Here is a 102,253-nt window from a genome sequence, read left to right as displayed (position 1 = left end):
GCGTGGAGAATCCCATGGACAGAGGAGCCTCATAGGCTACAATCCATAATGTTGCAAAGAGTCAGACATGACTGAAGCAATTTAGCATGCACACATGCATATATATGTATATATATAATATATAAATCACTTAGCTGTACATCTGAAACTAACACATTGACATTGTAAATCAACTATCCTTCAATTTTAAAAAAAAAGGTGACTTCTCTGTGGGCCAGTAGCTAAGACCCCATGCTCCCAATGCAGAGGCCTGGTTTTGACCCCTGATTAGGGAGCTAAATCCCCATGCCACAACTAAAAGATTCCTACATGCTCCAAAGAGGATGGAAGTTCCCATGTGCCACAGCTAAGACCCAATGCAGCCAAATAAATAACAACAAAAAAAGCAGCAGCAGCAGCGATGGCTTAACCATGAAAACAACAAAAATTAAAAATAAATAAATGTATATTCCGAAAAAGTAAAAAAAAAAAGATGATGAAAATGTAGTGAACATATCCATCACGTCCGAATTTCCTCCTGCTTTTTGATAAACCCTTCATCCCTCACCCTTCCACACACACACGTCCCCAGACAAGCACGAATCTACTTTCAATCACTATTGCTTAGTTTGCATTTTTTAGAATGATATTATATAGTATGTACTCTCATGTCTGGCTTTTTTCCTTCAATATAATTCTTTTGAGATTCGTATATGTTTAGCAATAATTCATTCTTTTTATTTCTGAGTACTGTTCCGTTGCATGCAATAGTTTATCCAGTCACCACAATTTGTTTATGAGTCACCCACTGGTGGACATTTGGGTTATTTGTAATTTTTGGCAATTACAAATGAGGGTGCTATGACCATCGATGTGCATGTCTTTTTTTAAAAATCTTATTTATTTGGCTGTACTGGGTCTTGTTTGTGGCATGTGAGATCTAATTCCTTGACCAGGGATCAAACCTGGACCCAGTGCACTGGAAGCTCGGAATCTTAACCACTGGACCACTAGGGAAGTCCTGAATGTACAAGTCTTTGTATAGATATTTTTCATTTTTTTTAGCGTATATACCCAGGAGTGGAATGCCTGGATCATATGGTGGGTATATATTTAACTTTTTAAGAAAAGTCATTTTCCAAAGTAGTGTACCACAGTGTCCAACTTCTATTACTTAAAAAAAAATTATTATTTATTTATTTATGGCTATGTGAGGTCTTTGCTGCTGCTCAGGCTTTTCTCTAGTTGTGGAGAGCGGGGGCTGCGCTCTAGTTGTGATCTTCTCATTGCAGTGGCTTCTCTTGCTTCAGAGCACAGGCTCTAGGGCATACACGATTCAGTAGTTGGGGTGTGCGGGCTCAGTAGTTGCAGCTCCTGCAGTCCAGAGCACAGGCTCAGTAGCTCTTCCCCAACGAGGGATGGAACCCATATCTCCTGCATTGGCATGTGGATTCTTCACTACTGAGCTACTAGGGAAGCCCTGAACTTCTATTACTTTTAACAATAACAATAATAAACGAGTTGAAAATTTAGTATTTATTTTAATTCATTTATTCCTTGATCAGACAAATATTTACTGGCTACTGCCAGACCCTGTTCTAGACACTGGGGATTCAGTAGTGAATAAGACACACAAAATTCCCACTCTTGGGCAGCTAGTGTTCGACTTCGAGCCTCTCTCAGGCCAAGTGATTTGGTTTCCTAAGGTGGGACCACACACACGCTAAGGAGACAGATGACCTGGTCCAAGTCCTGGCTCTGCCATTCCTTAACTTTGTGGCCTGGACAGGACCCCTTATCTATGAGTCTTACACTGTGAAAAGGGGATGCTGATAATACCATCTTTACCTCCTAAGGTTGTGGCATTGTTGATTCACAAACTGGCCCCTGGACATAGAGGGTCAGAAGATGCCAAGAAAGAGGCATGTCCAGATAGAAAAGTGAAAGTGTCAGTCGCTCATCTGACTCTGTGACCCCGTGGACCGTAGCTCACCAGTCTCCTCTGTCCATGAAATTCTCCAGACAAGAATACTGGAGTGGGTTTCCATTTACTTCTCCAGGGGCTCTTTGTGACTCAGGGATCGAACCCGGATCTCTTGCATTGCAGGCAGATCCTTTACTGTCTGAGTCACCAGAGAAAACCTGGTAGTAGATGGAAGGTGTAATAAGCAAGGGAAAGTTCATAGGAGGCTTATCTTGGGCAGCCAAGATGAGTAGATCTCTTCACCCACCCGCAAGAGTCTTCAAACTCTATGTACAGAGGCCTTGGCTGGGCCATCGGGTATACCATCTAGATGGTCTCAACAACACCCTACTTTCCCAAGGTTGTGTGCCCTTGGAACAACTCCCGTTGTGGGAACAGTGGGCAGTGTACATTCCAAGGACAGGGGAGGGGGTGAGGAGCCTCTGATGGCCTGGGTCCAGCTCTCAGGTCAACTGGCAGTCTTGTGTGTTCTCTTGATGACCTCCTCCAGCAGGCAGGCAAGCCACTAAGCATTAGCTATTATCTACCCTTGGGTTGCTGGGGAGCCAGAGAATAAATAAGCAAAATGTACCATGCCTCTTTAAGGGTCATGAAACGGTGGCTTGTAGTGATTTTGATTTGCACTTCTTGAATGATGAGTGATACTTATTATCTTTTCAAGGCTTCCCTGATGGCTTGGCAGTAAAGAATCTGCCTGCAATGCAGGAGATGTGGGTTCGATCTCTGGGTTGGGAAGATCTCCTGGAGGAGGAAATGGCAATCTGCTCCAATATTCTTGCCTGGGAACTCCCATGAACAGAGGAGCCTAGCGGGTTATAGTCCACGGGGGTCTTAAAAGAATTGGACATGACTGAGCACATTATCTTTTCACGTGCCTTTTAGCCACATGCATATCTTTTTGGAGAAATCTCCATTTAATTCCTTTGCCTGTTTAAAAATTTGATTGTTTGGGTTTTGTTGTTGTTGTTTTTGTTGCTGAGTTTTAGAAGTCATTAGAAATCATATATATATATATATATATATATATATATATATATATATCTCATATATATTCTGGATATTAACCCCTTATGATTTGCAGATACTTTCCCCCATTCCATGTGTTGATTTTACATTCTGTTGATTGTTTCCTTTCATGCATACTTTTTTTCCCCCCCTGGCCATGCTGTGTGGCTTGCAGGATCTTAGTTCCCCTAGAAGGGATTGAAACCAGGCCCACAACAGTGAAAGCAACAAGTCTTAACGACTGGAATACCAGGGAATTCCTCACACTTTAAAATTTTTGATGTATTCCAATTAATATTTGTTGCCTGTCCTTTCGGTGTCATATCCAAGAAATCATTGCCAAATCTAATGTCACAAAACTTCCCCCCTGTTTCCCACTAATAGATTTATAGTTTTACATTTAGGTCTTTCATCCATTTTAGGTTAATTTTTGTATACATTTTAGAAAAAGGTCCAACTTTATTCTCAAAAAAAAATTTTTTTTTTAATTTTCTTGGCTGTGCTGCACAGCATAATGGATCTTAGTTCTCTGACCAGGGATCGAACCCAGCCCCCTGCATTGGAAGCACGAAGTATTAACCACTGGGCTGCAAGAGAAATCCCCCAACTTAATTCTTTTCCATGTGGGTATCCATCCAGTTTTCCCAATTCCATTCACTGAAAAGACTGTTCTTCCCCAGTCAAATGATGTGAAACCTTTGTCAAAAATCATTTGACCATACTTGTGAGCATTTATTTCCAGAATTTGCATTTTTAACAAATTGCTGCTGAGAATCATTGATACATAGTATCAGATTGTTGCAGGAAGAGGGACTGCTTCTGTTACCAAGTCCAAGCTCTTTCTACTGGTCCTAGGCCATGAAGACCAAAGTGTTGAGGCAAGGAATTCGACTTTATTTAGAGAGCTGACTGACCAAGAAGATGACAGACTAATGTCTCAAAATAACCATCTTATCTGGATCTGGATACCAGGTTCTTTGAAAATCAGAGATGAGGAGGAAATAAGGAAACAAAGTAACATAGCCATTAATCTTGCAAATATCTCCTAGAATGGCAAACCTCAGGGAGATGTGTTAATTTCTTCCTTCCTGCCATCTACAGGTGGACAGGGTTCTGAACAAAGGCACTTTAATAGTCAGGCAGAGGGGCAGGATTCTCTGAGGCAGGCCATTATGTATGATCATAATAGTAAAAGCAATGGTAAGCAAGTCAGAGAACCAGTTTCAACATGGAATCAGAATTGACTTCTCCATGCAACACTTCCAGGGTCTGAGTGAGGACTCTTCTCTAACACTCAGAAATGAATTGTTTGAGGAGCCTTGCTGTCAGACACCCTTGCTGACAAAGTAAGAGACTTTATTGGGAAGGGGCGCCCAGGTGGAGAGCAGCAGGTTAAGGGAACCCAGGAGAGCTGCTCTGCCACATGGCTTGCACTCTCAGGTTTTATGGTGATGGGGTTAGTTTCCAGATTGTCTCTGGCCAATCATCTGACTCTGGGTCCTTCCTGGTGGCGTGTGCATCTTTCAACTAAGATGGATTCCAGCAAGGAAGATTCTGGGAGGTTGGTGAGACACAGCATCTCCTCCCTCCTCCTTTTGGCCCCTCCCAAATTCTTCTGAGTTAGCTTTTCTACAGGACATACAATGGGCTGGCGTGTCCTCCCTCCTTTTGGCTCCTCCTGAATTCTCCTGTTTACTTTTCAGTGACGGCACCCTGTTTTTTTTTTATCAGGACCTCCTGTTGTGAGACAACTCAGGCAAGTGGTTATCATCATGCCTGGCCAAGGCAGGTGGTCCATGGTTTCCTAATAAGATTAAAAATAAAACAGGAAGGGAGGCTGCACTTTTTGAGAAGTCATAGAGAAGATGATGCAGAGATGAGAGTTCCATCTCTGGATGGGGAAGATCCCCTGGAGAAGGAAATGGCAACCAGGTCTAGTATTCTTGCCTGGGAAATCCCATGGACAGAGGAGCCTGGCAGTCCCATCCATGGGACTGCAAGAGTTGGAGAAGTTGAATGACTAGACAACCACCGCCACAACAACAAACTTTGAGCCTTATTATATGCTCATTGTAATACATTAGCATATGTGAAATGACACACCCACAGGCACCATGACAGTTCCAAGGCTGACCGTAAAAGGCCAAAAAGTGGGCGGTGGTGGCCCAATTCCTGGAAATCCCTGCCCCTTCCCCAAAATAGCTAGAATATTGTTTGCTCATTAGCATAAGTAATTACCCAGCCTATAAAAACTAACCCCCACCCCATACCCCAGAGCCTCTCTCACCTGAGCTGACACACATTCTGTCTATGGAATGTGTATTTCCCAGGATTGCTCTCAGTTTCTGAGATGACCCTCATTTTGCTTGTGGAATGTGTTTCTCTCTAGATAAAGTTGCTTTCACTTTACCACGGCTTGCTCTTAAATTCTTTTCTGCTCGAAACCATGGACCATAACTTGGCAGCCCTTCCTGAATCCTTGGCAGCCTACCCCATCAAGACCTGGGATGTGACCATTCTCTTGCTCCCCGATCTCCTGCAACACAGGTGGAGGAAAGTCCAGCAAAGGCCCTGGGCTGGGGGGACACCTGGCAGGTGTGGGGAGCAATGAGGAGGTGAGTGAGGCTGGAGCAGGTGAATAAGGGGCAAGTGGGAGGAGATGAGAGTCTGGCAGGGCCTATGGGAACTTGTGGGCTTCGAGGGCCCTGGGCAGCATTCAGGCCTTCACCTGGAGTGAGCTGGGCCATGTGACCTGGGCAAATGGTGGATCTGCAGGATGAGAAGAGGCCTCAAGGTCAAGAGGGTGGGTTGTCTCCAGCTGACTTCTGTGACTAGGCCCTAGGATGAACCAGGGGGAAGTGGGAGGCTTATGGTATTAAACAAACAAATTACAATTTCTTCTCAGGTTAAAATTTCTTCCCAACATGGTGGGAGGCCGGCTCGACTTAGATATCAAAGAATAAAAAAATAAAATTGTGTTTCTTGCAAACCTAATTTTTGGCCTGAGAGGTAGACCTCTGACCTATTTTTAAAATTTCCTCTGGGCATGGGACAGGATTCCCAGGACTGGGAGCCAGGAGGCAGGGGGAGGCTGGGGCTGGACCAGGATGGAGCTGTGGAAGGGGAGGAAGTGGGGGAAAGAGGGAGAGGAAGGGTCCAGGGTGAGGCCTGGGCTCTGGTCTAAGGACCTGGGGATCATGGGGCACCCTGAGGTGTGGACTAGAAGGAGGAATGGGTTTCTGGGAGATGCTGTGGCCAGTTTGGGACATCATGGGAATGGGAGTCCAAGAGAAGGTATCCAGTAGGAAGCCCAGAGCTTCAGAGTGAAGCCAAAGCCATAATTAACCAGTGATACTCCAAACATCAGCCATTTAGTTTCACTTTCCCATACTTTACCTCGTATCCATGTGTCACCTATACACTTAGCTACTTAATCATTTTCTTTAAATTGATTCACTTTTTAAAAAATTAAATACATTTATTTATATAGGAAACATCATTTCACTCCAGGAAGTGGAAAAGTGCCATAAACAGAATAGAACAGTACAAATAAATCCAATGATTCAGCAAGGATCAATGAGAGGTGCTGAGAGCATGGGGTAAAAAGTTGTTGGGGGACAAGTTATTTAGGGCCTCAAGGTACCACCCACAGAGAGTCAAAAAGCTGAATTGTGTCCCCTCCCCAAATTTATGTGTTGAAGTCCTAACTCCCGGAACTGAGAGTGTGATTATATTTGAAGAAAGGGCTTTTAAGAGGTGATTAAGTGAAAGTGAAGTCATACATATGGGCTCTGACGCAACATGAGTGGTGTCCTTATATGAAGAGGAGATTAAAATGCAGACACACACGCAAAAGAAAGACCATGTTGGGACTTCCCTGGTGGTCCAGAGGCTAACACTGCACTCCCAATGCAGGGGCCCTGGGTTTGATCCCTGGTCAGGGAACTAGATCCCACATGTTGCAACTAAGAGTTCACATGCTGCAACTAAAAATCCCCTCATGCCGCAACTAAGACCTGGCACAGCCAAATAAATAAAATAAATATCTTTAAAAATACCCACTCCAGTATTCTTGCCTGGAGAATCCCATGGACAGAGGAGCTTGGTACTTGGCAGGCTACGGTCCATGGGGTCGCAAAGAGTTGGACACAACTGAAGCGACTGAGTAAGAGTACTGTATATAAAATAGGTAAACAACAAGGACCAAGTGCATAGCACAGAGAACTGTACTTAGCATCTCATGATAACCTGTAATGGAAAAGAATCTGAAGAATATATACTTATATACACATATATATATATATTCTTTAAATATTCTTAAAACTAACACAACATTGTAAATAAACTACGCTTCAGTTTGAAAAAACAAAGTCAAAGGCTGAGTCCCCTCTGAGGTTCCATGGGAAAATCCATTCCTTGTCTTTTTCAGCTTCTGGAGGATGCCTACATTCTTCGGCTCCTAGCCACATCACTCCAACATCTGTGTGCATCATCATGTCTCTTCCTCTGACGCTGATCCCCCTGCCTCCCTTTTATAAGGGGATTACATTGGGCCCACCTGAATCCAGGATAATCTCCCCATTGCAAGATCCTTAATTTAATCACATTGGTAAAGTCCCTTTTGGGCTCTTCTGGTGGATCTGATGGTAAAGAATTCACCTGCAATGTAGGATACCTGGGTTCGATCCCTGGGTCAGGAAGATCTCTGGGAGAAGGGAATGGCAATCCACTCCAGTATTCTTGCCTGGGAAATCCAATGGACAGAGGAGCCTGGTGGGCTACAGTTCATGGGGTCGCAAAGAGTTGGACATGACTGAGAGACTAACACTATCACTTTTCAAAGTCCCTTTTACCACTTAAGGTAAAATATTCACAGATTATGGGTATTAGCAGGTGGACATCTTGGGAGGGGCATTATTGTCTTTACCCCAGGGAGAATCCAGTCAGAAAAGCTGTAATTTTAGACAGCAGTGCCTGAGACAGCCTCACTAAGAAGGTGACGTCTACCTAAGGGTCTGAAAGAAGGGAAGGAAGGAGCAAGGTGGATATTGGGGAATGGCATTCCAGGAAACAGGAACAGCCAATGTAAAGGTTCAGAGGTCTTTCCTCAGATCTGTTTCCTTTTCCTGGAAACCCCTGCCTCTAAACAACAGGGGTCAGAAGTTGGTGCTGTCCCAGATGCCTCCTGAATCTTGCGTGTGGGGCAGAAGGGTCTGAGATCTCTAATCATCTTTGGCTTCTTGCATAATCTCTATCGCCCACGGTTCCTCAAAGGGCAGCTTGGCCTGCGGGGAGAGGCAGGAGCCTGGGTCAGAAAGGAAACAGGTACAGCCCTCCCCGCCACCCGCCACCAGTCCGGAGGGGTGATCACCTGGGCCCCGGCAGGGCTCTGTTTGTGCAGCGTCCGCCTGCGGTGCCACTGGCGCAGGGAGGCCCGGACCTCAGAGCTGAGCCCCTTGGGCGCGCGGGCCGTGTCAGGCTCGTAGTGGGCAATGTGGTACAGCGCCCCAAACCACGTGGTCAGGTAATACCCGGCTAGGGGCGAGAAGAGGAGGTCAGCGCAGCCATCTCAACTCCCCGGAAGCCCGCGCCCCCACCCTTCCCCACCCCCGCCCCAGCGCAGGTTGCCCGTCTTCCCTTCCACTGCAGGCAGGGGGCCTAGGGCGTGCCTTGTCGGTCTCGGGATTCTGGGGCTGGGGGCTCACCTTCTCCCCGTAGTTCGTCCGGATCCAGGAGCTCCATGAGAAACTCTACGTCCAGCTGCGTCTCCCCAATGTCTGGACTCCAGATCAGTTCCTCTGTCAGCGCTGGCAGGAAGGCGTCGGCCCCTAAGGGCTCTAAGAGAGGGGAGGACAGGCTCTGGGGTTGGAGGGGACGTGCTGGCAACTTCCATCCCATCCCCAAGACCGCGAGTGCTGGCTATCCTTCCACTTTGCGGGATATGCAAACGACCCTCACTCGATTCCCGAGGTCCGCGTAGAGCTTGCCATCTTCTCCCTCTCGACGTGTGCACAGCTGCCTGCTGCCTGGCTCCCGCAACCCTCAAGTCACTCCACATCCAGGTAGACTCAAGACCCCTACTTTACCTTGGTTCTCCCCACAAGCCAGACCCTTGTAGACGTCACTGCACACCGCCAGCAGAAGCGACACCTTGCGGCGAGGGGCGCAGGCCGCGTGGAGGTGCGCCAGGCGCGCATGAATGCGGCTCCGCAGGGTGGGGGCGGGGCTTCGCCTCTCACGCCCCGCCCCCTGGGCTCCCGGAGGCCCCGCCTCCGCCCGCAGGGCTACCTGTCGCCGCCGTAGTTGCCGTAGCTCTGGGGCGCGGAGCGTGCGGAGTCGCATCCACAGGGCGGGCTTCAGCGGCGCCAGCACCGCGCGGTACAAGGCCGCCTCCACTGCGGGACCTGCAGGGGTTGAGATGGGGTTAGGCAGGGCCGCCATGCAACTTTCTCTCCACTGACTTACCATCACCAATCACCACCCCTCCCTAGCCTCTGCCCGCCCACTTGTGTACACGTGTGAGCGCATGTGGAAGAAGGATCCTGGGTGTGAACAACCGCTTGGGAGAGAGAATATGCGCTGTCACACATGCGTGAAACGGAGCAATGGTGAACAGAGTAGGTGTTGCTACATGTAGGACAGGGAGTGTGAGTAGAAAAGGAAACAGGTGTGCCCAGAGATGGAGAGAACGAAGTTGGATGTGGACACCGATGTAGGGCCAGGAGATGGCAAATGTGAACCTGTGGGGGTTTGGAGAGTGTTCCTCAGTTCCCTCTCAGTCCTCCCCCTTACCTAGATCCTCCTCCTTCTGGGGGGCCCCAGGCCCCCTGCTTGCAAAGACAGCCCTGACATCCGGATCCTTTGCTAAGTGATCCTGGAGGTCAGTAAGGAGGTGCCGGACGTCCTGAAGCAGCTCTGTGGCCGGGTCCCCAGGCCTGTGGGGGCCCCCAGCATCTGAGGTGAGGCGCGCCCGGAAGCCTCGGAACTGCTTGGCCACGTAGCTGCTCCGGGCCCTGGCTAGAGCCCGGACGTGCTGAGTGAGCACATCCTCAGGTCCTTCTTCTTCATCTTTGTCATCCTCCTCCTCCTCTTCTTCCTTCTCCTCCACCAGGCTGGCCAGAGCTGGCCTAAGATGGTGTTCCTCTGGGCTGAGCGGGCCTTCCACCCAGGAGACACGGTGAGGGGCTGGGTTCCTGGGGGCTGATGTGAGGAGAGGGTTGGGTTTCACAGAAGAGTGGCAGCAGCTCCTTCATCCCTCAGGGGCCCTGGGTCCTGCTTATCTAACCTGGACCATGTCTCTCTGCAGTCTCTGGAGTTGTCTCTGGTGGGGTCTGCTCCATCCCCCATCCTCTGTGGGTCTCCAAGTAGAGCTTGTTCACCAGGATGAGCACCCTCCTTGAGGTGTTGGGTTGGATGCTGCCAATCTGCAGAGGATCTGGGAGACAGCAGAAGTGAGGTGTCCCAGGTGTCCAAGGGGCCAGCCATGGAGTCTTAGTGTTCAGCCTCATTACTGGAGGAACTGAGATTTATTTCCTGGTACCTCCTCACTCAGACCCAGGAGTTGAGTACCACCCCCCTCAACTTTTTCAGGTCCCCTTGTGCTGTGGGCTTAGTCGCTCAATCGTGTCCAACCCTGCAACCCCATGAACTATAGCCTGCCAAGTTCCTCTGTCTATGGGGATTCTCCTGGCAAGAATACTGGAGTGGGTTGTCATGTCCTCCTCCAGGGGATCTTCTCAACCTAGGGAACGAACCCAGGTCTCCTGCTTTGTGTGTGGATTCTTTACCATCTGAGCCACCAGGGAAGCCCCTGCCGTCCCCTTTATCCTCCCTCAAACCCTGCAGTTTGGTCCCCCAGGTACCATCCTCCTGGACCGAGGAGGTGGATAGGTGGACTCTTTCTCCCTTAGAGAATCATGTCTCACCTGTGTTTTGGTCTCCAGGCCCCAGGGTAGGAGGGGGCAAGAGCAATGTTCTGGGCAAAACATCCCTGAGAAAAGATAAGCAGGAGCCACAGTGTGGGTGGGATGTCATAGGGAAGGATCCTCCTTAGCACCTTTGATGGATGACCTGTACCTGCTGGCTGATAGGAAGGCCAGGAGATGGGGCAGATCTGACATGCAGAGCTTAGAGGATTCCAGACACACACCTGGGGTAGTGGAGGGGGAAGAGGGCAAGAAGGAATAAGTTAGAAAACTTGAGGGGTAGCAGCGTTCTTTTTTCTGGGAGTCTCTCTTCCCCAATTCTGCAGTTCCCCCAAGAACCTTCAGAACAGAAAAATTTCTAGCCCTTGCAGTCTCCTTCTTTTCCTGTGTTCTTATGCTAGCATCCCACTTATGCCACCAAATATGATTCATTCATTAGGCAATATTTATTAAGATAACTATTTATTTTCAGGCATTGGAGATACATTTGTCAAAAGGCAGATACATTCACTGCCTGCCTGTAGCTTACCTTTTAGTGGAGGGAGATGAAAATGAATGAGCAAACAAATAAGGATTAAGTGTATAGTGTATTGAGTGCCAGGAATGAAATAGAGTGATTGAAAGTGACTAGGGCTATTGTTAGCTGTGTTGGTCAAAGAAGATTACATTTCTATAGAGGTTGAAAGGATGGAGACTAAACTAGCCATTCAAGGAAGGGCACTCATACAGGAAAAACAAATACAAAGGCCCTGAAGTTGGGACACATTTAGCATGCTCAAGGAACAGAAAAAAACAGTCTCTAGAGCAGAGAGAGAGTGACGGGCAGTAGTGAGCAAATGCTAATCATAATCTTATAGGCCATGATAAGGAGTTTATTTTTTAAATATTTATTTATTTGGCCATACTGGGTCTTAGGTGCAGCCTGTGGGATCTTCATTTTGGCATGAAAACAGTTGGAGCATGCAGGATCTATTTCCTCAACCAGGGATTGAACCTGGGCCCCCAGCATTGGGAGCATGGAGTCTCAACCACTGGACCACCAGGGAAGTCCCATGAGGAGTTTAATGTTTATCTAAAATGTTGCAGGACTTCCCTGGTAGCTCAGAGGGTAAAGCGTCTGCCTGCAATGCGGGAGACCTGGGTTCGATCTCTGGGTCAGGAAGATCTCCTGGAGAAGGAAATGGCAACCCACTCCAGTATTCTTGCCTGGAAAATCCCATGGATGGAGGAGCCTAGTAGGCTATAGTCCACAGAGTCGCAAAGAGTTGGACACGATTGAGTGACTTCACTTTCTTTTTTTTTTTTTTCAAAGATGTTGTGTGTCCTTTGCAGGGTTTAAGGCAGGAATGTATAACATCTAGTTGATGTTTGAAAATACCACTCTGGCTGCCGTGTCTAGAATGGACTGCAGGAAGAAAAGGGTGGGAGCACAGAAACCAGAGAGGTGGCCATTGCAATTGTCTGGGCAAGAGGTGATGGTGGTTAGGATTAGGATGATGGAGGTGGAGAGGATTGGGAAGATTCAGTAGATATTTTACAATGAAAAATGACTGATCTTGGTGATGAATTTGTTGTGGACTGGAAACTTGAGGGTAGGCTCCTCACCTCCAGGAAGCTTCTGGATCTGGTAGGTGTTGACTTCCCCTGGTGAAGGTCCTGTCTTCAACACCAGGACCTGTCTGGGATCATGTCCTATGACCAGGAAACTCTGGGGGAAGGGAGACAAAGGTCAGCTCGATGAGAAATTCTGCAGAAGTCTATTACTATTTCCTGCCTAGTATCCCTTTCCTTTATTTTGGGTCCCACACCCCAAATTTCCTTTAGAAAACTCTATTCCACTCTCTACTCTAGGTCCTGCAGGTGGGACTAACTCTCCCAAGAGCTGTAAGGGTGGGTCCATGACCTGACCTAGCCAATAGGATTTAGTGTTCTCTGACCACTGTGGTTGGTTCAGAGATGGGCATGTGAACCAAACCCAGCCAATGGAAATCTCCCCACAGGAGTTCTTTAGAAAGAGACCTCTTTTTACACTGGGGTTGCTAACTTGGTGAGATGTGGCCCTGTGCTTGGGCCAGCCATCTAGAGTTGCTTTATCCAAATCTATTCCCTATTCCTTGCAGAACTCTAGCTTTGTTCAGGGCATTAACAGGCCCAGCCATAGGGATAGGTAGTGATCAGTGTAGGCACTGGTTCTCACCTCTGGCTGCATAACTCCCAGGAGGGCTTTTATTTTTTGTTTGTTTGCTTTTGGGCTGCACAGCATGGCTTGTAGAATGTTAGTTCCTCCACCAGGGATCAAACCCGAGCTCTCAGCAGTGAAAGCTCGGAGTCCTAACCACTGGACTGCCAGGGAGTCCTTTCCAGGTGAACTTTTAAAAACTATTGCTACCTGAGCCTTGTCTGTATATTCTGAATCAATTGTGAAGGCTTTTGTTTTTGCTGGTAAAAGGAAAAAATGCAACTGGTGCCTCCTTTCTTCCTTCCTCCTGCTTGGAATGCACACATGTGCTTGGGTCTGGGGCAGCCACTGGGCGACCATAAGGGAAATCTAGGAGAACTGCTGAGATGTCCTTGATGTCATTTGAGGAGCAGAACTAGAGCCTGCAGCTGTCTTTCTGGTTACGTTAGAACGATAAATGCCTACTTATCAACATATTGAGGAACAAGTGTTTATTTGCATTGCAAAATGTTTAGAATTCCCCAACGTTTCAAGCAAAACCAAGGAATTCCCTGGAGGTCCAGTGTTAGGACTCTGCACTTCCACTGCTGGGGGCACTGGTTCAAGCCTTGGTCAGAAAATTAAGATCTCAGAAGCTGTGCGTGTGGTTAAAAAAAAAAAGCCAAGAAATGGGATGAAGATATATATATATACATATATATATATATATATATATATATATATATATATATATATATATATAAATAGTCTGATGTACAAGATCCAGACATCCCTAAATTTACTTTTACTTCTGGACTTTGTGTGCTTCCCTGATGGTTCAGCTGGTAAAGAATCTGCTTATAATGCAGGAGACCCGAGTTCGATCCCCGGGAAGATCCCTTGGAGAAGGGAATGACTACGCACTCCAGTATGCTTGCCTGGAAAATCCCAAAGACAGAGGAGCCTGGCAGGTTACAGTCCATGGGGTCGCAGAGAGTCGGACATGACTGAACGACTACCACTTTCACTTTCACTGGTCTTTTCAGTCATGCGAGTCGATAGGCAGGGTTTCGGTTTGCCTGGTTTTGTGTTGTGCTTGCCACTGGCAACCGGCAGGGTCCTAACTGGTTCAGGTGTCATGGAGAGGGTCAGAGAGGGTGCCTAGGGGAGAGTACTTACCCCTGGTGGCCACAGGTCCAGAAGGGCTTTCGCACTGTGGGCATCCAGCTCTGGGATCTGCCACACCCCCCATGTCCTCTGAAGGCGAAGGAGTGACTCTGGGGTTCCCAGGACCCTTAAGGGGGTCTCACCAGCTCCATTCCCCTGTGATGGGATTAGTCTGGGACAGGCAGGGACCAGGAGACCAGGGGACAGAGGAAGGCAGTTGGACACTGAGATGGGGTCAGAGGTACAGGAAGGGGAAGCCCGGGCGCAAAGGATCAGAGATGGGGTTCTGGGTCCTGTCTGGGGGTGGATGGGACTTGGATGGAAGAGGCTTCTGAATCCAGGGAGGTGGAGACAGCCTCAGAAACTCTCACCTCTCCCGGTCTGTGGGGCCTGCTGAGGCCTTGTCCTCTGGCTGGGCCGTCATCCTCAGGATGCAGGAGGCCAGGGAGCCATGGTCTGGCCTCTGGCAGGGAGGAAGGTATGTCTCAAGGCTGTTCCAGCCCAGGGGTAATATTCTAAATATTTACAACCCACATGGCAGAGACCTTTACCAACCAGGATGGACTTGAGACCCCTCACTGTGCCAGGTGTTAATTCTTCAGTTCCTGGGTGGTGGGGAGATCTGGAGATCCTAGCAGGGAGGTTGGTATGGGGAGAGGGAGGGGAATGTAGGGGGAAAGGAAGAGGACTCAAAATGGCAGCTATTTACCAAGTGGTAGGTATTTATTTAGGGAAGCCCAGGTACTTAGCTCTAAAGAATCTGCCTGCCAATGCAGGAGAAGCGGATTTGATGGACCTGAGTCAGGCTGATCCCCTGGAGAATGAAATGGCAACCCACTTCAGTATTCTTTTAATTAAAAAGAAATATTTACTTGGCTGCACCAGGTCTTATTTGTGGGATGTGGGATCTTCAATGTTTGCTGCAGCCTGCAGGTTCTTCAGTTGTGGCATGTAGGATCTAGTTCCCTGACCAGGGATCAAACATGGACTGCCTGCGTTGGGAGCATGCAGTCCTAGCTACTGGACCACCAGGGAAGTCCCCCACTCCAGGATTCTTCCCTGGGAAATCCCATGGACAGAGGAGCCTACAGTCCATAGGATCACAAAAGAGTTGGACAGGACTTAGTGACTAAACAATAACAGGGTAATATTTTATATTTTAACATCCAGTGACGCCTTATGAAAGTGGACCAGATGAATAACAACCATTGTCAAAACCCAGGGCCTAGAAAAAGGCTCTGCCCATTGTAGACACTCTGTAAATGTGATAAATGTTATACGATGTCTCTTCTTCCTCCCTTCCCTGATCATAAAGGGGCCTTCAAATATTTTCTCCCAAGGATTATCATGAGAGATCTCAAACAGAAAAATTAAAATAGGAGCTTCCCTGGTGGTCCAGTGGTTAAGAATCTGCCTTCAAATGCAGGGGATTCAGCCTTCATCCCTAGTCTGGAAACTAAGACCCCACATGAAAGTGAAAGTGTTAGTCGCTCAGTCGTGTGGGACTCTGCGACCCCATAGGCTGTCGCCCGCCAAAGCCTCCTCTGTCCATGGGATTTCCCAGGCAAGAATCCTGGAGTGGGTTGCCATTCCCTTCTCCAGGGGATCTTCCCCACTCAGGGATCGAATGTGGGTCTCCCACATTGCAAGTAGACTCTTTACCTTCTGGGCCACCAGGGAAGCCCAAGATACCATGCTGCAGAGCAAGTAAGCCCATGCCTGCTGCAAATACTGAGCCCCGGAGTTGTAGACCACGCTCCATAACAAGAAGCCCTCATGCCCAAAGACCCAATGCAGCCAAAATAAGCAAATTAAAAAAAAAAAAAAAACTGAAATGATTTTACAGGGAACATCTATATACCCACTACCTAGATTCTACTATTGACATTTATTCTTTTTGCTTTGTCACACATCTGTCCCTCTAGCCACTGGATCCCAACTCTTAACCAGGTATAGCTTCCTATGGTGGGTTATCAATTAAGGAGGGCATTCTAAAATATTTTCCTTGCAGCAGTCCCAGAGCAGGGATCCTAGGTCCTTCCATCTATCTATCCATGTGCCCATACATCCAACAAATATTTACTGAAGTACAGGACCACAATTAGGTGCCTGGGGAAAGGGTGATGGGCAGAATAGGCCCCTGCTCCCAGGGGCTTCCCTTCTTCTTGGGGTGGGTATAAGGGATGGATAATCAATAGCTAAACCAATCCATCAGCCCACTGTCCAGAAGTCCAGGGTGTTAGGAAGTGGGGGACAGAAAGCAGGTGCCCTGCCTAGGGGAGAGCAGGCAGGAGGGGTGGGGAGAGGGAGGCAGAGGCTTGCCTGGGCCCCATGAGAAAGGCAGGAGATGAGGGGTGCTGGGCAGGGTGTGATTGGGGCAGCTGCCTAATACCACAGGGAGGCTGTGGGTCAGTCTAGCGGAGGGGGGTGATGATGCCAGCTGCTCGGTCCCCTGGGGGCCCCTACCTGTTCTCCGAGGGGAGGCCTGAAGTAGCAGGAAGTGAAAGTTCCTCAGAGAGAGAGGAAGCTGAGCTGGCAGGGGAAGAGGCGGGGCTGGGGGGATCTGAAATGGACCCTCCTCCTTCTCTGTGGGGGCTCAGGCCTTAGGTGACCCGGCTTTGGAAGGAGGGACTCTGGCAGGTGTCTGGGAGTCCAGGGGTAACAGCCAGGACGGAGGCTCCCACGGCCCCAGGAGTGCGCTCTCGGCACCTTTCAGCACTCTTCACCCTGCTTCTCATGATGGTTTCCTTAGCGGCCAGAGATCTAACCCCCTTCCTCCGGCAGCTTCCCTCTGGGCCCCAGAAAAGAACAGTGAGGCCAGACAGCTAATTGGTAGTTGTTTTTTGTTTTTAATTCGTCTCTAATAAGCAACACCATCTGCCCACCCCTGCATGGGAAGTGGGACCCAAGAGAGGAGGCCTAGCACCCACTTTTCAGAGTTGGAGGCAGAGGCCTGGGAGGCCTTGAGGCTCGGATCTCCCCACTGGGTGCGTAGAGGGCACAACCCCCCAACCAGGATAGGTTAGGTTTCAGCTACTTGGCCACGGACCCTTGGGAGCAGTAGAGAGTGTGTGGGCCCTGGGGCTCTTGTCCTGGGACAGTTAGCAGTTTGGAGGTACCCCTGGCCCCCTGAGCAGTTAGAGATTAGGGGGGCTGATCCTTGGCCATAGGGGTGGTTAGAGGCTGTGGGCTGTTAGAGACAGGCTGCCCAAGCCTCCGCCACCAAGAATGTTAGAGATTTGATGAGGTCAGGGGTGCTGGGACACCAGTTTTGGGAGAGAATCGTTAATACACTGAGGAAATGTTCTGAGCTCCCCAGAAAAGAGCTGTAAGTTAGAGGAGGGCCAGGGCTGGTTGGGGCCAGCTGTCCCAAGGCTGGGCGTCCTGCCTGGGAGATGCAATGGTCACTGGGGTTTCTCTCCCTCAGTGGTCCTGGCCTCGTCCTTGGTGGGAGGTGGTGGAGAATTCCTGGGGGAAGCTGAAGTAGTGGGGTTGGGGGCCCCCGACCCCGACTGGGCATCTATGCTGGCATGCTCCTTCTGAACAAGGTCCTCCAGCTCCTTCTGCAGGGGGCAAAGTTCACAGAGGTCAGAGGTCATCATGCATCATTGGGTCAGAGGACCTGTGGGAGGGGGATCCAAGGACTAGGCTCGGGGTGAGCTGGGGTGATAGCTCCTCACCTTCCATCCGAGGAGGTCGGCAAGGGCTAGGCAGCCCTGGTCACAGTCGCCCAGCCAGGCCACGTCCCTGAGGGCGAGGGAAGAGTCAAAGCTCCCAGGCTTGTCCCAGCACCAGTGGCTCTGCCTGTCCTTTGCTGCCATGCCTTTCCTCCCACCTGGGCCCCGTCCCTCCCCGGCCCCACCTCACCCCGCTGCAGGCCCAGGCCTCACCTGTAGGCCTTCTTGGAGTCAAAGTCCATGCCTCCTCCAAGGGCCATCATCATCCCGAGGAAAGGGTCAGTCTGTGGGGGAGGGGGAGCTAAGAGCACAGACCCTGGAGCCAGGGGGCCTGGGTTTGAACCCCAGCTCTGTGACTTTGCTCAAGTGGCCTGGCCTCTCTGGACCTCAGCCTCCTTCTCTGTGGGGTGGGGGTAATCACCACACCCACTCAGAGGACGATACTGTCAGTGGGTTAATGCAGAGAAAATGCTGAGCAGAATATATGCCACACAGTGTGTTTTTCGCCTGCTGGAGGAAACAGCTGTCCCAGGGAGGGAGCCCCTGCCTGGCACAGAGGTCACCTCAGTTTGAAAAGAGAGCTGAGAGACGGCACGGTGACTCCTGACGGCTCTGCTCCCAGCCCGGGGGCCAGCGAGCCCAGACTCTCAGTCACGGGAAGCTCAAGGTTCCTGTTTTGGCTTAAGTTGCTCTGAGCTGGGGTTCTATCATCCCCTCTTAAAAGGGTGAATGGGACTTCCCTGGCGGTCCAGTGGTTAAGAATCCGCCTGCCAATGTAGGGGACATGGGTTCCATTCCTGGTCTGGGAAGATCCCACATGCTGCAGGGCAACTAAGCCCGTGTACCCCAACTACTGAGCCCAGACCCTCGAGGCTGTGCTCTGCGACAAGAGAAGCCACTGCAATGAGAAGCCCGCCATGCACTGCAGTAGAGTAGCCCCTGCTGGCCACAGCTAGAGAGAGCCCAAGTACAGCAACGAAGGCCTACTACAGACAAAAGCCAGATAAAAAAGGGTGACTGACCCCGAGGCTTGTGGGACCCTGGAGTCGGGGTAGCCTGGAACCTGACCCCTGAGGATTCCAAGATCCCCAGGTCTGAGATGAGGGGCCCAGAGTATTGGGCTTCCCCAGAGACCTGTGCCCTGGTTCCCAGGGGGTCTGGGGGAGGTGATGTGGGGCTCGTGTGTGGGGGTGGCGGGGTAGGATGAAGAGGACTCACCTGGCCAGTCTTCTCCTTGTTGATGAGCAGGCGCGGGGTGGACAGGGGCGCCCTGGGGGATGGTGAGCTGAGTGGTGAGGGCCTGTCACGGCTCCCCCGGCCCCCCAGCAGCCCCCCACGGCCCCAGCCCCCAACCTACTTGCCGATGAGGGACGCAAAGGGCTGCACCTGCAGGGAGGTGCCCATGATGATAAGGAGGTCCACCTTCAGGAAGTCCTACGAAGCAGGAGCGGTCAGTGAGGTCAGTTGCCAGCCCCCGTCCCCCACTGCAAGCCCACCCGCAGCTACTTGGGGAAGCCACCTGCCGCAGGGCAGGACTTAGGCTGCCCCTGCGTGGGCCGAGATGGAGCGGCTGGGACACTTACTGACTGCATGCAGGAGAAGAAACGCGCTGGGAGGTTCTCGCCGAAGAACACGATATCTGAGGGGGAGATAGATGGACAGACAGACATGGGGACAGAAAGAGATGGTGAAAAAGTGGGGGACAGAGACAGGGAGGGGGAGAGAGAATGGGCAGGAGCAGAAGGCGGACCCCAGGGCTGGGGTGGGAGTGTGGATGGGGCAGTGGGAAATAGGCCGGGGGCTACGGCACCCTCACCCCTAGTCAGGGAGAGAGGGTGACCAGGGTGGAGTGGATGGATAGGGAGCATGGCCTTCTTGGGAAGGGGTTAGCGGGTGTGCAGGGTCCCAGCCCAGATCTACCTCAGTTGGTCCCAGGCCCCAAGGCTCACCAGGCTTCACCAAGCTCTGACATTTCTCACACTTGGGAGTCACCTCGGAGAAGATCTTCTCTGGGTGTGGGGAAGGGGAGGAAGAGGAAGAGGTAAGAGGCACTGGGCGAGGCTGCAGCCTGCCCATGCCACCCCCTTCATTGTCAATACAAACACATCTCAATCATGGGGGAGCCTCCTGGGGCGTTTGCCCTGCCCAGGAAAGACCTCCTCCCAGCACCAGCCTACAGCCATTACATGAAAGAACAAACAAATAAACAGACACGTCCCAAAAGGGGCAACTGGGTTCCATCAACCCCCAACTTGGGGAATCTGGACTTGGGAGTGAAGTTCTTCCCATGGGTCTTTTTTTTTTCTTTTTAAATTTTATTTATTTATTTTTGGCTGTGCTGGGTCTTCATTGCTACATGGGCTTTCCTCTAGTTTTTGCGAGCGGGGGCTACTCTCTAGTAGTGGTGCACGAGCTTCTCATTGAGGTGGCTTTTCTTGTTTTGGAGCATGGGCTCTAGGGCACACAGGTTTCAGTAGCTGAGGCTGCCAGACTCTGGAGCACAGGCTCAATAGCTGTGGCGCACACATGGGCTTAGCTGCTCCACAGCACGTGGGATCTTCCCGGATCAGAGATCAAACCTGTGTCTCCTGCGCTGGCAGATGGATTCTTTACTACTGAGCCACCGGGGAAGCCCTTCCCGTGGGTCCGTGAGGGCAGCCCTACTTCCATCACGGGTCAGGTCAGAGAGACCTGGTGGGTGCCAGGTCAGTGGCATAGAGGGAAGAATTATGCAGATAATCCTGGGATGGGGACAAAAACTTAGGTCCAGGTGCTTCCCACTCTTAGGCTCAGTGACAGACCCCCTTCCCACACCACACACCATGCTATGACAATCCTCCTCCTCACTGCTTATTAATTAGAGCTGTAAAGGCCTCTGTCACTTGCAACCCACAGAATCCTAGCTTGTTCATTCAAATATTCACTCGCTCCTTCAACAAATATTTATAGAGCACTGAGTTAAGGTCTGCCATTTACTTTAAAATATTTCTGCATTGACAGCTCATGATGTTTTGTGGGTGATGCTTGTGTTACTGCTGCAAGGGACACATAAAGGGATAATGTTAATTGTACATGACCCCCAGCTGCCCGCACTTGGGCCATTCAGGAACCCTTGCCCCAGGGGCGGTCAGCTGGCATTTTGTCAGAAGGGCTACACTCCAAAAGCCCTACTATCAGCACTGCAGCTGTCCTTGTCCCAAATGGACACCAGAGGCTTTGTGAAATCAGCATAAAGAAGGTCAGAAATGGGTTTGCATGGATGAAATAAGTGGCTTCTTAATCAGCACAATGGATATCAGAAATCAACTCTCAGGGGCATTCTAGAAATGTGGACTGACTGGGTTTTTTTTTTCCTTCTTCTTCTCTTTTTGGATACTCTGCCCTCACATGAACAGGGACAGTGACTTTAGCGAGCCCTGGAGTCTCTTCCCTCAGGGACAGCCCCCACCCAGCCTTCATACCAGGGCTGTGCCAGCCTCACATGTCACAGACTCCGCTCACCTGAATCCGGCTAACGGGCTGGTTGAGTCCTGTGTCTCCGGGGCAGTGCTGTCCAATATGGTGGTTAGAGCCACATGTGGCTTTTACATTTTAAATAATACAAGCTGAAGAAAGTTAAGAGATTCGGTTCCTTGGTCATTTTAGCCACATTATAAGAGCTCAATTGCCCCATGGAGCAGATGGCTGCTATGTTAGACAGTGAAGATATATGTAGAACATGCCCCTCACCACAGAAAGTTCTCTTAGATACTTCTGCTCTTCTTAGAATGTAGTTGTGTTGGCCTGGAAGAGGCCCTCATGTAAGAAGGGGTCAAAGCACCCAAAGGACAAAGGGCTAGGGTTTCATGACCTCACGCAACAGCCTGGATGACCACGTGGAGGCCGGTATGCTAACACATGTCGCCGTGTCTGGAGCCTGCATCCATTATACCCTGGCTATGAGGTGGGGTTGGGAGCAGAGAACCCCCACTGCCACCTCACATCTTAGGGGCTGCCATTACCTGCTGAAAAGAGCCGCAGAGACTTCCCTGGTGGTCCAGTGGCTGAGACTCCACACTCCCAATGCAGGGGGCCTGGGTTCGATCCCTGGTCAGGGAACTAGATCCCACATGCCCCAACTAAAGATCCTGCATGCTATAATAAAGATCAAAGATCCTGCATGCCCCAATTGAAACCTGGCACAGCCAAATAAATAAACAAATGAGAAAAAAAAAAAGAGAGAGAGAGAAAGGAAGAGCTGCAGAGCTGCGCAGGACTGAGCTGGTGTCTGTGAATGGAGACCCTGTCCCCGGCGCTGAGGAGCAGACGGGGGTAACCTCCAGCCCCTCACCTTTCATCCAGCTCAGCGAGTACTCCTGCCGGCAGCCTGAGCTGATGCAGTGCGACGTGTAGAAGGTTCCGTGGGCCTCCACCAGGTCTTCAGGTTCCAGCCCAGCCACTCGCTCCAGGGTGTCTATGTTCTGGAGGGAGACACAGAGGGGAGAGGGTCAGGAGTGAACCACCTTCCCCTCCCAGGGGTCAGAAGACAGAGCAGGGGACTGCAGCTGAGAGAGGCAAGTGGGATAGGGTGAGAAGAGAGGAGGGGCGAGGCAAGGGGCAGGGGTATGTCTAAAACTCTTTGGTTCCCGCTGATTGTGCCTCTGAAAAGCCAGCCCTGGACACTTCAAGGCAGGGGCCCAAACTCAAATGCCTATGAACCCAGGCCACTGCCACCAACCAGCCCTGGTGTTTTTCTGCAAAATCAGGCCATTTTGCTTCCCTTTTGTGGAAGATTTGTTCTGTTAGAACCAGACACTCTAGTGGCACCAGTCAGAAATTTGGTGAAATAAATGTACCAATCTTCAGTGTCTCTACTGTAAACACAGCCCTCTCAGATATGGCATCCTTGTGCAGTACCCAACCTGCACAGCTGTCTGTGGCAGGCTTGGCCAGACATTAACACAAATCAATGAATCAGGAAGTTTTTTTTGAGTTTTAATTACAGTTCTATTTAACAGTCGGGTTTCTTACTGTGATCTGCTGCACAGATAGTATATTAACTTGTATTCTTTTCAGACAGAATTACTTTCCTTAGTCAACACACAAGGATATTTGTCTCTTTCACATTTGTGTTTATAGATAATATATTAACTTGTATTATTTTCAGACAGAATTACTTTCCTTAGTCAACACACAAGGATATTTGTCTCCTTCACATTTGTGTTGATAGATAATATATTAACTTGTATTCTTTTCAGACAGAATTACTTTCCTTAGTCAATACACAAGGATATTTGTCTCTTTCTCATTGGTGCTTTCTTCAGCCATTTTGGAGCAGCTTTTGTTTGCCCACAAGGAAATGCCACCAAGGCAGGTGCTTCTGGAGGACCTAGCGGATGTTACAGAGATGGCCAGGCACATGCAGCCCACAGCTGACCCAATAAGGTTTCCCGGAGACTCCGCAAACCACCATTCCATTTCCAACTGCCCTCTCTGCTTCCAGTCAGCCCTCAGTTTATCCCCAAAACATGCACACGAGAGTCTCTGTTTCCAGATTTTCTGTGGCTTTCCCTTGCCCCAGCCTACTAGAAATGCTAGTTTTGCCTTTGTTCCTGGATTTCCTCACATGCAAGCAGTGTGTATGCGAATAACTGGGCTTCCCTGGTGCTTGGATGGTAAAGAAGGCAGGAGACCTGGGTTCGATGGCTGGGTGGGGAAGATTCCCCTGGAGAAAGGAATGGCAACCCACTCCAATATTCTTGCTTGGAGAATCCCATGGACAGAGGAGCCTGGTGGGCTACAGTCCATCCATGGGGTTGCAGAGAGTTGGATGACTGAGCAACTAACACTACTCACTACTACTCATGCAAATAACTAAATGGCATGTCAAAGGGCTACCTACGTGCCTCTGTGTTACCTTTTGATGCCACTTAAAAAAAATTATTTGGCTGCACCAGGTTGTGGCACGAGGGATCTTTGATCTTTGTTGCTGCATGCAGGATCTTTGGCTGTGGCATGCAGGATTTTGTTCCCTGACCAGGGATAGAACCTTAGCTCCCTGCATTGGGAGCTTGGAGTCAGCCACTGGACCAGCAGGGAAGTCCCTTGATGCCACTTTTGATGGGGCACCCACAAATAAACAAAAACGAATGTGGCTGAGGAGTTTCCTGGTAGTCCAGCGGTTAGGACTCGGTCCTTTCATTGCCATGGCCTGGGTTCAATCCCTGGTTGGGGAACTAAGATCTTGCAAGCTGTGAGCACAGCCGAAAAGCAAAAAGAATGTGTCCAGACTTCCTGAGTGTTCTAGTGGCTAAGCATCTGCTGACAATGCAGGGGACATGAATTCGATCCCTGGGCCGGACAGATTCCACATGCCTTGGGGCAACTAAGCCCATGTGTCACAACCACTGAGCCTGTGCTCTAGGGCCCATGCACCACAACGACTGAAGCCACCACATCGAGAAGCCATGGCACCATAGCGAGGAGTGCAGCTACAATGCGCTCTTCAACGAGAGCGCAACCAATGAAGAGTAGCCCCTGCTCGTGGCAACTAGAGAAAGCCTGCACGTAGCAACAAAGACTAGGTGCAGCCAAAAAACAAACAAACAAATCTTGGGGGGAAAAATCTATCTTTTAAAAAAAATGATGTGGCTGACCTGTATGTACTGGCATGAAGCAATCTCTTCAAGATGTTAAAAGGCCCTGTGTACAAGATGTGGAAAAAAAATCAACATATGAATTTGTGCGTTTGCTTGCCTAAGTGTGGACTGTTTTCAAAGGAAACCCAAGAAGCAGGCAACATTAGCGGCCCCTGGGGAGGGAAGCTGGGGCTGGGGAATATGGCCTAAGAGGCTCAGTATAAAGGACAAGCAGCAATGACCGCATGGAGACACGGAGCAGCTGACGTCTGGCCTTGGTGCCAGGCAGGGAACAGGGTGTGGGGAGGAGGAGGTGGGCCGCTCAGCTCTAGTCAACTGCTCCCCCCTCCACCACCCCCAGAAAGCCACCTGGGGTGTAGCCAGCTCTTCCAGATCTGCAAGAGGAGCCTGAAGTCTGAGTTTTCATCTGCTATCTCTTTTGATTGTCAAACGTTAGCTCACTTTCAGTTTCAAGATATCACGTCTCTGACTGACATGCTTTTAAAAAGCATGAAGTGGGCTTCTCCGGTGGCTCAGTGTTAAAAAAATTCGTGTGCTGATGCAGTAGACATGAGTTTGATCCCTGGTCCAGGAAGATCCCACATGCTGAGGGGCAACTAGGGGCAATTGAGCAACTACTGAAGCCCGCACAAAGCCCCTAGAGTCTGTGCTCCACAACAAGAAAAGTCACTGCAGTGAGAAGCCTATGCACTGCAACTCGAGAGCAGCCCCTGCTTGCTGCAACAAGAGCAAAGCCTGTGCAGAAACGAAGACCTAGCACAGCCAAAAAAAAAAAAAAAAGACTTCTCACCTATAAATGGGAAAAATATTTTTTTTAGTTAATAAAAACCATGAAGCTGCTATGTGGGTGAGTGTAAGGAAGGGTCTTCCAAGTAAGGGTTTTAGGGAAAGAAAGCTGAGTATAAACCCGATGTATAATGTAAACATCACAGATACAGATTTAAAAGAGTAGAGATCACAGGGACTTGACTGAAGGAAACAACTGTTCTTCTGTTTGAATGGATACTTGTGTCTTGAGATAAAATAGCATCGCTTCAAAAGTGCTACATCGTCACAATTCAGGAAGACGTGAAGACAGTGTGTTCTAGAAAACTGGGTCAGTGACTCAAAAAGTGGCTGAGGTTGAAAAACAGGGTGAGGAGGAGTTGAAAAAAAGAAGGGTTTCATGAAACATGAGAGTGGAAAAATGTTTCCACCTGTGTGTAATGTAATGCGCCAGTGTGAATATACATGTAGACTTAAATCTGTGTGTGAAATATTATAAGTAAGGGGAAATGCCATCACATTTCACACTGACCCCAGAACATATTCATGTTGGCTTTCATGTAAAAAATACCCTGCAGCTGTTGTGCTTTCGTGGTTTGGGGCAGGAGAAGGGGGTGCCTCATATGGAGCTGGGGAGTCAGCCCTCTGAGCATGTGGGATGAACCACGTGGTCCTGGGCCTGGGTTTCTCGTGCTAGGACCCCTGTGATCTCCTGGTCTCTCCTGCTCTCCAGCTCAAGTCCAGACGCCTTAGTGTCTGGCTGACTATCTGCCTATAGCTCCATGTGGCTGTCTAACAGGCATCTTAACCACGACGTGCCTTCAGCCAAACTCTTCCTCTGCCCCCAACGCCTGCACATTCCACCATCTCAGTAAAAGACAGCAGGTGCTCAGGCTGAGAGATGTCCAACCATCTCTGACTCCTCTCCTTCTCTCAAGAACTGTTTCACATTCAATCCAACAGGAAGTCCTGGTGGCTCCACCTTCAAAACGGGTTCACAAGTCACCCACTTCTCCCCTTGGACAGCCCCTCCCTGGCCCAGCCTCCATCCTCTCCTGCTTGGATCATCACTGCAGCCCCCTCCCTGGTCTCTGTGCCCACCCCTACCCCCAGTGCTCCCTCCCGCAGCCTGCCCTCCACATGCACTTAAGAGGGACCCTGGAGCACCCAGGGCAGATCATGCCTTGGCCCTGCCCAGAGCCCTCCTGTGGCTCCACCTCCCACCAGGGAAAGGACAAAGCCCTCCCGGGGGCCCCCAAATGTCCACATGGCCCAGCTGTCACCTCCTGACCTCATCTCCTCTGTCCTTTTCTACTGCTGTCCTCCGCGCTCACTCAGATCCAGCTATTTGAACACGCCAAGTGCAGCCTCACCTCAGGGCCTTTGCACTGTCTGTGCCCTTTGCTTCTCTCCCTGAGATGATCCCATGGCTCCCTCCCTCCCCTCCTACAGGTCTTTGTTTAAATGTTCCTTTTTTCCGTAAGGCCTTCCCCGACTTATTGTTCACAAGAGCACACATCTCCCCACGCACAAACAGAACTTCTGATTCCCCTTTCCTGCTCAGCCGTGCTCCATAGACGTCTCAGCATGAGATAGACTAGATACTCAACTCATCCTTCTCATCCACTGTCCCTCCCCACCCTAGAGTGTCAGCTCCAGGAGGGCAGGGATGTCTGCTCCCTCTGTCTACTGCCTGCAGGGCCTGGCACTGGTTGGCACTCAGGACATACTGGGACAGAAGCTGATGAACAGGATTGAAAGCAGGGCTGTGGTGAAGATTTCATGAAATCACACACAGAAGGTGCTTGGCTTCAGGTGAGCTGTTTGTATCATGTCTGAACGCATTCCATGGATAAAAGGTCAGGTCTATCCTGACCTGGGGCTCCCCCACAGCCCCCACCGGCCCTAGGTGGGAGTACCTGCCCCCTTCTGAGAATTCTGGACATGAAAAAAAAAGACTTCATCCTCCCCCTGGTGGCAGATTCTGAGGCTGCAGGCTCTAGATTGCCTGGCCAGGAAGAAAAGAATAGAACACCTATTTCTACCTGTGGGTTCTCTCTATTTTATAATTTTGGGTTCTGAGATATAAATTAGAGCAGGCATGGTATCATTGCTCTAGTAGGTCTTGTAATTCAATACATATTTATAAAACAAAAGTAGGGGCACACTTTTCACTATTGAGTATGTGAGACCCCAAAAGTCTCACCAACTAGGAAGCCAAGAATGTGTGCTGTCCTTACCTGAGGACCTCTGGGTGAGGCCCTCAGCTAACTGCCTGACATTCACGAGCTGTGGCCCCATGGCCCACACAAGGCCTTTGCGCAAATCATAAGAAGCTGCCCCTTTCTTAAGACTCTATGGCCACCAACTGGAAAACCGTCAGGGTGCAGCAATCGTGCTGGGCTTCCCTGATGGCTCAGATGGTAAAGAATCTGCCTGAAACGTGGGAGACCTGGGTTCAATCCCTGGATGGGGAAGATCCCCTGGAGAAGGAAATGGCAACCCACTCCAGTATTCTTGCCTGAGAAATCCCATGGACAGAGGAGCCTGGTGGGTACAGTCCATGGGGTCACAAAGAGTCAGACACGACTAAGTGACTAACACTTTTACACTTCAGTGATCGTGCTAGACCAAGTCACTTCAGATCATCTGATGGAAAACCCAAAAAAACATGGTGCCAAAGGAGTCTGCTCAGAGACGGGGTCCTTTCTCAGTACTCACGGGGTGGCCCCCCGAGGGAGGTCACTGCCACACTACCACAGGCCTGAGAGGGTGAGGTGGTTCTGGCCTCTGCTTTTCTTTCCCACCCATCCTGTGTGGCATGTGGAGTCCTCATCCCTGAAGAGGATCACACCTGTGCCCCCTGCAGTGGAAGCAGCATGGAGTCGTAACCACGGGACTGCCAGGCAAGCCCCTGGCCTGTTTCACAGAGAGGGAAACGAAGGCTGAGAGAGGGGACGTGACTCACTGCAAGTCACACAACAGAGGCTGCGGCCTGAGCTCTTGACCCCTCCTGCCCGCCCCTTCCCCCCAGGACGCCCGAGGTCCTGCCTACCTGTGTGTAGCAGCGCAGGAGCAGCCCCTTCTCCTTCAGCAGGCGGATGAAGTAGTGGCAGATGGTGGGCTGGAGGGAAGCAAGCACTGTGATGCTGACTGTGTACCGCCCTGTGCCAGGAGCTGCTCCAGACCTGCCTCTCCTCATGGACTCTTCACACCATGAGGCACACAACTTCATTATCCCCGTTTCCCAGGTGGGGGAACTGCGGCTCAGGGAGGGTGACTGTCTGGCCAAAGTCGTACAAACTGTGGAGTTGGCGTGGGCACAGAAGCAGCCTGGCTCCAGAGTCTGGGCTCTTACATGTATCATTAGCTCATATAAGCCTCACAGCATTTCTTTTCACGATTATCGGCTCCATTTTACAGATGGGAAAACTGAGGTCCAAGGACATAAGAGCAGGAAATGAGAGAACAGGACTTGGACTCAGGTAGTCTGGGCCCAAAGCCCACGCTGTTTTGTTCTGTTTTTTACTATGCTTCAAGGCTTGCAGGATCTCAGTTTCCTGACCAGGGATTGAACCTGGGCCACGGCAGTGAAAACCCAGAATCCTAACGAGTTGGCCACCAGGTCCCATGTATTTAATAGTTGCAGGCTATTTGTCTAAAGGGCCCTGAAGGGGGCCTTCCCATGCCTGCTGGCCCCCAATTTTTCCTGTCCCCACTTCCACAAGAAAGAGCTCACCTTGAACTGCCCAGGATAGAGTTCCTTGGCGAGAGCAAAGAAGGGTTCTGGATGTTTCTGTGGGAGAGAGAGCCGGAGGGCAGGTGGGCACCCAGATGCCCCTGGTGAGATGTGAGCGGGAGCCAGGAGGCCCTGTCCACCCCCCGTGACGACAAACCTTCCGCTCTGTGCAACACACCTTGAAGTAGCTGATTTCAAAGATGGCCTCCGGGTAGGGAAGACGGTATTTCTCCAGGTTGGCGTAGAGGCCGGTGTTTGGGGAGCGGAAGTCAGGGATGCCTGCAGCTGGGGGAGGCGGGGCAATCAATGAGGGACCCTGGCCCCTCTTCTTTCACCCCCCAACACAGCTCCTCCCCGGGCCCTCGGAGGGGCACCCCAACCAGGGAGTGGCTTTTGGGGGAGGGGAGCACTTACAAGTGGAGATTCCAGCTCCCACCAAACAGATGACCCTGCGACCTGGAGGAGGAGAGTTTAGGCAGCATGTGTTTTTCTCTTTTTCAACTTACATTTGTTTATTGTTGTTTTGAACATCAAACATTGCTCCAAAATATGAACTGTTTACCTTAAGAGAGTTGTCTTTGCCATAAATTAAGTACTGAACTGATGTTTACAATTGATTTTTTACAACTTAAAAAACTTCTAAGTGGCACTGCTGTCTAATAATCAGATATATCATCATGGACTGAACGTAATGATTAAAAAAGTAAAGTTTTTTAAAAAAAGAGCAATGTTTTCCCTTCCCATTCTTACCTCTTAGGTAATTGCACCTATCACAGTTCCTGAAGCCATTTACTCTGTGCCAGGCCCTGTGGCGAGCACTTGGCTCTCTAAGCCATCTCAAGGTGGGTGGTATTAACATTCCCATTTTACAGATGAGGAAACTGAGGCTTAGACAGGGGAAGGGGTCATACAGTTGACTGATGGAAGACCCAGCATGCGGTCAAAGAACCCATCGGTTAAGATTACACCAGTGCACTACAGTATTCTTGCCTAGGAAATCCCATGGACAGAGGAACCTGGCCAGGCTACAGCCCATGCACTACTGAAAGACTAACACTTTGTTTCTTCAAGTGACTGTTGAAATGTGCTGCCTTGAGGGGTTAGGTGGAGGTGTTGAAGATAATTCTCAGGTTTCTGGTTGGGACAAATGTACAGCTGTTCACTGAAGTAGAACTGAAGAAAGTTTGTTGATCCCTACATCTATGGGATATTCAGAGACTGTCTAAAAATATATATATGAAGATTTCAGCTTATGAAGCTATCATCTTAAGAAAAATGAAGAGTATAAAGATTTAGATCTACTCCAGGAAATCTATAAACTTAAAAAACCACAGAATACTGTTAAGAAAAATTATCCAACAGTTGGAATAAAGACAGTGTAGCATGACCAAAAAAAAAAAAAAAGATTACACCAGTGTAGCAAGATTCATAAAAAGGCCACTTGGAGGGAAGTTTCTCCTCCCAGCTAGATCTAGACAAACACATGAGATCTTAGTGAGAAGTAGATCTTAGGGAGAAGGCTGGGAGGGTGTGTTCCCCCAGAAGTGCTGCAGGTTATTGTGAAAAAAAAAAAAAAAAAAAAATCTCTGGCCACCTCTTCATCTTCTGGACACAATATTGGACAGCCATCTATTTCCAGCTTAAGATACACATTCCTCCATCCTATTCCTTCCCTCCATAATCAAATGCATGTTAGCCACCAGAAGTCAATAATTTTCAGGTGAGGATCCAAGCTGGGCCATTCTCAGCTCACACACAGTGAGCAGCAGAGTGGATAAGGGCTTCCAATCCTGGCTTTCCTGGGCACCAGCAGGGTTGTGGGGGGTGGGGAGGGGGTGGGTCTTAGTTCAGATCACCATGCTGGGCTTTAGCTTCCTGCTCTGTAAAATGGACACAATCACTGTACTGGCCTCGTGGGGGCTGTTGAGACAAGGAATTCTCTCCTGTGAAGCTGAGATCAATGACTGGCACTAAAGATTCTTCAAGACTCTAGTACTCAACTTCTTCAGACCTGTGATTCATATCCCTATAAGCACTTTGTTCCCCCAATGTCACCAGTTTTTGGAAAAGATGTGAAGATGTGGGCGGGGAGAGGTGGAGTCATTTCACAAGCATGCAGGGCTGTGCAGAAATAGCCTGACTGCCTCTTTGGTGGCTGGCTGGCAGCCCTGCCGCGCAGCACCCTTGGCATCCGCCAGTCGGCTGATGGACACACACGAGTGTGAGGGCCTCTGGGGTGTCACGATGCCATCGGATCAGGCCTGGCAGACCCAGCGGACTCAGTAGAAGGGAGTGAGTGTGAACTCTAGATTCAGGAGTCCTGACTCTGCCTCTTTCCAGCCGTGTAACCCCGTACCAGGTCACAACCTCTCTGTGTCTCAGTTTCCTCCTCTGCCCAGCCGACTCCTCACAGGTCTCCTGTGCAGACCCTATGAGGGGGTGCCTGCCAAGTGCGTAACCCAGTGCCTGGCAAAAGGTGAGAGCCCGATTCATTGTTATCATTTATTATTATCCCCTCACAGGCACCATCAATTATTCTAAAACCCAGGTGCAGGAGGATGGACGGAACGAAAGCTTTGTAGCCACTGCCTGTATTCTCTTTGGGGCCCACCCAAGCCAGAAGATGGGGCTTCCTGAGTGGCTCCATGGTAAAGAATCCGCCTGCCAATGTGGGAGATGCGGGTTTGATCCCTGGGTCAGGAAGATCCCCTGGAGAAGGAAAGGGCAACTGACTCCAATATTCTTGCCTGGGAAATCCTATGGACAGAGGAGCCCGGCGGGCTACAGTCCGTAGCATCGCAAGAGTCGGACATGATTTGACTAAACGACAACAACAAAGGCGGGAGATGGCTGAAGGCCGCTGCTCCAGGAGAGGGGGGCTCAGGGCGTCCGGCTTGGCTGCCTGAGGAGAGATGGCAGCAGCTGGAGGACAGGGAAACTGGAGGGGATGTCCTCAACAAAAGGCTGTTCAGGACCCTCAAAGGGTCGATTGTTCTAGTCAAGGACTGCCAAGGGCTCGGTTTCTCAGACTCTGGTGACCTCAACTTGAGGCAAGAAATATAAATTACCCGGTGACCTGGTAAAAAATCTCTGCACCACGCCCGGAACAAGCCTCCTGTAAGAATCGTCATGGGACACTTAGGCAATGCTTGCTCTGTTTCAGGTGTTCACATCTATGAATCTATGGATTCCCTCTGCATAATCCTGGGGCTTCCCTGGTGGCTCAGATGGCAAAGAGTCTGCCTGCAATGCAGGAGAAGAGGGTCTGATCCCGGGGTCAGGAAGATCCCCTGGAGGAGGGCATGGCAACCCACTCCAGTAATCTTGCCTGGAGAATCCCGTGGCCAGAGGAGCCTGGTGGGCTACAGTCTATGTGGTCCCAAAGAGAAGGGAGGAAGCCATGGGGATACCTGGGGGAAGAGTCTATTTCATAATCTTATAAGGTAATTACTATTATTAGCATCTTCACTCTAATAAACAAGCCTGACCAATAGAGACCCGGTGATTGGTTCGGGGGGTAGGACTGTGACCCAAGCTGGGCTAATCAGAGCCAATCTCTGCTCTTGTGCTTGAACCACTGGGAGAAAGAGGCTGTTTTTCAGTGGGAGCTGCTAGACTGGTAGAACTTGTATTTACAGCTGCCAGGAGCTCCCAATACAGAGAAGAGCCAAAAAATGGCTCAGCACAGAAGTTGCTGAATCCAGCCACACTGCAGGATCAACAGTTACAGGATCAACACACTCCCTTTTTGGCACCAGCCAGTTTGAGTTGGGTTTCTTGCGACTCGCAGACGTAAGCTGTGAATGTTTTGGGGCTGAGAAGTCATGAGAAAGAAGTGTGTTGGGGGGGTGGGGGTGGAGTCATGCAGGAAGGCGCCCAGGGGGGCGGGGAACTCACAGCGCTCGCTCTGCATGTAGCGGCTCACTCCTTCCAGGGTTAGTTCGTCCAGGAGTCGCTCCTTCTGGGTGCCCAGGCCCAGAGTCTGGGAGAAAAAATTCCGCAGGAAGTCCACTGGCCAAAAAGAAGAGAGACAGTGGTTGGGAGGGTGTTTGTTCAAGGGGACACAGAGGTCCTGAGTGCCCCTGCCCAGCCCTGGGGTCTCCTGTCTTCCCACGACTAAAGGTTGGATGCCTGGCCCGGCCAGGGATCCTGAAGCACTGCATCTGTTCTTACACACTTTGCACGTTACCCTCAGTGGAGGTGAACACCCGGATCCCTGCCCTAAACCACCCTCCAGAACCCCCCAGAACCGTGCTCCCAAGGCAGATACTCACTCTCTGCTTCTCCGCCAGTGGCTCCTGCCTCAGTGTCTGAATCTGAGTCCTGGAAGGGGTGGAGGTGGGGTGATGAGGTCCCAGAAGTGGGGTTAGGGAGGGGAAGAGGGGATGACACCAGGGTTCTGGGGAAAGGCTGTGGCTGGGAGGTGGGCCTGAGGGAGTGAGGGGCAGAGGGGCCCGTGCTGGGGGCACGTGTGGGCTCTGGGACAGGCTGCCTGTGTTGGAAACCCAACTCTGCAACTTGAGAGGAGTGTGGCCTCCTGTGGGTGACTGCATTTTTTACTGAGTCTCCGAGCTCCTGCTCTCACAAGTGGAGCTTGGAGGACGGAGGAAGGCCACCTGGAGGGCTGTGAGCCATGTGAGGCGCTCACAACAGCCCTGGTCAGGGGTGGTGGTGGCGGCGAGTGCTCAGGAAATGCTGGTTACTGCTCTCATCACCTCCCATTGTCCACGTCCTCACCTTATATCCCCTCCAGGCCCCTGCCCTGCCCAGCAGCTCCGCAGCCGCCTCAGCTACGTCAATAATGCTGGTAGAAACGCCTCGGTCCTCACCCTGTCCTCACACCTCGGTCCTCACCTCAGCCCTCTGGCTTAAAGCCCCCCCCCACTCCACCTTTCCAACCCTTCCATCTCCTTATCAATTCCTCTCCTTGGCCAGGTGCCCAAATTGCGGGTCTGGGACTCTGTCCTGGGTCCTCCCTCCCGTCTCTGTCCGCCTTCCCTGGGCTAGCTCCCCCATTCACGCCAGTGGTCTCAGCCTGGTCTCTGACGATGCCACCTTTCTGTCTCCAGATTCAGGGTTTCCACAGCCCCTGGATGCCTCCCCCTAAGTGTGACCCCAGACCCCTCATTCTCACGGTGTCCCAAACCAGCCTCAGCATCTCTTCCAAACCTGCTCCTCCCCCTGGGGCCCTAACTTGGTGTGGCTTCTATCCCTGTGTTTGCCAGATGTCTCCTGCCTCCCTTGCCTGCCCTCCTGCCATAGCATGTCCCGTCCCCGGGGCTCCACGTGGGCCAGTCTGTCCCTCCAGGGGCCCTGCCCCGGCCTCCGCCCTAGCTCCTAGTCTCCGTCTCCATCTATGATCTACTCTCCTGCTCTCTGTGTGTTGACCTGTCTGGGTCCACCCTTAGCCCTCCACATCAAAGGCCTTTCTCTTTGGCTTCCCCAGTTTAATCATCTGATCACAAACATCTATGGTGTTTACCATGGTGCCAGCCAGCTCCAAGTCTGGGATTTTTCACGGTCACCACTGGGTAAAAATGTGTTAAGTCCCTCAGTCGTGTCTGACTCTTTGCAACCCCATGGACTGTAGCCCGCCAGGCTCCTCTGTCCATAGGATTCTCCAGGCAAGAATACTGGAGTGGGTTGCCATGCCCTTCTCCAGGGGATCTTCCCCACCCAGGTCTCCCACATTGCAGGCAGATTCTTTACTGTCTGAGCCACCAGGAAAGCCAGGTTTCCTTGCTCTAAGATTGTATCTATAAGCTGTACAAAACTCTGACCATTAGACAATGTATAACTTGAAGGTGCTTGCCTCATGAGTCCCTCACCCACAGTCCAGCCCTCCCACCCCATCCTCCCCTTCAAGATAGCCACTATTAACAGTACAATGGTAATTACTCCAGATTTTTTTCTCTGAGTTGGTGATGGACAGGGAAGCCTGGCGTGCTGCAGTCCATGGGGTCGCAAAGAGTCGGACACAACTGAGCAACTGAACTGAACTGAAAACTCATTATTTCCCCAGAAATGGGTCGCCCCACAGTACAATGCCGCGCCTCGCATTTTCCACCAAACAATATATCACAGACCCGCCAGCTACAGAGTGTTGCATTGTACGGTTCATAGTTCATTTAACCCATCAACTGACAGTCGTTTGGGCTGTTTCCAGTTTGGCTGTATCGCACAATGCTGCAATTTACACCCTCGGATCGCTCTCTTTGGGACTGAGGGTCCCTTTTCCACATGAAACCTTTTTCTCTAACAGTGGCCGGGCTTTGGAAGCCAGGCGAGGGAGAAGCCTGGCCTGACAGGGAGTTCTTGTCCCCTTGGTGTGGCTCGGCCATGCATCTGTGGGGTGCTCTCGTCACAGCTTCTGCTCTGCCCTACATGTGAACCGCGACCTCGTGTCTGTGGGTGGGCTGGCACGCTTTCAGGCTGCAGACAGTGAAGCTCTGTGGAAGGAGGCGAGGGCCCTGCCCAGCACGTGGGAGCAACTTGGTCTCGGGGGGAGCTGAAGGTGATAGTGGAGCCTCTGTGACCCCGCTTCCAGTGAAGCATCTGGGAGGCAATGTGTCAAGGCGCCGAGGGTTGCAAACCTGTCCCTGGTCGTCTAGCCAATGGACAGAGGACAAGTTGTTAAAGAACTCAGTTTCCAATTCCTTGGCTATAAAATAACCACAGTAGACCCGCACCCCTCCCCTCCACCGCTGCCCCCGGGATGCTAGGATACCCATCAAACACGAAGCAGAGTACCCAGCTGGCTTAAAAACTCGGTAAATGCTAACCATCAAGGTAATCAGCCACCTGAATCCTGAACACATGACACTCTTTCACGCCCTCTAGTATACCCTCTGCCTGGGACACCACTTCTCACCTTGCCTAAGAAAATCCTAAATTACTCTACACCTATTACCATGTGCTGTATCTCAGTCTGACTCCGAGATCAGCCTGTGGATTCTTCCCGGGAAGGGTATGGCTGGAATCTGTGTGATCTCACACTGTTTACTCTGCGCTCCCAAAGTGCCCTGCGCTACTTTCATGATCACCAGTAGAGTCACTGTCGAGTCACACGTCTGTGAGATCTGTGAATTCAGGAACCAAATCTCTTCCTTGCCCACTGGGAACGAGGTTCAGAAGGGAGAGCGGGTGGGAAGGGTGTGCAAGGAGAAAGGAAAGTTTGCAAGGGCAGGCCTAGGCTTTAGGCCGCACACCCTTCTCTGACAGGCCCCAGAATCCACCATTCCCCCAGGAGCTGAACCACAAGGGGAGGTGGGGTGGGGGGCTGGGGCAGTGAGCTGAGGGCCCTGGGGTCTCTGACTTCCCTCTGCCACCTCCCCCCGTGTGGGGTGTGGGAAGTCCATCTCTCTCCTTCCCTCCACCCTTGTCCCCATCTCACCTGAGCCTCCTGCACCTTCCCTGCCTGGGTCTCCTCGGGGTCAGAGGCTGGGGGAGGAGGGGGAGCAGACGTGGTTACGGCGAAAGGAGTGGTTAAGGGGGAATGAAGGGCTTCCAAGTGGGGGTGCAGGGAGGGGCAACAAGACCCTCCAACCTAGTTATATGGGGGTGAGGGTATAAAAAGGGAGTGGATGGAGGGAGGGAAATGAAGAAAAGCAGATCTTATTAGAGTGGAGAGTGCTGGGAGGAGAGATGGTTGGTGAAGGACAAAGAGGCTGGGATAGGGAGGCTTAGGAAAATGAAAAGAAAGTAAAGCAGATAAGGACATGAAGGAAGACTTAGGAAGAGTTAGGAAGTACACAGTAGTGTGGGAGTGTGTGCTGGGAGGGTTAGGTTTACAAGCAGAAGAAAATGCAGAAAGAAAGAGAGGATAAGGGATACTGGGCCTGGAGGCGGGTTTGCAAGAAGAGGTGGTGGGGGCGGAACGGAAGGGCGAGATGGTAGGTTTAGAAGAGGAAGGAAGAGATAGGAGGGGACACCAGGGGTCCCCGAACACCCTACAGTCCCACTAACAACCAGGTACCCTTAGCAACCAGGACAGCGGTATTCTAAGTCCCTAATAACAAGGGTCCTTAGCAACTAAGGTGCGAGACACACGCTATCATTAGTAACTTCGGGGACGTGGCAAGCGGACCCTTAAAACCTCGCAAACCAGAAACCCACCAATCTAGCAATCTGTATCACAACGGCTCCCTGAACCGCATTCCCCTCCATGCAGCCCACATCTCCTGCCCCACAACTCCCGCCCTCGGGCCCCGGGGCCTGCAGCCCTCAGCCAGGCCCCGGCACGGCCCGACCCTCCCACCAGGGCCCCCGACTCACGATCCGGATCGGCCATGGGCGCGGGGCGGGGGCCCTCGGGACTGTCACCAACTGCTCTATCCCGTGACGGCACCGGAAACAGGAGGGGGCCGAGATAGGTCAAAGAACTACAACTCCCAGGAGCCATAAAAAACGTCCGGAGCGTGCCCCTCTGAGGTAAGAGGAGACACGCGAGGGCCGGACTACGAATCCCAGAGTGCCTCGCGTCCGCAGCCATGTTGGTAAAGGGCGCGCGGAATGAGTGGGAAAGGGTAGAGAGTCGCAGTCCATCTGAATACTCTGATTGGTCACGGTGTAGTATGAGGGCGGGGCGCTTACTATTTAGCCGACTCTGATTGGGTGAGTCTGGGGGGCGTGTTGGGGAATTCCCAGCAGGGCGGAAGCGCCAGAATTCCAGGCAGAGCCCAGCGACTGGCGGGCAGTCGCTGGGGTCCCCTGAGGCTTTGGGGGCTATGGCCGGGGTCGCGTGTTTGGGGAAAGCTGCGGACGCCGATGAATGGTGCGACAGCGGCCTGGGCTCTCTGGGTCCAGACGCGGCGGCCCCTGGAGGACCTGGGCTAGGCGCGGAGCTGGGCCCGGGGCTGTCGTGGGCGCCCCTCGTTTTCGGCTACGTCACTGAGGATGGCGACACGTGAGTGAACCTTAGCCTGCCACACGAGCCTTAGGATCCCACATCTGATTTCCTGTTAGTCTCTGATACTGATTTTCCAACCTCTGAATCCTAAATCTGTCTTCTAATGCTTACTCTGACCTCTAACCCCCAAGTCTAACCCTTGATAAAATCAGTTTCCAAGCTAGTTTTTATCATAACCCCATTCTTTCTGAAATTCTGGCCCTCAGAGCTTCACATCCATTGATTGATTCTACATTCAAAACTCAATTTGAGCTTCCTGACCCCAGTCCTGAGACCTATCTTAAAACTATAGCTCACAGGCTCCTTCTGACATCTCACCTCCAAATATGATCTTTGATCCTTAGCTCCTAATTTCGGAGCTTTAAATTTTGATTTCCAAAATTAACATTTGGCTTTTGACTCTTAAGATCCCGCTTTCTGAGCACTGATCTTCAAATCCTACATTGAAAGAGAAAATGTAAACTCTATGACAGCAAGGATTCATCTGTTTAACAAGTATTTGTCTAGCACCTACAACATTTCAGGCCCAGTTGTAGATGCTGGTGATAAGGCAGTGAAGAAAGCACAACAACTTATGCTTTGTGGAGCTTACATTCTAGTGTGTGGGGTCTATAAATGGAAGGGCAGACAGAGTGACAGGAAGGAAGAAAGGAACGGTGGGAGGAGCAAAAAAGAAAGAAAGAGAGAAGGAAAGAAAGAAACAGAAAGCCCTATAGACACCAAGTAAGAAAGAGAAGGAAAGAGAAGAAACAGAAAGATGAAAAAAAGAAAAAAAAGAAAAATGGTATGTCAGAAGACAGTAATTTCCTTGGTGAAAAATAAAGCAGGAGAGAGTGAGACAAGTAGATTATATGGGGAGAGCATTCCAGGTAGAAGGAACAACGTCATAAAGACCCAATTGAGGGAATGTACCTGGGGTTTTTGTGTGTTGTGTTTACTGCTGTAGCCACAGTGACAGAACAGTGCCTGACCCATAGGAGGCACTCAAGAAACACCCATCTTCTCAGAGAACCAGCTGTGGTTTCATTTATTTTCTCTCTCTTTTTTTGCTTTCTGTTGTGTTTATCTCTGTTTTGACTTTCGTTATTTACTTTCTTCTGCTTACTTTGAGTTTATTTTTGTTCTTTTTCTAGTTTCTTAAGGTGAAAGCTGAGGTCATTGATTTGAGGCCTTCCTATTTTTCTAATATAGGTTTCATGTAAATTTCCCGGAGTAGTGCTTTAGCTCTATCTCATCAATTCTAATGTACTGTGCTTTCATTTCCATTTAATTCAGTATAGTTTCTAATTTCTCCTTTGATTTTTTCTTTGGCCAGTGGATTATTTAGGAGTATGTTATTTAGTTTCCAGATATTCCAAATACCTTCCTTTTATTGGTTTTTAGTTAAATTCTATTGTGTGTGCAGTTGAAAAGAATGTCCATTATCTTGTTGTTGAGTGTAGTTCTCCAGATGTCAGTTAGAGGTTGTATGGGTTTCTTTTCTTGAACTTTTGTTTAGTTCTTTTTGGCTGTGCTGCGTCTTTCTTGCTGCCCACGGACTTTCTCTGGTGGACGAGCGGGGGCTCCGCTAGTCGCGGTGTGAGGGCTTCTCGTGTGCTGGCTTCTTGTTGCGGAGTGGTGTCTCTAGGGCACAGGCTGGGTTGTTGCTGCACATTGGTTTTGTTTCCCTGAGGCATGTGGGATCTTCCCGGATCAAGGATTGAGCCTGTGTTCCCTACCTTGGCAGGTGGATTCTTTAGCACTAGACCACCAGTAAGTCCTGTGTTGGTTTCTTTGGTTCTTCTCTTTTTCAAGTCTACTATATCCTTGTTGGTAATTTCTGTCTACTTGATCTATCAATTATTGAGAGTGGGGTCTTGAAATCTTCAATAATAATTGTGGATTTCCTTGTTGTTTTATCAGGTTTTCCTTCATGTGATTGGATGCTCTGTTGTAAGGGGTCCAAATGTTTAGGTTTATTGTGTCCTCTTCCTGAATTGACCTCTTTATCATTGTGAAATAATCTTCACTATCCCGGGTAATAGTCCTTGTTCTGAAATCTACTCTTATTTTAAAAAAACTCCTACTTTCTTTTGACTGACAGGTGTTAGTATGGTATATCTTTTTCCATCTTTTTATTCTTAACCTAGTTTTAAATTTATTTGAAAAGCTGTTACTTGTAGGCATCATATAGTTAGGTTTTGCTTTTTTTTTTTATGTTTGTTTTTAATTTATTTGGCTGCATCGACTCCTAGTTGCAGCATATGGGATCTTGTTCCCTGAACAGGGATTGAAACCTGGCCCTCTGGATTGGAAGTGCAATGTCTTAGCCACTGAACCATTAGGGAAGACCCTAGGTGTTTGCTTTTTTATCCAATCTGACAGCTTCTACCTTTTTTAAAATTTGTGTTTATTTAGTTGTTTATTTTTCGCTGCACTGTGTCTTTGTTGCTGCGCACAGGCTTTCTCTAGTTGTGTGTGCAGGCTTTTCTCATGGTGGTGGTTTCTCTTGTTGTGGAGCACAGGCTCTAGAGCACACGGGCAGTTGTGGCGCATGGCGTTAGTTGCCCCACAGCATGTGGAATCTTCCCAGACCAGGGATCAAACCCATGCCCCCTGACTGCCAGTGCATTGGCAGGCAGATTCTTAACCACTTGACCACCAGGGAAGTCCAGTTTCTACCTTTTAATTGGAGTGTTTAGGCTATTTGTATTTAATTAATTATTAATATGGTTCTGTCTGTCATCTCGTTATTAGTTTTCTACTTGCTGCCCCTTTGTTTACCTTTCTCCCCTGCCTCTTGGAATGAGCGAATTTTGTTCCATTCTATTTCTTTTGTCGGCTTGTTACCTTTTACTCATTATTTTTTATTTTAGTGGTGTGAAAGATAGGTTGGGAAACTGGTCTCCAGGCAAAATCCAGCCAGCTGCCAGCTTTGGTATGGCTGTGAGCTAAGAATGGTTTTTTACATTTTTAACTGGTTGGAACAAAATCGAAAGAAGAACATTTCATGGCAAGTGAAAATTACATGAAATCCAAATTTTAGACTCCATAAAGTAAGTTCTGTTAGAATCCAGCCACACCGCCCATTCATTTATCAATACATATCACCAATGGCTGCTTTTGTATCCAGCAGAGCTGAACAGTAATAGACAGACCGTAGCATCCACTAAGCCTGAATCATTTATCTGGCCCTTTACAGAAAATGTTTGCTGACTCCTGCTTTAGAGCTTATAGTGGCCCATGGGCTTAGTACGTGCTCCCCAGCCAAGGATCGAACCTGTGCCCCCTGCATTGTGTGGCAGATTCTTAACCACTGGACCACCAGGAAAGTCCCCACTTTAACTTTATTATGTGCCACCTTCAAGTGCTATTATGCTTCTTCTCATAACATAAAAGAACCTTAGAATTGTGTATTTCCATTTGTCTCTTCCTGGCCTTTAGTGTGTTGCTGTCATAGATTTCCTTTATCCATGTATTCTAAACTTCACCAGACATTGTTATTTTTGCTTAAACAGTCATTTCTTTTTAAAAACCTATCAGAAGATAGGAGATTTACATATTGAGGAAGAAAAAAATTTTATGTACTTCTATAGTGACTGTTTTCAGTGTTCTTTATTCTTTTGTTTTCCATATTTTCGTTTGATGTCATTTTCCTTTTTGCTCACAAGTTTCCTTGGACGTTTCTTGTGATGTGGGTTGGCTGGTGATGAGTTCCTTCGACTTTCGTGTAGTTGAAAGCATGTATTTTTGCCTCTATCTTTGAAAAATATTTTGGTTGGGTTAAAGAATTCTAGGTTGTCAGCCTGCCTTTGAGTACTTTAAAGAAGTGGCTCTGCTCTGTTCTCTTGCATTATTTCCTTTGTGAAATCTGCTGTCATGCTTATTTTTATTCCTCTGTAAGGTATCTTTTCCTCTGGCTGCTTTGAAGGTATTTATCTCTATTGTTGGTTTTGAACAGAGTTTCCATATTGGGCCCCGGTGTGTGTGTGTGTGCATGCGTGTGCGGGCGTGCTCAGTCGCTTCTACTGTGTCCGCCTCTTTGTGACCCTGTGGACCGTAGCCCACCAGGCTCATCTGTCCATGGGATTCTCCAGGCAAGAACACTGGAGTGGGTTGCCATGCCCTCCTCCAGTGTATCTTCTGACCCAGGGATCAAACTTGTGTCTCCTGCAACTCCTGCATTGGCAGGCAAGTTCTTTACTGCTAAGCCACTGAGGAGGCCTCATGCTTACTTCAGTTACATATGTATTGGGCTGCTTATATACAGATATATCCCATGGCTCACTGCTGTTCTTTCCATTTTTAAGTATCTCTCTGTGTTTCATTCTGGACAGTTGCTATTGTGAAGTCCTGAAGTTTGCTAATCTATTTTCTGCAATATGTAATCTGTTGTTAATGCTATCCAGCATATTTTTCATTTTAGGTGCTGAGGTGTTTTTTGTTTTTAAATATTTATTTATTTTCCAGCACCAGGTCTTAGTTGCAGCGTGTGGGATCTAGCTCCCTGATCAGCGATTGAACCCGAGCCCCCTGCATTGGGAGCAGAGTCTTAGCCGCTGGACCACCAGGGGAGTCCCTGTGTCTCATTTTTTTGGTCGATTGGAGATGGGCGTGAAATCTGGTCCATGTTACTTCTTCTTGGGAGGAAGTAGAAGTCCTACTTAGTAAACACTGGAGACTTCCCTGGTGGTCCAGTGGTTGAGACTCAGTGCTTCCACTGCAGGGGGCGAGGATTCCATCCCTGGTTAGGGACCTAAGATCCCATATGCCACACAGTGCGGCCAAAAACAAAAAATGAAATAAAACACCAAAGAAACAAAAAAATACCAAACCAAAGCAAAACAAAAAACCCACAATGATTAAATAAATTTGCTGAATTAACTCTGACCTGACCCTCCCAGATTCCTGACTGCTGGTTCTAGAACTGTGGGTCATCATGCTTCGCACAGTGGGTGCTCCATGTTTGTTGAAGGAATGAATGCAAGAGTGCTTGTCCTCAGAAGAAGGAAAACAAACCAACAACCCCTCCCCCCACCAAAAAAAAAAACAAAAACCCAAGCAAACCTTAAAAAGAATACTTGACCTCTGCCTTCTGACCCTGGTCCTTGTCCTCAGGGCACTGCACTTGGCAGTGATTCATCAGCACGAGCCCTTCCTGGACTTCCTCCTAGGCTTTGCGGCTGGTACCGAGTACCTGGACCTGCAGAATGACTTGGGCCAGGTGAGCCGCCCGTGGACAGCCTAGGGCTTGGGGGCCAGGATTCTCAGTATGACCCCTCACCCCTGCCTTTTGCTCCTGCAGACAGCCCTGCACCTGGCCGCCATCCTGGAGGAGGCATCTGCGGTAGAGAAGTTGTACGCAGCAGGCGCCAGTTTGCTGGTGGCAGAGCGTGGAGGCCACACGGCGCTGCACCTGGCCTGCCGCGTGGGAGCCCACGCCTGCGCTCGTGTGCTGCTCCAGCCTCGCCCCCAGCGCCCCAGGGGCGCCCCCAAAACCTACCTCGCTCAGGGCTCTGACCATACCCCTGACACCGACCACACCCCTATTGCCCTGTACTCTGATCCTGACGTGGAGAAAGAAGAGGATGAGAGTGAAGAGGACTGGAAACTGCAGCTGGAGGCTGAAAACTATGAGGGTGAGGGTCCCCAGTCACCGCGAAGGGCCCAGACTCCCAAGAAGAGCGAGGGCACCTGGCTCTGGGCTCAGCTCTCCTGATGCAAAGCTTAGCTCCTTGGGAAATAATCCCAACATTAATAATAATACTCAAGGGACCCAGGCATCAGGACCAAGGATGCCTGCTCAGCCTCAGGTTATTGAGAACCACAGGCCCCAGCCCACCTGGGACAAGGGAACTCAAAGGCCAGGCCCTCTGAAACTCTGGCGACTCAGGTTCCCAGAGGCTGATATCGGGATTCAGGGACAGCTGTCCTCAGCCAGACCTCATGGGAAAATAGATTCTGTCTACCCAGGGCCCTCGCATCGGAGTCTTAGCTCCCCTGTCTCTAAGCCCAGCTATTCAGTACTTGGGAACAGACCCCCACCACAGGTGGAAGGTCAGAACCCAGTGTTCAGGGCCCACCTCACCTCCCAAGGACATGGACCCAGGAATTTGGGGACCTGGTTCTTTTTGAAGTAAGACCAGAGACTCAGGTCCCCTGTCCAGAGCCCCTGGGCTCTTCACCCCTAGGCCCCAGACAACCCCACAACCCAGGCATCGGCACTGCCAGCAAGTTCCAGATCACCTGAGACTTAAGGGATTTGGGATACAGGGCCTCTTTGATACACCCAGGAATGCAAAGTCAGACCCCAAACTCCATCAACCTCAGGTCACAAAACCCTCCCCCAGGATGGTGGCATTGGGGGCCCAGTCCCCTCCCCTCTAGCATCTGACAGCGGTCACTCTGTCCCTAGGCCACACCCCACTCCATGTGGCTGTCATCCACAAAGATGCAGAGATGGTCCGACTGCTCCAGGAGGCAGGAGCTGACCTCAACAAACCCGTGAGCCGCCCTAGGGAGAAGATGTGGTGGGGCGGGGGGTCTCCCCGAGTGGGGCAGGGCCCCAGTCACCTCTCTGCTGCACCCCTCAGGAGCCCACCTGCGGCCGGAGCCCCCTGCACTTGGCCGTGGAGGCCCAAGCAGCTGATGTACTGGAGCTTCTCCTGAAGGCCGGTGCTGACCCCGCCGTCCGCATGTACGGTGGCCGCACCCCACTCGGCAGTGCCACACTCCGGCCCAACGCCATCCTTGCCCGCCTCCTCCGTGCCCACGGAGCCCCAGAGCCCGAGGACGAGGACAAGCCTGGCCCCTGCAGCAGCAGCAGCAGCAGCAGCAGCAGCAGTAGCGACAGCGAGAGCGGGGATGAGGGCGTGAGTCAGGAGAGAGCGGGCGGCCCAGCTGGGGGGTCAGGGTAAAAGTGGGCAGGCGGAAGGGGGAGAAGACATTAGGCAGCTCACTGAGATCGCCTGACGTTGGGGCTGCTCTGATTAGAGAGCTCAGGCAGCCGTGCAGGCGATATCAGGGGAGACCTGGACAGGGGTGGTGGGGAGAACTCGGGCACTGGCGGGGGAGAAGTGAAGGCAGTGGCAGAGGCAGAACTCAGGCAGAGAGAGAGATAAGACCTCGGCCATAGTGGTTGGTAAACAGGCAGCAGAGGATGGCCGTGGGAGGAGTTTTTTGGGGGGGAAGCAGGATCAGGAGAACGCAGGCTGCGGGAAGGTGACCTTGGGCAGCAGTGATTTGAACACTGGCAGCGGTGGGGAACGACCTCAGCCAGCGGTGAAGGGGCTTCATTGGAGAACCCAGGCAGCGAGACATGACTGTGGGCAGGGGTTGTCGCTGATTGGTGGGGGTTGAGGGATTTGGGTAAAGGCAGAGGGAAGTGGGGCAGAGGGGGAGACTCCCTGTGGCGGCTGAAGGACTGGAGAGGCCGCAGGGCCAGGAGAACACAGGTGACCTTGAAAGTGGTGGTGAGAGAACTAGGAGCTGGGATTCAGATTCAGGAGCGGGGACCTCAGGCTTCGACACAGCACCCGGTTCCCATGGTGGGTGGGAGAACTTGTGCAGCGGGCAAGGTGGCAGCGGGCAAGGTGGCAGCTGCCTGAGCCCCTCTGCCTGGCCCCTCTGCCCCCAGGATGAATACGACGACATCGTAGTCCACAGTGGCCGGAGCCCCAACCAGCTACCTCCCACCCCAGCGTCAAAACCGCTCCCTGATGACCCTATCTGACTTAACTGTTAATAGTTTCCAATTTAATAAAATGCCAGTTCGGACAACCAGTGGCTAGATCAGCGGTTGCCTCCCCAGGCCTCCAGGTCATTCCTGAGCCCCTGTCCCTCTAAAACCAAGTGCGACGCCATCAGCCTTGGTGGTTTTCTCTGTGCTTTATTCACTCGGGGTGGGGGTGGAGCAGGTCAGGGCATCCGGGCTGTCCTGAGTCAGCCGGAGCCCAGCCCCTCCACCCAGCTCAGACTTGGCCCCTCAGGCCTGGTTTCAAGGCACACCCTTCTCCCCACTCCTGCCAGTTGGGGAGCAGGCTGGGGTGACAGGTTGGGGGTCAACAGTACTAAGCCGTATAGGGTGTGTGGGGAAGGAGGAGGACGTGAGGTCAGCCGGCCCTCCTGAGCTCCTCTCGCAGCATCTCCGTCGCTGCCTTCAGCTCATCGCTCATGTGCTCCAGCCGCTCCACATGGTGCCCCTGGTGGCAACAGAAGCGGGGTCTCAGCACCCACCTTCGAAGGCAGGCCACCTCAATGGTTGTCCACAAGTGTGGGCCAGGTCAGTTCACACGGTAGCAGCCAGCAGCGGTCTCCCTGGTCATCGTGAACTACGATGGTGACCCCGCTGGTTGACCCTGGAAGAGTCACGTTGGCTACCGTGGCCAGTGGTGAGGCCCACAGTGTCTGCCATAGCCAGTGCGGCGGACAGAGGACTAGCCAAGGCGCTCAGTTGGGTGCCATGACCCATTTGTGAGGTGACGGCCATTTCTGTCACTGCTGTTGATCACGGTGACAGCCGTGCTTTCCACGACCCACCAGTGGTGTCCACCTGTGGCCCAGTGAACTGGGCACGGCCGCTACTTTTCATGGTGGCCACCACACTGGTCACAGACTAGCAATGGTAGCTAACTCTGGCGCTTCTGGGCACTAAGGGTGGCTTCTTGGTGGCTGTCATGGAAGTAGGTATGGAAGCCCTCCTAGTCGGGTGGAGGCCCCGCTTAGATGTTGCTACCTAGTCCTGTCAGTCCTACAGCCCATTCATGGTGGATGTTTCTGTGACTACTTGGTAGGATGTCCACTGACATCTGGTCTACCCTGCTCCCCATTGCTGCTTCCACTCACCTCCCTGTCTGAAGCCTCTTTCTTCTGCTCCCACCGGGGCTCGGCTTCTGGCTGGCGGAAGTGGTGGCGGTCCTCACGTCTCTCTCCACCCGCCTCGACCCCCTGCCACAGGCTGCGACCTCCGCCCAGCACCTGCACTCCCTTCTCCTCTGCCTCGAACTGGGCCGTCTCCTCATCGCTGGCCTGCTCTGCCACCCGCTTCTGGGGGCCCCTGCCGCCCTCCAGATGCTGCTTCCACAGGCCCTCCCAGGTCTCCATGGGCCCCCTCTTCTTTTCTTCCTCTTCCTCCTCTTCGTGGTCCTGGTGGAGCCGGTGGTGGAGCTGCTCACGGACGGCCTGTTCCTGCACCTCGGACTTGTGGGTCCTTTCCGCCGCCTCCTCCTCTTCCTCATCCCTCACCTCCTGGCTGGACCGCATCTTCCCAGCCTCTGGCTTTTTAAAATCCCCAACCAGTAGGCCATTCTCTTCAGTAGGAGGACAGCCAGTGGGAGGACAGCGACAGCCAGAGGACTCTGTCTCACACATTTCTGATGGGAAGAGGGGATGTTCTCTGTGCAGCTAATCAGGAGACAGACCTAGAGGAGTTCTGGGGTGGGGGTGGGGTGCCCGAGCTCCCCCAGGTGACAACCCAGACCTGGGAGAGGAGGGTCAGTACCGGGAGACACTCTGCCCCCATCCTGTACCCTTGCAGGGAGCCCCAAGAGTGGGGCTGTGGGCCAGGCTCCTTTAGTCTGGACACAATGGTGCTGTGCCAGTCCAGACAGTGGCTCTGGGATGAGAAGAGGATGCCACTGCCTCCGGCAGCCCTGGGCAGACCCCTGGTGGGGCGGGGGCTCCTACGAGGACTGGGGCCTGAGCCCCCCTTACCTCTGTGGAGGAGAGCCAGGCAGGGGCCTTGCCTGGCCTGGCCCAGCATCAGCACGTCTGTGACCACCTCTGCCAGACAGCGCGTCAACTGGGGGTGAAGGGTGAGGGGAGGTTGAGGGCAGGGCAGATGGGGGGAATGAGAGCATAGGAAGATTGGAAGGGAGATGGAGATGGTAGAGGGGGCTGGGGTCCCAGGGAGATGAGGTGGGGTGAAAGGGCCACAGTCCTTACCTCCTCCTTGGAGGGTCTGGGCGCCAGGGGAGCCGCGGTGGCTGTGGGGAAAGGAGGTGGGTGCGGGGCTCAGACCCCGGGCGCTGTCCCTGGTGCTGATTCCAGCTCTGCGGTCACCCTGGTACCCACAAGCCCACTCCCCCAGCCCACCTGCCAGGTGCGCTGGCTCTGCTTGGAAGCTCAGCCCAGGAAAGCTCTAGTCTGGCCCCACTGGGTGCACTGTCCCCATCCCCGGTCACCTGAACCCCTGCTCCCCTGGCTGGCTGCTGAGGTTGCACTGATCTCTGGAACTCACCAGCCCCCAACAGCAGCAGCAGCAGAGCAGGCAGCACCAGCAAGAGCAGCAAGGTGGACCCTCGGCGCGGCATGGTGGGGCGTCCAGACCAAGGTCCTCGGTGCTGTGCGGCCGGGGGGGCAGCTCCTTATAACCCGCGCCCGCCCTCCCCGGGGCAAGGGAGGAACTCTGGCCCCCACAGAGGAGGAGTTGACATCACTGCCTCCCCCTCCCCGCCCGAGGCAGGGCAACAGCTGTGGGGCGGAGAGAGACCTGTCTGAGACCCTCAATTATTCATGGGGGCCCACTGCCCTGCACCCTCCTCTCCAGCTTCCGGCCCCTGAATGCCTGCTTGGAGGGTGGGGGCTTCTCTTCCTAGATAAACAGGGTCTGACTGGGGCTTCCCTGGTGGTCCAGACAGTAAAGAATCTGCCTGCAATGCAGGAGACCCGGGTTCAATCCCTGGGTCAGAAGATCCCCTGGAGAAGGGAATGGCTACTTACTTCAGTATTCTTGCCTGGAGAATCCCATGGACAGAGACAGGCTATAGTCCATGGGGTCGCAAAGAAGTGGACATGACTGAGGTGACTTAGCATGATAGCATGATGAGCTTAAGGTCCTGCTGGGAGGTGGGACCTGCTCTGAATCCAGAGGCAACCACTTACAGACCTCAGGCAACACCTTGCCTTCCCTGGCCCGTATTCTCTGGAAAACAGGTCTCGTAAATCTACTTCCTTGGAGTTGTAACTGGACCTCACCTGAGTCCCAGCTCCTCCGCTACCAGCAGTGCAGCCCTGGGACAACTGCTTGGATGCAAGACCTGTTACTTGTGAAACGGGGCTGGTGACAACCTATTCCACAGCTTGATGGGAAAGATTAAATAAAGTAATGCACATACATATTAGCTTTGGTGATGCCTGGCATGGAGAACTACAGAGGCCTGAGCTCTTTCATCCCAGTAATTTTTATTGGACACACAATGTTATGTCCAGCCCTCTTCTAGACCCTGGGGCTACAACAGAGAATGAGGCTACAGGCAATCTCCCTGGCCTCTTGGAGTGGACATTTGAGAAAGAGAAGATGGACAACACTCAAGGAAGGAGGAGGGACTTCCTTAGTGGTCCAGTGGTTAAGAATCTGCCTTGCAATGCAGGGGACGCAGGTTCGATCCCTGGTCGGAGAACTAAGGTCCCACATGCCCTGGGGCCAACCAAGCCTTCGAGGCAACTTCTGAAGCCCACCTGTGCCACAATTAGGGAATCCGTGCACAATGAAAGATCCTGCATGCTAAAAGTAAGATTAACGCTGCAACTAAGACCAGAGGCTGCCAAATTAAAAAAAAATCTGCTTTCTAATGTTCCAATGCAAGGGACATGGGTTTGATTACTGATCAGGGAACTAAGATCCCACATGCTATGAGGCACCTGAGCCTTTGTGCTCTGGAGCCTGCTTACCACACCTAGGGAGAAGCCTCCACACCGCAACCAAGACCCAACACAGTTAAAAAAAAAAAGGCAAGGAGGAAATGGCTGTGGTGCATCACTGGAGCACGGCAGCTAGAGGCTGGGGTTTTACTTTGGCCAGGCTGGTCAGGGGAGCCCTCTCTGAGGAGGTGACATTTGGGCTAAGGCCTGAGGGATAAAATGCAGGCAATTGCACAAGGTTTAGGGGAAGAATAGCTAGGATAGGAAAGAGTCGAGCAAGTGCAGAGGCCTGCGTTGGGACTGAGTCTGAGAGAACAGGCAGGTAGGTTGGGGGCTGGCCAGAGCACAACAGGAAAGAGGCTGGAAGAAGGGGAAGGTAGAGGGCAGTTCTCATGGGTCCCGGGGACCACAGTGACTTGTCTTCCCCCTCCAGGGAGATGGAGCCACAGGAGGGCTCTGAGCAGGGAGGCACGTGACCTGACGCAGCTGCCCACAGGGTCCCTCTGGCTTTTCGTGGGGGAACAGGAAGCAAAAAGAGGCTGCTACGATTCTCCAAATGGGAGATAAGGATGGACAGGATGGGACGAGACAGCAAAGGCAGGATCTGGGGATTTTTTTTTTTTAAAGATTTATTTTTGGCTGCACTGGGTCTTCGTTGCTGTGTACAGGCTTTCTCTGGTTGCAGAGTGCAGGTTCTAGGCGCGCAGGCTCACTGGTTGCCGTCCTTGGGCTCCAGAGCTCGGGCTCAGTAGTTGTGGAGTACAGGTTTAGTTGCTCCGTGGCATGTGGGATCTTCCCGCACCAGGGATCGAACTCATGTCCGCTGCATTGGCAAGTGGATTCTTAACCACTGGGCAACCAGAGACCCCCCGGAAATATTTTGAAGGAGGAGCTGCCAGGGTTTGCTGAAGGATGGGATGTAGATGTGAGAACAGTCGAGGATGACTTGAAGTGCTGCAGTTGGAGGAGCTGCGAGAGCAGTTCCAGGTACGGAGATGGGGGCTCCGAGGGGAGGAGCGGGTTCTCGCTTCACTGAGTTCAGGCTGCTTCCCGCCCCGCCTGGGGCTGGGGACCAAGGCGGAAGGTTGGGTGTGAGGTGCCACTTATCCCAGGGTCAGGGGAGAGGCCTCAGCATCCTCTTGGTTCCCTCAGTGACCCCTAAGCTACCCTCTATGTGCTCCGGGGGTGCTGGACACTGCTGGCATGGTCCCTGCAGCCACAGACCCCTGGATGGTTCAGCACCTCTGAGCAACTGGCCAGCATCCCTGGCAAGTTGGCCAGCCACCTCCCTCACTCACAGACCCACACAGGCCTTTGTTCTGACCATTTATTAGGGAACCTTCTCTTAACCACTGAGGGTGGGAAGAAGGAAGGAGGCACGGAGGCCTCTTCTCCCTCTCCCCCGCCCTCCCCCAGACCTCTAAGTCCTCTTGGAGCAACCACTGCTTCCCACTGCAGGCTGGGACCCCCAGTGACAACAGGGTCTCTCAGTGATCCCCAGGAAGAAGAGGCATAGGAGAGGTGGACCCTGCAGTCCAGAGGCCCAGGTGGGGAGTGGACATGAAAGATGTGGATGTCGGGACAGACTCAGGACACCAGGTCCCAGGGGCCCAGGGGCCCCTAAGCTCCAGGAAGTGGTGACAACCCTACTGGCCAATGAGGATGAGTCCTCAGCTCGAGGCAGGCTGGCCCGGGAGCCTGGGCTTCTGGGGCTGGTTGGGGCCGATGTACTGGAGAGGCACGTGGGTGGGGGTGGTGATCCGATCGGTGCCGAGGTAGGGCTGGAGGGCAGGGGGCACAAACACCGAGCCGTCCTGGGGAGAGAGCAGGCCTCAGGCGAATGCCCGGCCGGCCTTCCAAACTCTGGCCTCGGCCTCCCACCGTGGGATCCTCCTGCCGCCCCCGCCCCTCACCTTCTGCTGATAGCTCTCCAGGAGGGCGATGAGGAGACGAGGGACAGCGCAGGCCGTGGCGTTCACCTGAGAGGAGGGGACGCTCAGATCCAGGCTCCAGCGGGCCCAGGGGAGGGGCTGTGGTGGTGGGTCTCCAGCGTGGGGGTGAAGGGCAGGGCGGGCAAGGATGTGGGCTCACCGTGTGTGCGAACTGCAGCTCCCCCGCCTCAGTCTGGAACATGATGTGAAGACGGCGGCTCTGGAAGTCCGTGCAGTTGGAAGCACTGGTGACCTGGGCGTGGGGGCGGGGTGGGCTGAGACGATGGGCCGTGGGGGGCAGTGGAGGGGGGGGTCCTCTTTCCCACCCTGAGGGCCCCGCCAGGCAGGGGGCTCACCTCACCGAAGCGGCCTCGGCCTGGCATCCAGGCCTCGATGTCGAACTTGCGGTAGGCCGGGAGGCCCAGCTCCTGCGTGGGCATGTCCAGGACCCTGCAGCCCCGGAGAAAGACAGGGCGAAGTGCAGCGGTGAGAGGTGTGTGAGGGGGCGGGGGGCACAGTGGGAGGTGATGGAAGGGGAGGAAGCCCCCAAAGAGGGAAACGGAGGTGATAAAGATATAACGGTAGCAAAGGGGACAAGATGGCCAAGTCACCTTGTGGGTGACAGCACAGATGGGCTGTCTGTGCACCATGGCTATCTTCCTTCTGTAGTAACAGCACCCCCAGATTGCTGTCATGGGTCACCAAGGAAGAAGGCCACACTCCTCAGCCTCTCCTGAAAACTACGGGTGACTGACAGGGGCAGAGGCGGTGGGGCTCGCGACCTCCGGTCACCCCTTAGAGGGAAGGGGTGTGCCCTCTCCCCAACCTCCCCTTCCCACTGGATGGTAAAAGGCCGTCTTGGGGATTCCCTGGTGGCTCAGTGGTTAAGAATCCACCTGCCAATGCAGGGGACATGGGTTCGATACCTGATCCAGGAAGATCCCACATGCACATGCGCCACAACTACTGAGCCTGCGCGCTGGAGCCCGGGAGCCGCAACTACTGAGCCTGCGCGCTGGAGCCCAGGAGCCGCAACTACTGAACCCACGTGTCACAGCTATGGAAGCCTGAGCACTCTAGAGCCCACGCTCTACGAGAGAAGCCACTGCAATGAGAAGCCTGCACACGGCAACTAGAGAGCAGCCCCCGCTCGCTGCAACTGGAGAAAGCCCGCACAGCAATGAAGACCCAGCACAGTCAGTAATAATAATAAGTAAATAAAACAGTATTTTAAAAAGCCATCTTGGACTAGGCAGATGAGACAGCACGCTAGGGACGGGGAGTCACAGGAGGTAAGGGACCTGATCTTGACACTGAATCGTACACAGGCTCTTATGGGTTGATAGATAGACATCCTATATACAATCCTAACATGGGCAAAAGGGGGCAGGGGGAGAAGAGGTGGTGAGGGTTTTCGAGATGGGGGAGCCCCCAGCCAGCCTTTCCCTCCTCCCCCACCCCTCACCCTCTGTCCCCGACCCCAGACCCCACCATCCACCTCAGCCCCTGGCCCCTCCCGCACCGGAAATGCAAGCCCAGCTCTGTCAAGATCTCCATCTGAAGGGACAGGAACTCCTCCAGCAGCTCTGAGCTCTGCTCCAGCCCGGGGCCTGTCACCCCAAACATCTCCACCTGGGGCAGGGCGAGGGGCACAGGAGTCAGGAGGCACTAGGCTGTTGGGGTGTCCCCCCCACAGTCCTAGCTATGCCAACCTTGGTGAAGTGGTGTACTCGATACAGCCCCCAGGGCTCCTTCCCCGTGTCTGTTTCCGCCCGGTAGCAGGTACTGGAACAAACCATCCTGGGGGGGTGGGGTGGGTAGGTGGGGTCAGGGAGAGGACGGGGGATGTCACAGGTGAGGACAAGGCCTAAAGGAACAGGCATCACCTGATTGGCAGGTCCCTGAAGGCCACGGAGTGGTCCATGAAGTAGCCTGGGAGGAGAAGGGGACAGAAGGGGTCAGCCAGGGCCACCATCCATCCATTCACAGGAAACCTTTGTGGGAATCAGAAAAGGTGTCCCTTCTGGCAGACACAACCTCATGTCAGGACACACGGCTGGATCCTCACCGCTCTATTGTGCAGTAAACACCTACACAACTGTACACGCAGACCCTGGGCATGCAGCCGTCACCCCCCAGGATGCTCCCAGCTGTCGCCTTTCGATCCCTCCTGCTCTGAGGACCCCTGGGCTGCTCTCACTCTGCTCTGGCCCCTAGGTACGCTCTCACCTGCAAGTCCTACCTCTGCCGTCCCGGCCAGGTTGAGGTCTTCAAAGCGGGAGGGGTCGATGTTGTAAATTTGGGATGGTTTGGCATTTGGTGTCATCCCACAGCCTTCCTGGGGAGGAGACCAGAGGACAGGTAACCTCGGTGGCCCCTGTTCTGTCGTCACGTCCCCTGCTCCTCCCCTGGAAGGAAGGGGATCACCCTGCATGCGTGTGCAAGCTCAGTCACTCAGTCGTGTCTGACTCCTTGTGACCCCATGGACTGTAGCTGCCAGTCTCCTCTGTCCACGGAATTTTCCAGGCAAGAATACTGAAGTGGATTGCCATTTCCTCCTCCAGGGGATTATCCTGACCCAGGGATCAAGCCCACAGCTCCTGCATCGGCAGGCAGATTCTTTACCACTCAGCCACTTGGGAAGCCCCAGATTCACGCTGAGTTCCCTGTTACGACGTGACCCCCTCAACCCAGCCCCAGGGCAGTTTCTTCGGGGGAGACAGGCTGGTCTTGCTGCCTGGGGCCCCCATAACAGGGCCTGACACATGGCTGGGCATGGGGAACGGAGGTCCTCACTCACAAACACGACTCCTCGGAGAAGGTCTGGCACCGTCATGGGGGTGAAGCCCTAGGAAGGGGGAAGGAAGGGGTGAGGAGCAGAGCCAGGACCCCACCAGACCCCAAGCTCGGGCCTGAAGAAAGGACACTGCCGAGGGGACCAACAGCTCCCCCATGTCACCCGAAGTCCATTCCACTGGAAAGGACACTGAGGCAGGCCTGAGCAGGGGGCATGGGGCTAGCCCTGGGGCGCTGGGGCCCCGTCACTGGGGCCTCCTGGTGTCCGCACTCAGGCATACCATACAGGGCAGAAGAGGTGTAGTTCCACATATAGATCTGACTGTGCCCCCCCAAGTGAACACCCTCTGTGACTCCCAGTGCCCTCAGGATATGTCCAAATCCCTCACTGTGACCAGCGTCCCATTGGTCACTGCACGACCAGCCCTCAGCTCTTGTCGGCACCCCCCCAAGTTTCAACAGACACTGTTCTTTCCCCAGCACTCGCTGTCCACTGCAGGCAGGCAGTGAGGGCCAGTGGTGACAGGTGCAGGCTCTCGGGCCAGCCCATCGTGGACAGTTCCTCCTTCTCCAGGCCTCAATTTCTCCATCTCTAAAGGGGACAGTAATAGCACTCTCCTCTTAACACTGCCCTAAGAATGAACTGTGCCAATAATACACATAAAGCTCCGAAAACAGTGACTGGAGCGGAGGTCACCCCCTCCTCTCCATGTTGAGCCTTTGGAGCTCAGCTCCCATGCCACTGCCTCCAGGCAGCCCTCCCATCCTGGCCCATACCCGGTGGATGAGCTTGTTGAGTGTGAAGTTGACCAGGCCGTGCTGCAGGAGGGCCCCAGCCCCGCGCAGGTAGTAGGAGCGGTGGCCAGACACGTGGGACAGGCGCCTGGGAGACAGACGGGCGACAGGTGGGGCCTGTGGGCCAGGGCTGGTGGGGGAAGGGGGACTCAAGCACCCCAGGGCAGAGGCCCAGCTGCCAGGCGGGAGGCCGGTCATCAAATATTCATGCCGGGCGAGGCCCTGGTGGTTCCACATCCCATGCTGAGCCCAATGCAGTGGAGCCGGCAGCCAGCTGCTGGGGTGGGGGGTTGCTGAATGGCAGGGTCTGGGAGGGGGGCTCACTTCTGTCGGATGATGTCGAGTTTCTCGGCTATTTCCAGGTGGCCCCGGGGTTGGAAGGAGAAAGCTGTATGTGGATGAAAAGCAATGGGGTAAGAGGAGAAGAGACAGGAAACAGGGGATAGAGAGAAACAGGATTAGCGAGACAGTGCGGGGAGAGGGAGGGAGGACAGGTTAAGACAGAGGGAGGGAGAGAAAAGAAGAGGGGAAGAGAAAGAGCCAGATACACGCACACACACAGACACATACACACACACACATGAAACGGTGCAAGAAAGTCCGCTGGGCTCTACAGGCTCCAGCCACAGTCCCAGACCCCAGGAGCCCCCGCCCCCAGCCTGGGGTCCCCCAGCCTGGGCTGTGGCCTACCTGGCTTGTCTCCAACCACATGGAGCACGCGGGCCTGGCTTTCGTCCCCGACAGGCTGCAGGAAACAGCGGGTGTCAAAGGGAAGGTGGCACTGGGCAGGGCCCTGGCCGCCCCTGCTGCCTGTGAGTGCTCACCACGTCTGGGTGGGTCTGGTTGGGCAGCCTTAGTGCCCGCAGGTAGAACTGCTCTTCGAGCTGGGCCTCCTTGGGGTAGAGGAGTGTGAGCTGCTTCCGGATCTCCCGGCCACGTGCCCGCAGACTCTGATATTGGGGGTCCTGGGAGCAGGACACTTGGGGTCAGCCCAGGAAAGGGTGGGGTCCTGGCTAGGATAACCTCTGTGGTGGACTTTGTTGCTTCTTCTTTGGGCTCAACATCCTCAATTTCCTTTCAGGAACCTCCCCTCAGCACCATGTCCATAAGGACATGACTCTATCTTGGCCTACTCGAACATTCCATTGCTTGGCCAGAGTGATCGGCTTAAAGACAGGCACATGACCCAAGACAAACTCATGACAATCAGCCCCAGGGCTTTGTCTGGAGCTATCAAGAAAATGGTCCTCTTTGCAAGACCTTGTTTTCCCTTCCCCCCAGGGGAGAAAGCTGAACCAAATATGGAGGAGCCAGGAGCTGGATCCAGCCGTACCTGAAGCCAATATTTTTAGCTTTATGAATCACCAGAGCCTGTTGCTATTTTTCTTACTCCTACTTGAGTTATGTTTTCCATCACATACAATGGAGACTTGATGAGTGATAACGGATATGTGTGCTGCCCACCCCCGCACAGGGACAGGATATCAACTCCCTGCAGTACCTGCTGCACTTGACTGTTGTCCCGGCTTACCTGGCAGAGAAGAGATGAGGAGGTGATTAGAGTGATGACGCTGGGGATGAGGGGGCGGGGAAACAGAGGTGAAAGTTCAGGGCTAGGGGATCTGAATGCCTTGCTCTGCCAACGCCTGGCTGGACCCTCCTCCACTCTGTACCTCAGTTTCTCTACCAGTAAAACAGGGAGGAGGCAAGATAACATAATAGCGATCACACCCTGTAGCTCAGTTTAGTGCGGCCTCATGTCTAGTCATGTGCAGATGACTCTCAGATGATCCTTTTTCTTCATAACCCCCACTATGAGGGTCTTATCAATGTGATGCCCATTTTGTTGATGAGAAAACTGAGACTCGGAATGGTGAAGTCTGTGAGCATGCATATGGAGGCCTGACAGCAATGGTCTTTGATACTCTGAACCTTCTGTGGTCCTGAGCACCAGGGAATGCAGCAGAACTGGGTCTGAATGTTGGGTGCTAACTAGAGTGTGCTGTTGGGCAAATCTCTTCCCCTCTCCAAGCTCTGGTATCCTGGTCTGTGAAATAGGCTGAGAGCAGGAGCTCCCCGGTCAGGCTGTTGCATGGTGTACCCAGGATGATGAGCTAGGGACTTCCCTGGTGGTCCAGTGGTTAAGAAGCAGCCCCAGGGATGCCTGGCCCTGGACAGTTGTGGTGTGAGACGATGAATGTCCATATCCTTCAAACTCCTGAAATTGGGTTTCCTGTTATCTGTAGCCAGAGGTATCCTGCTGCCAGCCCCGCACCCGCCCAGGACCCCCGCACTCACCACCAGGGCCCGCACTGCCTCAGTCACAGCCCCCTTCTCCTCCTCTAGGCTCCGGATCTGTTCCCGCAGCTGCCTCAGCTCCTGCCATGTTGAGATCTGGGATAAAATATACATAGAATTTACCACGTTAACAGTTTTTTAAGTGTACATTTCAGTGGCATTAAATACGTCTATATTGTGCTATCATCACAACTACCCATCTCTGGAACTACTGAACCTTCCCAAACTGAAACTCTGTACCCATTAGACATTCCTCCCTCCCCCTGCTCCTGGCAACTACCATTCTACATTCTGTCTCTGTGGATTTGACTGAGACAAATCCAGAAGCCTAACAGAACTGGGAATCACACAGTGTTTGCCCTTTTGTGAATGGCTTACTTCACCTAGCATAAGGTCTTTAAGGTAAATCCATTTGGAGTATGGGCTTCCCAGGTGGCTCAGTGCTAAAGAATCCACCTGCCAATGCAGGAAACACAGGAGACACGGGTCAGGAAGATCCCCTGGAGGAGGAAATGGCAACCCCCTCTAGTATTCTTGCTGGATAATCTCATGGACGGAGGAAGCTGGCAGGCTACAGTCCACGGAGTTGCAAAGAGGCAGACATGATTGATCAACTGAGCACTCACACTGTAGCATGTGTCAGAATTTCCTTCCTTTTTAAGGCTGAATATTATTCCATTGCAAGTATTTATCACATTTTCTTTTACAAGATTCTTTTTGATGTGGACCATTTTTAAAGTCTTTATTGTATTGGTTACAGTATTGCTTCTGTTTCACATTTTGGTTTTTTGGCCTCAGTGCTTGTGGGGTCTTAGCTTCTTGGCCAGGGATTGAACCTGCATCCCCTGCTTTGGAACATGAAGTCTTAACCACTGGATTACTAGGGAAGTCCCTACCACATTTTCTCTATCCATTCATTGATCACTGGACACTTGGGTTGCTTCCACCTTTTGGCCACTGTGAATAATGCTGCTATAAACATGGACATACAGGTATTTGTTTGAGTCCCTGCTTTTCTTTTCTTTTTTTATTGGGGGGGGGGGCGGTATGTACTCAGAAGTGGGATTGCTGGATTACATGGTAATTCTAATTTTTTTAGGAACTGCCATATGCTTATTTCTTTTTAAATTAACTTCTCTGAGCCTTAGTTTCCCCTCTGGAAAAATTGTGGAAACAATGGCACCCATCTCATAGGGGTGCTGTGAAACTTAAAGGAGACTCATCTGTATAAAGCACTTATACTAGATTGGATGTATGGGGGGGGGGTGGTCCAAGAGAGGGCTGGGAGGATCTGGGGTCCCTATCACGTTCAGCACTTCAGCAGGGTTTAGAAATATGGTAATTCCAGTCCTAGTTCACCAGCATGTAGTATTATGTAAGTGCTGGCTTTATCATTAGTAGTAGTAATATGAATGTGTGTGTGTTAGTCGCTTAGTTGTGTCCAACTCTTTGCGATGCTATGGACTGTAGCCTGCCAGGCTCTTCTGTCCATGGAATTCTCCAGGCAAGAATACTGGAGTGGGTAGCCCTGCCCTTCTCCAGGGAATCTTCCTGACCTAGGGATCGAACCTGGGTCTCCTGCATTACAGGCAGATTCTTTACCGTCTGAACCACCAGGGAAGCCCAGTAGTACGAATATTAATATTCACTGCCTTATTCTCAACACCAGGTACAGAACATACACACACCCTAAATATGTTAAAAAACACATTCGTTCATAAAATAACACCACTTAACTGCCTGATACCTGTGGGGTAAGTGCATAACTCTTCCTCTCACTCCCCAAAGGCAAGAGTCTCCCCTTAACCCACTGATTCATATCCCTGTTCCCCGTTTTCCTTTGTGGCTTTACCATAAGCCTGGCAAGAGGTCTGAGCACAGAGGACGCGGGAAGACAGTAAGTTCCTAGGGCAGCGTGGGTACCCAGCATGCTTTATGGGCTAGGAGCATCATGGCTATATGGACAGTAGGACCTTAGCACTCCGTGGTATCTGACACGTACTTAGGTGCCAGACACGACACATTGGCTAAACTGGGAAGGAATTAAAATTCTTGCGATGAGAACGCCCCCTGCTGGATAGTATCTTGTAAGCCCATTTCGTTCGTAAAGCGAACAGCCAATAGGCAAAGCAGACCGGCCCCGGGTGGTTGGACCGCGCAAGCGCACTCACGATGCCGGGCAGATCCTTCGACCGCAACTCCCCCTTGCGGAGCTCCAGGGCGCGCGCGGCATCTTCCGGGTATGCGCACAGTGGTTCCATATCCAGCTGAGGGAGCGCGCTGTAGCCCTCACGCGCGTGTTCGTACAGGAGGTTCCGATCCCGTCTCTCCGTAGCGAAACTTCTCTTGAAACTCTGGTTACAGACACAGCCTCCTCGAAGCCGCAGGCCCCGACCAGCCACTAGAGGCCCCAAGCGCCGCACTATGGACGCAGCCATCTTGGAAGGCGGACAAGGAGTCACTCACCCTTCGTCCCGCCCACTGCGCACTTAGACCAATTACAAAGCTGCTGTTCTGCTCGAGACTAGCCAATCAGACCCTGGAAGGGGGTGAACCCCTTCCATGCCTCAAAAAAACACAGTTCAATGAGAACAGTTGCCCGAGATTGACACTATCATTGTCCAATCGTCCTCTGCTCCCCACGGTTTCAGTGTACACGAGAGGCAGAACCAGCCAATCACTGCCAGGGCAATCCCCAGATCGCGCTGGAGCGGTTTCTGCGTGTCGGCGGATCGGGCTAGGGTCGGTAAGGTCTACAGAGCTCGTGTTCTCCAAACCTCCGGGGTCTCCCCTCAGGTTCCCGTTTTCTTCTGTGTGTGAGCAGGGACAGTTGGCTCCCCGAGAGCCTATTCAGTGCAAGCCTAAACTTACGGAGGGACTTTCTGTTAGCAGCGTTAGGGGTTGCGGTTATATGGTAGAGGAAATTGTTGAGATTTAACCGGAAGGCTAAATAGGGAGGGTTGGGGAGAATTTGGGCTTCCATTGTGGCTCAGCTGGTAAAGAATCGCCTGCAGTGTGGAACACCTAGGTTCTATCCTTAGGTTGGGAAGATCCCCTGGAGAAGGGAAAGGCTGCCCACTCCAGTATTCTGGCTTGGAGAATTCCATGGCCTGTATAGTCCATGGGGTCACAAAGAGTCGGACACTGAGTGACTTTCACTTCACCAAATAGTGAGAACTGGGGAGAACTTGGACCCTACCCCAACGAAGGCCACTTTCTCTTATCCCCTAATACAGGGACTCTGCAGGCGGTGGGATGTCTTGGTCTGGCCTTCTCCGTGGCCTTAGCACGTCCCTAAATTATGGTAAGTGGGGGTTTGGGCCGCCCCTGGGTGGGAATTTGGCTCTTCACCTGACTGAGATGGAGGCTCTGAGCAGGGGAGGAATGTGATCTGACCCAGGTGTCCACAGGATAACTTTGGCTGCGTGTGGGGAGCAGACAGTAGAAACAGGGAGATCTGGGAGGAGGGGGAGGACAGGAGAGTCCAGTGGGAATCAAGGGTAGACAAGACCAGGGTGCATGCTGTGGAGGAGGAAGGGGATTCCGATCAGTTGTGAAGGTTCAGTTGACAGAATCTGCTCATGGCGATGGGAGTGGGGTGACAGGAGGAGGAGTGACACGCTCAGAGACCACCCCCCGCCCCCTATAGGGTTGCTGTGGGGCGGTGTGTGTTAATGTAGATACGATGCATAGAACAGAACACAGTGTGAACCTGTGAGTTAACTCTTACGAAATGCTTAAAAAAGAACCTGACACATGGTGGTTGCTCCATAAATGTATTATTACTCTCAGCCATGAGTACCCCCATCCATAAACAAATAGAGCCTCGCGAAGTGCTTGGAACGGCTCCTCGAACAAAAGAGAGAGTGGCTGATGCTATTATCTGTTTTCTGGGATAATCCCTCTTCCGCCCTCCTGGTTGTCTCTCCAGGCCTAGCTCTGGTCCCCCGGCCTTGGACCACGCGTCCCATGGCCACCCTGAACCAGCTACACCGTCGGGGCCCCCCGAAGTTTCCGCCTCCGAAACCAGGCCCGACGGAGGGCCGGCCACAGCTGAAGGGCGTGGTCCTGCGCACCTTTATCCGCAAGCCCAAGAAGCCCAACTCAGCCAACCGCAAGTGTTGCCGCGTGAGGCTCAGCACCGGCCGGGAGGCCGTCTGCTTCATCCCTGGAGAGGGCCACAGCCTGCAGGAGCACCACGTGGTCCTCGTACAGGGCGGCCGCACGCAGGACCTGCCGGGTGTCAAGCTCAAGGTCGTGCGCGGGAAGTACGACTGTGGCCACGTGCAGAAGAAGAAGTAACTGTGGGGGACCCCGTGGGAGGGTGATCACGCAGAACTTTCTTTCCTTCGGTGCACCTGCAGTGCCCTCAGGAAGCAAGTCCAGCTCTAGAAGTAACTGGTCTAAGTTCAAAGCCCAGCCTAGTGGACCCTTGACCCTTGGGGTCCTGGGCATCCCTCTCCCAGCACCCTTGGCTTCCATGCTGGCACCAGCAACTGCTTCTGCTGGGACAAGACTCTGTACTGCCATCTACTGGGGAGGTGTTGCAATAAAGACCCCAGCCCTCAAGGTTGTGACATGAACCCTCTTACGTGGTATTCACCCTCTTTGCGGTCTTCGAAACTGGTCATCCCCTCTGGCCTCAGTTTCCTTCACCAGAAAAAAATAGCTCAGCTGGCAGTATCCCCTCTGTTGGATTTGGTGAAGATTAAACCAGATGCTTTATGTGTATAATAGCACATGCAGTGACTGCTCTGTTACAAGCTTTGGAATCAGGTGGGCAGCGCTGAGGTTCAGTTCCCCTTCCTTCAGGCCAAGAGCCTGGACATGAAAGTCCTCCTGTCAAGCTTCCTCATCTGAAAAGTAGCAGTAATTGTAATGTTGGCGACAAAGGGGTGTTGGTGGGATTGAATGGTGTGCACAGCTCTGCTCAGACACACACACCTGGATTCAAATCCTGCCTCCACCTCTTCCTTGTTCTGTGACTCCGGGTATATTTGTTCCCCAGTCTGGCTCCATTTCCTCCCTTGGAAAATGGCACCAAGAGTGATGCGGACCTCACCTGATCACCTGATCAGCAGCTGGCTGAGTCCTTGTGGCCCATCTGTGTTCTTGAAGCTCACCCACTTCTTGCATGGCATTTAGCACACCTGAGGTTCTCACTATTGGAACTATCCCACATGGCTTTTTAGGTTCATAGCTGGGGGCAGACAAGCATATCAATTACAGATAAAATCCCCCATCACCTCACACTCTGCACTAATTTTTTATTAAGCTAGCTTGTCAGCTGCACTCAGCTAGGGAAACTGGGAGACACCAGGGGAGCCTTGCTTCCGGAGTCCATCTCCAAGTGGGCTCAAGTATGGAGAAAAGGAGGCTGTCGCCTTGGCAGAAGGCGGGCTGCCCCAATGCAGGGGCAGGAGGTGGGAGTAGAGGATACAATTTGGGGGTCAGTGCAGACTGGGCCTTAGGAATTCTGAAAGAAATGGCACCTGTATGGCTCAGAGGAGAGGTGCTGTTGGGTGCAGTGCTGGAGGAGCTTGCATGGGCCCCACTCCTGAGTCCCAGAGATTCCCCCAAACAAGAGAATGGGTTCCCTTTGAGGCCCCTGTTGGTCCCCCCGAGGACAATCCCTGCTCCCTGCCAGCAATTGCCTTACCCCCAAAACATGCTGACAAGAGTCCTTGTCCAGGATTGTCAGCAGCATTCCTCTGTTTTTAACCAGGGTTTGGTCTTTTTTTTTTGACTCAGTGGGTTTGATCCCTGGGTTGGGAAGATCCCCTGGAGAAGGGGATGGCAATCCACTCCAGTATTCTTACCTGGAGAATCCCATGGACGTAGAAGCCTGGTGGGCTACAGTCCATGGGGTCACAAAGACTCGGACACCACTGAGCAACTAACACATTGACTGATAGGGTCTCCCTGGTGGCTCAGTCACTAAAGAATCCACCTGCAATGCAGGAGATGTGGGTTTGATCCCTGGGTCAGAAAGATCACCTGGAGAAGGAAATGGCAATCCACTCCAGTATCCTTGCCTGGGAAATCCCATGGACAGAGGAGCCTGGTGGGCTACAGTCCACGGGGTCGCAAGAGTTGGACACGACTTGGTGACTAAACCACCATCAACTGATAACCACAGACGTGAGAAAGAAATTTACAAGTATAGTACAGGTCTCTGAGTTACCCTTTGACACTGCCCTGGGGAAGCAAGTGACCAGCCTGGTTGGATCCCTGGTTCCTTGGCTGAAGCAGCAGCAAATGGGGTTCACTGGAAGGGTGCCGGGAACAGGCCACACGGGACCTCCCCGCCCCTTTCCCCAGGCATCCTCTGGCTCTTGGCTGCAAAAGCCGCCCTTGATTGATGTTAGCGTCCGGCAGATGACAGTCTGTCTTGGAAGCCCGGGGCAGGCTGGTTAGCTAGGACAGGCGGATCCTGACCCTCACACTGGAGTGGGTCACAAGGGTGCCGTAGTGCCCCACCCAGGAACGCGTGTCTCTTCCATACTGCTCAAAAGACACGTAGCGGATACCCTTGCCAAAGTTGGTAAAGACGTGGGAGACCTGCGTGGGGAAGGAGAGGGAGGGAGTGAGACTCCAGGGGCTCCTCTTCCGCCTCCTTGACAGATCGTCACCATCATCTGACCCTGCTCCAGGCGCTGGGGATATAGCAACGAAGAAAGCAGCCCAAAGAGCTCATCCTGGGACTTCCTTCTAGTCCAGTGGTTAAGAATCTGCCTGCCAATGCAGGGGACACGGGTTCGACCCCAGGTCTGGGAAGATCTCACATGCCCTAGGGCAACTAAGCCCGTGTGCTGCTGCTGCTGAACCCACACAACCTAGAGCCTGTTCCCTGCAGCAAAAGAAGCCACCGCCGTGAGAAGTCTGTGCAGTGTAACTGGAGAGTAACCCCCGCTCGCTGCAACTAGAGAAAAGCCTTCGTGAGAAGTCTGTACACTGTAATTGGCGAGTAACCCCTGCTCGCTGCAACTAGAGAAACACCTTCGTGAGAAGTCTGTGCAGTGTAACTGGAGAGTAACCCCCACTCGCTGCAACTAGAGAAAAGCCTTCGTGAGAAGTCTGTGCACTGTAACTGGAGAGTAACCCCCACTCGCTGCAACTAGAGAAAAGCCTTTGTGCAGCAATGAAGACCCATTGCTGCAAAAAAAAAAAAAAAAAAAAATCTGGTGAAGCTGAGAGTCTAGGCTCTGACGCTGAAGACAGAAGGGGGAAAGGGCGGAGGAAATTCTGCAAGTGGGTGGGGTTGTAAAATGAATAAGCAAGGGCTGCACTGAGATGACATTTGAGCAGAGACCTGGTGGAGGTGGGGATCTGGAGGAAGAGTGGTCCAGACGGAGGAACAGTGCAAAAGCCCTGAGGTGGCAGCATGCCTCGAGCAGAGTGAGAGGAGTAGGGAATGGGGTCAAGGAGGCAGTGGGCAGATTGTGTGGGGCATTTGAGATGGGGCCCAGAAGGACTTTGGCTTCTGGCTTTTAATTTTTTGGGGCCATGCCACTTGGCTTGTGGGATCTTAGTTCCCCCACCTGGGATGGAACTTATGCCTCCTGTAGTGGAAGCACAGAGTCTTAACCACAGGGAAGTCCCTTGCTTCTGGCTTTTTATCTTTTGTAATTTTTTAAATTGAGCTGAAATTCAAATTCACCTAACATGTACCATTTAAGACTACAATTCTGTATTTTTTTTTTTTTTTTGGCATATTTGTAATGTTATGTAACCATCACCACTATCTAAATCTGGAACATCTCATCACCCCAGGAAAAAACCTCAAATCCATTAGCTGTCATTTCCAATTCCTCCCTCCCTCTGTCCTCTGGCAACCACTAATCTACCTGCTTTTTGTCTCTATGTTGTTCAGTCACTAAGTCATGTCTGACTCTGCAACCCCATGGACTACAGCATGTCAGGCTTCCCTGTCCTTAACTATCTCCTGGAGTTTGTTGAACTCATGTGCATTGACTTGGTGATGCCATCCAACCCTCTCATCCTTTGTCGCCCCTTTCTCCTCCTGCCCTCAGTCTTTCCCAGCATCAGTCTTTTCCAGTGAGTTGGCTCTTTGCATGTATCTCTATGGCTTTGCTTATTCTGGAAATTTCCTATAAATGCTATATACAATATGTGGCCTTTGTGTCTGACCTCTTTCATTTAGCACAATGTTTCCATGGCTCACCTATGTTGAAGTGTGAATCTGCACTTCACTCCTTTTCATAACTGCATGATAGGACATTGGCTTTTGTTCTGAGATGTATCCGTGGGATGGTTACAGGCAGGTGAAATCCGCGGTCTGACTCACTTTTTTTTTGGATTCACTTTTTAATAGCTTTCTAGATGCTGAGTCTGTGTGTTGGGTTGGTGTTGGAGGGAGGAGATCAGGAATTGACCAGAAGACCACCTAAAAGGTTACTTTGATAAGTGAGGTATGATGACCGTGACAGCTTAGGCTCAGGAGCCGTTGTGGCTTTGAATCAAGCCCTGCATGCTTTAGTTTGGGTGTCACTTCCGCCCCTCAGTTTCCCCAACTGTAGAATGGTGATGGAGCAAGGATTTTGGTTCATCACTGCATTCCAAGCAACTACAGCAGTGCCCAGTATACAGTAGGTGCTCAATAAATGTCTATTGAATAACTAGGCCATTGTGCTAATGAATTAATGGGTAAAACTTTTGGACAGGCCTGTAATAAGGGCTCAATAATTGTTAGCTGTTGTTATTACAGATACAGGTAGTGGTGCTGAGAACTGAGAACCGAATTTGAGCAGGGTGAGAAGTGGGTGTGCCTCTGGACAGGGCAAGGGTGGTGTGGAAGGCGGTCTGGACCCACCTGTCGGCAGCCTCTCTCAGTCCACTGAAGGACCGGGTTGGGTGAGGCTGAGAACTTGACCACTTCATTTTCATACACGTCCAGGAGGCGGACCCGAAGCCGGTAGATGCAGCCGCAGTTCTCCCGGGCACCCCACCTGCCAGGTGGTGGTGAGCCTTCACGTCTCTGCTACCCACTTAGGTCTCTGGCCTCCAGGAGCTTTGATGATGCCAGGCCTGGGAACCTAGGGGGAGGAGCCTAGGTGCCCCTGAGGTGGAGCCAGAGCCTGGAGGAGGAGCCTGGGTATTCCTGGGGCGGAGCCAGAGTTTGGGGGAGGAGCCTGGGGTGGAGCCAGAATTTGGGGGAGGAGCCTGGATGTTCCTGGGGTGGAGCCAGAGCCTGGGCTCGCCAAAGGTCCGTCCCTCCCTGGCTCTGCTACTTTGAGAGCATAGCTTCCCTTCTTTCAGCCTCACTGTGAAGGGGCACAGTAGCAGTGCCAGCCCGTGGGGGTGACAGGGTGTGAAATGAGCCCCTTCTGTAGAACTGCCACCTCCACTGGGGTGGGGGTGCGGGCAGGTTGCCACTCTTCACTCACCAGTCGGCCACACAGATCTCGATCTGGGCGCTGTCGAGCAACTCCTGCCACACCCCTTCCATCACCAAGTCCACAAGCTGCCTCTTAAAGCACCATCTAGGAAGAGGGGGATAATGCACGGTGGAGGGCCAAGAGTTCCATCATTCAAATCACAGCCCAGAAATCACCTCCTCCTGGAAGCCTCCCCTGACTACCCTGTCTGAAGCAGCCCCTTTGGGCTGCTCTAGCAGACAAGACGTATGATGGGCTGTGGGCATCCCCGCTGGCCTCTCAGATTCCCCTCCATCACTCACTCCGCTGTGGCCGCCAGGAGGCCGGGCCGTATGCAGGCTTGCCCCTTATATGTGTGGGGACCAGAACATGAATGCAAACAGAGGCACACCATAGCAGACAGCTGAGCGAGAGTTCTGAGGTCTTCTCTTGATCCAAGAGGCGCCGCCCCCCGTCTAAGATTGTGTTGCTTGTATGGAAGGGTCTCCCTCCCCCTCTACTTCCTGTTGGGTCAGTCAGTGGGAAGCTTTAGCAGGAGATAGAGGGAGAAGAGAGTGGACTCAGAGTATTTATTCTCCTGGCTCCCTCCCAAGGGATCATAGTGGGACTTTGTGTCTCTCCAAGAAAGCACCCTCTCCACAGTGCTCTCTCCTCCCAGCTTTCTCTGTCATCATATTTCGATAACTGTTACCTCCCTTCCCCCTAGCCTAGGGTCCTGCAGTATCTCTTGCGTTCTGTCTGTACCTTTGTAAACAGTCCTTCTCCTTGAATTTCAATGTGCCATAATAACAGAAATAGTGATTTATCATGAGAACTGATAAACTGACCAGAACAGAGTGCTCAAGGACAGACCTGGTTATGTATGCTGCTGCTGCTGCTAAGTCGCTTCAGTTGTGTCCGACTCTGTGCAACCCCATAGATGGCAGCCCACTAGGCTCCTCTGTCCTTGGGATTCTCCAGGCAAGAATACTGGAGTGGGTTGCTATTTCCTTCCACAAGCTATGTATGGGAACTTCATAAATGATAGAGGTGGTGCTGACATTCCATGGGGAAAGGAAGGATTCTTTAGTACATGGTGTTGGGAAAACTGGCTTAGTATATAGAGGGAAAAAGAAAAAACTGGATCCTTACCGAACATCACATTCAAAGGTGGATTAAAGATCTAAATGTAAAAGATAAAACTATGAGGTTACTAGAAAAGAGTAGTAGAGAACACTATTAGGATCTAAGGGGAGGGAAGGATTTTTTTAAACAAAATTAAAAAAACAAATTCTAAAGCAAAAAAGATGAATTTGATCATATGAAAATAACAAAGAATGCCATGGACACACTTAATTCGTATGGTAGAGTGGGAGATTTTATGTAACATCCAGAATGAACAAGGAACTGACATCTAGAATATACAAGGAATTCTTGTATATCAACGAGAATAAGACATCAACCTTAATAAAAATATGAACAGGCAGGGACTTCCCTGATGGTCCAGTGGCTAAGGCTCCATGCTCCCAGGGCAGGGGACCTGGGTTCGATCCCTGGTCAGGGAACTAGATCCCACATGCTGCAACTGAGAGTTTGTATGCCACAACTAAGCCCTGATGCAGCCAACTAAATAAATAAAGTAAGTATTAAAAATAGGAACAGGTAACTGACAAGAGGGAATTCAAAAGCCTAACAATTATTTGTCGAATGACTGAATACATGCATGTGGGAAGGAGAGTGTGAAAGTGGGTGAGGGTGAGGATGAGGACCGTAGGGTAGGGTTCCCCCTCCCTCGCCCCAGTGATCAAAGGCCACTCACTCGAACGAAGTCACGAAGCAGGTCTGGGAAGGAGCTCCCGGCATCATTATGAGGTTCTTTTCCACGGCCCAGCCATTCCCGCCGTGCTCCACCTCCCAGCCTCTGAAGCCCTCTGTGGGATATAATAGGGTTAAACACGAGGGATTCGCGCTCCAGCTTGCCCAGGCCACTACCTACTATTCTCTGTCCACTGGCCCCTCCCTGGCAGCATCTGTGGACACCCCCCCCTGCCCCCGACCTGCCCCCGACCCGCCTCACCCGACCCAGGGTGCTACCTCTGGGATCCTCCAGCCTTGACCCCGCGCATTTACTCAGTTCCCCTTCCCACAGCCTCTCAAAACGGCCTGATGTTTCTATGCAAGCTCCGCCCCCTGTCAGCGCCCAGTCGGTTTCTCCCCAGCCCTCCCCTGGCCCTTCCCTCTTTAACCACCGCCCACTGAGTTGAGGGGACGTCCCCAGTGGTCCAGTGGCAAACACCCTCTTCCAACAACACAAGAGAAGACTCTACACATGGACATCACAACATGGTCAATGCTGAAATCAGCCTGATTATATTCTTTGCAGCGGAAGATGAAGAAGCTTTTGACAATCAGCAAAAACAAGACCTGGAGCTGACTGTAACTCAGATCATCAGCTCCTTATTGCAAAATTGAAGAAAGTAGGGAAAACCACTAGACCATGTAGGCACGACCTGAATCAAATCCCTTATGATTATAGTGGAGGTGATGAATAGATTCAAAGGATTAGATCTGGTAGACAGAGAACTATGGATGGAGGTTTGTAATATTGTACAGGAAGCAGTGACCATAACGATCCCAAACAAAAAGAAATGCAAGAAGGCAAAGTGGTTGTCTGAGCTTAGAGGAGAAGAGAAGCGAAACACACAGGAGAAAGGGAAAGATACTTATTTGAATGCGGAGTATCAAAGAACAGCAAGGTGAGGTAAGAAAGCCTTTTTAAGTGAACAATGCAAAGAAATAGAGGAAAACAATAGAATAGAAGAGACTAGAGATCTCTTCAAGAAATTTGGATACAAAGGGCACATTTCATTCAAGGATGGGATGGAAACCATAAAGACCTAATAGAAGCAAAAGAGATTAAGAGGAGGTGGCAAGAATGCACAGAAGAAATATACAAAAAAGGGTCTTAATGACTGGGAAACCACAATGGTGTGGTCACTCAGAGCCAGAAATCTGGAGTGTGAAGTCGAATGGCCTTAGGAAGCATCACTATGAACGAAGCTAGTGGAGGTGATGGAATTCCAGCTGAGCTATTTCAAATCCTAAAAGATGATGCCGTTAAAGTGCTGCACTCATTATGCCAGCAAATTTGGAAAACTCAGCAGTGGCCACAGGACTGGAAAAGGTCAGTTTTCATTCCAATCCCAAGGAAGAGCATTGCCAAAGTTAATGTCCAAACTACCGCACAACTGCCCCACACAATTGTACTGCACAATCCACTCTACTCCCAAGCTATCAAGGTAATGCTCAAAATCCCTCAAGTTAGGCCTCAACAGTATGTGAACCAAAAACTTTCAGATATACAAGCTGGATTTAGAAAAGGCAGAGGAACCAGAGATCAAATTGCCAACACCCAGTGGATCATAGAAAAAGCAAGGGAATTCCAGAAAAACATCTACTTCTGCTTCATTGACTACACTAAAGCCTTTGACTGTGTGGATGACAACAAACAGTGGAAATTATAAAAAGATGGGAATACCAGACCACTTTACCTGCCTCCTTAGAAACATGTATGCAGGTCAAGAAGCAACAGTTAGAACCAGACATGAAACCAGACTGGTTCAAAACTGGGAAAAGACTACATCAAGGCTGTATATTGTCACTCTGCTTACTTAACTTCTATACAGAGTACATCATGTGAAATGCTGGGTTGGATGAATCACAAGCTGGAATCAAGATTTCTGGGAGAAATATCAACAACCTCTGATATGCAGATGATACCACTCTAATGGCAAAAAGCGAAGAGGAACTAAAGAGCCTTTTGATGAGAGTGAAAGAGGAGAGTGAATAAGCTGGCTTAAAACTCAACATTAAAAAAAAAAAAAAAACTAAGATCATGGCATCCAGTCTCATCACTTCATAGCAAATAAATGGGGGAAAAGTGGAAACAGTGGCAGATTTTGTTTTCTTGGCCTCCAAAATCATCACGGATGGTGATTATGGCCAGGAAATTAAAAGACGCTTGCTCCTTGAAAGAAAAGCTATGTGTATTAAAAAGCAGAGACATCACTTTCTGACAAAGGTCCGTATAATCAAAGCTATGGTTTTTCCAGTAATCATGTATGGATGTGAGAGTTGAACCATAAGAAGGCTGAGAGCTGAAGATTTCATGTTTTCGAGTTGTGGTGCTGGGGAAGACTCTTGAGAGTCCCTTGGACTGCAAGAAGATCAAACCAGTCAATCCTAAAGGAAATCAACCCTGAATATTCATTGGAAGGACTGATGCTGAAGCTCCAATACTTTGGCCACCTAATGGGAAGAGCCAACTCACCGGGAAAACCCTGATGCTGGGAAAGCTTGAGGGCAGGAGGAGAAGGGGACGACAGTGGATGAGATGGTTGGATAGCGTCACCGACTCAAGTTTGAGCAAATTCCAGAAGATGGTGAAGGACAGGGAAGCCTGGCGTGCTGCAGTCCACGGGGTCGCAATGAGTTGGACACGACTTAGCGACTGAACAACAACTGAGTCTACAGTTCCAGCAGAGCGTCACCTCTGCTCCGCCCCTTGGCGCCTTCTCCTCTGTCTTGCCAACCAATCTGTACTCCCTCCACTGAAGTTTCAATACTTTGGCCACCTGATGCGAAAAGCCGACTCATTGGATAAGACCCTGATGCTGGGAAAGGCTGAAGGTAGGAGGAGAAGGGGACGTCGTAAGACGAGATGTTTGGATGGCATCATCGACTCAATGGACGTGAGTTTGAGCAAGCTCCGGAGATGATGGAGGACAGGGAAGCCTGGCGTCCTGCGGTCCATGGGACCGCAAACAGTTGGACAGGAGTGAGCGACTGAACACCACTACCCACGGTCCCTGGCTCCTCCCATTCAGTCTGTCTCTTCCCCAGCTCCTCCCTGGCCTCGCCCACCCAGTTTCTCAAGGACCACGTCCCTTGGCTCCAGGCCCCGCCCGCCCATCCCCGGGGTCTCCTCCGTCCCACCCCTGGCCCCGCCCCCGCCCCTCGGCCCCACCCCCGGCACCCACGCTCTCCGCAGGAGTTGAAGATGAGGTTGCGGCCTAGCGGCGCCCTCAGACAGTAGCGCGCCAGGGCGCAGAGCGGGAACTCCTCCTCATCCTCGCTGTTGGGCGGGCAGCGCTGGGCCACCGCATAGAGGGCGCGGCCCTCCGCGCTGCGGTCGCGGGCCAGCTGCAGCAGCCAGACGGTGGGCCCGTCCACCACGTCGCGCCAGGCGCGGCACACCGGGCGGCAGCGCATCACCAACGCGCGCGGGGGCACGTGGCTCAGCACCTGCACGAGCAGCTCCGGGGGCAGCGCGTCCAAGGCTATGGGCGGCTCCACGGGCAGCCGTCGCCGCCGCGAGGGCCGGGCGCCCATCTCCGGCCGCCAGAGTCCTGCAGATAGAGAGGAGTCGGCGGGTTAGGGCAGCCTGGCCTCCCTCCAGCTCTCCTTCCAGGACGCAAGTCCTCTGCGGCTTGACCGTGACCTCACTAGGTACACGGGCGACCGGGAGGCTGCCAGCTCCAAGAAACTCGGCATCTGGTTCCTTCCACTTGGCTCCAGACGGCGACTGGTTCCTCCCCATCTTTCCCCCTTGAGCAACAAATCCCTAAGCCTGATCATAAGCCCACGAGGGCTGCTAACCACGGCTTCCTGCTCTGGCCGGTGCGCTTGGGTCAGGCTGAGCTCCTTACATATGACCATAGGCTCACTGAAGACCTGTGAGAGAAACCCACCAAGAGGGAAACCATTTCCGCTCCATCCCCCAGGGGTCCCAACTCTCTGGCCTTTGGAATCCGTGACCTATCCTTCAGCAAAATCCATTTCCTCAATCTCTTCGCTGAACATTCTTGTCACCTTCTTGCTCTAACCAGAACCCAGCTGTCCTGTGACCCTTCCAAGGGGGTACATCTTGCTCCTTGGAGCTGTTTTCAGATCATTTTCCCTCCGTCCTCCCCGACACGCCCCAGCTCATCAGGGTTGATCGTTTGTCACCTTGTCAGCATCATCTGGTGACCCAGATGACTGCTCATCACTTCTCCATGATTTTAGCTCTAGGCTCATTGCCACTCAGGTCGCTCTTATCAACATTCTGGGTGATTTCCACATCCAGGTTGATGATCCTTCCTTATACCATCCAGGCCTCTCTTGTTCCCTGACCAGCTGTCCTAGCCCCTCTTTCCTGTGGTTGCACCTACGCTTGTCACAGTAACAATGGCCCCTTCAGAGCCTCCATCTCAGGCTTCTCACTCTCCAGTCATCACCTTCTCTCTTTCCAGCTCTCTCCCTCCAGCGCCCTAGACCCTCCACAGTCCTGCCAACCCACTGTGATCTCCCATCCTTTATCCCTACCCACCCCCACCCCATCAATGCTCAATTCTTCTTTATCCAGCTTAAGTTCCTCGGTTAATCATTGCAAACATTTCTTTGCATACACCCTGGCCTCCTCTGGCTTCCTCCCACGCGTGACCTGGTTAAATCCAAGCCCTCCACTTACCTGTGCCTGTACTCACACGGTTTAAAGCAGCTGAAGAACAACACACAACTCCACTGGCCGGCTCCACTTCAAGCTTGTGAACTTGACACTCAAGCGTGCCTGCAGTGCTGTCTGGCAATCAGATTACATTTCTTTTATCCACTAGCTCTTCCTCTCTATAGATAGCTATTTCACACCTTCTCCCCTAACCTCCAACACATTACACTTCCTTCCACCTTTTCACTCTTTCCTTGCTTCTTCTTATTTATTTTTGGCTGCATGGTGCGACATGCAGGTTCTTAGTTAGTTTCCCCTAACCAGGGATCCAACCAGTTCCCCCTGAAGGGGTGGAAGCACAGAGTCCTAACCTCTGGACCACCATGAAACTCCCTCCTTTCTTCTTATTTTGTAGGAAAAAAAAAAAATTAATAGAAAGTGAATGTCCACAGACCCCCACTGCCCCATAGACCCTCCCTGCCCTCTGCTTTCCCAACACAACTGTGCCCATTCCAGGCCACTATCTCATAGTTCTCCTCTCTCTCTGTTGCACCTTCAGCTTCCCTCTCTGAACTGGGTCATTCTCATCAGCCCACACAGAGTCATCTCATATGAAAACGAATGAAAATACTCTTGATTCCAGCTCCCTTTCCAGCTATGACCCCATTTCTTTGGTCCTCTTTATAGTAAAACTTCTCCAAAAAGTTGTCACACTCACTGCCTCCATATGGTCTACTGATGTTCTCACCCATACCTTCTCTAATCAGGCTTTGCCCTCCTTAGAGTGATAATTGCTCAGTTGTGTCCGACTCTTTGCGACCTCATGGACTGTAGCCTGCCAGGCTCCTCTGTCCATGGAATTCTCCAGGCAAGAGTACTGGAGTGGGTAGCCATTCCCTTCTCCAGGAGATCTACCTGACCCAGGGATTGAACCTGGGTCTGCAGCATTGCAGGCAGATTCCCTGAGCCACCAGGGAAGCCCCTCCTTCTCCACCCTGAAATGTCAAGGTCACCCACCAGTGACCTCCCTTGGTGCTGAACCAATAGTCACTGTTCACTCAGTCTTCACTTTGCTTGACCTGTTAACAGCACCTGACGCAGGAGTCGCTCTCTCTTCACTCTTCACGTCACTTCTCTGAGCCACCGCATCCCTCTGGACCCCTTCCGGCTACCTGGTGGCTCCCAGTCAGTCTCCTTGGCTGTTTCTTCCTCCTTCTGATCTCAGGGTCAGGGATTAGTCTTTGAACCTCTCCTCTTCTCCATCAGTACTCACTCCCTTGGGGATCTCATCCACTCTCATCACCTGTCACCTGGACCATCGCTGTCTCCCTGCTCCTTTCCCCAACAGCCAGGACAGGTGTGAACACCTGAGTTTGGGTCCAGTCCCTGCCTGCTCAGAGCCCTGCTGGGCTCCACCTCATCAGGGTCAGGGAAAGGGGCTCACTGTGGCCCACAAGCCCCATGTGATCAGCACTCGTCATCGCCCTGCCCTCATTTCCCCTTACTCACTCTGCCCCAGCCAAACCAGCCTCCATACCTCAGAGCCTTTGCATAGGCTGTTTTCATCACCTAGATCCAGAGTACTTCTTTGCTCACCTCCACACTTCCTTCAAACCCTGGCTCAACTTCCCCACAGAACTGTCTCTAGCCACCATATTTACACTTTCAGGGCCTCAAGACCATCACCTACTTCTTCCCTTTTCCTTACTTTATTCTTTTCTAACACTCTTATCACACCACACACGTAAGTATAGGTGGATTCTTTACCACCTGAGCCACCAGGGAAGCCCATATATTGATATAATTTACTTAATTAAGTCAGTCTTCCGCATTGTCTGTTCCCCTAGCCACATTGTAACAATCACTATGAGGGCAGAATTGCTGCTGATTTTGCATACTGCACACCAGGGTCCACACCAGTGTGTGACACAGAGTAAGTGTTCAATAAAGAGATATTAAGTGACTGAATGAACGGACTGTCACATCAGAAACCCACTTCACAGATGAGGAAACTGAGGCATAACAAAATGAAACACCTTTATTTAAAACAAAACAAAACACCTTGACAAAAGAGCTGAGTGATGAAATGCTGATTCCTGACTCCAGCTAAGCCTCTTGGCTCAAGAGCAAATCTCTTCATCTTTTTTTTTTTTCCATTTATTTTTATTAGTTGGAGGCTAATTACTTTAAATCTCTTCATCTTTTTGTGTGCCTCACTTTCTTCTTCTGAAAATGAGGGTGTTAACCATATTTCCTCCATAGGGTTGTTGTGAGAATGAAATGAATTAATATTGGTAAAGCACTCAAGAAATAACCTCCGGTATTTCATAAATAAAAGTGATAGTAATATATTAGACACTAAATTATGTTAGTTGCTATTATTATTACATGCCATAAAAAGATGACGAGCAACCATTTAGCTATGATATTTCCATCTGGTGACATTTATTGGGGCCTTCCTAAACCACTGTGCTGAGCATTTAAGCTGCATCATTGCACTGAATTCCATCATTGTGTTTTAATGACCAAAACGATTCTCGGAGGTTGCCCTGGGTTAAGAGCCTTCAAAGATCTAATGCTTGTTATATCATCTAGTGCCAGTAAGTGCTCGATTCATGTCAGCTGTTACTATTTTGAAATAAATTGATGAAGGTCTTGTTAAGAATTAAGCCTGTATCAGGCAAGTAGCCTGTGGACATTGCACAAAGCCTGACTCTGTTTTGCCCCCACAACAGAGAACTGGAGTTGTGGAGACAGGCTTTAGAGACTAGGGTGTATTTTGCCCCCAGGTGGTTATAAGTTGTATTAATAATTAGCTGCAATTTACAAGTGAGTCTACCAGCTTGCCCAGCATAGACATGAAACTCACCAGAGTCTAGTTCCCCAGGTCAGTTCTCCTTAGGAATGTGCCAATTGCTGGTGAGTGGGGGATTTCTGGAACTGAGAGTGGTCACCTCACACCACAAGGGCAGCAGACTTCACTGGGGAGCAAGGACTTTCAAGTGATGTACTGTATGAGCCCTGGGTATTCAAAATGCTTATCTGTGATGCTCTCCTGAGGACCATAAAGTGCCTTGTAGCCACCATGTCCAACCCAGCTGAATGCCAGCTACTGGCTGGGTCAGAATGGCAGGTCACTGCCTGCTGCCAGGGTGTTTGGATGTGTGTGTGTGTCTGTTTGTGTTTGGTGGGGAGGATAATCGTATTGGTTGTCACAGTGACTGGGGGATGATACTGGTATTCAGTTTCCAGGGACCTGTGACGCACAGCAGACATCTTCCCCAAAGGGCTATAACAGCATATCCAATCTGATGTGCTCTTTTCCAGGACTTGACCATTCTCCATTCACACCCATCCCTTTGACATGGGCAGGTCTTTGGGACTGCTTCACCTTTTCAGAGCATCACAGAAGTGACGCTGTTAAGGGGTTGTGGAGGTTGTGTTGTCTGGGGGTGCGTGCCTGGGGGGCCCTGAGTCCAGTGGTGTGCTCCTAAATGTTCAACAACAGGCTCTTGGACTTCCCTGGGGGTCCTATGGTTGAAACTTTGCCTTCCAATCAGGGTGGGCAGGTTTGATCCCTGGTTGGGGGATCCGTGAAAGACATGGTTTTCAGAGCTTTTGGATTTAGGGATTGTAGCATTTGCTGATTTCTGTGGTGTGAATATACTGTCCATGGCTGATGGCAAGCTACCAACATGATGTCTCTGAACTTTGGAGTTGGAAAGCGCTGTCCACAATGCGCTCCCAGGATCGCATTGGAACTGTGTGAACCAGTTCCAGCACACCACCGCCTAAGTCACCATGTGAGTCTGGCTGCCCTGAAGCCATCACAGTGGAGAGACCACAGGAAGAGATATATATATGCTTGGGGAGCTTCAGCTGTTTGGGTCTTCCCATCCTAGATGCTGGTGGCTCAGTGGTAAAGAATCCGTCTGCCAATGCAAGAGACCCAGGTTCGATCCCTGGGTGAGGAAGTTCCCCTGGAGGAGGGAATGGCAACCCACTCCAGTTTTCTTGCCTGGAGAATTCCATGGATAGAGAAGCCTGGTGGGCTACTGGGGTCGAAAAAGAGTTGGACACGACTTAGCGACTGAACAACAATGACAATCCAGGTGCTAGACAGGGAAATTAATGAGCCCTCAGATGACCCAGCCCCAATCACTGCCTGATGGGACCTGCACAAGAGCCCCCGAGAATTGCTTAGCTGAGCCCAGTCAGTCCCAGAGCCATCAGAATAATAAAGGAGTGGGTATTGTTTTAAGTCACTGCATTTTGAGTAGTCTCTTACGCAGCACTTGCTAAATGTAATGATGGTCAGTGACTTGTATTTCAGGGGACAGGTACTACTCACAGAGGATGGCCAAGAGAATCCCAGGCAGGATTAAAAGTTCCATTTGGAATGGATAACGATGTGGTCCATATATATGATAGAATACTACTCAGTCATAAAAAAGAATGAAATAATGTCATTTGCAGCAACATAGGTAGACCTAGAGATTATTATACTAAGTGAAGTAAGAGACAAATACCATGTAATATCACTTATATGTAGAATCTAAAATATAACACAAATGAACTTATCTATAAAACAGAAACAGACATAGAGAACAGACTGTGGTTGCCAAGGGGGAGGGGAATGAGGGAAGGTGGGACTGAGAGTTTGGGATTAGCAGATGCAAACTATTTATTATAAATAGAATGGATAAACAAGATCCTGGGATTTCCCTGGTGGTCCATTGACTGTCTCTGTGCTCCCAATGCAGGGGACCTGAGTTTGATTCCTGGTCAGGGAACTAGATCCCACATGCTGCAACTAAGACCCAGTGCAGCCAAATAAATAATACATAAATTTTTTAAAATATTAAAAAAAACCAAGGTTCTAATGTGTAGCACAGAAAACTATGTTCAATATCCTGGGATAAGCCATAATGGAAAGGAATATGAAAAAGAAGGTGTATGTATGTATAACTGAACCACTTTGCTATACAGCAGAAATTAACCCAACATCGTAAATCAACTATATTCTCTTATTTTGCTTTTATTTTTTTCTTAAATCAATTATATTTCAATAAAATAAGTTTTAAAAAAAGTCCCATCTGGGCAGAAGTACTCATTTGAAAGTTGTGTTCTTTTCCTTCCTGTTTCTTGATCTAAAGTCGGGTTACATGTGTGTTCATTTGTGAAAATTCATCAGGCTGTACAGTTTGTATACTTTCTAGAACAGGTTTACTGGAAACAATAATAACAATAAAAACAGAGATGGTAATCCATGGAAAGGAACCAAAAGATATCCACAAGGCTCTCCGCAAAGTTATCAAACAAAAAATAGGATGAGGACGCGATGATGATGATTTTAAAAAGTGAAAGTGTCAGTTGCTCAGTCACATCCGACTTTTTGCTACCCCACGAACTGTGTAACCCACCAGGCTCCTCTATCCATGGAATTCTCCAGGCAAGAATATTGGACTGGGTTGCCATTCCCTTCTCTAGGTGATAGTCCCCACTCAGGGATGGAACCTGGGTCTCCTGCATTGCAAGCAGATTCTTTACCATCAGCCACCAGGGAGGCTGCTTCACAAATACATGAGTCATCCTTGCCCAGGGGGCATGCTAGTCTTCTCTGCATCGTTCCAATTTTAGTATATATGTGCTGCCGAAAGTGACCACGAAAGGATTATTTTTAAATTCAAGAACCCCTGAAACTATTAAGAGGTAGCTTCTCTCTTTCCTCGGCGGTTCCTCGAATCGTGTAGGGCCTTTTTAGAGTGACTGGAAAATTTTGCACAAAAATACCCCTATGACTCAGTGGTAAAACCATTGCCATGGTATAATAAGCATTATTTTATGATTATTTTTGATGGTCCTGGGGACTAACTGGGCTCAGTCATGTAGTTCTCAGGGGCTCTTGGGCCGTGGTCCTCAGGCAGAGCGTGGCACTCGGTCATCTTCTGAAAGCTCGTCACTCCTCTGCTGAGTGCTGGACCAGGGGACTCTCTGGCTGGGAATTCCCCAAGCAGTTCCTCATCTCCACATGGTCTCTCCGGCTAGCTGCACACTTTTCCGAGTAGTTACTCTTGATGAAGATCAAATAGTATCATTTCATTTTCACGGCTCGTGATTCATTAAACTATCTTCATTTTATATAGCGTTTCTGAAAATAATTTTATTTCTTATTCTTATTTTTGGCTGTGCTGGGTCTTCACTGCTGCTCGGGCTTCTCTCCAGTTGCAGAGTGCTCTAGGGCTCGGGGGTCTCAGTACTTGCAGCTCCCAGGCTCTATAGCACACGCTCCATAGTTGTGACGTTCGGAGTTAGTTGTCTGGAGGCATGTGGAATCTTCCTGGATCAGGAATCGAATCTGTGTCTCCTACACTGGCAGGCAGATTCTTTACCACTGCGCCACTGGGAAGCCCTATAGCATCATTTTTACTTGGCTAATTTTCTTCCTTAACTTTGTTAATTTTATCTTTATTAATTTAGCAAGTATACTTCCATTGATTTTGAAATTACTTTTATCATTTGATAATATATTGATAATTTGATAATAATATAATCAGCTAATAATATATTGGGATAACTTAGGTGCAACCATTGCTTATTTATTATTTATCAATTTTTTTTTTGGCTGGGCCATGCAGCATACAAGATCTTTAGTTCCCCCACTAGGGATCAAACCCTTGCCCCCTGCAGTAGGACTGCAGGGTGTTAACTGTTGAACCACCAGGGAAGTCCCAACCTTTTTATATTTATAAATGTATGATTGTACGTGCTGTGGTATTTATACATTTTTGTACTTGAAGTGTCATGTCACTAACTTTTGTTTTATGAATTTGGAATACTGAACAAACAGTTGCTGTGAATGGTAATGTTTCAGTAGCAGTCTAAAAAAATACATAGGTATTGTCTTTGTCTCTCTATCTTAGGAATCACTGTATAATTATTTGAGTATTTCTGTATGCCTGAATTTTTTCAGAATACAATCATGGGGATAGAAAAGACTCGACTGTCAAAGACTCAATATCGGTAAACCCTATTAGGACCCTGTGCTGGGGGCAGGGAGTGGCTGAGGGTTTCCAGGACTCTAAGCTGCTGCTCCCAGCAGGACAGATGGTGGTCAGCAGCTCCCACTATGGAGGCAGATAATCCAGGTTCAAATCCTGGTTCTGGGCTTCCCTGGTGGCTCAAAGGTAAAGAATCCACCTGCCAAGGCAGGAGACACGGGTTCAGCCCCTGAGCAGGGAAGATCCCAGATGCCTTGGAACAACTAAGCCCATGCTCTGCAACGAGAAGCCACTGCAATGAGAAGCCCGAATGTCGCAACTAGAGAGTAGCCCCTGCTCGTTGCAACTAGAGAAAAGCCAGACCAGCAACAAAGACTCAGCACAGCTGAAAAAAATAAATAAATCTGGTTCTGCCTTTTCTTGGGCAGGCCATCACTTTGGCATGTTGCTGGCCTCTGAGCCTCAGTTTTCTTGTCTGTAACATGTGACATATGAATAACGATTCTATCTCAAGGGCTGGATGTGAGCAGTGAAGGAGAAATATCCTTAAGTCATATCTGGGACTCAAGGAATAAGTAAGACCCATTGTCATACAAGAACTAATAGGATTTCACTCTTTGGGTGAAGATTTGGTAATCTGAACCTAGTGAGATGCCTTTGTAGATCTATCTCCCTTGGGGAGAAGGGAAATGGGAGAGGCGGGTGGGCACATGTCCAACTCATCTCCCTTTCAAAACTCTTGCCAACTACCTAGGGCACCCATGTTGAACTTGAACTCCTCAGGGAGAATGCATGAACAAGCCACCAAGCCAAAGCCAGGAATTACCTCCAGCAGCACTTCATGGAGATACGGTGTATGCACTGGGATAAGCGAGGGAATCTCAGCGGTGGGATTTGGGGCACATTTCTGTGGTTCTTCCCTGGTAGCCCAGCTGGTAAAGAATCCACCCGAAATGAGGGAGACCTGGGTTCGATCCCTGGTTTGGGAAGATCCCCTGGAGAAGGGAATGGCTACCCACTCCAGTATTCTGGCCTGGAGAATTCCATGGACTGTAGAGTCCATGGGGTTGCAAACAGTCAGACATGACTGAGCGACTTTCTCTTTCTGTGGTGTATGCATGCGTGCATATATTCCATTTATATTTGCCCAAAAGTCCTATTTCCCAGAAACTTTTAAAAATTAAAAAAAAAAACCACATTCACAGATGTCTAATTTACATCCAATAAAATGCAAACATTTCAAGTGTACAGTCTGTGTTCTAACAACTGTATGCAATGGTACAACCATCCTCATAAACAAGAGGTGAGACATTTCTGTTACTCTAGAATGTTTACCCTTTCCCACCTCCACCCCAACCACTAATTTGCTTTTTGTCACTAGAAGTTTTCTTTTCTGGAGTTTCATATAAGTGGAATCATATGGTGGGCCGGTTACCAATTTACTGCCTCACAGCTCCAAGTTGAGAAACTGGAGTTCAGGCATTTATATCTTCTTCATTCGCCGGCTGCCATGCTAAAGTTTTCCAGTAGAGGGAGCCAGAGAGGCGTTCCAGGAGGCAAGACTTTTGCTTCTAACTTCCAGACGCGGTTCCCCAAACGCAGGCAGCTTTTCCCGCCGCAGTCACAAGGGTGCAGGCTTCTCCAGTGCCTGGCAGTGAGGAGCAGCCCTCAGCCAGCACCTTGCCCTGGCACCCACCTCAGCTGGTTTCTTGGCTGAGTGCCTCTGGTGAGACACTTCCTTGTGAACTGTTTTCCCTAGCATCCTTAAAGGACCGACTTCTGGCAAGTTCCACAGGGTGGATTTCCAGCAAGTTCCACAGCCGGAGCATCAGGGAGACTCCTTTGCCCTTTAGGGAGCCACTTCCAAGTGTTCTCCCAAAGCGTCAGGGTCTGGGGGCTTCCCTGGTGGTCCAGTGGCTTAAGACTCCATGCATCCAATGCAGGGAGCCAGGGTTCAATCCCTGGTCAGGGAACTAGATCCTGCATGCCACAGCCCAGACCTGGCATAGCCAAATAAATACAAATAGATGTTAAAAAAGCCCCAAACCCCCCAAAGCATGAGGGTTTCTGGGACTGCCAAGGACAGTCTGGAGGTGACACCGTTCTCAAGCTCTCTATCTTAGATGTTAGGGGTGGAGGCTGCTCCCTGTATTTGCCATTTTATATTCTTTAGCATTCTCTTTATTTCTCAGGAGCTACTCCTTCTAACTCTAATCCCCTGCTGTGATGAATAAATCTGTATATTAAACATCCTCCTTTCAAATTACTGTGTGGTTTCAGTCTCTGGATTGGACCCTGATGACACCCCTGTGTCTTCTTTCCTTCAGCAGAACATTGTGTGATTCAGTCACATCATTGCTGTATTAATCGCCAGTTCGCGCCTGTTTATCACTGAGTAGTATTCCATTGAACAGATAAACCACAATCTGTTTACTCACTCAGCATGATGGACATTTGGATTGTTTCCAGCTTGAGGTTGTTATTAATAAAGCTTCTACAAACATTCCCATTCAAATGGTTGTCTGGACATATGTTTTCATTTCTCATGAGTAAATATGTAGGAGTGGAATTCTTGGATCACATGTTCTTTACGAGAACACACCCAGTCATTTTTTTCAGCATGACTGTGCACTCCCATCAACAGTGTATGACAGCTGCACTTGCTAGCGCCTTGTATAGTCAATCTTTTCAATTTTAGGCAGAATGGCTTCTGTTTCATGCCTTGGAGAGATTTTCCTCTTCCCGACATTCTCCCTTATCAATTTTAACACTTTACTCTTGAACGGTGGTGCCGGTGTTGTCTCTATTTTATTTTATTTTTTGGCCACACTGTGCTACTTGCAGGATCTTAGTTCCCCAACCTGGGATTGAACCTGAGCCCTCAGCAGTGAAAGCGCCCAGTCCTAATCATTGGACTGTCAGGGAGGGAAGTCTTGCCAGTGTTGTTCCTAACCTACCACAAATGGTTACAGAAATATCATCAAGAAACAAGATTGAGACTTCTCTGGTGGTCCGGTGGCTAAGACCCTGAACTCCCAATGCAGGGGGCCTGGCTTAAATTCCTGGTCAGGGAACTAGACCCCATATGCCTCAACTAAGAGTCCACATGCTGCTGCAACTGGGACCCGGTGAAGGCAAATAAAGGCTTTCCAGGTGGTGGTAGTGGTAAAGAGCCCACCTGCCAATGTAGAGAGGCAGGTTTGATCCCTGGGTTGGGAAGACCCCCTGGAAGAGGGCATGGCAACCCACTCCAGTATTCTTGCCTGGAGAATCCCATGGATAAAGGAACCTGGTGGGCTGGAGTCCATAGGTTTGCCAAGAGTTGGACACAACTGAAGCAACTCAGCATGCATGCATGCAGCCAAATAAATAAAAAATTAAAAACAAATGAAATATATAAGCAACAAGGGTATATTGTACAGCACAGGGAATTATAGCCAAACAAACAAATAAACAAAAAAAAACCCCCAAAAACAAGATTGAAAATTTCTCGCTCTTTAGAATTATTTGCATGTACAAACATTTGGCATGCCTTCTCCTTCAAGAAGGAAGACTGAGCTATAGATAATCAGGGCCTGCACTGGCCTGTAAGAGTCTTTAGGTAGTTTTTTTTTTTTTTTTTAAGGCATCTCTTCTGGGTGAAGGCAAGCCTGGGGTAGCATGAGCTGGTGACTGGAGCAAGGCATGGATCTGAGTCCCCACTCACACCACCACCCCTGGCTGGCCTCACAATGACAACAGCTGGTCCTGTGCCGCGTGCGTGCTAAGTCACGTCCAAAACACTTTGTGACCTTATGGACTGTAACCCGCCAGGTTCCTCCATCCATGGGATTTTCCAGGCAAGAATACAGTGTGGGCTGCCATGCTCTCCTCCAGGGGATCTTCCCGACCCAGGCATGGAACCCACTCCTCTGTCTCCTGCATTAGCAGGCAGGTTCTTCACCACTATCGCCACCGGGGGTTCTGCCTCTAAGTGAGGTGGACAGGGAGCAAGGCAGCAGGGAGTGGTGGAGCCTCTGTCAGTCCGGAGAGAAGAGCCCCACGTGGAGGCTGTGCCAGCGCTCACTCTGGCTGACTTACTGCCCAGTAGGAAGGTGGGTCTAGTTTGGCCACATCTTCCAGTTTGTCAAGAGACTGGAAATCCCTGTGTTTATGTGAAATCACTCAATTTTTAAATGTTAGCAGTGCATTTAAAGGAAAAAAAAATATAGCACAGTGTAGGCCAGAAGAGACAGAACTTCAAACCCAGGAACTGACTGGGGATGATCTTTTGTGGCTTCTGTATTATTCCCATTGATTGTCATGTAAGGAAACTGAGGCCCAGAGAGGTGAAATGATGTACACAGCAGTCAGAAGTGGAGTGGCATGGACTTTCCTGGTGGCCCAGAAGTTAAGAATCCACCTTGCAATACAGGGTATATGAGTTCAATCCCTAGTCGGCAAACTAAGATCCCACATGCCTCAGAGCAACTAAGCCTGTGGGCCACAACTAGAGATCCCACATGTTGCAACTAAGACCTGATGCAGCCAAATAAATAAAGATTAAAAAGAAAAGATTTTTTTGGATATAATACCAAAATTATGATTTATAAAAGAAAAAATGGATTAATTAAACATTATCAAAAATTTTAAACCTTTGTACTTCAAAAGATATTATTAAGAAAATGAAAGACAAGCTACAGATTGGCAGAAAATATCTGTATATCACATACTTGATAAAAGACTTGAATCTAGAATATATAAAGAACACTTAAAATTCAATAATATGACAAATCAATTTAAAAACTGACAAAAGGGAATACATGTAAATCCATGGCTAATTCATTTCAATGTATGACAAAAACTACTGTAATGATGTAAAGTAATTAGCCTCCAACTAATAAAAATAAATGGAAAAAAAAATAAAAATAAAAACTGACAAAAGATTTGAATAGACTTTTCACCAAAGAAGAAATACAAAGGACTAATAAGCAAATGCGGGCTTCCCAGCTGGCACTAGTAGTAAAGAACCCACCTGCTAATGCAAGAGACATGGGTTCGATCCCTGGGTCAGGAAAATCCCCTGGCGGAGGCCATGGTAACCCACTCTAGTACTCTTGTCTGGAGTATCTCGTGGACAGAGGAGCCTGGCTGGCTACAGTCCATAGGATCGCAAAGAGTCAGCATAACTGAAGCGACTTAGCACAGCAATAAGTATGTGAAAAGATGCTCAACATCATTAGTCATGAAGGAAATGCAAATTAAAATCACAGTGAGATGCCACTTCATGCCCTCTAGAATGGCTGCTGTCCAAAAGATTGGTGAAGACAGGGAGAACCTGGGACCCTTATACACTGCTGATGGGAATGTAAAATGGTAAAACCTCTTTGGAAAACAGTTTCTATAGAAGTTGAACATTAAAAAAAAAAGTGAAATATAAACTTACCATGAAATCCAACAATTCTTTTTTTAAAAAAAAAATTATTTATTTTGGCTTCAAGGAATATGGGATCCTAGTTCTTCAACCAGGGATCAAACTTGTGCCCCCTGCATGGAAGCTTGGAGTCTTAACCGCTGGAAGTTTGAAACACAGCAATTCTACTACTAGGCTATCTACCCAAGAGAAATGAAAAGGTATGTCACACAAAGACTGACTTGACTGCCAACGTGCACAGCAGCATTATATACTTGAAAACAATCCAGGTGTCTATCAACTGGTGAATGGATAAACAATATGTGGTCTATCCATACAATGGAATGCACTTCAACACTAGAAGGAATGAGAACTCCCCTGGTGGTGCAGTGTTTAAGAATCTGCCTGCAAAAAAAAAAAAAAAGAACCTGCCTGCAGGGGCACTGGTTTGATCCCTAGTCGGGGAAGATTCCACAAGCCGTGGGTCAGCTACTGAGACCTCCTGCTGCAACCACTGAAGCCCCAGGACCCTAGAGCCCCTGCTTAACGCTAACTAGAGAAAGACCACACACAGCAAGGAAGACCCAGTGCAGCCAAAAATCAAATCAAAACAAAACAAAACAATAAAAGGAATGGAGCAATGTACAAGATACCATGAGAATGAACCCTAAGACAGCATGCTAAGTGAAAGTGCTGAATACAAAAGGCTACATATTGTATGATGTGTCCAAATGAAATGTCCAGAAAAGAGCTATCTAAATATAGGGAAAGATGAGGAGTTGCTGTGACTGGCATGGGAAAAAGGAGTGACCACAAATAGGCACAATGGATATTTTGGAGGTGATAGAAATGCTCTAACACTGTAGTGCCGGCTGCCAGACTCTGAAAACTCACTAGATCACTGAACCGTTCACTCGACAGGGCTGAATTTTATGGTATGTAAATTACTTCAATAAAGCTGTCAAGAAAAAAAAAACCCAAACCCTGCACACTTTACAGTTACAGCGTGTAAGACTTAACTAGGGTAATAGAACAGACTATAGATGTAATCAGCCTTGATGGTGTGAAGGCAAATGCATTACCGACAAGATGGGAAAGGAAAGGTGGAGGAGGGGAAGCCAAGACACTCCTCTCACTCACTGAGTATCACGGGAATCAAAGGTTGCCAGAATAAAAAAATACAAGTGAAGCATAAAATTTAAAGTCTCAAAGGTAAACAAGAAATGATCTTTACACCAGCTCAGGTTGGGTGCATGAGACAAGTGCTCAGGCCTGGTGCACTGGGAAGACCCAGAGGGATCGGGTGGAGAGGGAGGTGGGAGGGGGGACCGGGATTGGGAATACATGTAAATCCATGGCTAATTCATTTCAATGTATGACAAAAACCACTGCAATGATGTAAAGTAATTAGCCTCCAACTAATAAAAATAAATGGAAAAATAAAAAAAAAAGTAAAAAAAAAAAAGAAATGATCTTTAAAAAGTACAAGTATTAAAAATTAGTGGAGTGAACACACATTGAGCTAAATACCATCTTTCATAGCTGACAGTAATAGACAATTTTGAATTCCTCTATTTCTCTGTCATTTTCACTGTCATCACCTTCTCAGTTATCCAACTGCCTTCTGAACCACAGCATGGGTGAGATGAGAGGCAAAGTTACTTTGGATTTTGGTATATTCTAGTTTAAACATCATGGACATCATGTGTATTAAAGAATATGCTTTTATAAAAACAACAACAACAACAACAACCAACCAACCAACCAATAATACAACATTACCATAATTTACTTACAGTGAGAACTCCCATACACAGCTGATGAGAGTAAAAATTGGTGCAACCGCTTTGGAAACTAGTTGGGGATTTTTTTTTTACTGAAGTTAGAAAAGTGCCTTTCCAACAAGCCAGCAATTTGACCCTAAAGCCAGGAAACATATACTAGGATATTCACGACAGCATTGCCCCTCATAGCTCCAACTTGGAAATGATCCAGGTGCCCACATAGGGTGTATAAATGAATTAAGGCAGTCATAGAATGGAAGACTAAGTAGTAATAATAAAGAGTTAACAATAAGTAAACACAACAGCACAAATGGACCTCAAAAGCATAATTTGGGGTGAAATTTATCAGAGACACAAGTCACCCAGAGTGTGAGTCCCAGGACAACCAGACAGGCGGGGTGGCCTGGGGCAGTCCTGATTTACACCTGGTGTCCCAGGGCAATTAGGGTAAATATTATCAGTGACCCCTAGCACTTCCAAAATTACCTGGTTTGAAAGCTGGATGATAGATTATATACTTACACCAGTGATTTTTAGAAAGTTTACAGACAGGCTAAATTAATAAATGCTATTTACAAATGTACATACAGGTACTAAGATCATATATATGTATATATATATAATCATACATATATATATACACTAAAATCATATATATATAAGTTCAGTCGCTCAGTTGTGTCTGTCTCTTTGTGACCCCATGGACTGCAGCACGCCAGGCTTCCCTGTCCATCACCATCACTGGCGCTTGCCCAAACTAATGTCCACTGCGTGATGCCAACCATCTCATCCTCTGTTGTCCCCTTCTCCTCCCGCCTATATATACATACATAAAAAACAAGCAGAAACTTCCCTGGCATTCTAGTGGCTAAGACTCCATGCTCCTAATGCAGGGGAAAGTGTTAGTCGCTCAGTCATGTCCGACTCTCTGCGACCCCCATGGACCATAGCCTGCCAGTTTCCCAGTCCATGGGATTCTCCAGACAAGAATACTGGAATGGGTAGCCATTCTCTTCTCCAGGGGATCTTCCTGACCCAGAGATTGAACCCAGATCTCCTGCGTAGCAGGCAGATTCTTTACCATCTGAGCCACCAGGGGGCTTGGGTTCAACTTCTGGTTGGGGAACTAGATCCCACATGCCACAACAAAGATGGAAGATCCTGTGTGCCACAACTAAGACCCAGTGCAGCCAAATAAACAAATACTAAATATTAAAAACAACAACAACACAAAACAAAATAACCAAGCAGGGAAACGAGCATTATAAAAGTCAGAATGCTAGCTCCCTCTGTGGGGAAGGAGAAGATCACTAACCAGAGAAATATCTAGGGGGCTGGCAATGTTCTCCTTCTTGGCCTGGGTGCTGGTTATATACTTTGTCATATATTTCATGTACTTTTCTGTATGAGTGCTATATTTCACAATTTAAAAAATTATTAATGCTATCAATGAACACCATGATTATTTAAGTCAAAGAAGGGAACAATCGAATTGCATCTTAGTACAGATTAACAGTTCACATTTGTCGATGCTTTCTTGGTGTGAGGCACCCTGGGAAATTCTTTATGTGCATCATCTCATTCCCTGGAGGCAGCACTGACATTTCTGGGGCATCACAGGGCCAGCCAGGGACACTGGTTTTGGGAATTGCTGATGACAGCCTGCAGAGGAGGTGGCACTGGGGAGAGGTGAAACTTTGTCAGTTGCAGATTCAGCCAGCCCTGGGTTAGCCTCAGCCCAAACTCAAACTTTTTCGTGAACTTGGGCAAATGGGTTTCCCTCTCGCAGCGCAGGTTTCTCCTCTGGAAAATGGGATGCGAAGGGCCTCATGTCCTCTCCAGGCTGCCCCGGTGGCTCAGTCTGTAAAGAATCTGCCTGCAATGCAGGAGACCTGGGTTTGATCCCTGGGTCGGGAAGATCCCCTGGAGAAGGGAATGGCAGCCCACTCCTGTATTCTTGCCTGGAGAATTCCATGGACAGAGGAGCCTGGTGGGTTACAGTCCATGAGGTTGCAAGAGTTGGACACGACTGAGTGACTAATCCACCACCACACTCCACAATCCCTAAATCCAAAAGCTCTGAAAACCAAGTCTTTCACAGACCCACCTGATGGCAGACCTGCCTGGAACTGATGGAAGATTTTATTTATGATATGAACATGCATTTCACTGAAGAATTAGCAGTGTGTTTGACTACTCCCCAGTCCTGCTAGGGATTTTTTTGGAAAACATTTTTAAGTAATTATATATTTACTTTTGGCTGCCCTATGTCTTTGTTGCTGCACGCAGGCTTTCTCTGTTTGCGGAAAGCAGGGGCCACTCTCTGGTTTCAGTGGGCGGGCTTTTTATTGTGGTAGTTTCTCTTGTCGTGGAAGAGCCCCGTGCCTTGCCTTGTCTAGGCGTGGGGCTCCAGTAGTTATGGCTTGTGGGCTCTGGAGTGTGGGTTCAGTAGCTGTGATGCACAGGCTTAGCTGTCCCTTCGAGTGTGGAATCCTCCCGGACCAGGATCTAACCTGCGTCCCTTGCATTAGCAAGCAGATTCCCAACCACTGGACCATCAGGGAAGTCTACCCCAATAAGGATCATATGTAATACACAGGATGGTTCTTTGTGACTTGCCTCATATTCAATTCCCAAATGCACTGAGTAGCAAAAGTTGTGGCTAACACGCTGTGGACTTGTAGTAACTCTCACTTCCCATGGTGATGGGGAAATTAAACAAGATCAAGGCTGGTCTTCAACAAGTGTTAGCTGCCATTGTGACTGCTGTGACGATTAGCAGTCAAGGCCAGCTATGGGACTGGAGTCTGGGCCTGCACCTCCTTATGTCAGAATCATGCAGTCACTGAAACCATGACTGGAGGAATGTGGGTTAAGGGGATTCGTGCCTAGGAAGGAACAAAATACAGCAGGACACAAAACTGCACCAATGGCAAGATCAGAGCCATTTGGTGAATTTAAAAACAGGCAAAAGATGGACTTTCCTAGTGGTTCAGTGGTTAAGAATCTGCCTTCCAGTGCAGGGGATGCAGGTTCATCTCTGGTCAGAAAACTAAGATCCCATATGCTTCAGGGGCAGCTAAGACTGTGCCCTACAATATTGAGCCCCAAGAACAGTTATGATGTTATGCATAATTATTCACAGGTGAGCTGACCATGGTCGTTAAGAAAAACCCTTCGCAAAATACTAACAGCTACTGTTAACTGAAAAATAAATCCTCCAGGCATGTGGAAAGTGCTTTCCAAGATCTCACAGAAGTCTCACCAACAACCCCATGGGGCCGGTGCTATTTTTCAGCTGGGGAAACTGAGGCTTGGAGGAGGGAAGAAATCAACCTGAGGTCACCCAATAAGCAAGGGGCATATTGGTTTGGAGGACTCCAGGGTTGTGCCACTGTGCATGTTTTTATCTCTGAGTTTCTAAACTTTTATCTTACTTTCTTTATTTTTTATATTTGTTTATTTTTCTGTCTCAATGCATTTTATTTATTTATTTTTATTGGAGTATAGATGCTTTACAATGTTGTGTTAGTTTCTGCCGATAAATCATCTGTCTTTATCTTCCCTAGATTTCACCATAAAAATGTCACCATACAGAAAAGCTGAGAATATAGTTAAAATGGATATCTCTGTTCCATATTTTGCCAAATTTGCTCTCTCTCTATGAACTATTAAATACCTGAATATGCATCTCCTAAGAAAGAATAAGGACCCTCTATAGGTCTATTATCTCTCAACCCACTAAGAGAAATTCAATCTACTATCTAATATTCAGTCTATGAACATTTTTTCTCATTGTTCCAAGGTCTTCTGGAATTGTATCTTCCAAACAAAGATGGGACTCACACACTGCTGGGGGTGCTCATTTCTCTGTAATTTAATCTAAAAGACTGCCCCTGGGAATTACCTAGCAGTCCAGTGGTTAGGACTCCAAAATCTCACTGCCAAGGGCTGGGTTTTTTTGGATACCTGGTCTGGGAGCTAGTATTGCCAAAACAAAACAAAAACAAAAAACACTGCCCCGGCCTTTTCCGTTTTTCTTAAACAGATTATATTACTTTTATCATAGGGAAAAAAAAGGCCGTCTCATTTATATTTGATTTGTGAACCATATGTACATCTTGATTGGATTGAAAAATTAGCATTTAAATAAATATGAAAACTTTATTAAAAGGAGAATCAACAGATATGTATATATGTATATAGAATATACAAATATATTTAGATATGCTTAAAGAAAAAAAACAAAAGTTTACAAAAAATTATTTCTTTAGAGAAGCTAAAAGGAATGTTGATTATACATGGAGGAGAGAAACCCTGGAGATGATAAGCTTCTGTCCCCATCTATTTTTAGCAAAAGATTACAGACATTGTGTAAAAGTTGATAAACTAACAAATAACAATGGAAGAATTTGCTTTAAAGATTTGGAAGGAACCACCAGAGGAATAAAGAGCAAAAATGGTTTAAAACGACACACAAGTTACTTCTGCCATTTCTGAAAAGTAATTTAATTACAAAATTTAAAAACTGGCTGTGGGGGAGATTGCGCTTGTTTAAAGGATTGATATTGCATGGAAACCTTTGCCTTTTGTACTTGTGTTACTGGGACATTAAAAAAAATGTTATTGTCTATTTTAAAAGTAGATTGGTAATACTATAGTCTTTCAAAATAGCGGTAAACAGCTGCCGTCTAAAGTTGAAGGATCAAGACATGGAACGTTAACAAATATGACCGGTCACAGCAAAAGTTAACTTAGAACAAAGTTTAAACTGGGTAGAGCGGCCGCAGCTAAAAACAAACTGTGCCCAAGCTGCTAAAGCAAGAAACGGTGCTCTAAGATCTTCCGATTCGTAGATTTTCCTGCCAGCCAGAGGACACAAAAAACAGAATTGGTAAAAAGTGGTCCGGCCTTTCACCAGCTGCTGTGAACACGTGTTGGTCGAGTACGTGGGGGTGGGGGTGGTGTTTAATAGTGGCCCCCTCAGACCAGCAGGCTGGCGGAGAGGCGAGGGCTTTGGAGGACCGGTTTCATAGCCAAGCCCTTTTCCTACGGTCTGGGCCTTTCAAATGTGCATTCGTGTAAACTCTGGACTTAAAGGGGCAGAAGCCGGGGAAGGGGTGTTGGGGCGCAGGACTCCAGGGACACGCCACTCCGGGCCGGGCCTGGGATGGAAATCCTCCCCGGGGCGCCCTAGCTGCGAGTGTGGACGGACACCGGTCCCGACCTCGGACCCTACCTGTCCCGGCGCTCACCTGGCGGCCTGCTCGGAGGTGGCGGCGGACTACGATCCCCTTCCCCACCCTGCTCTGAGAGGCAGTCCGGGGGGTGCTCCTCGGGATCAGCCCCGCCCGGGGAGTCCCGGGACCTGCGCTCTGGGCAGTCGGTCCTCTGGGAGGGTGGGGGAGTGGTGGTGGCGGTAGAAGTCTGGAGCCGGGGGCTGGAGACTGAAGTCCGGCGGGCAGGCGGGCGGCTGCGCAGAGCAGGAGCGAGGGAGGGGCGGGGTCTGGGAGGCTGCAGGCGGCGGGGGAGGGTTCAGCGGCCGAGAGGCTGGCGGGGAGGAGACCCAATCCCTGCGCTCCCGGATTTGGGGGCCTGCTCATCTCTCCTTTGGAAAGTCTATACTTTCTCCACGTGGTTACCTGCTGCCCAGGCGCCTCGCCATCTCAGACTAGGGTGGGACGGTGGCGGTCGGTGGTGGGGGAGGACATACACCGCAGGCATCTCCAGTGGGAGAGTTGTGCCTCCCCCGGAGTCTCCCGCGGTGGGAATTGTCCCGTCTGCCCCCACTCCCCAAATTCCCCTCTTTCCTTCTCATTCCAGCTGATCTTGAATGGCTTGAAGCAGGTTCCGGCTCGAGATTGAGGTCTAGCGGTGGCAGTGAAAGAGCAGAATCCTGATCACTAGACCACCAGGAACAGTGGCCAGTGACAAGGCCTTGGCCCATAAACTGTGTAGAAATGAGTTTCCGCATAGAGACGGAAAGTATTTTTTTGGAAGAAAAAGGGATAGACCCACCGGAGGGCCCAGATGGGGCATTTCTTCCGGGTTTCCTTTGGCCAATCATCTTGCTTTGCCTGGTTCTGAGTCTGTATTTGGTTTATTTCAGGGTCCTCCCGTCTGCAGGAGCTTGCCTGGTGGCTCAGGCGGTAAAGAATCTGCCTGCAATGCAGGAGACCTGGGCTCGATCCCTGAGCGGGGAAGATCCCCTGGAGAAGAATATGGCAACACACTCCAGTATTCTTGCTTGGAGAATTCCATGGACAGAAGAGCCTGGCGGCCTACAGTCCATGCGACCACAAAGAGTCAGACACGACTGAGCAATTAACACTCCCATCTGTGCCTCAACTTCTCTTAGCCAAGATGCATTCCATCGAAGAGGCCTATGGTAAGTTGACATCACTTACCTGCCTTTTGACCTCCAAGGAGCCTTTCTGCGCATGTGTAGCTGAGAATGTCTCCTTGACTTCAAGAACGAGGAACATGGGGTCTTTTATTTCTTATCTGGGCAGGGCCCAGCTCTTCTCTGGCTTCTCATCTTGGAGGACCTGCCCACAGGGGACAAACGCTGGCTGTTCAGACTGGGTCCATCTATCTCCTGCCTCAAGCTGCTGCCTCCAGCGTTCACATCTCTCTCACCATCTGTTTACTCCTAGTAAATGGCTGAGCTGTGACTCCAACCCTGGGCCTGGTGAAAAACGCTTGAATTGAAGCTTCTGTCTGCAGGAATTCTCTGGAATTTATGTTGTGTCCCCAGGGTAGTGTCTCAGAAGCCCAGGCTTGTTCTGAAGTTGAACATCTCTGCCACACAACCTCCTGGGGCAACAACCTGGGTGATGCTACATTAGAAACCTGCCCCTCCCCTAAAATGCAGGCAAGGGAATTAATCCGAGGTTCACAGTAAGGATGGGGCCAAGACCCATTTCTCTCTTGACCTCTGCCATTGCCCTCCACAGTGATTTTTTTTTTCTTTTTCTGATTGCCCTAGATGATGTGCACACACTCAAGGACTGACCTTACACATCCTAGAGGCAGCCTTCTGAACTCCAGGCCTCCCGTGCCTGCGTGTTAAGTTGCTTCAGTCATGTCTGACTCTTTGCAACACCATGGACTGTAGCCCGCCAGGCTCCTCTCTCCATAGGATTCTCCAGGCAGGAATACTGCAGTGGGTTGCCATGCCCTCCTCCAGAGAATCTTTCTGACCCAGGAATTGAACTTGCGACTCACGTCTGCTGCATTGGCAGGCAGGTTCTTTACCTCTAGCGCCACCTGGGAGGCTACTAGGAAATCATCAGCAATCCCAGTTACCCCAGGCCTCAGTCATCACCGGCACTATGGAACTGATAGAATGCGTCTCTATACTTAGCACAGTGTAGGTGCTTCTGTCTCGGGGCAGAAAGAATTCAATGAGAGGCAGAGTGACAGGTAAGGAAAGAGTTTATTAGTGTAGGAGGCTTGAGTGCTGCACCCTGAGAATTTAGTGGGCTCCAGTTTTATAATCAAAGGAAAAGTGGGGAGGGGGAGAAAACCACCTTTTTCCTTATTCTTGAGTAGATGTCAAGCTTCCATCAGCAGCTCCTCCTTCATGTCAGGTGGAGTTTTCATGTCCCTACCTGGTCAAGCCAGCCCTGTTCTGGCACAATGGAAATGAGCAAAGAGGCGGTAACATATGCTAAGAATAGTAAACCATCTCAGGTTGCAGTATAATGTCACCCTTTCCTTTTATTTTTATTTTTGGTGTGCCCAGAGGAGCATTTCCTAGGTATTATTAACTTACTGAGCTCACTGGACAGGATGTGGGTCTCATATCACCATCATTTTTACTGTTTGGGGGCATGTCTCAGGCTTCCGTGGCATGGTTTTGTTGCTAAGCAAGTCTGCTTGGCTTTGTGCTTAAGCAAATCTGCTTTCTTCTTCTTCTTTTTTAAACGTTTATTTGGCCCCAGTGGGTCTTAGTTTTGGCTTGTGAGATCTTAGTTCCCCCATCAGGGATGGAGCCTGTACCCCTGCGTAAGTTTCCCTGTGCAGTCTGATGGGCCTCCCGACCACCAGGGAAGTCTCAAACCTGCTTTCTCAAGTGATCATTGACTTATAGGGGTCTTCCATACTTTCTTTCTCTACTCACAATCCCCCAGTGGGATGAAGGTTTCCCCCGGTGACTCAGACGGTAAAGAACCTGCCTGCAATGCTGGAGACCTGGGTTGGGAAGATCCCCTGGAGGAGGGCATGGCAATCCACTCCAGTGTTCTTGCTTGGAGAATCCCCATGGACAAAGGAGCCTGACAGGTTACAGTTCATGGGGTCACAAAGAGTCAGACATGACTGAGCGTCTAAGCACACACATACACTCAGTGGGATGAAGTATTTAATTGCCTACCTTGTCCTCTTACTCCGTCTCTACCAAGTAGGCTAGATGCTTTATATGCCATTCTCTACAGCTGCCTCCTCTCCTGAGAAACTGAGGCCCAGAGATAGGTAGGCTTTGCATGAGGTGTAAGTCACTTTCTTGGGGGTCACACAAGCGGGGGTTTAAGCCTCCTATCCCCAGGTCCCCTCCACTGGAAGCCTGGGAAAGGCACCACAGCTCTGCCACGAAGACAGTGTGAGATCTGCGCCTGTAACAGCCATGAAATTAAAAGACACTTGCTCCTTGAAAGGAAAGCTATGACAAATCTAGAGAACATATTAAAAAGCAGACATCGCTTTGCCAACAAAGATCCATAGAGTCAAAACTATGGTTTTTTTCAGTAGTCATGTACAGATGTGAAATTTGGACCGTAAAGAAGGCTAAGTGCCAAAGAATTGATGCTTTTGAACTGGTTCTGGAGAAGACTTGAGAGTCCCTTGGAGACTTGGAGATCAAACCAGTCAATCCTAAAGGAAATCAACCAAGAATATTTATTGGAAGGACTGATGCTGAAGCTAAAGCCCCAATATTTGGCCACTTGAAGTGAGGAGCTGACTCACTGGAAAAGACCCTGATGCTGGGAAAGATTGAAGGTAGGAGAAGAAAGGGATGACAGAGGATGAGATGGTTGGATGGCATCACCAACTCAATGGACATGAGTTTGAGCATGGGAAGCCTGGCGTGCTGCAGTCCATGGGGTTGCAAAGAATTGGACTCGGCTTAGTGACTGAACAACAACTCTCAGTAAATGCTACCTCTCATTATTTGTACCATCCACCTTCCAAAGCATTTTCTGATACAGGTTGTAAAATTGTTGTATTATTGATAATATTTTTAGTATAGATCCACACACAGTCCCTTATCTGAAAGATCTAGGACTAGATAGTATGGATTCTGGAATTTTTTTTTTAGAAGTCAGTGGGTTGGGAAGATCCCCTGGAGAAGGGAAAGGCTACCCACTCCAGTATTCTGGCCTGGAGAATTCCATGGACTGTATAGTCCCTGGAGTCCCAAAGAGTTGGACACGACTGAGTGCCTTTCACTTTCAGAATGTCTGTAAGGCATATACAGCATTCTGCAGTATTCCCAGAAGGGTCAGGGCAGCCGTACATGATCACGCGATAATTCTACTTCAAAGCGTGTGTAGACAGAAGCGCACTCTTAGTGGAATAGTTATAAATATGTGATGTCAGTCTGTCAGGTCTTATTGCTTGAAGACTTTGGGGCCTAATTTATGAAGAAAGTTTGCGGGTAAGAGACTGTAGCAATGGTTTTTAGCTTTTTTTTTTTTTAAATTGATACCATTATTAAGCAGCTGCTTTGCAGACTTCAGATTATGTAGGTTTACAGTCACTAAACAATTTATTTCAACAGATAATGCTGGTTTATTACAGATAAAATGGAGAAAAAACACACGGTATCCCCCCCAAAATAACTGGATTATCAGAGGGTGTTAAAACCATTGGTAAAAGGCTGTTGGAGAATAGTCCAGAATTATTACCCATCAGATGACTTTATTCATTAGAGAGGGGGAAAAATATACCTACCAAGTGAGGGATGGTGGGTGTTGGCAGACAGTCTTAACCAAATGATATCAAATGATATCCTCAGTATTGGGACAGCATGACCTCAAGGGTCTCTTGATGTGATACTATAGGAAGTACACAACATTGCCTAAGCAGGATCTAGTTAAAAAAATTTAAATCTCTATTTATTTCTTAAAATAATTTTATTTATTTGTTTATGGCTATGCAGGGTCTTCCTTGCTGGGAAGGCTTATCTCTAGTCGCGGTGAGTGGCGGCTACTCCTAGTTGTGGTGCATGGGCTTCTCATTGCCGTGGCTTTTCTTGTTGCAGAGCAATGAGCTCTAGGGCGCACAGGCTTCACTAGCCGTGGCTCCTGGGCTCTAGAGCACAGGCTCAGTAGTTGCGGCGCACAGGCTTAGCTGCTCCGTGGCCTGTGGGATCTTCCTGGACTGGTGATCGAACTCGTGTCTCCTGTAGCAGCAGCCAGGTTCTTTACCGCTGAGTCACCAGGGAAACCCTAAATCTACATTTAATAATGTGAAAGCAGTCGGTATTGAACGTAATACAACTGGCCCCTGCCAAAAAATAACTGTCCAGAACTTTTCAAAAAAGTCAACATGAAAAACTACAAAAGAGACTAAAGGGACCAGAAGCAGAGTCAGTTTGTGCACCTTGGTTGGGGCCTGAATTGGTGACTTCCTCTGGGTTCTGTCTTGCTCGGGGCTGGTTTTCTTTTCCTGTCTGATGATGTAGCTTGTTTCTTGCCATTCTCAACAGAGGCACAAGGCTGCTGTCTATAGGTGATGGCCTGTGCGTTCTGTTATAAATGTTGACTGTTTTCCTGCCAGGCCACGGCATGAATGCGGGCTTTGTGTCTGGGTGTTGGACTTGCTGCCGGGCTGGCCTCCCTCGTGGGTGGTAAGAGAGCAGGAGTCCCACCTCCAGCTTCCCTCCCCTCCCCCGCAAGTGCTAGAACAGGACGGGCTTTTTCCAGAAGCCACCACCTAGCTTAGTGACTGCCTCAGGGCTGGCAGAGAGCTGGATCTCTTTAGGGAACCACACTTCAATTCTTGTTTTCCTGCCCATGAATGCTGGGCGGCTTGTGCCCTGGGGAAGGCGGGAGGACGGGGTGCAGGAAGCTTGGAAAAACTATCATCTGAGCCTGGCTTGGCTGTATTTTCTCATTCCTGCCCATTCACTACAGCCCAGGTCCTGTCCGGCTCGCTCTTTCCTGCAGTCCTGTCTTGAATGCCCTGAACTCTTTACTCTGATTCCTGTCCCCAGGCCTCTAGCTTGTTTGTCTTACCAGAAACGTGTGGAATTTGGAATTTCTCACAAGTGGTGGTATCTGGGGTAGTGAAACCTGAGGGAAGGGGACAGGGCACAACCTTTAAAAGAATGACAGAGCCCGAGGACACGACATAAGCTGATTAGAACCAAATAGGTCCAAGATGGTGGGCAGGTTGATTTCCACTAGGCTTTGAGCCTCAATATACACTCATTTGTAAGACATCTGCATATGCTAAGTGACATACCCACCAGTGCCTTGACAGTTCCAAGGCTGACCATCGAGGACCAAAAAGTGGGCAGTGGCCTAATCCCTGGAAGTCTCCACCCCTTCCCCCAAATTTCTTGACTTCCTACTTTTGTATTCCAGTCCGCTGTTATGAAAAGGACATCTTTTTTGAGTGTTAGTTCTAGAAGGTCTTGTAGGTCTTCATAGAACCATTCAACTTCAGCTTCTCCAGCATTGCTGGTTGGGGCATAGACTTGGATTACTGTGACATTGAATGATTTGCCTTGGAAATGAACAGAGATCATCCTGTCGTTTTTGAGATTTTCTTCTAAGGGATTCTTGCCCACAGTAGTAGATATAATGGTCATCTGAATTAAATTCGCCATTCCAGTCCATTTTAGTTCACTGTGAGAGTTGGACTATAAAGAAAGCTGAGAGCCATTGATGATTTTCAACTGTGGTGTTGGAGAAGACTCTTGAGAGTCCCTTGGACTGCAAGGAGATCAGACCTTTCAAGTCAATCCTAAAGGAAATCAGTCCTGAATATTCATTGGAAGGACTGATGCTGAAGCTGAAACTCTAATACTTTGGCCACCCGATGGGAAGAATTGACTTATTAGAAAAGAACCTGATGCTGGGGAAGACTGAAGTCAGGAGGAGAAGGGGATGACAGAGGTTGAGATGGTTGGATGGCATCACCAACTCGATGAACATGAGTTTGAGCAAGCTCTGGGAGTTGGTGATGGACAGGGAGGCCTGGTGTGCTGCACCAGGGGGTCACAGAGTTGGACATGACTGAGTTGCTGAGCTGAACTCCCCCAAATGTTGGAATGATCCTCCCACTCATTAGCCTATAAAGTTACCCAGCCCATAAAAACTATCCACACCATATTTCAAGGCTGCTCTCCCCTTCTGAGATGACCCACACTCTGTTTGTAGAGTGTGTTTCTCTTTAAATTCTTACTTATCATTTGTCTCTCACTGAATCTTTCTGCAAGAGACCTCAAAAACCTGAGCTTCGTTAAGTCCTGAGACCAGATGTGTGATCTTGGTTAAAAGATCATGGAGTCAAGTTGCAATCTGAGTTACACAGTTACACTAGACTGAAGAAAGTTCCCCCCCCCACACACACACAAGATATCTGTGCCCTAATTCTTGGAACCTGTGAATATTGTATTGCTGTTGTCCAGTTGCTAAGTCATGTCCGACTCTTTGTGATCCCATGAACTGCCAGGCTTCCCTGTCCTTCACTATCTCCTAGCGTTTACTCAAATTCATGCTTGTTGAGTCGGTGATGCTAACCATCTCATCCTCTGTCACCCCTTTCTCATTTTGCCTTCAAGCTTTCCCAGCATCAAGGTCTTTTCCAATGAGTTGGCTCTTTGCGTCAGGTGGCCAGAGTATTGGCCCATGCATACCTTTTGGTAACACTTCCAATCATTATTCAGGGTTGACTTCATTTAGGACTTACTGGCTTGATCTCCTTGCTATCCAAGGAACTCTCAAGAGTCTTCTCCAGCACCATAGTTCAAAATCATCAATTTTTCACTGCTCAGCCTCCTTTATGGCCCAACTCTCAACATCCATACCTGGCCACTGTAAAAACCATAGCTTTGACTAGACTGACTTTTGTTGGCAAAATGAATGTTGCCTAACACAGCAAAAAATATTATGTGGACATGATTGAGTTAAGGATCTTGGGATGCTGAGACCAGCCTGAATACAATCTCAATATTTCTGATAGAAAGGAGACAGGAGTCATCAGTCAGAGGGAGGGCAATGTGATAACAGAAGCAGAAATGCTAGTGATGGGCTTTGAAGGTGGAGGAAGGGGCCACAAGCCAACTGGAAGCTGAAAACGGCAAGGACATAGTCTCCCACCCAGAATCTTCTAAAGCAAACAACCCTGCACCCCCGTGACTATTGACCTAACTGATTTTCGACTTCTAACCTCTAGAACTGTAAAAGGATAACTTTTGCTGTGTTAAGCCATTGAGTTTATGGTAATTTGTTACAGCAGCAAAAGGAAACAAATCCAGTCTCCTTCCCCATCCCTGTGCACTGTCAGCTGATCTCCTTTTTGTTCTATTACGTTGTGCACATGGGAGTGTATTATATCCTCTAAGGTGCTAAGAGGGTGGGCTTTGGGTCAGACTTTTATTTCCTGGTGACAACAGTGATTACTGAGTGACCCAAGGCAGCTCACCCTGTTGTCTCACTGAGATATCAGTTTCCTTGTGGTGTGAGGGTCAAATTCCAGTTTCTTTCTTTTTTTGTTTTTTGGGCTGTGTCATGCAGCAGAGTCTTAGGTCCCCAACCAGGGATCGAACCTGTGCCTCTTGTAGTGAAAGTGTGGAGTCTTAACCACTGGACCATCAGGGAAGTCTTGCCTCCATTTTCTTTACTTTTTTTTTAATTGGAAAAAAATTGCTTTACAATATTGTGATGGTTTCTGCCATAGTATAATGCAAGTCAGCCATAATTATACATAAATCCTCTTCCTCTTGAGCCTCCCTCCCCTTCCCCTAACCTGCCTCTCTAGATTGCCTCCATTTTCTATCAGGCCTGCATATGTTTTGTTTAGTTTTCAGTGTTTTAAAGTGTTTTCATTGAATAGGATAATTATCCTATAGGGTAATTTATTTTGAATAGGATAATATGTTTACATGGTATAAGAATTTAAAAGTATAAAAATGTTTCCAGCGCTAATCTCTCTTCTACCATTGCCTTCAGCTATCCCATTTATCCACTTGATTCAGATATGTTCTTGCAAGAGATTTTTCTATACATGGACAAGGAATTGCATACACACACACACACACACACACACTCTCTCTCTCTCATCAAATGAATAATAACATACCATATGCTCCCTGTTTGACACTTTGCTTTTATCATATAATATATATTTTAACATTTAGCAATTCTTTTCTAATATGGTTTATTACAGGATTTTGAATATAGTTCCCTGTGCTATCACAATAGGACCTTGTTGTCTATCCATTCTATATATAGTTTGCATCTGCTAGTCCCAAACTCCCAATGTATCCCTTCTCCCCACCTCCTCTCATTTAGTATATTTTAAAAAATTATCTTCATATATCATTAGATAGAGAATTTCCTTTTTAATTTTTTTTTTTTAAATTGGTCATTTGGCTTGTGGGAGCTTAATTCCCCAGCCAAAGATGGGGCCTGTGCCCTTGGCAGTGAAAGTCAGAGTCGTAAGTACTGGACCACTGGAGAATTCCCATCCTTATTTACTTATTTATTTTTGTATGAAAGTACCTGATGCTTTTCTCTTGTCCTCTACTGATAGGAAAAAAAAAAAGTATTTCTAATAGTGCTGCCATATACAATGTGTTTCATCATAGTATGTAT

The 102,253-nt window shown here is 49.9% G+C and overlaps 7 protein-coding genes and 1 non-coding gene across 20 annotated transcripts; 2 read left to right on the top strand and 6 right to left on the bottom strand.

The window, feature by feature from the left end:
• Positions 1–6,420: 6,420 nt before the first annotated feature.
• Positions 6,421–16,769, bottom strand: RINL (Ras and Rab interactor like). Of its 5 annotated transcripts, XM_070450909.1 has the most exons (13): positions 16,685–16,741; positions 14,774–14,849; positions 14,590–14,681; positions 14,231–14,390; positions 12,499–12,601; positions 11,045–11,117; positions 10,894–10,958; positions 10,254–10,403; positions 9,761–10,168; positions 9,055–9,372; positions 8,674–8,805; positions 8,340–8,503; positions 6,421–8,253 (listed from the first exon to the last, which is right to left on the bottom strand). In XM_070450909.1, the coding sequence occupies exons 3-13, from the start codon at positions 14,640–14,642 to the stop codon at positions 8,191–8,193; spliced, it is 1,689 nt and encodes a 562-aa protein (XP_070307010.1). In that variant the 5' UTR covers positions 14,643–14,681; positions 14,774–14,849; positions 16,685–16,741; the 3' UTR covers positions 6,421–8,190. The 5 variants fall into 5 exon arrangements, with proteins under 5 accessions (XP_070307010.1, XP_070307007.1, XP_070307008.1 ...); XM_070450906.1 differs by lacking the exon at positions 14,774–14,849 and having other exon boundaries at positions 16,685–16,769; XM_070450907.1 differs by lacking the exon at positions 16,685–16,741 and having other exon boundaries at positions 14,764–16,678.
• A 278-nt stretch (positions 16,770–17,047) lies between these two features.
• On the bottom strand, positions 17,048–37,505 carry SIRT2 (sirtuin 2). 3 transcript variants are annotated; one of them, XM_070450911.1, is made up of 16 exons: positions 37,312–37,505; positions 36,431–36,477; positions 33,312–33,360; positions 32,935–33,048; positions 29,452–29,493; positions 29,216–29,322; positions 29,038–29,094; positions 28,354–28,422; positions 22,226–22,355; positions 19,845–19,904; positions 19,479–19,534; positions 19,253–19,329; positions 19,114–19,165; positions 18,109–18,179; positions 17,899–17,965; positions 17,048–17,781 (listed from the first exon to the last, which is right to left on the bottom strand). In XM_070450911.1, exons 1-16 carry the CDS (start codon positions 37,436–37,438, stop codon positions 17,623–17,625), a joined length of 1,284 nt encoding a protein of 427 aa, XP_070307012.1. In that variant the 5' UTR covers positions 37,439–37,505; the 3' UTR covers positions 17,048–17,622. The 3 variants fall into 3 exon arrangements, with proteins under 3 accessions (XP_070307012.1, XP_070307014.1, XP_070307013.1); XM_070450913.1 differs by lacking the exon at positions 37,312–37,505 and adding an exon at positions 37,153–37,182; XM_070450912.1 differs by lacking the exon at positions 36,431–36,477 and having other exon boundaries at positions 37,312–37,347.
• A 164-nt stretch (positions 37,506–37,669) lies between these two features.
• NFKBIB (NFKB inhibitor beta) lies at positions 37,670–45,703 on the top strand. Its single transcript, XM_020870338.2, has 6 exons — positions 37,670–37,942; positions 43,043–43,148; positions 43,230–43,563; positions 44,340–44,428; positions 44,518–44,796; positions 45,561–45,703. The coding sequence occupies exons 1-6, from the start codon at positions 37,764–37,766 to the stop codon at positions 45,654–45,656; spliced, it is 1,083 nt and encodes a 360-aa protein (XP_020725997.2). The 5' UTR covers positions 37,670–37,763; the 3' UTR covers positions 45,657–45,703.
• A 93-nt stretch (positions 45,704–45,796) lies between these two features.
• CCER2 (coiled-coil glutamate rich protein 2) lies at positions 45,797–50,778 on the bottom strand. Its single transcript, XM_020870345.2, has 5 exons — positions 48,162–50,778; positions 47,867–47,907; positions 47,636–47,723; positions 46,769–47,295; positions 45,797–46,125 (listed from the first exon to the last, which is right to left on the bottom strand). The coding sequence occupies exons 1-5, from the start codon at positions 48,232–48,234 to the stop codon at positions 46,036–46,038; spliced, it is 819 nt and encodes a 272-aa protein (XP_020726004.2). The 5' UTR covers positions 48,235–50,778; the 3' UTR covers positions 45,797–46,035.
• Positions 50,779–50,877: 99 nt separating this feature from the next.
• On the bottom strand, positions 50,878–59,856 carry SARS2 (seryl-tRNA synthetase 2, mitochondrial). Of its 2 annotated transcripts, XM_020870326.2 has the most exons (16): positions 59,556–59,856; positions 57,385–57,480; positions 56,588–56,617; positions 55,911–56,051; positions 55,777–55,831; positions 55,411–55,474; positions 55,069–55,174; positions 54,296–54,343; positions 53,725–53,833; positions 53,382–53,427; positions 53,208–53,295; positions 53,018–53,127; positions 51,852–51,945; positions 51,656–51,748; positions 51,478–51,543; positions 50,878–51,378 (listed from the first exon to the last, which is right to left on the bottom strand). In XM_020870326.2, the coding sequence occupies exons 1-16, from the start codon at positions 59,820–59,822 to the stop codon at positions 51,235–51,237; spliced, it is 1,557 nt and encodes a 518-aa protein (XP_020725985.2). In that variant the 5' UTR covers positions 59,823–59,856; the 3' UTR covers positions 50,878–51,234. The 2 variants fall into 2 exon arrangements, with proteins under 2 accessions (XP_020725985.2, XP_070307011.1); XM_070450910.1 differs by lacking the exon at positions 56,588–56,617.
• Positions 59,857–60,023: 167 nt separating this feature from the next.
• MRPS12 (mitochondrial ribosomal protein S12) lies at positions 60,024–61,972 on the top strand. 3 transcript variants are annotated; one of them, XM_020870329.2, is made up of 3 exons: positions 60,024–60,130; positions 60,621–60,688; positions 61,316–61,972. In XM_020870329.2, exons 2-3 carry the CDS (start codon positions 60,640–60,642, stop codon positions 61,684–61,686), a joined length of 420 nt encoding a protein of 139 aa, XP_020725988.1. In that variant the 5' UTR covers positions 60,024–60,130; positions 60,621–60,639; the 3' UTR covers positions 61,687–61,972. The 3 variants fall into 3 exon arrangements, with proteins under 3 accessions (XP_020725988.1, XP_020725989.1, XP_020725991.1); XM_020870330.2 differs by having other exon boundaries at positions 60,042–60,126; XM_020870332.2 differs by having other exon boundaries at positions 60,111–60,180.
• Positions 61,145–92,893, bottom strand: FBXO17 (F-box protein 17). 4 transcript variants are annotated; one of them, XR_011482120.1, is made up of 8 exons: positions 73,273–73,359; positions 72,420–72,494; positions 71,801–72,169; positions 68,581–68,692; positions 66,792–66,887; positions 66,218–66,353; positions 62,447–63,945; positions 61,145–62,240 (listed from the first exon to the last, which is right to left on the bottom strand). XR_011482120.1 is itself a non-coding variant. In XM_070450914.1 (7 exons), the coding sequence occupies exons 3-7, from the start codon at positions 72,150–72,152 to the stop codon at positions 63,802–63,804; spliced, it is 840 nt and encodes a 279-aa protein (XP_070307015.1). In that variant the 5' UTR covers positions 72,153–72,169; positions 73,273–73,383; positions 92,681–92,893; the 3' UTR covers positions 61,145–63,801. The 4 variants fall into 4 exon arrangements, 3 of the variants coding, with proteins under 3 accessions (XP_070307015.1, XP_020725994.2, XP_020725993.2); XM_070450914.1 differs by lacking the exon at positions 72,420–72,494 and adding an exon at positions 92,681–92,893 and having other exon boundaries at positions 61,145–63,945; positions 73,273–73,383; XM_020870335.2 differs by having other exon boundaries at positions 61,145–63,945; positions 73,291–73,378.
• Positions 78,806–78,915, bottom strand: LOC139030077 (U6 spliceosomal RNA). Its single transcript, XR_011482396.1, has one exon. It is a non-coding gene; the product is annotated as a U6 spliceosomal RNA (small nuclear RNA).
• Positions 92,894–102,253: the final 9,360 nt, after the last annotated feature.

This window comes from Odocoileus virginianus, chromosome 20, assembly GCF_023699985.2.
Source record: "Odocoileus virginianus isolate 20LAN1187 ecotype Illinois chromosome 20, Ovbor_1.2, whole genome shotgun sequence".
Classification (NCBI taxonomy): Eukaryota; Metazoa; Chordata; class Mammalia; order Artiodactyla; family Cervidae; genus Odocoileus; species Odocoileus virginianus.
The sequence above is the reverse complement of the archived record's forward strand: the minus strand, read 5'-3'. Positions and strand labels throughout refer to the sequence as shown.

Coding starts and splice junctions, on each gene's coding strand:
- RINL (XM_070450906.1), bottom strand. CDS start 14,642: ATGACGGCCCAGCCAGAGGACAAGGCCTCAGCAGGCCCCACAGACCGG. Junction 12,602..14,230: donor TGGACCTGTGGCCACCAGGG/GTAAGTACTCTC, acceptor CCCTTCCCCCAG/AGTTTCCTGGTCATAGGACA. Junction 8,806..9,054: donor GGCTTGTGGGGAGAACCAAG/GTAAAGTAGGGG, acceptor CCCCTCTCTTAG/AGCCCTTAGGGGCCGACGCC.
- SIRT2 (XM_070450911.1), bottom strand. CDS start 37,438: ATGGCTCCTGGGAGTTGTAGTTCTTTGACCTATCTCGGCCCCCTCCTG. Junction 33,361..36,430: donor GGAAGGTGCAGGAGGCTCAG/GTGAGATGGGGA, acceptor CACCCCTTCCAG/GACTCAGATTCAGACACTGA. Junction 19,535..19,844: donor TCAGAGCTTGGTGAAGCCTG/GTGAGCCTTGGG, acceptor TCTCCCCCTCAG/ATATCGTGTTCTTCGGCGAG.
- NFKBIB (XM_020870338.2), top strand. CDS start 37,764: ATGGCCGGGGTCGCGTGTTTGGGGAAAGCTGCGGACGCCGATGAATGG. Junction 43,564..44,339: donor GGAGGCTGAAAACTATGAGG/GTGAGGGTCCCC, acceptor CTCTGTCCCTAG/GCCACACCCCACTCCATGTG. Junction 44,429..44,517: donor GAGCTGACCTCAACAAACCC/GTGAGCCGCCCT, acceptor TGCACCCCTCAG/GAGCCCACCTGCGGCCGGAG.
- CCER2 (XM_020870345.2), bottom strand. CDS start 48,234: ATGCCGCGCCGAGGGTCCACCTTGCTGCTCTTGCTGGTGCTGCCTGCT. Junction 47,908..48,161: donor GCTGCTGCTGTTGGGGGCTG/GTGAGTTCCAGA, acceptor CTTTCCCCACAG/CCACCGCGGCTCCCCTGGCG. Junction 46,126..46,768: donor AAGAGGCTTCAGACAGGGAG/GTGAGTGGAAGC, acceptor TGTTGCCACCAG/GGGCACCATGTGGAGCGGCT.
- SARS2 (XM_020870326.2), bottom strand. CDS start 59,822: ATGGCTGCGTCCATAGTGCGGCGCTTGGGGCCTCTAGTGGCTGGTCGG. Junction 55,475..55,776: donor TGTGGTTGGAGACAAGCCAG/GTAGGCCACAGC, acceptor ATCCACATACAG/CTTTCTCCTTCCAACCCCGG. Junction 53,428..53,724: donor GGCAGAGGTAGGACTTGCAG/GTGAGAGCGTAC, acceptor TTCTCCTCCCAG/GCTACTTCATGGACCACTCC.
- MRPS12 (XM_020870329.2), top strand. CDS start 60,640: ATGTCTTGGTCTGGCCTTCTCCGTGGCCTTAGCACGTCCCTAAATTAT. Junction 60,689..61,315: donor TAGCACGTCCCTAAATTATG/GTAAGTGGGGGT, acceptor TTGTCTCTCCAG/GCCTAGCTCTGGTCCCCCGG.
- FBXO17 (XM_070450914.1), bottom strand. CDS start 72,152: ATGGGCGCCCGGCCCTCGCGGCGGCGACGGCTGCCCGTGGAGCCGCCC. Junction 68,693..71,800: donor CTTCAACTCCTGCGGAGAGC/GTGGGTGCCGGG, acceptor TATATCCCACAG/AGGGCTTCAGAGGCTGGGAG. Junction 66,354..66,791: donor GAGATCTGTGTGGCCGACTG/GTGAGTGAAGAG, acceptor ACCACCTGGCAG/GTGGGGTGCCCGGGAGAACT.